Consider the following 144,179-nt stretch of genomic DNA (forward strand, 5'->3'; position numbering starts at 1 on the left):
GAGCCGAAGGCTCAGCTTCCCAATCTAATTTCAGAGACTCTCATAATCTCCAAACAGACAGGCCTGCATTTAAATAGCAGAGAACCATGAGCTCTATAAGATACGATGATGCCTAATCATTGACTTTGCCTTTGTAGGTGGAGGAGGAGAATTTTAAAGTCTATCCTGGCTTTTACAAGAAAATTCAATATGGATAAGAGATCAAATTTATTTTCCTAGTTTCTGAAACTAGCACAGGCTGGGGGGGGGGGGGGGGGGGGGGGGGGCAACAACCACAGCAGACTCCATTTCCAGGTAGTGGAAATATTATTTTGGAAATCTTGTAAATGTATTAAATAAAAACTAGATTAAAAAACATGTATTAAAACACAAAATATGCATTTTTAAGTTGTATTTTTTTATTTTGCATCCTTTGCGTTGACGCTCTAAAAATCCCATAATGTTTTGTTATCAAGCTGTTACTGAAGTGCAGCAGCCTTTGCTCCTGTTTGCCCGAGGAAGTCGATCTCGTCTGTCTGTGGAAAACAGTTTATTGAGAGGCTTCCTTCCCAGACAAATCTTATTCTTGGCGTGCTTTCCTGGTGCTGGGCGTGTGCCATGGCCCTCCAGTGATTTTCTTGTTTGGATGTCTATGAAACACTACCCCGCCTGATGGGTGGGACTGTGAAGCTCCCTCACAATACTGAAACGGATCCCATTTCTGCTCAATTAGGGATGGGAGGTTGTTGCAAATAAACACGTCTGCCTAGCTCCATGCTTTCCAGCTTCAACAGAGGATCATGCATGGCTCATATTTAACCAGCATTTTACATTTGTGCTTGAAGCCAGCTGTGTTTAGAACTCTGGTGTACAAAGTTCCAAGTCATGATCTCTATTTCTGGTTTGTATAAAGATTCATCCAGGATTTTAGAGACCCAGATAAGAACAAGTCCAGCCCAGGGACACAAACCTGCACATAGCCTGCACCAATTATTACACCACCCTCGTCTCGATAAGTGGCATAAGATGGATGAAAAAATTAATGAATGTTACCAAATGACTTAATAATGCAGTCAGGGGGATGTTCTTTTTGTTGTTGTTGCTGTTGCATAAATACATAGACGATCCAAAAAGCATTTAATTAAACATATACTTTATTTTCTTGGTGCAAGTCAGACATTGCACTAGTCTCTTCATTTTCATCTCATTGTCATTTCACTTCAAAATTCATTCACAATCAACATCAATGTCAACAAAACCACAACAAGCAAGATCTTCTGAGGTTATGGTGCGCATGAAGCCACAAGTTTCATCCTCACACTGAGCTTATGATACTCACAGAAAGTCATGTAGCTAGTTCGGGGAATGGAGGTCAGATTTCATGTCTGAGGACAACTGCTGTACAGTTTTCATCTTTTCTGATATAATCGAACAGAGCGGGGCCAGTGCTAGCTTTGTGCCAGATCTATTCATTCATGTGTAACAGGGATCTAAACTCAACAGGTCCCTTACTTGGTTTTCTCAGACTAAGCTCTCAGTCCTCTTCAGAAAGTGCATCTGGCTCAGGTGTTATGCGGTTTGTAACACCTTGTTGAGCAAAGGTGTAGGCTTGGGTCACATGACTTCATGAATCGGTGATGTCTGTAGTTTTGATGATTATTGCTGTGCAAGAAAAGATCAGAAAATTATTTGAAAAGGATTTGCGGCTAAAAATTGACTACACTGGGACTTAAGTCCTTTGAGTCAATCAAAAGACTTAAAAAGCATCAACGGAGTTGCCAACGAACCGGAAGGCAACAGATGATGCCTCAGTTTATCCAATTCTCGTCGTAAGGTGGAATTACTGATGGCAGTCTTTACCGACTGCCGCTAAACTGTAGCCCTAAGTCCCTGCCAAAAGGAAACTCCTGGTAATTGTCTCATTAATGTTCCCGCTGTACTCAAAGTGGCAAGTGCTCTACACAAACAAGCTGCATCAGGTTTGTTTCAGTTGCACTTGACTCAAGAGCCAAGAGAGTAGACATAGCAGGCCCCTTGTGGAACCCCGTTGCACTGGTTTTCACCTTCTAGGTCTTATTATTCTCCCAAGATTTTATGGTCAGATCCATTAAATTGTCCAAAGCACAAATTTCATTACTGAAGTGAGCTGCTTCCAAGCAGCTGCTATTCTTGAGATTTGAACTTAATCAAATCCATTAACTACTACATGAGGCTGCCCTTTCCTCGCTATCCTTCATTTTTCTTGGCTCCTGGAAGGAGATTTTGACTCCCTTCGAGAAGGTGCTACCTAATAGCTTCTTATCATGTGACTGAAGGCCTTGATCTTGTGACAGAAAGTGCTGAAAAGCTAGTAAATGTCCCTTTGAGTTCAAAGTATTTTGTTACACATGCCTTTCACAAAAGTAAAAAAAAAAAGAACTACTCACTTCCTTCATGGTGAAATTTTGCACAAACGTTCACAGCACTAGTGTAAATACATGAATAATTCTCATAGGCAGAGCAGAGGACTCAGTTATGATCTGTCATTAATGTCATAAAGGAAATGAACTGAAATAATAAATCAATCAAACACAAATGGCCAGAGCAGATATGCATGTTGAAGTAAAGCTGATGCAGACAGGGCAAAACATGGAGCTCACAGCGATCTTCAAGCAGCCGTTTCTCTCTGTTGGTCTCATGAAAGGTTTCTGTCCGGACTGTGGCTCAACCAGTCTCCATGGCTCCAGCACATAAAACGCTCCAGCCTTCATATATTCACCATCCTTTGTCGTAGTAACCAGGTCCATTTACTCCAGCAGCCTGGTGGCTGGCTTTTGGGCTCCAGAGGTCTGGACAGTGCCCTCCTCCCCTGATCCATACCAGGGATGATGCAGCGCCTGTGGGACCGTGCTGGTCTACGCCCCCCCCCGTCAGTCTCCTTTCCAGCCGGTCCAGCTTAGCCAAGTTCTCCTTCAGAAGTTTGGAACCAGGACTCAGAAGCAGGGCTCTCTGGTAGTACATCCTGGCTGCTGCATAGTCTCCCTGAACGCACACAAACACAAACGCTTTCAATCACAAATAAGATCATTTTATTGGCTTTAAAGTACATGCTTTCTGTATATTTCCATGGAGTCACTAAGTGAGCTCATTTGTGTTTACATTTTGTATTGGGTACAGCAGAGAATATTACAGAGTTAGCTGAATTAGCTGTTAGTGGCTCCTGTTAGTCAGCGTAGTCAAACAGACGACTGCCACTGGTTTTCTCTAATCCGGAAGAAAAACAATGATGAATCACAAGGAAGTTCTTTTCTTTGTACTACAGCACACACTTGTCCCAAGTGAAAGAGATACAACTCCCTCCGGAGGCACGTAACACAGCTCCACACTGATTATACACTGATTATCATGGCAGTTGTAGATAAACTAATGCACCAACACATGAGCCGTATGCAGTCACTGCAGGCTATAAAGAACCAATTATCATTGACGTTTTAATGGAGTCTAATATCTTCACCTCATGATTGTTAGGGAACTTATTTTACGGCCAAAGCATTCTATGTTTAAGGGTACATTTATATTAACCATAGCATAGACTGATCATTAAAAGTACAAGCAGACCTTACATAATAAAATACACACTGTGCTTCGCTCGAGTGGCGATTTGAAAGTCTAAAGCCCTGCAGCCAAGCCAAGCCAGTTGAATACTAAGCTTTTGTCTCCCACCTTCATTTGACACACAGTGTAAACAGATCTTTGTGTGACTTTAAAGCTGAGTACATGCTCTGTATCAATTTCTGTTAATATTCCTCTGATATGCATCAATGAGCACATTGATCAGGGTCTTCTCTCTCTCCGTCTCCTGTGGATCGTCTTAATTCAAGATATCTGAAGAAATCTTGTTTCTCGTCTCCTCTCCTCCTCCCTTAGGCTGCTGAAATGTTTAAATCTACCATCCTTGTATGAATTCTGTATCTTCTGGTCTGTGTGCTGCTGCTCGTCTCTGCACCAGAAGCCCAACCTGAATATATTGAAGGTGTTTGAGGTCCAAAATCTTCTCAGTGAGTCGAGCACATTGGTTACCTTGATGTGCTGAATCCCTCCCATGTTCATCCAGGCCTGGGACTGGTCAGGTTTGAGTTCGACAGCCAGCTTGTAACTCTGGTGGGAGAATGAAAAGAAACTGAGCAGGAGTAGCCTCTGCAGTGACATCTGAACACAGGCCTCGACAGCATGTGTGATGGTTATCTCCAGGATTCAGGAAAAATGGATCCAGACAGCCAGATCACTGACCACTGAAGTGGCCATTATTTCAGCGAGCAATGGGAATATATTACCTATCAGCAGTTTACAGAAGTCCTTCACACTAAGTAGTGATTAGAAACGTGTATAGAACATGAAGCAAAGCACTGGGATTTTTTAAATCATCAAACAACACTTTCATTTTTTTAACTGTTTGAAACTTTTTCTCATGTTTTTTAATATTTCAGTATTTTGTCCAGGTATTGTAAACGTTAACTCAGCAGCACTCATTGATTGAACTTCAGACTGAGAATGAAAGCTAAAACAGCAGAAAGTAGATATAGTTCAGCCAGTAACAAGATTTTGGACTTGACTTGTGCAGTGCAGGTCCAGATCAACAGTCAGGGTCCCGGATTTAGCATCTAAATGACATGGAATCATCTATACTAAGATTTAAATCGCAGCGCCTCATCACAGTGATCCGTGTTCTGCTCCGAGGAGTTTCTTCCACAAATGTGTCAAAATAAATAAACGTCTCATAGGTATACCGGATATTAAGTCAGTAATGTATTGCTCATTCATTGCTTACAGACCTATTCTTGTTTGCCTCTGCTGTTCTTTCTACACAGCTGTAGGTTGTGGGTAGGTTCTGTGAGGTTTAAAAGTGTGTTTGCTCCTTCTTGCAGTGGGAACTTGCACAGCAGTTTTGTATCTGCAGTCAATGTGTTGATTCAAAATTATTGTAGTGAAATTCAGTTTAGGCCAGCCGGGTCATGGACACCAGTCCTGTGCAGGCTGACTCATTCAGAGCTCGGCGATGCAGTAAACAGGGCCATGACACCTCTGAACGTCTGGATTGAAGAAATTTACCTCTAGCACTGAGAAGATACATCGTTTGGTTCCTCCTTGTGGTGGAACAAGTTTTGCAGCATCTTTTGAAATTTGTTGCCTTTTTTTTTACTGATCACAACATGAAGGAGAATTACAGTTCATCCCAGAGTGGTCATGCACAGACACAGTGCAGAGCTGTTAACACACTGTGCATCATTAAACTTTATGAACAACCTTTGTTTTCACTGCCACAGATTTTACTAACTGATGAACCGAAAGCTGCTACTCACTTCTAGCTCCAACACCCCGTTAATAAATTCCTGTAGTACAGAGGTTAAAGCAGAATGGTTCCGCTGGTTTGCACCAGTAATATTCAAGTAAAGAGAGGTAAGTAATGAACCTCCTCCATCTCCATTGGTGTGGCACATAAAATGATTATTTATTGATTATTTTAGGGAGGGAAGATCACTGATAATGCAGCTGAACACTCCAAATACCAGCAGCGTTTTGGGAATGGTGTTTTGAACACTTCACTGTGATAAATTGAATATGAATAATTAATACGAAAAGAAAGAAATAAACAAAGCACAATTGATAAACCTTTAGAAAAATTTTTTAGATTTTTACTAGCTGTAGATTCTTCTCTCTCTCTCACACACACACATATATGCACACCTCTGTAGTGTCAACAAAACCACTTAACATTTCTTCTGGCCAAGGCCATGGTTTCTGTTCCGACACTTGAGACAAGACAGACATAAAAATCCTAAAATAAACGAGTTAAAACCACACGTCAAAGCATTTTCTCAGGCTGTCCGTCTTGTTTTTGTTTTTTCTCAGACAGAGACTGGAAGAGTAACATGACGGCGAGGCGTTATCTGTATCTTTTTTAGGCTGACCCGAGATGGCCCCCGCAGCTCTCCTTGTCTTGTTTCCACTCCATCAGACCTGTTCCTCCGCTGTTTGCTTTCCTTCCTCTCCAGCTGTTTTCCCAGGAAGTCAATCAAAGTGTCCAGTGCCTTCCAGAAGCTTCCCTTACAGATTTCAATCTGAGCCACTAATCCTCAAACACGTTATTGAAGCTCATGCAGCTGATGCATTTGAATGGTAAACATAGGGCTGACTGATATTGCAGTAATGAGCTGGATCTGCAAGCACTGTTTTAATCTTTTCAATCTGTTAATTTGTACTTTCATCATCCACTAACACTGGGGTTGGGTTTCTATTTTATATCATTTATCCACTTTTTTTCTTAAAATGTAGTTTTCAATTGTTGCCTGCAAATGCTATTTTAATGTTCTATGCTACAGTAAGGTATCTCCATGCCTTTATAAAGCTGCCACATGTCTATCATTGTGTCATTGGGCTGTATAAATAAACTTGCCCTATCTGGCCCTATTTCCACCTCAGCGTACAGTGTAGACACGGCCATGCTGTTCTGGCATGCATCACCAGGTTTAATGGACACATTCTCTCTGGAGATACAGTGATGGAAGTGTGAAGGGTGGGTGAACCAGGGGATGGAGCAGCATGCACTTCACAATACAAGATAACTAGGTCAAGACTCACAATAAAAATAACAGCAGCTGTGCAAGAAGCTAATTATGAAGATGAGAATGGCTGAAGCCATCTACTGTCATGCAGACCTTTTGACTTTGGGGATTTCTGTTGGACTTGAGTCATTTGCTGTTTTTTTTTGTATTTTGAAGTAAAGCCCCCAATGTGCTCATTGTCATTTTATTTCGTGTCTTTGTCTTGTGTTTCCTCTTTGTTGATTATCTATCCTGCCGTAATGTGTTTCACCTGTGTTCAATCACCCAGGCCTCCCTTGCGTGTCTTTACTCTCTGAGCTCGCACTCATCTTTGTCAGTCGGTGTAATCCCATTTAGCTCTGATGTTGCCCCTGTGTTGCCTTGGCGTCGTCACCACGCTTTCGCTCTGTGCTTTTTTGTTTCAGCAATTGTTGGTGGATTTTGCCACCATTTTGGATTCTGTTATTGTTGTCTGCATTTGGGTCAAATACAATCCTTCAAACTGGGTGCAGTTCTCTACACTTGCAACTCGTCCTATCCATATAGATCATACCAGGTAAGGCTGAGTCCCATTTCTTATTTTGAGAGGCTGTAGCAGTAGGCTGTACTAACAGCTCCAAAGAGGGCATATGACTGTAGGACTGAACTCACAGAGCCACTGTGATGCCAAAATGCTAAAGGGGATGCAACATGTGGTGTGGATTTTGAGATTTTGAGAACTAATCATAATGGTGTCAGAATGGGAGCGTGTCAGCTAACTGATGTTGATGCTTGCTCATTAGTTCATAAAGGGGTATCCATGACTGCTTTACTGACTGTAAAGGCAGCATAGTGCCATGACTAGGAGGGCCCTACGAGAGGCAATGTGATGGATTTTATGTCTGTCAACAATCAGAGGTAAGCAACTCGAGGACATGCATCATGTCCGAATTCACCTCTACACAACAACTTTCCAGATTTCCATACGGCAGTTCTCTAAATGCCAACGTTTCTACCCTGACGCTGTAAATCCAGCCTCTGTTGTGCACACTTGTTTATACTCACCCGTCTACAGCTGTGAAAATTAGATGCTATTATATTATCATACATTCCCTGTTGTCTGAAGTTATTCTCTTTCTTTTAGCTGATCACCAAACAAATACTAGGTTGTGTGGTTGTTGACTTTATTTCCAGGATATTTCTCTTGTGCCAAGATGCTGCCAGCCTGTTTGTCTGACAGTAAAAATCCTGAGCTCCACTGTGGATGAAAAGGGCTTCGAAACATGCGGGCTGTGCCTCATAGGTGAACTGCATTACCTTTTGTTATAAATGGCCCTTTACCTGATGTCAGTGATTTGTTCAGATGGATTTCTCAAATGAAACCATCAACTGTCATTTGCTACTTATCAGTTTCAGACATCACCCACCTGACTGAGTGGTCTTCTGTGGCAGAGGTGTGGAATAGTTTTTTAGCGAATGATGCAGACGCTGCATTTTGTAAACTCTCATAAATTTTTTTTTTTTTTTTTTTTTTTTTTTTTTGGGGGGGGGGGGGGTCTGGAATCGGATAGGGATTGTTCAGATGGGCCAAAAAATGAAATGTGCTGACAGTCTGAACAAGTGTCTTCCTGTATAAGGACGATCTGCCCTAGAAGTTGGGAGGCACTTTGGTGCAGTGGTTAGTACTGCTGCCTCACAGCAAGAAGGTACGGCGATAGATTTGAGGTCTGGTTTCTCCAGCACCCATCCACAGTCCAAAGCACATTCGTTCACTCTAAGTTGGCTACAGAATGGGCGTTAGACCAGCTACCTGTCCGAAGTGTACTGTGCCCTAGCCCAGTTTCAGCTGGGACTGGCTCCAGTCCACCCCCCCGCAACCCCGCACGGAAAAGCTGTACAGATAATGGATGGGGGCATGTCCTAGAAATGACTGTAAGTGGGTTATCATTTGGCATATGAGCAGTGAATGTGGCTGTAAGCCTTGTTTGCTGACACAGAATATATCAACCAGGGTGCTAATCAGGGGCCATAGACTATAGAAAATCTATACCTGCTTAGAGCAGGAGAGGGAGAGAAAGTCCGTCAGCAAGAGAAGGAAAAGAGAGAGAGAGGGGGACAGAGCAGTACCTCAAAGGCTCTGTCCAGCTGGTTCATCTCTCTGAGTTGGTTTCCTTTGGAGAAATACAGCTCAGCTCTCACTGTTAGATCACTGGGATTCTGCTGCAGGGCCCGGTCCAGAGCATCCAGAGCCTGGCACAAACACACAGAGTCAACACACACTAAAACACACGCAGATGAGCGTTATGACACACACACACACACACCACACACTCTTTGAGTTGTGTGTCCTGTTTTTTGGGTGTAATTCCCAGCCTGACTATCAACAGTCACTGCTGGTTTAGAGCTCAGCTAAAAACCTGCTCACCACCTGCTACTGGGAATCATGAAAGAGAGAGGGGTGGAGCGAGGCTCGGAACGAGCCGAAGATGTAGAGAGGAAGAAGTGTTAACTGATTCAGAGCAGCCAGAATGAGACAGGATGGAGATGAAGAGCATACTTTATTCCAAAAACAGCAGTGTCAGCTTCATCTCTGACAGAAAAACAAGAGGGAGGAGGGAGACAGAAAGGTGTGAATGTGATAATAGAGCAGCGGTTTGCTTATAATTAAGTCTCTCTTTTTTTTTTCTATGACAGGAACACTAACCCAGCTAAGCACTGGAAATAAAAGCAAAAATAAAACCAGAAGGAAATGCAAAATATGAACAAAAGTTGAGTGAGCCAAAAGGCCAGTGATTAAATATATGGCCATCATGAGGGCTAGCTGAGGTACTGTTCACACACATACACACACAGCGGCAGCGTATCCTCAGCAAATCCAGCTATAAGTGTCATACTGAGGCTGTTTGAACAGTCTCTTTCTCCCTCTCTCATTTCTGACTCACCACTTTACCTGTTGCTGTTATTTATACTTGTCATAAAACTGAACTGTTGCTGTTGCCCCTCCCTTCTTTCTATAAAAGGGATGACTACTTTCATCATAACCTCACTCCACACTTTGGTTTTACGTGCTGCACAAAAAGTCACTGAACTCGTATTAGCGTGAAATGGGGTCCCAGAGGGAGTGACATACAAGCACATGTGTTGATGCTGGCAGTACAATGGAGTGGGAGGATGAGAGTCAGTTGCTTGCCAGCAAATGGCCTCAAGTCTGATGTGAAGCAGAATAGTTTCCACGGTAACCGCCTCCTGCTGAGAGTTCATCTTTCCTGACTGTGAATGAGGACCATAGGCTCTATTTTATTTGACCTCACATCGAAAAACATTAATGACAACAAACACACACATACCTCTGTGAAGTTGCCACGCTTGCTGTAGATGGCAGACAACAGACGGTAACATTCAATACAGCTGCCTTCTCTGGATATGATATCCAAGGTCATCTTCTCTGCTTCTTTGGTACGACCGGCCATGGCTAAAACCTGAGCCTGGAAAAGACACACAGTGTGAGTGAATGTGTGTGTGTGTTTGAGGTCACACAGATGTTATGATAAATATCAAGGAAATGGGAACTCACAACCAAAACAAAGGTACCCTGAGGTTATTCCACAGCTCATTGACAAGTGTCTGTGTGTGTGTGTGTGTGCCTGTGTGTGCCTGTGTGTGTCTGTCCTCACCAGAGCCAGCCAAATGTCAGTACTGTCTGGCTGCAGAGCGGCGGCCTCTCTGTACACCTGCAGGGCCTCCTCGTAGCGGCCTGTGTTGTAGTACAGCGCTCCAAGCGGTGTGAGAATGTCCACCTTCCTTGTCACCTGCAGTGCCCTGGAAGGCAAAGGTCAAATGTGAAGAGGACAATTTTCCAAGTTGATGATTTACATCATTTCAATTACATTATCTACAAAATGTGCCAAATTATGGAACGTATCATTCAACAAATACTCAACAATAACACCAAAGTCGTGTTTAGTCATAAACCAGAGCAGGTGAAAATCTGAGTGACCTGAAAATTTGAACAAAGATTTCACAAACTGAAGCAGAAGGCTTTCACCTCCTAAAATGTGCTGCTGCTAAAATACAGTCCCAGACTCACCTCTTATACCAAGACTCTGCTTTTTTGTTCTCATTGGACGATCGCAGCAGGCGGCCTAGGTTCACCATAGCAACATAGTGTGCTGGTTTGAGTCGAACTGCTTGCTGATAATGAGCAGCCGCTAGCTCCCCCTCTCCTGGAGGAGTGATGAGGCAAAAGGACAGGATGGAAGGGTGGAAGAGAAATCAGGTAGGAAGTGAGAAGGAATAAGGGAAAGAAAGGATTAAGGAAAAACAAACATGAAACCTGTTCAAAGACTGCAACTGTGTTTTCCAAAATCAAATAGATATTGATCATGAGCTTCTGGTTCCATTAGAATTAGTGTCAGTAGATGGATTTTAGTATTTTAGTGATCTGGTCTGATTTATAAAACAAAACCCATTCATCATAGGAGCAGTGGATGCAGTACTGTATATTCACTTACTTACTACTATTCTCTTTAAACAAACTATCTATCAGAGATAACATTTGGCCAACTGCAAATCTGTCAAATCTAAATGTCTCTCGTTCAGCCTCTGCTAATCTAAATACAGCTGTAGGCAGAGCTACTGAAACAGTGTGACTCATTTATTTAACATTATTGCTGATTTGCAACACAGCCTGACAAAAACCTGAACTAAGCACTGATCCATGAAGCAATAAAGCCGGTTCAATGAGCACAAATAACAGGCTTTGCAAAGCAGATTAAGATAAATCTTACATTCTGTCCAAACCAGTGGTGTTTTCTTTGTTATTTCAACGTGTCTCTGACAGAATAGAGGTTAACTTGTCATGCCATACCATAACATTATGACTGCTGGCTTAATATTGTTTATGTTCCTATTTGCTGGAAAAATAGCCCTGACCCGTTGAGGCCTGGACTCCACGAGACCTCTGACACGGAGCTGCGGTATCTAGCACCGAGTTCTGAGAAGGAGCTTCATTAAGTGCTCGAAAATGTGAGGTGGGGTGTCTGTGGAATGGGCATGTTGGGCCAGCTCATCCTGCAGATGCTTGATTGGACTGAGATTTGGGGACTTTGAAGCCAAGTCAACACCTTCAACTAGCATTTGTCGCTGTTGTTGCAGTGTGGCAGGGATCATTATCCTGCTGAAAGAGGTCACTGCCATCAGGGGATACTCTTGGTCTGATCAATGTCTGGGTCACTGCTACGACTCAAAGTACCCAGCTTCTCTTTTTCCCATAATGGATCCGGGTATTGTTTCTTCCAGTGGCAAGATACTCACACAAAGAAAACCTGATTCATCAGACCAGACCTGACCACACCTTCCAGTGTTCCATGGTTCTGGTGCTCATGTGCCGAGGATCAGGGGTCAAGAGGGACTCCCTGGCCGGTCTGCAGCTACACAGCCCCATGCACAACAAACTGTTGGAGATGCACTGATCCACTCATCCAGACATCACAGTTTGGTCCTCAGTAAGTTGCTTACGTCCTCTCACCATTTTTCCTCCTTAAACATTCACTAGCTGGTTAATGTATGCCACCTATGGATACTGTACCCAAATAATCAATGCTTTTTACTTGACATGTCATTGGCCATGTTATGGCTGACTGATGCAGATATATAACTTTGGGGAGAGTTTGCAGACTTTACGTGGTGTAAAACTACGTATGTCTATGTTGTAGAAGATTGTGGGGCTAATAGGAGCCTGTGTTTACCCATCAGCCCAGGGGCCAGAAAGGTGCTGGCTTCAACTTACCAGTATCCACCAGAAACACGCCGTAGTTGTTATGCAGGTCAGAGCTGTCAGGGCAGTTCTCTATGCCTTTCAGATACACTTCATTGGCTTCAGGAAAGCGCTTCTGTGGGAGAATGTAGATGAAGTGAGGACGGGATTAAAGAAGGAAGAGGAATAAACTAGGCCAAGGAGACAGGAAGCTGCATTCACAGCTAAAGGCACTTTAGAGTTGCTTGGACACAGATATCTACAAATGAAGCTAATTTCATTCAGCGATGACCGATCATGTATGTCAGAGAGTGGACAATTTCTGGGCTCACCTCTTCAGCGTAGAGTGACGCCAAACTGGAGTAGGCATCAGCAAAGTGTGGACCGAAGCGGATCGATTCTCTCAGCAGAGCCTCCGCTTCTTTCTCCTTCCCCTGGGACCTGGGGAACAGAATCATCATCATCATCACTGTCGTCATTGTCATCGCCTTTATCATCACTGCCATGACTGTCATTGTTCCTCATCATCACTGTCATCTTTGACATCAACATCCTCATCATGTTTAACTCGCACGACAATGCGAATTAAGCATCATCATCATCTTCAACCTCATCTTAAATACCTCAATAAAAACATTTGAAGAAAACGTATAATTTTACATACGTAAAGTATGATCATCATCGCCACACTTCACATTTTTAACTATAACTATGGATGGTAGCTTTTTATTTCATTGTCATCCAATTTTAAGCATAATTTATTCATTGTCACAAACGTACCACACACACACACACACTAATGGCTGTTATGGACTTTGTCGCCGCCTCAGTTGTTTGTTCTTACAGCTTCAGTGACAGCACAGAGTGGTAATGGAGCTAGGCCATAATAATGGACTTTGTTTCAGCGTCATTTATTTACATAATTTTCTATTTGAGCCAGCAGAGCTCAGGGGCAGTCCACCACTGTGTTCAACCACGAGACAAACTTTACACAGAGCCGCTCAGATTACAGTGGCTGCATCAGGAGATAGGATAGTTGACAAATTTCTTTTACCTAACGTGGTGAGTGATTGTTTTTCATTGAATGATGCTCCATCTTCACCCGACCCTTCCTCTCCATCTGATTACTGGGCCTATGTTTCAACTTCTGTATCTTTTCTGTTTGTCCGCACCGTCAGGCTGTGACTCCAAGCGTCATGAATCATGGCCATGAAAGTTTACTGGAGGATGAAAACTACCTGGGTGAGAATCCCCACTTTCATCACACAAAAGAAAAGAATTCAAAATGTTCATGCAAATCCCACTGACATTGCTGGATCAAATATGTTTTAAGTCTGAGGCTGGATCATGGTTCTCAGAACTCAAGCCCCTTTTAAACAGGATTCAGGATTCAGGAGGTGGCTTAAATCATCACACAGTAAAGGTATTCTAAAGATTTGAATGCATCCTAAACAGTTATTTAGCGTGACGCACATAGATTTAGGATATCATTATCTCTCCTTAAATCCTTAAAACCTGCTCAAAGAGATTCTTCAGAACTGAGCATCATCATATTTAAACGATCACAGTAATCCAGATGTAGCCGTCTGTGTGCCCATGTTTACACTGCAAACAGGATGTGACCACGGCTGATTCAGCATAATCTGAACGAGGCCAAACAAACGCAGGCTGAAAAGAAGTGGCCTAGGCTAATATTGGTCCTAGTATATTTCTAATTAGCTCAAATATATTTGATCTCCTCTATGTTCACACAAGCTGATTAAACAAAACGCTTCGGGTAACTCAAGGAGAAATGATTCTCTTTCCTGTCCTCCTCACCCCCCAAGAGAAATAAAAGGGCTTCAGGACTAAAAACCCCCGACTAACACTTGAGAGTGATTTAAATATGTTGCTGCCTATTTACAAGTCTCAGCCATGAAGTGAAAAAAAAAAAAAAAGTAAAAATCTGCACTGCAGTTTAAAAGTAAGTTGTAAGTACCAAGATTAGGGACACAAAATCCAGAATGAATAAAAAGCTTAACTTCATTATGATGCTTGCAAACTTTTACGTTAGTCATAAATTCCTGCACGACTGCAAGACTGTACAGAGGAATGCATCACCAACCAGGGTTACTGTGGGAACCAGCCAGTTGCAGCTGGCATTGAACAGGTAATGTGGGTCATCATAGACCAGTCGCTGGTTTCTCACAACACTCACGTCGACAATTTTCAGTCCCGCATAAATGTAGTTTTTGTCCCAATCTTTCATGCAATACAACTTGCTGCTTATTTCCTTGAAAGTCAATTTTGAGTTGGTAAAATCACCCCACAGGTCTCCTTCATGTAGAATACAAAAATATTCAGATTTGACACCACGTAAAGGCTATGGAGGGCAGTTGCTCTCTTCTCATCCCCCATCCTGTTCTTTCTCAGAGGTAATTTGGAGATGACTGAATGATTAAAGATGTGTTTTTTTCCTCGCGTTGTGTTCATAATTGGGAGCTTGGGGAGAAGAACAAGTTGCAGCTGGATCTTTAAGTCAGACTCCAGCTGTGAAGGTCGTTGATAATTTTCTGACCTCTTTAGAAAGTAATTTTTTTTTTTTTTTAATTTCCTTTCAACTAGGAACCATTTACAGCGCTACCACAACATTATCAAAGGCTCCGGCTGTGTGGCTCCTTTTCAGAGTGATGCTCAGGATTTTTTTTACTTTTCTTACTTGAGGAGGTTTCCCAGGTTGAAGAGAGCCCGGTTATGCTGGGGGTTGATATCTAGTGCTTTCCTGTAGTAACGCTCAGCCTCCTCCGGGCTGCGTGTCAGTGTGCCGAGGTTGTTCATGGCGCTGGCGTGACGGGGATATAACCTGAAGAGATAAAAAGGAAATAAATCATTTATACACATACAGGATAACCAAAGTTTGAAATATTGAAATCCAAAACCAAATAATTTGGTTGGCCTAACACAAAATTTATTTTTATTTTTATTATTATTTTGTTTTTTATGTATTCATAGGGGGAATTTATTTGCAGGTCAAAATGTTTGCTTCCTTTATAAACAACCATTTAAAGGCTGTATTCATGAAGAGCCAGCATGTTTTCAGGCTTTAGCAGCATTTTGTTTGCAAAGAAAATTGCACACCAGGCCTCAACCTTCACGTTTTCACAAAGTGTTTATTGAAAGCGTGTGACCTGGCCTACCGCTCACTAAAAAAATGTATTCACATAATAAATGGACAAAATAAATAACCAAAACACCGCTTCCACATTTAGCTGACTGATAATTTCTTAACCCTTTATAATGTTTGTTGCAATAATGCTTGTTTTTTTTTTTTTTGGCATTCAGGATGTTAAGCATTGTGCAACTCTTGTGTACAGTAAGTGTATAGTCTATGGGTCAGATATCCATCCACTGAAGAGAATGAGTTCTTAGCAAAATATAAAAAGTGAACCTGTTCTCTTCTATATGTGATTTAATGAAATAATAAAATGGTCGTAGAAATGTAAGAAGGGAGCATCGGTCATACATCGGAGAAAATGTGGGGCTTTCTGCCACCTGCTCCTGTTATCCTGACTTTTTTGAACATCTTTCATGGACGTGTACTTGTCCAGTTAGTCTGTGGTAATGTAATCTGGAATCTGGTAATTGCCTCCATCAGTGTCCCAAACACTGCTGCAGCAGTCACTGTTGTATTAATAATGACAGATCACTGTTGCAGAAAAACTAGTCTTCAACAGCCAGCCTGCCGGTTTTGCTGCTTCTGGAGCAGAGCGTCACTGTCAGGCTGCATTTATCTGATGAGCCTCTGATGGCGCTACACTTCCAGATGGAAAACATACCATAACATGATCATGACTGGACTAAGTGCCTTGTCATAGTGATAAGGATTATCCTCATCGTGAATGGTGCAGATAAATCAGCAGTGAGTGTGCGGAAGCTGCAGCCAGCTGCCTCTCTGCTGACATTTACTGCCACTTTCCATCACCGCTACAAAAGGCCTCTAGGTAATTGGAATAAATTTTTATAGTTGGAGCCTGTGATGGTGACACAGGCCTGAAAGGTCTGGGGCCGGGAGGAGAGGAAATGCTCTTTACTGTTTCTATGGTAACCTTATTTCACGCGTTAATGGGTCAGAGCTTCACGGTGCAAGAATGAGGGGCTGCTGTGGAAACCAGCAGTGATGAATCTTAACCAACTGGTTATCCTGGTCCCAAACTTCATTTGTACGGGATCACAATTTCCTCAGATTCAAAGCTGCACAAAGGTTCAACTACCCATCAGGGCTGTGGACATGCTGGGGAAGTAATGAACTGTGACCGACTGCTCAGTTTTCTCTTTCAGATTTCCCATAATCTCATATTCAGCATTCCCAGCATCACTCATATCGCAAAGGACATGAAAAGGTGGAGAATAAATGAAGAATATATTGAATACATTCATTTGATGTAACATCATACAGTAAAAGCTGCAAATCAAAGCCCGCAGTATAGATACTGCATCTACAGCGGATTACTTGCAGCAGACATGAATTTAGCTTCATGCCTTTGGGTGGGGATGAACATGATGTAGCCTTGTATTTCAGGATGTTACTGTAGCATGAGATGATCATTAAAGTGCCTGATAGCTGCTCTCTTCCTTTGTGTAAAGCTCATACAAGCCGCACCACACCAATTTATCAGTGAATGGACATTAGACTTGATCAAACTGATCACAATGTGACTGATGAGGAGACACACACACACACACACACACACACACACACACACACACACACACACACACAAAAGATTCAAAAGATTCAAGTGTATAACAGCCACATAAACATTTTATGACCTATATCTCGCTTGTTTCTGTCACTGGAACTTGAACAGTTTTCTCTGCATGAGTTGTTATGCCTGTTTTAATCTGTATTACGGAAAATACATTCTGAGAAGTCAATGACTTCCTACAAATGATTTTTTTTTCCCAGATCCTGAAACAAATCTATAACTTTTTGCATAAATAATCAATTAAATACACATGTAGTTGTCAGTAGAAATGTTTCATGTACATTATGAATGTCTGTGCAGTTAAACCAGTTTTGAATAAATGTGCTGTTTCATAAATAGCTTTGCTGTACTATACTTCATCCTTACTATGTGCACAGCAGGTACAATTTACAGGAAATTCCAAGTTGTTAAAATGTTAAAAGGTTAAATGACAACTGATCCAATTGTGCTGGAAGTTGCCTCAAATCGTAGTTCAGAGATGTGGATGTCTCGTTTCCATGGTTTCTCCTGTGGGTTTAGTAAGGATAGCGCACAATGCAGGGAAACTGGGGGCAATTAGGAAGACTCACATGTTCAGCAGAAAACAGACTGTGCTGCACACACATAAAATGAAATTAAAAAAACATTGAAGATCTGATGAATAAATGAAGGACATAAATAAATTAAGATTATTTAGTGCTTATGCATCAAGTGTGATGCTTCAACTTTGCAATTTTAAAATGTCAAGAGGAGACTAGATCAAAAACACAGTGGAAATCAAGACGAATTTCCACTATTTCCAACTTTCCTTGCTTATTTCTAATGAATGTGAGCTACCAACTACAAATTAAAAATACTAATTATATTTTACTGGTACAGTCCCAAAGCAAGCAGTGAAGTCTGTTGCTGGTCCACTTACCAACAAATACCTCCACCAACAAGGCACGGCACCCTGCATGTAGCCTGAGGAGGCAAAATGCATTCTCCAGCTCATTAAACTTAACGCTGTGAGCTCACAGTAATTATGAATATGACACAGCTGTCCTCTACTTTTGTCTGCACTGTGGTGGCAGGAGAGTTAAAAAGAAAAAAAACTATTTGAAAAGAGAAAAATCTAATCGAAAACAGTAAGACTTTTTTTTTTTAATGTTCATCACACACTTTGATTAAGATTTCTCATTCAGCTCCAGCCGAGTAAATTGACCAGAGACAGTTGTTATTATGTCCTTCCAAATCACTACTGCAACTAACTACTAACTGCACTTCCAACAAGAATGGAATAAAAGGTTTAACTCTTAACCTGGTTACAACAGATCTGTTGTGTCGCTCTTTTATCTCGTATTAAATACATGTAGCATCCTACTCTATGTTCCTGGATGCAAACTTTCTCCTTCCTGTCACTTCATGTATGTTTCCTCCCTTTTTCTCCTCCTTAGCAGCAGCAGTTGTATGTTGGACATGCTGCGTTAAACCCAGCCTTGTCGTCCTGCCAAACCCCATCAGACACCAGCAGCAGCTTTCATCCAGCTCCTAACAACCCCAAACCCAGCAGAGCCCTCACGCTCACTTTAATTAACCAGCCTCCACTCCTCTATTTATAACAACAAGGCCGCAGAGACGCAAAATGTCTGTGACTGACTGATCCATTTGCACCACCGGTTATAACTCTCCCCACCGGGCATTTTCTCTTATTCTATTATCGCAGGCAGTTTTAGCTCATATCACAATGTTCACTAGATTAAATGACTTTTCAGCACCTAGTGACTCTTTTGGACACATTCTTGTTAACTCAGAAGTGAGTCACCAGTTTCGCTGTTTGTGCTTTTTCTAATGCTTTTAGTAACTTTTCAAGAAACTTTATGTTCAATGGCTCCACATATTTTTTTTTTTTTTTTAAAGCAACATCCTCATATTAGACATACAAAGTTCAGCCAAGCATCAAACTCATGGGCTGAAAAATCAAGCCAACACATACATGGCAATTACTAGGGTTGGCTGTTTGTTATAGAGGGCATGATGCTTTGATTGACAGGCGGGTGAACGGACGCTTCTTATCTCAGCTTCACATGCCTCCCACCTCTTCACCCATTTTTAAATAAGTCAGGAGTCAGATGGAGTGAGGCGCTGGCAAGATGTTGGCAGTGCAGGAGCCTACTCTGAATTTCAAAACTGCTTCTTAAAAACCCGTGATTGATGTCTTTGAGGCTACATCTGTCTACACGGATGGTTAATATCACTCTAACAAAAGGCCACAAATAAATATCCAGATTACAGATTAGTGACTCTGAATGAGAGGGAAACTGAATCTCAGGTTTGTGGTTCTGCAGACTCTTCTCCAATGACTAATGGACGCTGTCTGTCTCTAATGCAGCCTGTGTGTGATCGATGGAAAAAGCACAGTTGTGAGCCGAAACAAGACCATTACATGCATGAGAGCATGATCCAAACGGGTGTGTTTGTGTGTGTGACTTGTCTATACAGATGTAAAAGTAAATAATATCAAGTTTAATTATGAGAAATAGGCCAATTTATCATCCTTTTCAAACAATTAAGTTATTAAAAAAGCGTATCGATGTTATCTTAACGCTATCCCATTTTATATTCCGACTGCAGCCAAACACTAAAAATAAAGCACATGCAATTTAAGTACGGCACAGCATAACAGCCCGATGCCTTACTTTAGATGCAGTGACCTTAAGTTCCTGGTGATGTATCATGAACCAAATATATGTCGGACATGTTTCTAACCTACTTCTACAGCACTTCTACCCGTTTTCATTCCTGCAAAGGTCAAAATCTGCACTGCTTCTACTTGGACTTATAAATAAAAACATTTCAGTTCAGAAATTGTTATTTCAATTTTTAACAAGGCAAACTTTATAAATGTTATTACTAACTGTTCTTGCATCACCTCTGTGTAACCTCTCCTCCTACTCTGTCTGACCCCTCCCTCCTCCAGCTCTCGGCGCCATCAGCCACTGTTAAAAAACAGTTTGCATGGAGTCTTTAAAGCTCCTTCACTGCAGAGGAATTTTGTTGCTCAAGGCCATGTTTTTACTTTTTCATTGATGCTTTTCACAAACTCAGAAACTATGGTAAGTGATGAGCAACCCAAAAAAAAAACAAAAAAAAAAAACGGGTACACGAAATTTCATGCGGAATGATGGCAGAAGTTACCGTTGGATGAGAGGTTTAATTCTGTCCTATTTTCATGAGAGAGGAGCTTTGACTTCATTAGATCAGATAGATTCATGAAGACTTCATGGTAACATGAGACCTGAGGCGTATTTGGGCTGATCCTGATACTGCAAACTGTCTCTCTCTCTCTCTCTCTCACACACACACACACACACACACACACACACACACACACACACACACAGGTTGCCTGTGATGCTGTCATTATTTTATTAGTTTCAACTCTGCTTTAAAACCTATCTTTCCTCAAATTTGAATTTATTGTTATATATACACCCTGATGGATGTTGTTAACACAGCATTCGTTTGCATTTTTATTAAAGTAATATGCTGTGCATATATGAGCTCAGAAATGCCTTCACTGTATATATCTTCTAATTAATTTCTCATTAAATGTAAACAACTGTTGTCACATTGGGGTTAAGCGATCTCAGATTTTTGAACCCTACAGTCTAGACTATCGACCTGTATTGACTTGAGGCTTTGGAGCTTTGGGATGGATATATATTGTATATTGTAACATACCATACGTCTACAATATCAGGATACCAACTTTAACATACATAGCCAATTACTACATGCATAACTAACGTTTTTTTGGATGCATTTCAAAATTGCTTTTGGTGTAGCGCTGCACAGGGTCAGGATGACACTCGGGACAGGTCGCCTGAAGCTAACTGCAGGCTGTCTGTGCCTTTTGAGCCTGATCTGTCTGTAGAAACATGTTCCGAGTAAATTCCCTCTGACCTTTACATGGAAAACCTTTCATGGTTCATTCATTTCACTATAAAACCTAAATCATGGAAAGTTCTGCATGCAGTTACTACTACATGGGTATATACAGCTGTAGTGGAAGGAATCTCAATTTGTCTGTGCAGAATTTTTTCATTAAGAATACAAATGTTTAGTGATAGGGGAGTTATAGTTTAAGAAACTGAGACAATTATATATATATAAATATATATATCAATTCCCCTGTGATAATTAATATTACATCAACTGCATATGTCCAATATACCAATGTCACGGCAGAAATTTGCAGTCAAATAATCTAAAACTTGGTGTAAAACTTGAAGTGTCATTTACATTAGTTTTAAAATTGCTTTTCATGCAAACTCACAATGTCACGATCAGATTGCAACTGTTCATGCAAATAAATAGTGACAAAAGGAGTTCTTTGACATTGAGTGTGTTGTGCCAACTGTGTCCTATTCCCTCTCACTGCCAATGTACAGGGACATTGCAGGTTTTTATGCAATGGCGTGGAAAATGTGTATTTGACACTATAGCCTGAAGCAAGAGCCGAGCTGTGAGAGCAAATTTTCCTTTATAAATTTCAATGCATTTGATCTCAGCATGTCTGTGATGCTCTTTTGTCGGTTCTTTTAACAGTGAAAATATCAGCTTCAGTACTCTTAATGTCTAACTGTTGATTGGATGTGGAAATGTTTTAATGCAAACCCACATAGACATTCACTTTGCTTTCACAGCCAGTCGGGTAATTAGACTACAGTCAGCAACAATCAAAGGTTCAAATCAGTAATAATCATAACTTTCTATAATTTCATTTAACAGCCATAAATGTAACTTTCCTACGACCTTGTGTCTACACAGGAAGTATTTTTCAGTCATTCGTTTCAATCCAGCTGTCTACAGAGAAGATTGTTTTTGACTTGTGTGCACCTGCACATCCTACCCCGGAGTGTGTTGTTATTCCTCACAGCTTTTTCCATTTTATAGACATAAATACAGGAATCTGCCAATGTCCTGTGCAGACACAGAGTCAGAAACAGCTTGAGTTCAGTGTGCTGTAAGACCTGAGGGCGGTGGTGTAGTGGTGAATGGCCTCCTGGTGCCGACCGGTGTCTTTCAGGAAGTTGGCGTAGTTGTAGTGGACCTTGGCGTTGTGAGGCAGAGTCTGGATACCAGACCTGGAACGAAGAGAAAGAGACAATGATGACATATCATACATGATGATGTAATATTACCTCCACAGGTCAGTGGGCTTTTAACCATGTCTGTTTTATGTATGGTAATTTTTTTGGTTTAAATCTACAACAAAATAAAGTAGGGGAGTGTAATGGCATAGTGGGTAGCACTGTTTCAAGCAAAACGTTTCTGGGTTAGATTCCTTGGCCTGCGGCCTTTCCATGTATCAGCCCTGTGATAGACTAGCAACCTGTCCTGGGTGAACCCTGCCATTACCCAGAACATAAAATTGGATTGGCCCCGAAAAGATAAGCAGTGGAGAAAATTAAAGAATGAATGAACTCAATAAAGGCTCTGTACACACATAACACTTCACCCCCACCCCACTAATTATAACAACCTTAATTACCTGCCCTGACCTGCTGGATGCCTCTTGTTCCTCCTGCTTCCTTTTTAGCTCAGTGTTAAATTTGTCTTTTGCGTGAAAGTCACGAATGTTAAACACATACAAATGTCTGCAGTTAGATATATTTGAAGTAGTTTTCCAGCAAAATCACAAGAGCAAATGTTGGGGATTAGCTCTTAGCAGCTATTGTTTGCAGTGTTCCTGTCTCTGCACAAACAGCAATCGGTATTACTCTCATTCTCAAATTCTGAAGCACCATTTTATTAATTGTAGACATTATTTGTGATCAGCCACTGGGATTATGTGTTAAATTACAGAAGAGCACAGTGAATATTGGATTCCCATGATTTTAGTGACCACACTGATTCACTTTGGTGAGAGGAGCGTTGAATCGGATGGGACAGCATCATGATAATCATAACATTTTCATGTGGTTCCTGACTTTAGACTGACATGTTTACAGCAACCATCCTCTAGACAGAATAATCGGTAAGCAGGGGAGGTTGTTCAGCGGCAGCATGTCTTTTGTCTTTTGATTGAAACTGACTGATATTTGTATAACTGACTGCACAATGCACAACATGCATTTACACTGCTCTGTATCTGTCCATTGCACATATGCTTGAAAAAACAAAACGATTTCGAGGGACAGTACATTTGCATTTTTCATTACCTCTATGATTTCCTGCCTTGTAGTTAATTTTTCCTATTTAATTATTTATGCCTATGCTTACTCTGGTCTCGTGGTTTTATGTTTGGTGGGTTTTGTGTGTCATGTACGCTACTGGCAGCATGATTTTCCCTCAGAAGCAGAAACGCACCACATTTCTCATTCTCTCTCACTCTTTCGCTCCCGGATCACCCACAGTCCCTTTGCCATCGCTGATTTGATCAGCAGCTACTCTGGACTGTACTGAGCTAAATTAATTGCAACTTGATTTCAATCAAGCTTTAAAAAAATCCTGCATGCCGTTTAGCCCGCTGCTGTCTTTACTGGCTCCCCACAATCCACCTGTTGCCTCCTTTGTTGCCACGTAACATCACAGAGACACCTGTCCAAGCTGAAGGGTCAATGACCTTCTCTGACCCTGCAAAATTATCTCTTTTTATCCAAAACCTTTCAAATCCTGATCTCACTACTTGAACAAGAGGTTTCAGTCTTGTATCAGGGCTCTTCACAGCACTGAGAAACATTTATAAAAAAATAATCAGACGAGTTTCAGATTAGTACCCTTAATTTCTCATGTTTCCCCGCAGCTCACTACATCATCTGCAGTCGGTAGAAAATGGAGCACTTAAAGCCATGACTAGTAACCTGAGTGAGAATTCGAAGAAATGAGGTTGGTGTTGGGCAGCACGGTGGCAGCACTCTTTTAAATCTCTGTGAATCACCGAACTTAACTTTGCTCGATTGCGACTTTTGATGTGGTAGTTTTAAATGGTTTTAACCCAACTTGGTATCACGTTAAATTTTATTTTATTTGTAAGTCACTCTGTATGTTAACTTAAAGTGATGATTTAGGATCACACATGAAGTCACTCACTCACACTCTCTCTTCTCTCCTTACCGGAAGAGGGCCTCCCTGGAGAGCCAGACGTGGTTCTGCTGGACAGTCTTCCAGGAGAAGAGCAGCAGCAGCAGCAGCATGGAGACACTGAGGACTGTGGTGCCCCAACGACCCACCACTGAACACAGTCGACCCAGGCCATGAGCCACCAGGATGCAGTAACCCATACTGGAGATGGATGGAGGAGCAAAGGAAGAGCAAGGAGAAAAGGAGAAGAAGGAGAAAAGAAATGGAAAAAGTGGAGGAGGGGCAAAGAATCAATTATGTTATTCATCTATTCTCAATCTACCACTGGAGTAAAACATCCTCCTTACGGCCTTCCCTCAACCACCATTCCAATTCTGACTTCTCCTCAAATGATCTCACCCTGATCACCCTGCTCCTGATCAATGCCTGATAAGGCATTCAGAGGTTTCCCCACTGCTTCCATGCTAGTGCAACGTCCCCCTAAGCGCAGATACAGCGAAGATCATAGGATAAGGAAAGACGGGGAAAAGAGAAAATATCAAGGACAGCTTAGACCTGCATGACTTAGAAATGGTGATAAGGCAAAAGAAATAACAGAAAAGATTAGAGGTGAGTGCAACATGAAGTGGAAAGAGGAGAGAGGAATGTTTGTCTAAGAGAAGACAAATCAGTCTCCATGACAGCACGCATGATTAAAGGTCAAAAGAGTTTCTGCCCAATCACTGAAAAACTGTCATCTCTGAAGTTCCTCTTCAGTTCTCCCTGTCCTTCTATTATTACATCTACATTTAGATACTCTCCTCCTGTATGCCTGTAATTGATTATATGCTGCAAATATCAACAATCTTATGGCCAGACTGAGAAAGCCTGGGACTGACATCAGCGATGTCTCATATCATGGGCATGCAGGTCCAGATGACAGTAAAGATTGTATAGATACTCGACATAATTTCCATCCACTGAGCTCTGATTGCTTTTTTAGAGGCATCTTTCCATTTCTACACTCTTTTGTTCGGTTGTTTCCTTTAATTTATGATCCATTTCATGTTTTTGATGGAGGGTGTGTGGGTAGGTATGCAGAATACTGTTCTGTGCAGAATTGTAGTGTATAATAAATGCACAGTATTCACAGCATGTACAGATGAAAGCGTGGAGGTGTATTCCAAAACCGTTGTCTCTGTAGCATGTCATGGAGGAAATGGGATGAATGGTCCATGATGAAGAGCGGTGTGTTCACTGAGTGTCTCCTGGTTCTGATCGATGACTGGCTCGGCCTTGTGGGTGAGGTTATTGATCCTCCTGTGACGCACTGTGTAATCCCAGCACATGCTCAAGCAATTGTGGTGTTCCTCAATGGCAACCTCATCACCTGTCATGACATGAGGTTTAGTCATGATTCTTCTCCTCCTAAGGTCAACAATCATCTCCTTGGTCAATGATTAGGAGCAGATGATTCCTGCCACTGTGGTCCATATGGTGGTGCGAATCAGAGTTGTGCTGGAGATCTGAGGTGGCCACAGTGAGCTCCCCGCCATCGTCCACTGCCACATTAAAAAAACTGAGGATGGTCTGGAGCAGAGGTTAGGGTTGTCGTCCAGAATCAGTCTCTCCACCAGAACCTTGACTGTGGGGCATGCTTAAAAGTTTGGGGAAAAAAAAGTCTAGACTGAAACCTTGAAAGTAAAATGGAAGCTTTGTTGAAGCAACTACTGGTCTTCATGGCAGCAGAAACGCTGCGCATTCAGAACAGACTGACAAAAGAGGAAACTGCAGAACACTCATATATATACAGCTCAGCTACCTGTGGTCTGCACTCAACACAACCACACACACATATGCGTGCCTGTGTGTGTTGTGACGCCACAAAGAGTGCAAATCAACACCGCAGAAAATGAGATTATCCTCCACTAATTCTCTCATGAAAAACAACTCAATCTGCTTGTTGATACACTGTGATGTAGACATGCAGAAATTTGACCGCTACACACCAATTTGTCTTCCAGACACAAAAGGCTTGTCCATCCTCTCCTCTCCCTAGAATGATAACATACCAGCATGTGTGTGAGTGTGTGTGTGTGCGTGCGTGCAAATGCCATTTTAAGCATGAGACCACAGAAGTGAGTTTCTTAGAAAACCATGTTGCTGCTTTTATTTAGGGTTAAAAGGGATAAAAGAGCTGGCGCACGTGTCAGAATTTCCCTTCCATAGACGCGAATCTCTCGGACGAAAACACAGCAGCTGATGTGAGCGAGCTTCCAGCTGCCTCTCCAGGTGACACAGCTGAAATCACAGCACCGTTTTTGTCTTCAATTCATGTGTTTAGAGACTATCAGAGGACAGTGTGGTCAAAAAAATCGAACAGCTTCCTAATGACTTTATGGACTAAGTCTCAGTTTCAATTCTTCTTTAAGAGAACATGTTTATTTTTTTTTATTTATGGTCTCATATAGAGAAAATGAGACCAGAAACCAGAAGAGGATATGGTTACAGTGTGATTGACAGATGGTATAAGACACCCTGATCAGACCATCAGGATAGAGCACATAAAAGGTCAGCTTCGGCCCTCACTCACTCATGGGAGAAATATTTATTTTTATACATTTTATTAAGTCTATTTAACTTAACCTTAGTTGAACGGCAGTTTTCAAGGATGCTCTCTCTCTCTGTCTGAGTAAAGAGAAATAATATGATGTGGCTACATTGTGAACTCTTCATTGCTCTGAAACTCTGAGTATTATTACTGATGGTCCTTCACAAAGTCAGACTAAGCGTAGAGAGACGGGGGTGTCACAGGATCAACAACAGTGTGGACGTGTGTAAGAGCTGCAGCAGGTCAGGGAGGAGGTGTTGTGTGCCGGTCAATTGATGGGAGAGGTCTGTCAGCTCATTATTACAGCTGGTTAAAATGACCCTCAGACCAGTGGGCCATGTCACCATTTCAAAGCTCTTACAATGTCAGAAACTCAATAAACTGTAAATGAGAGCAGCTCTGATGGGTATTCAACTGTACATGTGAACATGAAGAGACCAACATAATACTAATAGACTCTGTCCCTGTCCAGACATATTTGGTCCTGACTCTGCCTAGTTTGTGTGTGTGATGAGAAATGAGGGGAGACAGATTATCCTGAAATGCCCTTATGAGAACTAGGGATGTTAGGGTATTAAAATTTGTTATTAAAGTTATTAAAATGAGAGTCCAATTCCGTAATGCAAATTTTTCCTGTGTGAGACAGTGAAACAGTCGATAAACATGTGTCAGTATTTGCCAGTTAATCAGGCCTGCTACAATAACCATCAGGAGCCAAGTATGAAAGGCTGAGTCCTCCCTGAGCTGAGACATGTTTGAACCGAGCCAGGAAGCAGCAGAAGCATCTGCTGACAGTTACACTGCAATTAGCCATGCAGGTTAAATGAGCACAGAGTGAGATCAAATCAGGGGATTTCTCTGAGCTCTGCCCCCAGAAGGCATCTGCTTCCAGCTAAAGCCCCCTGCTCTGAGGGGGGGCGATTCGCTCTGAGAGTATTTGTGTAAACTTGTGGACCCCATGGAGCCTCTGAGCCGAATCAAGGTCACCCATATACCCATAGGAACTCTTAATTCATTGGGAACATCTCTTCATGCTCCACAAACCCTTTAGGATTTACTGCCTATTAAATGTGAGAGAAGGAAAAATCAAAGAAACAGTGAGCTCTGAGAAACAACAGTCCAGTCTGAGAGGGAAAACAAAGGATGGAGAGTGTGAGATAATGAGAGAGGGATGGAAAGAGAAAGGAGGCGAGAGGCGGACAGAGGTAATGACTGAGAGGAGAGGAGCACAGGGAAGACTGAGAGCAGAAAAACAAAGTACAGACTCTACTGTGAATGGACTGAACGCTGACGCACAGCAGAGAGAGAGATGCTACTGCTGAGTGTCTGAAAACCTGCAGATGTCCGCACAAACACACAGTTCAATTTTTCAAATCATTACTATCCCACGGCTGACTGATCACTTACAGACACTAAATATGTTTCCAGTGACATCCCTTTAAACCTTTCCACTTTTGCCATCTGTTCAATAAGACCGACACAGTCTGTCAATATTTGGAACTTTTCAAAGCAAAAAAACAATCTGTTTCTTTTTCTCACTTCACTCAGTTGCTGGAGTCTGTCTGGAAGATTGGTGACCTTTAATTGCCTGTAGACCTGAGTGGGTGTGTGCATGGTACTTCATCTCTATATGTCACGCCTGGAGACAAAACATCCATTTACATCCCTGTTTGTCCTGCACAAATTGGTCAAACGTTTTTGTTTTGGCCTCCTTTGCCCTCGGGCTCACTCACTCACACAGATCTGTCAGGGCTGTGATCAGATAAGTGTTCCAGGAGCTTCTTATATTTAATCATATATGTACAAAATATAAAGTGAGCGAGGACAATAGCTTGTGTCAGCGTCACTCAGTAAAGCTGTAGTAGCTGCTATCTCAAGGACAGCAAAGACAGACCATGGATTAAGAATATTAGGCAGTGGGTGGAAATTTCACAGAGTGCTTACTGAAGGACTGAGGAGAGATTACATAGGTGTCTTGGCGACACAGATTCAATTATAATCTTCAAACCTTGGCAGGAATGAATCTTAAAACTTAACAGCTGATTTTCAATATATCCTAAACGCTTTTCGGATTATTTCACACTTTGGTTTTTTTGAGATTGGATTTCTATTTGATCTCTCCAAAGCTAAGTGAAGACTTGAGAATGTCAAAAGAACAAAAGCACCCAAAAGAGAGCAGGTCCTTGGAGAGAGAAGAAAACGGTCTATGCAGCCAGGAGGAGACTTTCACCTCACCTCTAAAACACCATTTAGAGCAGCTATCAATACATCCGCCTTCACACAAGGTTAGATGATGTGCTGCAGAAACGCTTTTGCTTCACTGCAAACTGAACCCCTCACCCACTTCGCTTGCAGATAAATGTTCCATCATTGCTTTTTATTTGATGGCTTGTGAGTATTACATGTATTCATTCTGAAAATTTCCACCAGGGACGCTCATTATTTATATGCATATTTACATATATGCCCTACCAGTCAAAGGTTTAGACATACTTTCTCATTCAAAATGAACAGGAGATGGTCAGCTACACACATGCTCAGCTCACCTCGGCATGTAGAGAACCCTCTCTGCCACGACAAATCCAACCCTGAAGAAAAGGTTACTGGCTGGAATGAAGGGGAACACCAGAAACAACATTCCCACCAACACTTCCCTGCTCTTCTGTTTCTGCAGAGATAGAGGGAGAGAGGACAAACACATAAATATGATTTCTAGTTAAACTAAGTCATGAGGCAATAGTGTAACCATTTAGAACAGTGCATTCATTATGGCTGGCAATATGTGATATTCAGAGGATGCCAAGACACACACAGGGATATACTGATACATGAACATTCAGCAGCCATGACCAATCTGTCTTAAATATTAACAATCATCAGAGCAACAGAGAAGCAATTAAGCAGATCAAATTATCAAATTACAGTTAATTCCTTTTTCTACAGAGCCTGTGTGTGAGAGGCCATTCATATTTCATAATGCCTGCAGCCTCTGCCTCCTTCGCTCTTTCCATGTTATCCCACCATGGCAGTGTTTGTTTGAACAAACAGGCCTCTAATTGGCTGAGTTGGCAGCCCCTCGCTGGGTTGAGTGGATTGGCTCATTAGCAGTAATGAGAGCAAGAGAAGTGTGAAGTTCTGATTAGCGTCGCTCCAATCAGAGGCTTGTCCTGCTGTCAGCGGGCTCATTGGCATTGCTGACTGGGAGGGACCTGCCGTGATATCATACGCACACCACAATCAAACACTCCGAGAGGCACTTTGAGCTGGAGAAGCAATACTGCGCTGGAAATGGCCTGGATATTATAGAAGGGAGGAATATAAACACACTGCTGGCTGCTGATTCCTGACATCAACACTATCATGAACATTACCAACATCTACAAATGTAAACAATGAACTACTGATTGCATCATTATAGACCTATGGTAACATTACAGTGAGTAACGCACACTGAGACTTAATGACACAACAGACTGCTAGTGTTATTTACACAAACAATCTGCAGTGAACTAATTACAATTGTAAATGGGGTGTTTGTGTTCCGTTATTTTTGATAGATTGCTTTACTGCATTAAAACTGGTCAGGAATTTTGCTTGTGTATTAAGTCAGCTGAATATGGAGGCTACAAACTGCTGAAACAGAGATCATATGGTGTTCAGTGCGGGTGATTTTATTCATTTTTTTATTTCATTCCTGAAACTATGTCAAGTAACATTAAAAACATACATTTAGAATAAGCTTTGAATAAAACTATCATAATATTTGCTAAAAAGTAAAATTATTATTGGTCTCCATTGCTTTCTTAAAAATGCAATTGATATTAATGGATTGATAGTGGAAAACACTGAATGATAAGTTCTGGCAGACAACTCGAGCTGTGTCTAAGTGCTCACGTCACATATCCCACTATTCATGACTGACTTCTGGTCACGCCCTCTAAATTGTTACATTTCAGGAAATGGCTGCGGATATCATAAATTACATAAAAAAATAAAAAAAAAAGAAGAGCCATAGGGTAATAATCATAAGAATAACAATTAGAACGATAATCATTCTAAAAATATAATTTCTTTACTGAGGAAGTTGTGAGAAGTCACACCTAAACACACATCTCTATTGGAGAAAGAAACCAGACTGGGGCTTTAGCGTCACATATTCACCTGATAACTTGGTACCTTGGTACATGATTGTAAAAAAAAGTTTTTTGATATCAGGGCTTCAATGAAATAATAAGGGAGGGCAGAAATCCAATATTCAGAGCTTTCTAGAAGTCAATAATATTGATTTCTTACTAAACCCTTGTATTGTGAAGGCATACCTCCGCCCCTTCTTCATAACTTTTTCAGCTACCATCACTTCATGTCTGCTTTTCTGTTGATTCCTTATTTAATCCACTTTTTTTTTTTTTTTATCTGTTCTTCATCTTCTCCTCTGCTCATCCTCATCGGTGATTTAGGGGAATCACCTGCAAATGAATCCGGATTTCAACCATCTGATGCTGCCTGCCCTCAAAGCAGCTTTCTCCTTTGCAAAGTGTGAGGCTATGACTTAATGGGACGAAGACATCATCACTTTGTTTTCCAGTGGATTTGGGAAGTCATTACTTCTAATTGCTGGCAAGCATCCTAACTGCCTGGAACCAACCCTCTACTTTGCTTTTTTGTTTTCTTCCTCTGTTTTCTTTCTTTTTTACTTCCACTATCGTTTGATCATCTGCTCCTCTTTGAGTTGTTTCTTTGATTTCCTTCTCTTCTTATTCTGCATAGCCTCAGCTCTCCTCTGCGGTGGTTCATTTAACCATCTTGACAGTCTCATCGTAGCTTGTGGCTGGTATAGCTGAACTCCCACTGCTGGCAGACTCACCAAGTTCCCCTCGAATAATTTCCAACATACAGTCCTAAAAACTGGGACAATCATGTCACTTCCATGAATATGTTGGAAAGGAAGAAATCTAAGTCTTGAAATCTAATCCCTCAAGAAACAACTGGTAGGTGCTCGAGTTCACACGACAGCCCCGGAGCAAAATGTTACTGAAAATGTACCCGTACCTGCCTCAGCCACGAATGTCTTCGAAAAGATGAGCGTACTCCCAAACAGTAGACAGAGGGGTTTGTATGAGGAGTTGTCATATGTTCTTTCACTGTTTATGGTGCAAATACATTTTAGATATTTCAAAAACCACAGAAATTTCTTCCAAAAGTGCATGCTAAGACACTTTCAAAATTTTGATAAGAATCTTTACAAGGCACGTGATTTTGTGTGGTTGGTGCTGTGCCATCATGACTAAGGGTGGTCTCAGAGACACCTACTGTACTGGGAGGTCCTTGGCATGTGTTTATTTGTCTGTTTTTTGTTTTTTTTTTCCCAGATATTGCCACTGTGATATCAGCGTCATAGCTGTGGAAGATACGATGATGAAACTTTACAGGCGTGCTTGGGATCAAAATGAAGCCAGACTTCAAAGATGGATTCGGTCCACCCAGGGGGGATGGAGCATTCATATAATACTACATTTATAACTCCAGATCTTAGCACGGTTGAACAGTGGTTTGCACGAATGCTCTGGAGATATTCTGCTGTTCTTCTTGTGCCTGCAGCAGCTTTTCTCTCAGCTTTCCTCCCTAATTCAAGGATTAATTGGGGTTTATTAGCAGCGCTACATTATAAATGTGAAAATGAATGAATGTTTTATCTATATGTCAGTGTGTGGCAGACTATGATTGACTGGTGACCTATCCAGGGTATACTAGTATAGACAGTGAATGACATCAGAATACTGACAGGCCTTTCAGTTGGTGTGATCCTTTCACAAGATGGCCTCATTTGTCATCTGCATCAAGATTTACTGACAGTCCTTGTTTTGAACTGTCTAGCAAACTTTGGCCGCAATGTACAAGCTTTCAACATGACACAACCAGCGGATCCATGGACATCCCTGGCACTGTAGACCTGACTCATAATGAGTCAGAATTATTGGTATGATCCTTGATGACAATGTGACAGACAACAACACCCCTACTTTACGCATCAGAAGAATGCCTGAGATCTTCCAGTCTCTTTTGTGACACAATAACTTCTGTGCAAAAATCAACAGAGCAATAACTTTCCCCACAGGTGACGCTGTTTCTCATGAGGGATTGAGAATGATGTTTATTGATGACATGGCAATGACTAGAGTGGTGACCTGTAACCAGGCGAGCTGTTCTGGGCCTATGGAGGGCAAGCATGGGCCTTTATCAACTCAGCTAAACTTGCAAGACATTTTATAGACGTGCTGTTAAAAGCATTCATCCATATTTTGCTGGATGCGTTCAACACAGAGCTGAATATAGTCTTAGAATCAGAGGTGACAAGTAATAGAGTACAAATACTTTGTTTTGATTTTTCAGGTATATTGAGTATTTATTTTTCTGAAGACTTTTTACTTTGACACCCTACATTTATACAAAAATATATGTACTTTCTACTCATTACATTGTAAAAACAGGCTCGTAAAAAAAAAAAAAAACTCCACAGATGACACGAAGGAAAAGCATACGTAAAAGACATGACGAACTAGAGAGGGAAAGAGGGAGAAGAAGAGGGGGGGGCAGGTAACCGCAAGAAGAAATTGAGTGAGTGAGGGGATGGTAAAGAGAGAACCGAGAACTTGCACTGTAGCAGAAATTATCAGGAGGATGTATTCAATAATGGCAAAATTCATTTTTACTTTTTACTTTGAAAATACATTTCAGAGCCTGTACTTTCTTACTTTTACTTGAGTAAAGGAGTTGAATCAGTACTTCTACTTTTACAAGAGTATCGTTTTACACATGTATTTGTACTTCTACTTAAGTACAGAATATGCCTATAATCAACATACAGGAAGCATCAGGGACAGTTTATTAATCCAAACCAATAGAACTGTGAATGCTGATCCACCAGGGTACAAAAGAACCTACGCTGAATCCCTTCATCCCTTCTCTTCACACTCACTTTATATATTTCTATTGTACTGTAGCTTCTCCTTTTGTATTCTCCTTGAGTCAGCACAGTCGGTTGAGTACACAGCGTTATTTCAGTCTTTTAATTTAGAGTTTAAGTCCTCAGTTTTGTAGAAAATACTACTTGTTTTATTTAGTGCATTTCATTTTTGCTTGTCATGTTTTTGCTGGCTTTCAAAAAGTCTTTTTACTTTCAGTAATTTACATTTCAATTTCAGCATAAATCCAGAGGTGTGCATGTCACAAAAAACAAATCCTTTCCTATGAAGCCGCCCCAAACTTATTTGTTTTCAAAGTAGTACACAATGGTTTTATGCACCAAGAAATATTCAAAGCATTGGTTCAAATCTGTTTTGTCACTCATGCCTGCAACAATCACCGACAAAATCCAAAAGCTGGTGAGCAGTGAGATGAAACGTGATGGTTGGCTATTGAAACGTTCCAAAAGAGAGACTCTACCCAGTTTAGCAGAAATCACACCAGAGGTGTTGATTCCATAGGGAGGATTTAGTTCATCTCAGTCAATAGAATAGCTGCCTGAGGACCTAGAGCACCTCCTTTGCTCATTCTGATTTACGACGAATTATCTCCAGACTCTGCAAGTGGACCCAGCTGCACCATCCAGGGAACAAAGACGGAGACTGAATGAAGACCTGCCGCTCACATTGGAAAGGGCAGCCAAAAGCACAGATGGCCTGGTAACACACGCAAACAAACACACATACAAACGCAGAAGCAGAGCTTGCTGTCGTTGTCCAATCCCATAATGCGGGTGTCACTAACGCATTCATCCAGTGTACGTCACCCTTGCTAATTTCAGGCATACTTCTATCTGAGTGTGAATATGTGTGCGCGCGTGTATTTTCATTTCTTTACAGGTCACAAAAGTGTCAGCAGAGATCTTTTATACACAACTAGACTAGACAGTGAAAAAAGGTTTCTGTAAAGCATATTCATCCTGACATGTACGTGTGTTTGGATATGTGTGGCAGTGATTTTTAATTCATGAGCCAAACAGAGGAGGGAAAGCTTTGACCTTAAAGACTCTGCACACACCGTTTACATATGTTTCTTTCTGTCTCGTACACATACAACAATATGTGCAGCGCTGACAGCCCTTAGAGGTACAGTTAACATTTAAATCCAGACCATCACACAATCTTACATCATTCTGCAGGGCTCACACGGTCATAAAGTACACAGTATCTTTCCAAAGATAAAAATACACGCACACCGTTTAGTTGGACATACTCCCAGCAGTGCTACAGGCTCTGCAGTCAGGAATGTTTATTATAAAATGAGTCCAAAGAGTCTCATCTTATAAACTCAGGACCGTTCTATTTGTAAGGCCTTTTGCCGTTACAAAAAGCCTGTCACAGCCACAGACTTAGTGAATTTAAACACAAATCGGTTGAGAAACAACATTGAAAAATCACTTGTTCTACTTCGCCTTAAGTCTGAGAAGACTGATTCGGTGATCATGAACCTTAGGCACGTGCTATGTTAACAATGAAACCAGAATCTGGCAAAATAATACCCCCCATAAGGAAAGCCCCACAGATCCTGCTGTCTGAGCTGATGTCAGCTGAAGATGGTTAAAGGAAGAAACAGAGAAACTGAGACTCAGTCAGACCTATACTCAGATGAGGAATCTGTTTAGATCAGAAACAGAGAACTGAAGCTGAACAATTAGCATGGTGTGCATTTTCTATCTACTCCAAATGATTATTTTTCTGTGATCGAATTCATATTTTGGCCAATTTACAATTCCTGGACTACACAACATTAATGACAAAAGTCAAACTATAGCCACAAAGGGCATTTTGCGAGATAAATTCATTATTATATGCATTAAAAAGCAAAACAAACAAAAAGAAAAACAGTTTTTGTCCTGTTTCAGGACATTAACATTATACATAACAATATTATATCAACATCACTACTGACTGACTGATTTCCATCTTTAAAGCCCAGATATGATTATTTTAACTTAGAATGGAGACTGGAAGCAGCTTGCCTAAAGTTATGGATTGTGAATACATTCTGTGAGTGAAAACAGTGTATTAAGTTGCTCTATGTGACGCTTACACATGAACCTTTAGACCATGTGTGTGATTCTGACTTGCTCCTCCGGCAGTCCTCTTAGGCTGCTGCCCATCAGTTGATCTTAACTCAAAGAACAACCTCCATGCACAAATGCTGTGGACAAATAAAGTGATTCTACAAGTATATTTCGAGGCGCAGAGCTCTCTCCACTACACTGCTGAAGTTCTTTCTCATGAATGAGGAGAAAATGATTTGGAATATTTTGACTTCTCTGAGAGCACGACTCTGAAATATGAGTCATGACTTTTTCATTGCAGCAAAAATGCTACCAGCTATGAATACAGATCTCCAGAATAAAGAGCCTGAGAAAAACGTAGCAGCAGTACCTGGTAGCATTTAGTGGAACTAAGTGATATTTTTTGCCAAAAAGTATTCTGTTTGAGGAACAGTTTCTCCCCCCTAAACTACAGCACAGTTCAGTAAGACTCCTTCAACCAAATATCATCTGAAATGTGAGACGAAGATAAGCAGAGAGGCCCAGTGGGGAAAAGAAATAAGTGTGTAGTGGCAAGCGAGAACAGGAGGTATTACAACAAGCTTGGGCTGATTGAGAGTGAAAACCGCTTACCCTAAAACAAAAAAACACCAGCATTTAGAAAACGCAAACTGTATAGAGATAAACATCCACTTTTCACAGCAGCCTGTGAACAGGAGATAGATGAGATGAGCCTGGCCTGTGCACATACTTGCTGCCTCGATGAAAAGTGACTATTTATGTGTATTACTGAGGGTGTGCATGCTACCTTTTCAGTAACCAGAAGGTGAACTGTGAGTACCCTGAAATAAATCATAATGCAGCGATAAAAAAGATAGTCATCCAAAAAATATCCTTCTCATACAGTGGTACATTAAGTAGCTTGTTCGTTTGTGAGTTCTCATTAAGGAATTGAACATATTTAGTGTTGCCATGTTCGCAGTGAGGATAGCTAAAGACTTTAATTACTTTCATTGTAAATGGGAAGAATTGTTAAATGAATCATTTTCACCGAAGTGAGTCTATGGCAATGTATTTTCAACATACAGGAGCCTGGCTGAAGTGACCCTTTCATTACACGCATCTTTAATGAAGCTCTAATTAACAGTCTCAGTGGGATCTCAGCATGCACTGATTAATGGCCCCTTAAATGCTCATTGTGCTCTGTAGTGGAAACTCAAGAAGACTCATTAGGTTGAACAGACAAAGAATGAGCTGTTGAAATCCTAACCCTAACACGTTTAGGATTGGAAGATTTGAAAACTGTCTCACAGTTAACACGTGGCTTATGCTTTCCAAAAGACATCCACACACCTAAGCTTAGGATGAGACTGTGTGGCAGTGCGTGATAGACTGCTCTACATTTGTTTTTTATCGTGCAGATCTTACAAGTAAATAAAAAAAAAAATCTTCAGTAACACAGACATGGAAAGAAAGTCCTTCAGGATGTTCTGAATGAATCAAGTCTTTTTAAGGAGGATTTTTTTTTTTTTTTCGCAGGAATCAGATCATTCAAAGGTAGAAACCTCAAACTGCATATCAAATGACATGCAGGAGTTTTTTCGGGCCAAAATGCAGGAAAGTGTTGGCATTCTGCCGCTAGGAAATGAAAAGAGCTGTTGCGACCCCAAATAGCTGGTGGATGTTTGGAAAGTCTTTGGTTTGTCCAGAAACTCAACCAAATCAGCTGAAAAGACAGAATCCATGCTACAAACATAGATAGTGAATATTGAGAGCACACTGAACATAATGAATATCTTTGTTATGTTTAATACCACAAGTGAATGAACCGTCAGATGTTATTTTTGCCTGACACCGGGCACAGCTCATGACTTACTGTGCTTTGGAAATATCTCAACTGTGTCACAGCCCCAGAGTCGTCTCTTCAAGGGAGACTGTAACCGAGGCAACGCTTGCTCCCTGCAGTACTAAGGTATTGGTAAAATGAACGCGATAGGCTATTCGCGGGCATCACTTGTTTGAATAAATGAAGCACACAAGAATTGGTATCAGGAGGCAGCAACCCAACTTTTCATGCTTTTCTTGCCACTTGTCACTGTCTTGTTCTTACCTGCAGTGAGAAGATGCAGTGCAGACAGAGGGCGACCATCACGACGGCCAGCACCACGGTGGCGACGTTGCGTACATCACCCACCGCCTCCACCAGGGGGATGCTGCCCACCTGCCAGTCATAGCACAGAACGATGGGGGCCAGCAGCAGCCAGGCATTAAATGACAGCAGGTACGAGTAGGTCAAAATCCTGGTGAGGAATAAGGGAGGAGGATGAAAGAATGAATGAGAGAGGCAGAATGGTAGGAAACACAATGATGATACATCTATTATATATATCCATATATGATCAGTCATTCTAATCATGGTGCTGATATCAGTCCGAAGTATTTAACTGAGGATGAAAGGAACAGGCAATGGTCCAAAGCTGAGTATTGACCCTGAGTAATTCTCCAACCTGACATTTAAAGCCCAGTCACACAGTGCACTGAATGCTAAAAGCCTGTGGTGCTGATGCTGCTGTGATTTTGCTGTGTTTGCTCTGCTGTGTTGGTCGTTTTCCTTTCTCTACATTTCTCTTAGTGGGCTGGAGACCTGTGTTGAATATTGATCTGCACTGTGCCGTGACAGCTATCCGCTTCTATTAAAACAGCCAGGATAGCGTCAGACAGAGACGTACGTGGTCAGGTCCCAAAAAAGACAAGAGGAGTGAGAAAAAGGTGAAAAATCAGGGTGTGAGGAAAGGGCAGACCACACATACAAACATATACACACACACAAACCTCAGCGACGCCTCAAACCCAGCTCGGCCATATTCCCTATGTGACCTTACAAGATTTGGTTTCTCTGACTGTTTACTTGAACTTGAATATAAAGCATTATATTAATTATATATGTTTATTATTTAACAACTAGAAAAATTGTGGAATTTTGCAGGTGAGTGAAACCCCCTCAAAAAAACTCAACAATAGAAAATATATTGCTGAAGGGATTATGTAGTATTATTCACAAATTGTTGTTAAACGTTTGACATCATTTAAATACTCACTGATGTCTTTCATTTACTTTCTTTCCAAATATCTGATGTTTTAGGAGCACATCCAGTTTCGTGTTCTGTTTAGACTCACAGTCCTTGCTTACGGTTGGGGAAAGATCCTGGTCTGGTTTAATACAGAAAAAGTGACGACCTGTTCATCTACATGTAACCACATCCAGCGTCTTTTCCCAACCTTGACCCAAGAGTTGTGGCTGCAAAGAGAAAATGGGACAAAATGAGGAGCCGATGCCATATCATTGAGAGAATGGTCTCAGTAGTCAGACATGAAAGCCGGTCCATTGACTCCTGGTCAATGAGTCTGAACTCAAAGAGTTCCTTGATATGGGTGAAAGGCCATTGACCAGGGGGAGAACACTGAAGTTGAACCAAATCACATTACCACCTGTCAAAAGTTTGGACACACCTATCCATTCCCATCCCATGTCTGTCCAAACTTTTGACTGGTAGTGTACATGAGCTCCTGTTTCCACCTGGCCAGCTGTGGGATGTGGTTGAAGGCTTCGAAAAGGCAGTTAGTGCAAAAATCATTCCTTTCCTGCAACTGACTTTGAGCAAATCCAAGTACCTCTCTAACTCCAGGTCGACCCCCCCCTCGAAACAAAAACAAGGTTGACACACAAAAGACAGTGAGCTTAAGGCCTCATTGATTCTGAAAGAGGGTGTGTTGGACTGAATTCTGAGCAGTCATACTACGACAGCCAGCCGCAGGTCAGCCATTGATTTTCTCCAGGACGAGCTTAACGTGGCAATGAAGCCACCTGCTCACAAGGAAGGAGGCAGGAACACAGGCCAAATCCCCTCTGAGCACAACAATGGAAACATATTACAAAGACTAAAAGAAGCTAACGCTGCGGCAAACTGTGTTGTCCTGCCCTCTGTTCAGATTGGCAATTAAAGAGGTGCACCACACAAATAAAGAAAGACAGACAAACACCTGAAGTGGACTCCTCTCTACTCTTTCTCTCTCACACACACACACACACAGATAAGGCTGCCCTCCAATGTGGTGCTGACATGAAGCAGAATGTTCCCCACCTGCTGCTGTCTGACAGGTCTGGGTCATAAATTCAATTCCCTTTTCCACACTTTCTACACAAACTCACAAATACACACACAGAAACAGCGACAGGAGAAGAAACATAAGGGTAGAAGGAAAATAGTAGTGAGGCATCAAGGAGCAAAGAGAGAAAATGAGTCATTTGTCAGATGGTGTGTGGGTGTTCTGCTCTCCTGAGTCTGCACTAATGGGAAGAGGATCCAGATTTCAGGTGTGACCAGATCCCTCTCTGTTGTCTTCTCACACACTCTCACACACACACAACAGAACTTTCTTTGCAATATTTAGAAAAGCTTTTTTTTTCTTACTTCATCAGATGTGGTCCAGCATGTTTGGTGTTGACTAGACCAGAGGAACAAAACCTCCAGCCAAGATAAGCTGAGATGAATAAACCGTGAAGAGGAGGAAGAGCTCCCCACATATCAAAAGTAAAGTCTCACAAATGGAAGTGAGCTGACTTTTGGTTGTAGTTATTCTTTGAATTGGAACTCTCATTAAAGCTTAATCAAATGTGTGTGTTGTATCTCGTGGATACAGCAGGGTTCGGGCTGCAGTGGATGAGGAAGATGAAATGTGACTCACCAACCACAATCAAGTACAGTTACTCTAATCCATCGTCTGTCACGCACACATACACAAGACAGAAAAGATACACAGACACTGACAGAAAGAACTTGACTCTCAACCTCATATAAAATCATTTAGCTTTGGTTTCTTTCTCCTCACCAAAAACATGCATGCGGGCGTGCGCACACACACACACAGTAACACGTGTTTCCTAGCAGTACAGAGTAATGACAGCAGGATGAAGAGAGACACTAACATGATGGATTATCACCACTACATGGTGGCATGCATAAATACACACACACACACACACACAAACATAAACACAAATTTACGCAGAATGTCAATGAGGAATGGCAGGATGGATGGAGCAAGGACAGAAAGAGTGAGAAATAGACAGTCAGTGATGGACACGGACGGCCAAAGAGAGGCGGAGAGAGGTGGACAAAGACAGAGGACAGATGGACAGACAAAAACACAGGCAGGACATACAGGTGGCAAAACAGTAGTTGAGATCAGGGAGCAGAAATAATGAGAAAAGAAAATTAAGGTGGGCAGGAATGACAGAAAGGATGTGAGTCTGCTGTAAATTTCCCAGGTGGCCGAGGGAGCGGCGAACTATTTTTCATTGGTGCTGCACTAATGACAGATAATATACTGATTCACTGACGACGCAAACGCTGTCACTGGCAGGAGGACCGCCGGGCCTCACCACTGACGCTCTCAAGCTCTCACACTAACTCATTTCTAACTGCCATCGACTCATCACTGACTCCAGAGCTGCTCAGCATCAACTCCTCTCTGTCAACAGTGACTGATCGTCCTGCTGTCGGTTTGTTACCTTCGGCTTAATATGTAAAACTGGGCGTGATACAAATACGTGCTAGCAAGAGATTTTTTTCCACAGTCATGTAAGAGGAAGTTTTTCCTGTAGGAAAGTTTGCTTTCCACCAAAAGCTTTAAAGTTCCAATTCAGGTGTGAAAAATTCTTGAAAAGTGACAATTTCCTCTAGCCGAAATTGTCACCCTCTAAAAGGCTGAAACCTACAAATGTCTCCATTTTAGTAAATTACTTCATGTTTAAACATGGCGAAATAAAAAAAAAATAATGAGTCAAAATCTTCTGTCTGCCTTTGTGTTAATTGTTGACTATTGTGATAATGATGGTGTACAATTTGCAAGATGAAAATTAAGCCAGCATTTATACTGATAATCTTCACAGAAAATAACAAAAATATATTAAAAACAGAACCTTGTTTGTATAATTTAACTCTTCCCATGCAGTGTAAAGTCCTGAAGACAAAATTATCTTAGCCAATAGAAAGATTCAATGCATGTTATTTCAATGATGTGCTGACCCTGCTCCCATTCTGTCATTGCAATGGGATTAATTTTTTGAGTCTTTACATCTCTGACATATTAATGTTCAAATGCATGTTTTTAAATTAAATGTGATTTTGAGTGCAGCGAAAATGTAGCTGAGGTGTGAAATATAAGCTTCTTAAAAAGTGCCTGTCCTACTGTGCTGTCCCTTTCATCCCCTTTCTTTGTGTGTGTTAAGACACTGACCTGGTAAGCAGGTGAGGCGAGAAGGAGGCGGGGTTGTCCTGTTCAGAGAAGAGAGGCATGGATCCTCCCATCAGCCAGAGCCTGAACGACATTATGATCAGCACCTGGAGGAGGGAGGACACATCTTATCACACAAAGTGTAAAAGCGTTTTAGCACAACTTTATTGAAATTAAATAGAGTTGGAAGGAAAATGAAAACAAACAATTGGCCAAAATGTGCAAATCTGCCAGTTTGGTTAATTCCAATGTAAAGAGCAAAACAGTACTCACATAGCAGAATAAGGTGCAGGCTCGTTTGATAAAGGGGCTGCAGATGTAGAGGAGGTCCCTGAGTCCGGAGCCAGACATGTGACTGAGGGACACACAGACAGAAAGGACACATCAGTCACAGCACTCTCTGTTCCATACAACTAAAGGGAGCCGACTGCAACCAGCAGCTCTGACAACAAGCCGAATGATGGGCCAGCGACATGTCTGCCGGCCTGCTTGGTGAGAGACAGAACACAGGCTGTACAGTCAGTCAGGCAGCGTCTCTTTGACAAGTACACTCCAGAGCGAGGCGAAAAAGTGAATGCCAATTAGCAGTGCTGCTATACAGGAGTCGTGGCTTTTTCTATGGAAATGGGAAGAGGCCAACCTGGAGCAAATTAAACATGTCAAGGTGAACAATGTGGAAAAAGTGCAAAGGGAGATGGCGGTCATGCGCTGAAGCTAGCGGCCAGGGAGAAGGCTGTGGGCTCATGTGATCTGCTGCTACCGTGTCTGAAATAGATCTTTTTATGCCACTGCACTGGTGACAGACTTGGCTGGAGGCATCATGTTTTCAGGTTGTCTGTCCATCCCCTGAAATATCCAAGAACGCCTGCAGATTTCACACAAACATTCATTTGGACTTCAAGGGCGAAATGAAGAGAGGCTAGCCAAAGGTGGAAATATTTTCACCTTCTGCCCACAACTCAAGAGTACAGGAACGGATTGCATGTTATTCAAAGTAAATTTCTATTATGGTGAGATGATAAGTGATTACATTTCAGATCAAAAGGGTCAAAGGTCAACGTTAAAGTGATACTATTCTGCAAAAAAGCATGGACTCATTCTCTGATTCTTTGATTCAGGAAGGGAATACTGGGATCTTGAGATACTTGCTGGAAGGCAGCCATGAGATGACTTGTATGTTCTTTCCAACAACAGAATCGGTCAAAGTTTTTGACTGTGAGGGGGATCTTTCTGCTGCAATCAACGTGAAAAGGACACCCCCCTCCACCAACTACACCTCAATGAGATAGGTTTTTAAAGCTTATGCAAGCAGGGGCAAAAGGAAGAAGCTTCTCACATGATGACACAGGACTTTTTGCCTCTGAGTTTGGAGATTTGGATAGCTGGTTCCAAATTTTTTTTGGTCTCCAAACATTTAATTTGTGGCCGTGATTATGTGTACATATATATATATATTAAATAAACTCTGTGGAGTAAGTCATTTTTTAAATGTCTTGTTGGTCTGACTGGATCATTGGCAGAGTGTTGTGTGCCCTTTAGGGAGACCCAGGGGTGAAGCATAATAGTTATTTCTGTCGAAAACAATGTAACCTGATAGAACACACTGTGAAGTTTTCGATGTGACATTTTGCAGTGTCGTAACTAATGGATTTTACAAGCGGCTGTAACAAAATGATTAAAGCGCCGGTGCTTTTCTCAAATTTTATCAGTAAAACAAAGTCAATAAGAATGCAGGAAGAGTGAAAATGCTCTCAGCAGCTGTGTCATTAATTTGAAGTAATTTTCAACAGCTTATCCATCAGGGTTGTGAGTGGGGGGTGCTGGAGCAAATCCAAGCTAATGTTCCAGGCAAGGGCGGGGTCACCTTGGGCGCTTCACAGGTCCATCGCAGAGCCAACATATAGAGGCGTACAGACAAAAAAGCCATTCATATTCACATTCATGCCTATGAGCAGTTTAGAGTCAACCTAGATGTGCATGTTTTTGGACTGGGAGCAAACTAGATTACCTGGAGGAAACAAAGACAGAGAGAACATCCAACTCCACACAGAAAGGCCCCAGGCCTGGGAATTGAACTCATTGCTGTGGGGTACCAGCCCTAACCACCGTGCTGCCCCTGCGTCTTTAACAAACTTCCATGATTAAGAGCCTTAATGTGTCTTATTAGCTGCAAATTTTGTAACATGGCCTTCAAGGTCACCAGACATGCAGCTGCATTTTTAATCAATCTGGCTCCATCCTTCCACCCCGCTAAGGTCGCCGAGTGAAAAGATGAACTCTGCCTGCAGACAACACAGTCCAATCCGTTAGCGTGAGGCAGAAACTGAAGAAGCAGGGAAAGGCAGCAACAGGACACAATGAGAAGGGGAACGGATCAGACAGATCTGTGGAGGGAGGAAAGCATGGAGAATCTATTCAGCATCCTCTCGCTTTGAGATGTTCCCCTTGTGCAGAGCTTTCAAAGCATCGTGGAGGCAGCGAGAGAAGAAATCTCACAGGAATTCTTCTTACATTCTGTTTGTCTCACACTCTGTCTCATCTGTTTCATCACTGCCATGCTCCCCCTTTGCTCTCTACAGCCTTTTTCTTCCTTACTATATTTGTCTTTGACAATGTCTTTGCTACGTCTGTTCTTCTGAGGTTTGCGGTGTCAAGAGACAGACTGACAAAGACGAGTCAGAGTCTGCAGACTCTGCGTTCTGCTCAAGTACCGTGAAAGAATTTGGTCCCCAAAAAAAGGGCCGCTGTGTTCCCCAATGATTACCATTCACCTTGAGAAAGCCAAGTACCCTTGATAGTTTTAACTGGCTTAAAACTCACACAAGCTTCCTCTAAAGGCAAATCTCTCAATGCACAAAATATCGGGGATGTATACTTAAGAATAGGATCCCGGTGAAAAGCAATGATCCACTAATGATTTTGAAGGAAAGATATGAATATAACAGTGATGAGTAACAGAAGGATTTGTGTTTTTTTTTTGGAAAGCTTTGTCATTCAAAGTAAAGGGAAAAGTCCTGTGGTGTTGTTATTTCCATTGTGACTGTTCATAGTTACAGCTACATTTGATCAAACCTGCGTTTGAAGATGCAGCTACATTTTGTAGCGCTGCCAACAAACATGCGGGGAACCAGACCCCGAGATCAGCGTGGGGGTGAATTACTGAGGCGGAGTTAAATCAACTGACTCATGATAAAGGCCTGCCACAGAAAAAAAAAAGCATCAAATGCCATGTTTGCAGTTGGAGCTGAGAGATGTTATACAGTACATGAAATGCCTGAGGAGCAAAAATATTCCTCCCTTCGAGCAAGCATGTAACATCACATCACTGGAAGATTGACTAAAGTCAAAAGTGGAATGAGCGATTTTAATCGAATATGCTGTTTGTCAGAGTGAATATCTCCTCATGGTCAACTAGCTGTTCACTCCATATGTGGTGCAATAAAAACCATACACAGCAAGTGATGGTGGATTTAGTAAGACTTTGGATCTGTCAAACACAGCGTGCGATGGTGAAACCTTCAAAAATCTGCTCTTGGTCAGATATTCTCTAGATTAGCAGTGTGAGTGTGAATATGACTGCAGCTGTGACTAGAAACATTTTCACCCTGTCGGCATGCTACGTTAGCAGCAGGAAAAAGCTATACTTCTTTTTTTTTTTTTTTTTAAACACACTCCATTAATTGTCACAGCAAATATTTTCCGAATGAGTTTGTGGTATTAGCTTGTAGTTTAAAATCTTCTTCAATACAACATCCAATATTACTTAGATTATGGTCCCATTTAGAGCAAAATAGACCATAAAGCTGGATATTGACTAGGGCGTGGTTAACGTGTGATTGACAGGCTGTTCCACAGACAGCAAACACAGTTCCTTCCAGTTTCAAAAACCCCAAGATGGCAACATTGCAAAAGAATGGATGCAGTCATGGATAAAACAGGAGCTCAACACAATCTTATCAGACGCTGGTTTGAAAAGGCTACACGGTGCATCTTACTGAAACCATAGCAACATACCCCAAAGCATTATGGGGACCGCAGTTCCATTTGAGCAGACTTTCTGTCAGCAGTAATACAAAGAAAAGTCAAAGCAGTTAAAAAATCTATTCATGTTCAGTAAAAATGTAATTTTGTATGAAGAGAGGGTACAATTTTTTTCCTTTTGTAAAACCACCTCACGAGGTAGTAAATGCCTGATTCATACTGTAAGTGGTGTTTCAAGATGTATTCATATGTTTACAGCACTTTAGACTGAAAGGCCATTCAAACGAGGCTAACACGGCCCCAATAACAGGATTTAATAACGAAACTAAAGTCAGTGAAACTGACAACAAGCATGTACAGTATCTATAATCTGGATACATCTTCCTGGGTTGGACGAATAACAATGCACCTCCCTGAGGCTGCAGAGAGCATCTGCGGAGAAGATACAGCTCTCCAGGGCTCTCCATGTCCTTGGAAAAAAAAAAATCACTCAGATGGAGCAACACTAAGAAGATTGGTTTCACACTGGAAAGTGAAGAATAAAGCGCCCCCACATCCAAACTTTCTCGCTTGCACACACACACACACACACAGAAAGGTGGGGGAGAGAGGAACAGACAGATGTTATTGGCGTCTTCACAATCGGGCCCCAGCTTTTCCCATAGGATCATGGGAGAGGCAGATTCTGTGGATCTGCATAACATGATGCTAATTTACCATGACAACTGTGACTGTGGCAACAGCACAGGATGAATTGAGGGAAGGAGGTGTGCTTGGGGGAGGTGTTGTTGAAGGTAGGAAGTAAGAGAGAAAAACTGAAGAAAGGTCAGAGTGTTAGCTTCCTCACACACACGTGTGGAAAGAAGAAGGGAAACACACAAATAAAATCCGCTGTCCCACTTGGGGTGTGATAGCATCATATTTGTGGATTAAGTCCAATCATTCTGGAGCTCAGCCTCTCCCTCCTTCCTAAAGTGCAGCTCATTTAAAATCCCCCATGCTCCATTCAGTTGAAAGCCTTTACATTCCTCCCTCTCAGTGGCATCCCCGCTCTGTGTCCTCACTTCATGCCACACTTATTTACGCTCAGCCAGCCAGCGTACCACTGCTGGAACAAGACAGGGCGGCCTCACTGTACTGCAGGCTAAATCTGAGTCACTGAGTCAGTGAGGTGAACGTTGTGGTGGTTTCTTAGAACACGCAGTAGAGCTGCTCCCCATCAGCATGTTTATTTTGTATGTGATAATGACAAAGACAAAGGTGATCACATCTGATGAAACTCCTGACATTGCACATGATCATTTAATCTTTGCATAATCGGTTTAACCAAATACTAGTTCTGACTTACATATATGTGTCAGGACGGCAATGTATTTAAAGCGGCTGTAAAATTACAGGAAACAACTGATGTCATTGCATCGTATAACACTTCAGCTGGTTTCTGCTCTTTATATAAGCTTCTCTCCTACTGTCAGTACTCCCATATACAGTATTTTATAACAGCTGGATACCCATTAACGCTCTCATTTAAATCTTGTTCAGTTTCCTTTGGCGAATAAGATTTAAACAGTAACTCACATGTACATAATCATGTGTAAAGCTGGTCAAAATAACCTCATAAATTTAAAAAGTCGAGTCGGTTATGTTTCCCTGGATAAGTAGGGCATCATCCAGGGAACCATCCAACCATTGTCTTGAATGATAATCTGCCTGAGGGGGTTTTCTCTCCTGCCTCTCTCTGTGTGTGAGAGGTTTATTTACTTATTAATCAAATGTACTGGAAAGCTTTATCCAAAAAGTCACAAGATTTATCACTTGGGGATTTAAAAAAAAAAAAAAAGAAAAGAAAAGAAAAGAAAAAAAAAAAGCCTTGAAGTGTAACTTCCAGTGTAACTGGTTTTACAACATCATTTTGAAAGAGCAATAGCCAGGCACCCAACATGGTATAAGTTCATGACATCATGTGGCATTCACTTGGTCGATGCATAAAACAATGAATGAAGTTCTAAGCATTTTTACCATTTAAGGGTTTGGCTGGGAAGAACATGTGGCAGCACGTCATGCACAGAACCTTCAATAAAACCTATTTACTCCTCAAATGGAGACAGTTAGAAAACAGGGCAGGCAGATCATGCAGTGCAGCAGAGCAAAAATGAAATGAAAGGAGTCATTATGCTGACATGCTCGCTGTGAAAATGTAATTAATTGTTATTTAACCCATTAAAAACATAAAATGTCAAAATATATCACTAATAGCTGATTTGCTGTCCCATCCTCTTTTTCAAGGATATTTTTATGGAAAGACATTCAATTTTAAAAAGTACCTTAAAAATTGTGCAGCATTTTAATGGATGAATAACACCACAGCACTCCACACACAGAGTCATGGTCGTGACACACACACCACAGTGACTTATGAATACACGTAAAAAGAACACCAAATTATATTTTCTGTGCTTTGACAGATCTACTGGTCTCTGGATATTTATTATATTTGTGTAATTTGTGTGTGTGTGTGTGCACCCTCACTGTATTGTGGGATTAAGCCACAGAGCTGAAATGCTCTCCGACACGGACAAAACCCGCATGCCTTCTTTGTGTGTGTGTCTGTGTGTGTCAGGCTCAAGGTGCCCTTTATGTCATTTATCCAGCATGAGGCTCATGTCTGTTCATCTTATTGAATGCCTGCCACGTAATCCTCCATTTGAACTGGGACGACTCCATGCTGAGACTGATGTCATTCTGAAAACAGAGCTGTTTTCAGAGAACTTCTTTTTATAAGAAACGTACGCAACACAATGACTTTAGTAAAAATTTTGTTCACGGACGTGCACTAAACTACGCTATGACTCACAGTTTGTCAAACAGTTTTGACAAGTTCTGGATCAGTTCTGGATCAGACCTTGTGCCCCGCCCACAACCTCCTGGCTCCAGGTTAAAGCTGACGGTATGTATTACATAGCAATATATAGCATTACTTCATTATACAGCCCAGCTAATGGAGAGAGGTTGAGCTTTCATACACACTTTTAACGGATGGGGCTTGTGAAGTACAGCGTGGAGACCACTGTAAAACTGATAAAATTCTGAGATTTTAATTTCAAATTTGATCTTTTGCTTCGTGAAAAAGCAAATTCTTGCAGAAAGCAAGGCAAGGAGCTGTGAAGCTGAACCACTGCATAAAACCAGAGAGGGACCGGGATCAGAACATCTGGAGGGACAGATGACAAACCCCATCCGCCAGCTCAAACACTTAAAATCTTTCATGCTTCCACCAAATCCACTGTGGATAAAACGTTTAAAAACATACATAGCTCATGTAAATCGTCACGGATGTGATCTTCAACATCTCATACTGCTAATGTTTGCTGTTAAACATGCTAAATATGCACCCATATATGAATCATTTATCACTGTGGAGAAATGAAAGAAACGCTGCTGAACACTTTCTTTTTGTCTCATAATTAGAACCAAACCCAAAATGTCTCACGAGAAATCACAAAATCTAGGGTACCCTACTGAGCGCTCTTGTTAGCGAGAGGAAGTTAGATTCGCATTCAGTGTTGCTCACCACAACCCCTGGGCCGTGTCCAAACAAACATCTCTGTGTGCTCAATGCGACTTATGTAGCTGAGTACACACACATACAGACCTGCTGCTCATTATGCATCCAAAACACACACACCAAAGACGGAGACAGCCACAAATTAGACATTGCATACATTACATTCGGGGGGCAGGATGGACATGTTTGCTGAGCTGTGGCCAGAAACCCTCATGCATATTGCCACCCCGAAGTCCAAAGCAATAGAAGGATTACTTCATTACTTCCACAATGTTTTAAAAAGAAGAGTGAATTTCTGATTCCTGACACACATTCATGACAAAAACAGAAAGGACAATGGATCAAAGTTCAAACTGAAGGTCTGAAATTTAGATTAAACACTGCGGCTTCTCCTGATTAAAAATGTTATGCTGCTATGGCTTGAAGTGCACTTTTTAATCCTTTTATAATCATCTACTATCCCTGATTCCCCCATATTTTGCGTCAGAGTTTGTGCGCACTCGTGTGTGCGCATGCCATCCCCCAAAGTTGCACTGATCTGGCTCCCAGAATAGGTCAGACGTGCACCACATTAAACCCAGGGGAGGATTATTATTGGGCATTGTTCCAGGCTCGCAGCCTCGGAGCTCTCCCCGAGAGAAGGCCCCAGCACTGGTCAATAGTACACCATCTCTGTGTATTTGTGTGTGTATTCCTCTTTGGAAGATGCAGCCTGAAGTGCCCACAGCACTTGCTCATTAATCATAGACACACACACACGCACACAAACACACCCTCTCCTGATCAGGAGTTAGAAGGAGCACTGTCTTCATATTAAAGCCATCTATCTTCACTAACACGCAATTCCATTCAGGATCTTTGTGGGGAAACAAGTTGCTTTTCTGCTTCTATTCTGACTCTGGAGCAGTGGGAGGGTTCTCTACTGACAGTAAGGCTAATCAGTGTCGCACACACAGCTGCACTTCTATCTTTAGAAGAACGATCGTTTGCAAAAATGTGATCCCTGAATTTCCATTCAAAAAGCTTGAGTCACAATTTCTTCCAGCAAAGCGGTAGAACACTGGAAAGAGGATAATAATGTCTGATAAAATCACACACATAATACAGCAAGTATTGAACAATGAGACATAATGATATAATGAGAAGAATTATACTTTTTACAATTGTTTCATGCTTTTTAGCATCTCAGTGATAATAATGACTGTAACAACTACATGACAGAAGGCTTTTAAAAATGATCAAATTAGCATATTTAGCAAAAAAAGGGTATCCTGCCTTTCCATCTTTCTGTATATCTAGTTAAAATATATCATGGAAATAATTTTATATGCCAACTGCCAGTATCATCAACCTCTTTAAGCATTTGCCTTTTGATGAAGTTGCCATGGTGTGAGGAGATATCATCGCAACAGCTTCAAGGTAACTCTAACACGGCTGATCTCATCATCCCTCCCGCTGCCATCTCCTGTTGCTCCGGACCTGCACTTCTACACCTGACCACCAGCCATCACCTGTGTGTAGCTGCTCTGTCAGTTTGTCTATCTCTGAGGTTTTTTTTTTTTTTTTTTTGTGCCAGCCTGTGCCAGCTGTCGTGACCTCCGGGCTGCTGACTACTCGCCGACTACTGTCTCCTCTGATGAGCCCTTTAGGTTAGTCTGGTTGAGCCTCACTCTGTTGTTGGGTCCCACCAACAGGAATGCTGAAAAATGCCCAGATAGGGAAGCGAAGGAAGTGAATTCCTAACTCGATGGGCCTCATTCTGCCATGCTGTTGATTTTACTCCTGTATTTTGTCATCTCCCATCACAACTACTCTGACTTTGTAGGGAAATCCCTTTACGAGCTTCTGTTACATGTTCTGGATGGTCCTCTCCCTGTAAGAGACATGATCTGCACCAAAACACACAATAAAGATTCATTTATTATTACTTTTGGGGTATTTTACAATCAAAGTCAATAACATTTTCATTCTTATGAAATGTTTTAACTGGTCTTTGTCTGTAGAGATAATTTTAGTCGTTATCTGCTCAACATTCTAAATGAAGAGAGGCTTTCCCTTTAATGACTTCTGAGTTTAAATAAAGACGTGATTATAATAATGTTGAAATGGATCCACTGTAGCTGCCTTTTGTGCAAAACAGAGGTGCACTTATAATTCAGAGGTGAAACCAAAGAACTGCAGGATATAATATACTAATGCTTTTCAGAGGCTGTCATCATAACTCCATGAGTTATAGGGCGGCTTTGCCAAAAACTTGGTGGGCTCCTCTAAGCTGAATAGCTCCTCTGATAGAGAGTGGGTGAGAGAGGGACTTCAGCTTTGGTTGCAAATCGTAGGTTTTCAGTGAGTGGGCTGCTTCCAATTCATGACTGGATGTATCTGTGCTTTTGTACTTGAGGAACAATTGTTTTCACAAGAATGTAGATCTTGTAGATCTTGAATGTTTTTATTTCCAGCATATCAACTACGACCATGAATCTCAGCCTACCAACCTATCAACACCTAGAGTAAGTTTACAGATTTACAGTTTTCTCATCAAAGATTTGCTTTAGTTTATTTTAGCACGTCATGTTTTTTCGAGTTAATATAAGACCAAGGAAGGTAAAAAAGAGTAAAGTTAAGAGGGAGACTTATTGCTTTGGCAAATATTTTTGCATTGGAAATTTTAACCTAAAAACAACAGCACTTTATTTTGAGCTAGAATTCACAAGTGAAGGGAAAAAAGCCTCTCACTGCTGTGAGAGTGCGTACACAAATAGATGGGTAGTCAGACAGGAAGCAATCCCAATTTTCATGTCAAATTCCTCACCCACATTTGACTAAAAGATCATTGGTGCAGCTTAGCTTTATTTACCCCAAACAGACCAATGTGCCGCCTCCACAGATATTAGCTGTGATTTCAGCCGCAGAAGACTGCTACTCCAGCTGATCTCATAACTCATCAGGAATTCCAGCTCTCTCTGTTTTTTGTTTTGTTTCCCCCCTCTCCACTCATTTTTCCCTTGCGTGTTTTCATTATCTCAACTCCAGCAGACATACCTTTGCTCACGTCGCACCACTCTTCATGACTGAGTCTGTGCTAGCTCTGGAAAATGTAGCTGAGAAATAAAATATCTTTTACTTTTCATGAGTGGGGCCCAGCCAGGACATCAATTGCTTTTTTTGTTGAACAATTATATCCATAAATGTAATTATATATATATATATATTCATGTATATTGTAAAACGGTAGCTCAAATCAAGTGATCTGATTGGTTAATGGTGTTATAGAATGAGTACAACCGACAGCTGTGACCTCGGCTTCGCGTCGGGCTGAACAGCGCTCCTTTTCTGTGATATAATATGTCCGTTCCACGGCCTGTTGTGAGATATTGCTTCATTATATCATCAGTTAAGATGGACCATTAAGAAATGGCTGCATCGCCTAATTTGCTGTTATCATGATGCATATTTAAACATACAGGTCATGATACAGCTACAGTTCAGTGCCAGAGACTATAACTCAATAACCATAACCAGTTTTAATGAGATACTGCAGGGAAAAGACTCTGATTCATCCTCTGCTGCTGTTTGGGTTTGCTGACATCAGCCTATGACTTTAGGGCAGGTGGCTAATTAGCATTAGCTGCCCAGTGGATAGGGACCATCTGAAGCTAATGCTTTTCCATTTGGATTCGTATTCACAGCTGTTACTCTGCTGCTGCCGTCCTTCCAGCGCAAACAGCGCTAACCCACCTCACCTACATTTAACTGACAACCCATGTTGATATATTTCCATAGATAAGGGATGGATGGCATGGTTGATCTATATGCAATAGAGGGGTTTTTGTGTGTGTGTGTGTGTGATAGGAGTCTTTTTCAACAAATTGCTATAAAGCGGTTTCTGTCATGATATGACACCTGGGGTCACCAGGCCTGGCGGCTGGGGATAGTCTCGTTTTTCATGTCAACACAAATGGATTAAAGCAGACAAACTGACTGTGCGCCACGCGCCTCACGTTGTGCCTGCATCGGCACAGTCCTACTGAAGTGGTCAGCTTTATTGGTTTTGGATCTGGGAGTTTTATTTTAATAGAGAAGCGTTTAAACAGGCAGACGGTAACGACTTTACCGGCTGCTTTCACTTTTACGTTCCACGAACCTGGGGGGGTCATTTACACCACTGCACTTCAAACCCTTCTGCGGTTAAATGTTATGGCACAGTACAAATACAGAAATTTCTGAGTGAGTGTGTATGATGGCAAAGTATTGTGGGTGAAATCATGGAGAGTAATGCATGGCCATTACTGCACAGAAAATATGCATTAGAGAATCTAGACATTAGTTTTGGCAACGCTAGAAAAAGATGAAGATGAAGGGACGAAGTCAGAGAAGACTCCTAATGAGCAATGAAAGAGTCATAGCAGAGGCTGAGGGAGGAGGAAGTGGAGGAGGAGTGTCATCTCTGTTCCTCATCACCTCATTTCTCTTCACGGCTTTAAAAACAAAACGCCTCTCACATCTCCCTGATGTCCTCATTATTGCCTGTCTGCTCCTGAGCCAGTGGGAAATCTCCTCACATTTCAGGCCAATGCAGGTGTCGAGGAGAGCTAGATAGGAGTTATGCAGCGTGTCACAGAGGTGAAGCGAGAACGAGAGGAATGAGGCAAATAAATGTGGGAGGAATGCGGTGGGGGTTGGGGGGAGGGTGCTGCATAATGTCAGTAGGGGGCGGAGGGAGGCAGGCAAAAAGCCAAGGCAAAGACAGGAAGTTGGTTCCAGGTGAAAAGGCCTTTGTGCCTGCTGTCCAGACTCATGTTTCATTAAGTTCCCCTGCTCTTTTTGTCAGGAACATCTCTGCTATCACCTAAAGCGTCTTTCAACAATTTGTGAATGGGTGCGTTAATTACACGGTAGTTTCCCCAACTGTAACATGAGACTAAGGCCGGGCAGCATGGAAGCAACTACAGTAACTGTTCTCAAGCCTGCCAGCCCTGTCTGACTGTTGGTCACTCACCATTACAGCCCCCCTGCTGTGACTAGCTGTGCAGCTGCGTGAACTCACATTTTCATCCCATGTGTCCTTTTTTTCCTGGGAGGATTTCATGCTCTTCTCCTGGCGCCCTCGCTTTTTGTTCTTTCTCCAATATTCAACATAAGCCTCAACCCTTACTAAGACATATACATTTTATATTTCAATGATGTCGAAGTTGCCAGATGGTGGATTTTAAACACTAGCTAGGCACACAATCCACAGAGAAACAAACTATTTCAACCCAACCTGGCAACTCACAACCCCAATGCCAGTGATGTGCACCGCTGTTCTCATAGACAGGATGTTTGGCTGCAAAAGTAATGAACTATTACTAAACATAATCAAAAAAGCTATTATTATAAATAATTTCCTGCTCATGTAATGTTCATGAAAAGATTAGCATTAATATAAATTGACATGAAATTGAACATCTTATGTTTTTATTATACATGTATGTTTTGTACGCCATGGTTAACTTATTTCCCCTGCTACAGCTTAGGTCCCTGGCTGGGGGGGCTGGCTGGGGGGGCACTGGGAGATGTGGGGCCCTCCTGTACCGCGCCTACGTGCACTCGGTGGCAGCCGTGAACTGCCTGGAGCACTGAGGGCTGTGGTGTGTCGCATGGCTGCAGTGGCTCTCTGGGTTTGGTGCCTCATGTGCTCCAACACAGAGTGCTGGGCCTGGGGAGCCAGGGCTCCTGACCCGACTCTGGGCTCTGGTGATGGTCTCACTCATATTTAGGGAATGCCCACATGCATGTGTGGTGTCACTTGCCAGCTCGTGTTTGGGTCAGTTGATGAATCCTGCCTAAAATGTGCTGTTCTCTCATTCCATCTGTCTTTGACTTGGCTCTTATATTGGGACACCCTCACGGATCTTCCATCTCTCCAGAGATCTACACAGACGCCCGCTAGACTTTCTGAATCCTGAGTGAGATGACAGGAAAAGCAGAGCATTCTTCAGTCCACCATTTCCTACCAGCACCACCTGCTTCCCTCCCCCTGTCCATCCTTCTTTATCATCTCTTCCTTTTGCTCCCCACTCCTTTCACTGCAGTGTAGCATTCTGCCCTCCCTGCCACACAAAGCTCATTCCACTCAATAAAGATCAACAAACTAGCTTCCAGGGAGGGCTGATGATGGTCACACACACACACACTCTGAAATAATAAAATATTTAGCTGTAAGGCTATAACTGCGTCAGTCTCACAGAAAGTTGACACACTGTGGTGTTCTACTATGAGGACAAAAGCAGAAAAAAAAACAAAAACAAAAAACTGATAATAAACATTAATAATAATGTTTTTAAGTGAAAATCCATTTACTCTTATTCAGAGGATGGAGCTCGTTTTCGAATGAAATTGAATTGTCTAGAACTGAATTAATAATTGAACCCTGAGTCACACTACAATTTAAATCCAAGGTCAACAATAAAAAAAAGACAACAACTCACATTCAGTAGCTATACTTTCTTTGTCTCTTATATGTGCAGGGTTCTTTAAATGCGGTTTGAAGGAATTTTGGGAAATGGGAAAGTAATGTACACGGCTCAGAGGAAAAAAAAAAAAAAAAATGCTGACAAACGCTCCAAAATACACAAAGACGCTTGGATTTGAACTTGTTGAAAAGCAGGAGCTTTGATCACAAGTGTCACAGTTTCCTCTGTAAATGAATCATCTCAAGTAGAGATGAGAGGGCTTAAAAAAAATATATAAAATAAAACTGCCACAGTCTAATGAGGATCCATCTGAATCTGGGGAATCCATTTGCTGTTAATCAGAATCCAATCCAAAACCTTCATTAAGAGCAATCACCATCATCTCACATTTAACACATTTATATGAGATGCATTACACAATTATACCTTGTAGGTGAAGGAGCAGACAAGGCCTCCCGCTGACTGTATTAGCATACTAATAGTATGCAGGCTATTCTGGGTTCTGGTCAATGTGGCTCTAACCCAAACCCTCATTAACTCTTCCAGAGGCCTCTGAGACCACGGGAGCCACAACATGCATGCATCAACACGTATACATATATATACAATGCAAATATATGAACAACATAAACAGACAGGAATGTGAAGTATTCATGACACGGTACAGCGAGTTGAGCTCTTCAGCCAGAGCAGGAGCTTCTGTGCACTCACTGGAAATACTCACTTTTCCAATATGTTAAATTATGGAAATTACGAGCAATAGTGCATAAAACCGTTTCGACATTTCTTGGGATATCAAGTTTTCTAGCTGTTTTTTTTTTTCACATTTAAATTCATGAGTCAAGAGCATTTAAACCCATCCAGATGTTTCCACAGAAAAGACCAAGTACAATCCTGTAGCGTTCAAAGACAAAGGTGAATTTGGAGCTTTTAACTGGATTACCCTCTAGGTGAATAACTCTGTTGCATGCAACATTAGTTATTCAACTATGTTGCACATTCGGTTGCATGTTTATTGGGTCTTCTTAGATAAAACAAATGCAGTGTGATCCAGCAGTCTGACAATTAATCCTACCTTCAGAAAGGTTACAATGCTCAGTCTTTCGTTAACGTTGTTTTAATGAAAGGGAGAGGCAGCAGCAGCCAGGCCAGGCCTGCCAGTGCTGGGTGTTTTTTGCTATTGTTGCCGGCCCTGAGTGACTTCTGTGTGAATTCAGTAAAAATCCAGACGGCTCCTCCTGAGATTTTGAGATGATACCAAAAAAAAAAAAAAAAAATTAAAAATAAAAAAAAATCCCCAAAACACCTGTACAGAGAGTGAAAGGCTCAGTGAGACACACAAATGTGTTTGGAATGGGCACCATGCTCCTACAGAGCTTTAAAGTATCTTTTTCCGAGCCTGTCAGTCATTTTATTAATGCGTCCTTTGATCTGAGGCTACATCATGCTGCTTGGGAATTGGCTAAATCACACCTACTGTATGTTTGGAGCAGGGTGATACAGCCTGCATGCTAAAGCCAGGGGTAGCAGAAAAACATACAGCAGCAAGACTGAGCAGTCATCTTGAAAACAGCCCTTTTACTAACACCCCCAGCAAACTAAATTTGATACGTTCTGACAATAAGACTTAACCACCTCTAAAGTCCTCCAACATCTTTATGTGATGATACAGAAATATAAGTACAAGCTCCTAGGCCGGCAAACTGGTGTGTACGCTCAGCACATGTTAAAGAATCTGTTCATGATAAAGAGTCGGAGCTCGCGAGGGATCATGCTGTGGGTATGACGATGTTTGCAGGCAGACTTAGATAGTGGTAGAATGGTGTATACGTTACGAGACAGGCAGAAGGAGGTTACATTTTTGAGACTCTGCCTCCCCTGTTGCTAATTAGCCATGTCTGGGAAGAACATGGACCAGATGCTCCACTGAGCCAAGAAAACAAACACGGGCCATCTCAAATACCCCTCTTCCATTCTTTCATCTCTAATGTCATCGCTCTCCATTTTCCTGAGTAAACTGTCACAAGCTCAGCACATGGCAACATAAAGAGGCAAAACATATTTATTCACACACACACACACACACACAGACAGGGGATAGTTAAGATTTAATGAAACTGGAGTTTCTTTGTCTTCCTGCCTGACCAGGTGTCTGCACGCGGAGTCACAGCACAACCATCTAATATTGATAAAGGCAACTGCAGACAGCACCGATGCCTAACTACTCTGCCATCTGCTGGGATGACAATAAAAGAACACTAGTCGCGCTACGGCACATTAATTAAAGCTGAGTTTGGTTTTGTGGCTTCTCCAGCAGCGAAAGTTATACTGAGACTAGTTCAGACAGCACATGCTCAATAACCATTTGTGACATGAATTGTCTCAGATCATCTATATCTAGCTACGTGTTCACGTCTCACAAATCTGATTGCAATCCATCTTCGTTATCTCTGCTACACGTACACTAACCGTTCAGTCATTTTCCAGTCAAGACGGAAGGGGTGTTAATACTTTGTGTAGGAAGAAATGTTCTATCTTCTTCATGGCTCTAACTCATGCAGGCTGAACTGATGTGTCATGGTTAAAATGCTACAGAAGCTTAGTGCTCCTTGAATTTGAGATGTGACTGGAGCTGTTCTTCCTCGACGCTTTATGAGCTTTAATATCACCTTGAGGAGGGGAGAGACAGGCCACAAAAGTATTTAGAGTGTTACCACGGGAAGAGGATAGATTACATGTGTGTCTCACAGACCTCAGCTTTAGTTACACCTTTTCAACATCTGGCAAGAAGGAGTCTCAACCCTTTCAAGGGCAGGATTAAATAATCGGATTTCACCCCACTCTTAATGCTACATAGGATTTTAAGAATAGCATAGCTATCTGATATTTCCAATACACATGAAGTGACTGAGTGTAAATGGGGTCAAGGAATTATTGATAAATAAAATAAACACCATACTCAAAGCAGCATGATAACTTTTTAATCAGTATCTAAAGTGACAGAGATGAGATACCGATTATAGCTTTCTGTGTGTGTCTGCTGATCAGTGTTTAAAAAGTTGTATTATTTTTTAGGATTTTGGATTGTAGAATCTCAATCCACTCCTATTCACTCCTCTGACACCAGCACATCTCCTGGGAAATTCAATGCACAAAATTTGAGGATTATTTTTACACAAAAAAAAAAAGCATCGGTCAAATGTATTTATCCATATTGAAACCTAAACCTTTAAAGTAAAACAAAACAAAACAAAAAAAAAAAAAAAAGTATTTTACACAAAATTCCAATTGTAAGTCAAACCATCGAAAAGCTGTTGAGATAACCAGAAACCTGAAAGCATCATCTAAATCGCAACAACACATCCTCTAGGGACCATGAATATTTTGTGAGCACTGAGATAAATAATTCAAAATCAGTGAACTATTGCAGCACTAGATGAAAAGTTCAGAGCTCACCAGACACGCTGGGATTCCCCTCATGGGGACCACGAAGACTACCACCAAATGTCACAGCAATCCCTTTGAGAGCTGTCCAATAAAAACCCAAAATGTCAACCTGCTGATGGCGCCATATGAAAATCCAGGAGATCATCCAAATCGTTGGGATTAATCCCTGAGTACATTCAATGTTAGTTTTTGAGAGAGTTCACCAAACACTAAAAATGGGGAGCTAAAGACGAAAGCCAGCAGTGCACGTGTCCTGGAGATTATGAATGTAGAAGTTTTCATCACAACAACAGTTGTACGAGATATCTGACACGCCCACGTCTGATTGCACATGACATATGATGCTTTAGTATAAAGTAGTATATACTATTCTAAAAGATATGACAGAAACTAAGCTCACTACTTTCCAATATCTGATCAGCGTTGCGCTCTTTAAGGGATCACACAGTGAAAGGATAGGAACTACATTTGTAGGGGGTGACGTTTACTGGTTTGTTGTTTTAAAAATGGCCTTTGTGGCTGGTTTGTGAAAGGCTGTGGATGGTTTGAGATAGCTCATTGCAAAAAGTTTTGCTCTACCTTCAAGCATGACTGCGGGGCATTCAGTGCTAAGTCTTCATGCAACTGATGGACAAGTGAGGCTGCAGCGTGCATACTAGTATGGTGTCTGAGCAGCCAAGTCAAGGTAATTGAATTTGCATCTGAGCACGCAGGCAACTGGGGAAAGCGATTTTTGTGTGCTTGCTGCTGGAGGAGATGTCAGATATCCATCCAGCCATCCATCTTCATCCGTTTATCTGGGGTCGGGTCGCGGGGATGTCAGATGTTTGTTCTTTAATTTCAGAACATTGGTTTTGGTTTATCCTCTTCTGCAAACACAATACACTGTGGCTTTTAGCTCTGCACTGCTGTGCTCAGAGCACTTTATCCTAATTCAACTTGTGAATGAGTCAAATATTTGCCTGTGCCCAGTGCCCTGTCTATATTTGCAGCAGCTGACCTCTATTTTAGAGTAAATCTCTGAGGATCAATGCACACGGGCAGCATATGAATTCACTTTCAGTTCTAGGGTGGAAATAATGGGCTTTATTCATTACGTCTTCATTAAGCAGAAAATGCTAACTATTGCCAAAGGCCTATGTTGATAAAGGAAAAGACCCATTTAGACGTCTCTTATGTCAGGAGTGGACATAAATTGCAACATTAACTTTTCGAAAGATTAAACAAATAAACGTTATGCAGCCTTATTATTTGTAACCATACAAGTGGCATGAACTCAATGAGACCTTGAACAGATTACTTAGAGCCTGTACTGACTTTGCAGCACAGTTGCTGCAGATTCGCCGGCCTTGCGATTCAACGACTCTCCTGCTCCACCTCACCCTTGGACTCGAACGTGGTCATTTGGGCTGAGATGTGGTCATTAGAGACTATTTGAGTCTGTGGAATGTGATTCTATGGCCATAAAGCGAGGCACATAGTCAGCAAGACTAGGAGCACCGTGGCAGGCTGCGGTATGTAAACCAGGCTCAGCTGGTATTAGAGGTGCTATTTGTTAAGTTTTCTCCAGTGCTGAATTTGGTTTCTTGCTGATAACAGGTAGTGCTTCAGGGGTTATAAAACAACCTCAGAATTGCATGACGTCTTCAGGCATCGAGAGGAAAAACTATTAGGAGGTATAGCAAATCTGTTCAAATATAGTTAGCTTTGTGAATAGGGATGAAATTCTTTTTTCTATTTTTATTGTTTGTTTTATCTTTATGATGGCCATTGGGAATTGTAACCTACCCAATGTCCTCTTCTTTTCTTTTCCTCTTTTATGTGACTCACTTTATTTCGGTTTTATTTTGCAGCGGAGACCACCTAAGACAGGATGGATAATGATAATATAGGTTAGACAGTAATGAGCGGCAACAACTCAAGATAAGCTGAAGCCTATTAAAGCTGATTATGGATATGCCCAGGATGAAGGCTTTCACCACACAGTGAAGACAAAGTGCAGGAATCCCACCTAAAGGATCAGGAACAGCTTAAACAGGATCGGTCCATTAAACTTTCATCCCACACCTCAGTACAGTAAAGTGTTGTGTTCTTTTGAGTAAAGAAAAAACCTTTGGACTTGAATCTTGTGTTAAAGACAGCAGTGGACGAGATAATGTCACCTTGTTACTGACAGTGGCTGACACAGCATTTGTGTTTCTGCTAAATGCCAACGCTCGCATTCTGTATTAATACAGGCTCTGGTTTCTTTTGTATTTACTCTGACTGAGCTGCTAGACAAACACATTCACAGACAAACAAACGCAGACACACACGCACAAACACGCCCACGCACTCACTTTTTAGACTGTGCTTCAGTGGAACTCTTTTGAAACTTCATACTGTTGCATTTTCAAAAGGTTTCTGCTAAACTAACAGGACTTTTCAAAGTATTTGATCTCAGGAAAGTCACAGCCCTCTAAAGACATTTCTGCAGCCCTCGCACTGATATACACACACACACTTCAGAGGCTGTCAATGATGGCTTTTGCCTTCTTGTCACCATCTTGTCATCTTCAACATCTATCACTTCCATAAATACATTTTCTCCCAGCATCAAAAGAAAGCACAAATATCATTTCCCATCGGGCTATTTCTTCTAGGGTTTGCCAAAGAAAATAACCTTCCACAATAGGAGGTGTGTTTGTGTGTATGCGTTCCTGGGTTTTTTCACCAAATAGAAGTTTTTCTTGGGTAAAGCAAGTGAGGCAGAGCTGACAGTACAGCTTGTTAAAACAGCTTTGGACAGACGGGGAGGTCAAGCACAATTCCCAGGGACAATTTTGGTCCCACTTCAAAGAAATGAAGAACTAGTAAGTGAATATAAACCAGCAGTCTGTCTACAGTTTACACTTTATTCTGTGTGAGGTTGTATTTTTTTTTAAACAAATCCCTCTCTGCCATCTCCAGGTTATTCAAGAGACTATGAATCATGTTGCTTTACATCGCTGCTGACAACTTTCCAAAGCGCTGAATACATTTAACAGACAATCTCTCCGGATTCAGGAATTTTAAGATATTTTTAATGTATATATTCAGGCTTAGACATTTCAAATAGGGGAAAAAAAAGTATGAATGCAGACTAAATTTTAAATTGTTATGCTTTGGACGGAAAAGATGAAGGCTGTTACTGAATTTGTGATACTCACAGTTAAACCTGAAGCTCAGACTGTTTATATCAGTCCTAGAGTTCAGAGATCTATTTATTCCCACAACACACTAGCTTTCAGGTTCAGGTTTGGATATTTATTGGAAAAAAACATGCCCCACATGCACTGATCCCTTGGTGCTGAAAAGCAAGAGGTGCCTGTATTGAATACGATATAAAAATGAGCAGTAAATTCAATTCGCATTTCCATTTTTGGGGCCTTTGCAGAACTGCAGTCAAGGATGAATATCCTAAAAACTGGAGTAAAATAGGTCCAATATTGTAATGAACTATATCAGATTGTCAGCTGGTCTAGTGGTGATTAGTGGATAGTAGTTTTAGAGAAGTGCTATCATAAATTTGCTTGTATTTATGTTGTTATAAAAAAGGATACAAGCTGCATTTTCTCTTGGCTGAGTCTTAACACTAAAGTCCAACTGCTCACAGCATTTTTACAGTCAAAGAGCCGTGGCAACGTTCCGGCTGTTCCTCAAAATCATTGTTCACATTTCAGAAATATCTAAGCGACAATCTCATTTTTATATGGGACATACAGAGGGATAAAGCCTGGCTTCATCCCTCTGAAAGACATTTTTGATGGGCCAGGACTGTCCGTGAGCCCTCACTAAACACACCTCACACTGTGAGGATAAAGAAATACCTGAGCAAAAGAAAACACAGGAAGAGGAGTTCACGGCCCCCACTCACAGCCTGCGGACTGGTAGACTCCCCCCGCTGAGGAAAAGGGAACTATGGGAAATCATTTTGACTTATTTTGGAGATGTTGAGCCAAAATGTTGAGGTTGAGCTCATATCATTCAATACCAGAATTTCCACTCCTGGTTTTAGTGCCAAGCCATCACTAGTTCTGTGTACCTGTCAAGCCTGATTAAAGAGACTGATTTTTGGAAATCCCGGCGCTGGACAGGGGTCACTGCATTGACATATTCAGTTTTTGACAGCTGGATTTTAGGTAACATGATGCTCATTCTGTTAGTAGATATGTCCTTAAATTATGGTCAGAACTCACCCTGTTAACTCCCAAAGTGCGCCCAAGCAAATAAAGCAGCATATTTCAAACTGCTCTATCCTTGCAAACTTTGTTCCTGCCAGCATTTAAAACTTGCAGACAGCGTTCTCCTCAAACTTGTTTAGTACTCCCTAATAGTGTTCTTGAAAATAACCTTCTGCAGGATTCCAACCTGTTTCTCTCCAACCTGACATCTCCTCCACGCCCAGACCTCTTTATCCCCAACAGACAGCCAAACTCTCCCTCGGTCTGTCAAGCAGTTCACCTTTTTTAAGGAGGGATCTACTGGCAGCTGTTGAGGTTTAATTAAGGCTTAAATTAAATCAGCAGCAGTTTAATCTTCTCCCTAACAGGAAGATGGGGACCAAGAAGGCTGTCAGTAATGCTGGCAACATCCCATCATGCCTCTCTGTAGCAAATCCCATAAGAACGCTTACCTCCCTTACACTGACAAATTTAACTGTGCAGTCTTTTCGCATATATTCCTCATCACCTTTGTCTTTCAAAGTTAGGAAGGTGAGGACAGGGTACACCCTGGACAGGTCATCAGTCCATCACAGGGCCAACACACAGAGACAGAGACCAACAACCACTCATGCTCACATGCAGACCTAGAGACAATTTAGAGTCACCAGTTAACATAATATCTTTGGATGGTGGGAGGAAACCGGAGTACCCAGAGGAAACACATGTAAGAACTTGAAAACTCTGCAGAGAAAGGCCCCAGGCCTGGGAATTGAACCCATGACCTTCTTATTGAGGGGCTACAGCGCTAACCACTATTCCACCGTGAAAATATTTGATAATTGGTCAGGTGCAAACAAAAACCTGTAGGTAGCCCTTTTAATATGATAAAATGCAAAAATATTTCACTTGCTCAAGTCACCGATTTGTCTCTGATTCAATAACTGTGAGCAGAGTTTGGCTGCGTTATGAGAGTGCCCTTTTAGGGACCTGCCAAACAGTGAGTGTGTGGGGTTCAAAAGGTTAATCTGGCTGTAATGAAATGATGAGTTTGCATCCAAACACATCAACAAGTTCAGAGAGGGAGTGAGACATTGCTGGTAGCTGCTGGCTGGGCTTTCAGCTGATGGGTGTCCCAGGGGAAATCCATATGTAAATTCAAATAAATGTACAAACACATAGAAACAGAATATAGAAATACATTTATGCTCCAGTTCACACCAGTGAGCATGAATGTTATATAACAATGCTGTTCTATGTAAAGTAAGCGCTCTTTCAAGCATCAGTTATTTTTCTCATCATATTGGAAACAATAAAGAAAACGCAAAAGGAGAAATCAATTAAGACTCTCAACCTGATCATCCCATATACTGTATTTCCTAGTTTCAATATTTTAATGGCAACACCGCATTTCGTCAGCACAAAGGCTAACTATACTTCTATTTTTGCAATGTATTATGGTTCTCTCTCTTTTCCTCTGCCAGATTTGCTCTACCCTGCTTCTGTGTGCAGTTTAAAAATAACATGGCATCTCAGCAGCTCCATTTCTTACGGACAGCTTCTCCCCAAATCCGTTACCCTGTAACAAATCAAAGAAAATATTTCAGGTGACAATTCATCTCCTTGAGAAACCCCAGAGAGCATCAGGTCTGAGGCGACTCCAGTTCCACTGGCTTCTGTAACTCAGTGCAATCTCTCATTCAGAATTTCTTTCATCAGCCTTTCCACAAACGTCAAGCGACGTTTCCAGACGTCAAGCTGGAGGTTACTGCTCGCGGTCTCTGACAGTTCCGAATCTACAACATCAGCACCAAGACATTCACCCTCACATCACTGATGTCAGGTCAGTTGCGAATACAAATTAGCTTTTCAATTATTTATTTATTTATTTATTTTACTATTGGATGAGAAATTAGAAGTAGTTTTTCCCACTTTAGCTGTCTAACAGTTGGTAAATTTACCTGCTAATTCCACAAGCTCACAATACTGTTCTGACCACTGAACTATATTAGCAGCCATTAGGTGAATCGATTCTTCAAGCTAATTCAGTGACAGGACTGATACAGTTTGGAATACAGAGAGTAAAAATACCCACCTATAGATTCACATTTAAGCTAATAGATGTGTCACCAATACAAAACTAATCACTAATTCTTTCTCCACTTTGTTTCACATTAAAAAAAAAAAAAACTCAGATGGATGGCATGAAACAACTATAAGGTTCTTTGTAGTGTTCAAAAGGATGGAAATGTGTACTGTCTTAATTATATGTATAAATATCCTAATCCTTTGAACAACTCTTTGTGTGTGTGTGTGTGTGTGTGCACTGTCCCTAAGCAGACATGACACCTTGCAGGCAGAATCCAAAGACAATCTGGATACTAAAAGGCAAATTTGTAATTTTGGCTGTGGCAGGAACAAACACACCTATAGAGAGAGGGGGAGGACAGAGAGAGAAAGAGAGAGAGAGAGAGCAAAAGGTCTAAATCCTGCAGAGAGACATCCTCACATGTTGGCTGCCCGCTCCGCGCTGACATTATCGCAGTGCAGCAGCCTTCTGCAAGCTTTGCACCACCACCATTGCTATTACACAGGCTTACTGATCCGTGTGTGTGTGTGTGTGTAAGTTTTAGAGTATTAAGGGTTATCATGGTGACTGGAGCTAATCTGGGGAAAGACGTAAACAAGAGCGAGAGCAGAGACGAATGAAACCCATCCTGCTCACACATGGTGGACATAAGGAGCAGAGTGGATCAGTGTGATACCGCATTAAGGACAGACACACACACACTGATGTCATCACTGACAGATAGGCCTTCAAAAGTGTCTTTTTTTTTCTGAGGGACACAGCCTGTGTGGGCAGCGTTATCATGAGCGATGAAATATTATCTGAGATACCAAAATGAATTCAGCCCATTCTTGGGCCACACGTTCACAGATTTTATTTTCAAGTTTTATCACCTAAAAGCTTTGTAGCTGAATTCTTTCTCCCTTGTTTACGCCTTCTTTTTCAATGTCAACTTGTTCCCAGAGCTCAGCGACTACTCTGAATGAGCAAATAGTGAGCATGCTGTCATTTTTGCCACAATATAAACTACTGTGCTGTCATCGAATTATTTTGAACAAATTATTCACCAGTTCTGGTTCCTGTCACTAGGATTTCTGGGTGGCAGGCCTTATTCTGACTTGAGTCTCCTGCTTCGTTTCCTAGACCGTGTTATTGTATGTACGTTATTATTTCATGCATTAAACTGTTTTATTTTGGAATAATGGATTCACCCTCCTGATTTGCATTCACTTCCTGGCTTCCTAACATTATTCCTATTCCCCATTATTTGTGACAATGCCGAGGGCAGAGCCTTTACACTGGTCTGCCTTTATTTGTCTGCTCTTTTAGTATCAACCCTTCAGCCTGTAAAAATATTTTTAAATCCTATTTTTGTGTCTTAGTTATGCATTTTTGTCCTTGCCTAATGGTCTTCAGTTCTTTTGAAGTCTGTTTCCTGGTCGGACTGTTTCCCGTTATCTTAATCTGAACCATGTTTCATCCAGTTCTCTCCTTCAAGAATTTTCATGGTTTGACGCACATTTTTTATGCACCTAAAATGAAGAAAACAACTCCAACTCTTGATGTGCTCTGGGTTTTCCACTTCTTTTTTTCTTTAGTAATCTAAAATGAAGCAAATAGCAAATAATTGGAACAATAATTATAATTACTCTCAGTTTTCAAGTTGCAGCAGTCAGAAAGTTTATGCTTGACCAACAAGTAAAGTTGAACACAGCAGATTCCATTGGAAAAGAGTACCGCCTATGAATTTTGGAGGGCAAACAATGAGGGTTTACTTTGTGCCAGACCCTGCTAGAACAGGACCCAAGACCTCCCAGGCTGGAACAGGAACCTATTAGATTAGATTTTTTTCCTCTTTTTATTTAATGTGCGATTGAGGTCACTCATAATTTGCTTATTTTGGATGGGGATGAAAAGGAATAATTATGAATGGTCTAGTTATTAAGCGTAAAGGAAATCAAGCTTTGTTTGTGATCACAGTTTTGTTTACTTTAGTTTTTCCAACACCTTCTTCTTCTACAGTAACCTGATATTTGATGTGTACCTGACATCTAACATCCAGATTAACAGATTAACAACCTCCAACTCAAAAGGGGTTTTTTTTCCCCTAGAGTTCAAACGGAGCATGCTGAAGTTCTTAGTTTAATGAGTGGCTTGTTAATGTGTTATATTTGATATTTGAATGAGTGATGTAAGTCACTGAAGAATAAGGCAAGCTGAACAGTGAATGAAACATGCCTCAAGGACAAACACGGTGTAACACACATCCAAACACACATGCAGGGAGAGGCCCTGGGGTAGCTTGCCTAAAATAACCTACGACACTGATTAAACTCAACACACTCACACAGACACCCCCCTCCTTCCTTGCACATACTGTTTCAGTGTGTTATCGGCTAAACCAGCCCAGTGACAGCCAGCTAATTCTACAACATTCCAGACTGGGTAACACAGCAGGGAGGCTCCACAAACATCTGGCTTTGGTATGGCCAGATTTACACAGACAGACACACAGGCTCTTATGCAAATGTAGACACTTTAAAACATTAACTCTCTTAGAGCCCCAGTGATGGACTGGCGACCTGTCCCAGGTGTGCCCTGCGGCTCGCCCAATGTGAGCTGTGATCTGCTCCAGCACCCCCGCGATCCAGAAATGGATAAGTGGTTGAAAATGAATGAATGAATGAATGTCTAAGAGCTTTTATTTTGGCTGTAAATTATAGCTTGTCATTCCCTCCTCCCTCGTGTATATAGCCCGTGAATACTGCAGCATTAAAAGCACCCACTGCTGTAGTGTAGCTCTTCTGAGATTGATCCGAGCAGGCTTATTACCTTGCAGGTACTGATTGATTTCTCAAATATCAGCTTGTCATTAAAATCAACTTGCAGAGACTTGAAACTCTCTGCAGATAGATACTCCATCACAGTGAGCATTTAGTTGCCTTTAGGTTTTGTCAGTTAATTAGGGGCCCGAAGCTCCAGGGGGGCTGGGGGCCATGCATACAAAACAGCATGGTTCCAGGCAGCAGCAGTGCCCGATTGCAATTGGTCAGATTAAATTAGATTTTATTATGCTGTTTCAGCTGTAGGACACATTCTTAACCCTAGCCCAAGAAGTGAGAGTGAGATTTTCAAGGAATGTATATAATAGTGCACTCACATCACACGCTAGATATTACAGTTGATAAATTAAATTTTTATTACATGACTACTGCTCCAGATCACCAGGGTTGTTACAAGGAGGAAATGTTAGTGAGTCAACATCTGAAGGTTTCAGGGTTTGTTCACCAAGAACAAAGTGTGCGTACACATAGCAGACACGCAAACATACAGTAGGTCTGTTTATAATCCAGTGTTTACATGTGCAGCACATGCCCCATGGACATAAAATGGACGGGTGAAGATGGGGAAATTTACAGTTACAATAACTGCTGCAGCTACATGGAGGCAAAGAATATCATTTGCGCATTGCTTTTCCAAACTGCAGACAATCACTTCATTGGACACCTGTCACACAACCCATGGAAATGCCTGCAGCAGACTGAGCACATAATTTAGACCCAGGAAAAAAAAAAAGAAAGAAAAAAAAAACCAAAAAAACACAATAACCCCCCACCTCCCTCCAAAAAAAAAAAAGACATGGGGTGCATATGGAGCGCATATGGTCTTTGGCAAGCACATGCTTCAAAGACAGCACGCCCTCATTTATGCTTTTAGCACTGAAAAAATGATTAATGTGATAAAAATTCACCCCTGTACAGTTGTCATGAGGGAGATAATTAGCTATAAACACCAAAGCTGTTTTTGTCCCGGGCTGTAAACATGTTTATTTCTGCCATAAAGTTGACATTTTAACGTGACCAGACTCAAGTGGTCTGAGAAACAGAAATCTTTAGCAATGTTTGCCTCATTTTTCACCCACAGAGGGTGAAAAATATGTATAACCTCAGTTAAGGTTCAGTAGTTTGAAGTGTAATCTGAGAGAATAAATGAAATGAAATGAGACAACAATAAATAAAATTAAAATTCATAAAAGAAACAATGTAGAGTTTAATAGAACATAAAACATGAGTCGAGCAATCTTAAACAGGTGAGTTTTGAGTTTGGATTTGAAGAAGGAGAGAGAGTCAGAGAGTTCCAGGGGTGCTGAGGAAGGCAGAGGGGACACTGAGGTGGATGGAGGAAGACGATCAAAGAGAAAGGGCTGGAGTGGTGATGTGAAGAAGGTTGGTGAAATACGGCGAGGTCTTGAAAGCGCACAGGAGGAGTTTAAATTCTACATGTTGCTTGACTAAGAGGGGGTTTTGGTGATGATACGGGTAGCAGAGTTCTCAACCAGCTGCAGTTTATGGAGGGACCTTTGAGGGAGGCCAAAGAGAAGAGAGTTGCAGTAGTCAATCCAGGGGGTCACAAGGCTGTGGACAAGGATGGAGGCAGTCTGGGAGGTGAGAGAGGAATTAATGTTGCGTAGATGGGTGTAAGGCCGGGTAATCTTATTGATGTGGGATTGGGAAGATAGTGTGCTGTCAAGGATGATACCAAGGCTCTTGACCTGAAGAGAGGAGGAAACTAAGACGTTGTCAATGGTGAGGAGATGGTTTCAGCTTTACATAGTCTGGATTTGGTGTCAATGAGGAGGAATTCAGTTTTGCTGCTGTTTAATTTTATGAAATTTGAGGTGAAACAGGATTTTATTTCAGATATGCATGAGGTGAGGGAGAAGGGAGGAAGTGGAGCCTGGTGTCATCTGCGAGGCAGTGGAAATGAATGTTGAATTTACAGAAAATGTGGCCAAGGGGAAGGAGGTGAGTGATAAAGAGAAGGGGCCCCAGGACATCTCTTTGATGGAGTATTTATCTGCAAGTTTCAAGCGTCTTCAGGTTTCTTTTCCTGGTGTCCTGAAATGAACTGAAACTAAAGGAGAAATCACTCTGAAAGCTGATGGTGTTCTTTGGTAAATCATCTGCAGTAATGTAAAATGTATACCATTTGTAGCTAATCGGCTAAAGCATACAAAACATTGGAATGGTCCATTAAAAACAGGAAGAGAGTGCAGTTGGTCTCTGCTGAAATAGAGTGTGTTTTAGCTGAAACTCACTGCTCGCCAGGCATCTATCCATTATCACTGCAGGCTTCTTTTAAAAGGACTGAGCCTGTGATGGAGAAACAGCAGCACTAGAGTACGACTAGAAAGTGGGACATGGATAATGGCATCTGTTTGTAGTCACACAGGCGCACACAGGAAGGATGGTCGATTTACCGCATTAGGGACCTTCCCATGAACGAAACACCCCAATCTGATACTTGGGCACTGTAAGATCTCAGTGCTGTTCTGTGATCCAGACCACATTCCATGAACAGGGCAGGTATTTTTAGTCAGTCTAACTCTATAATACCAGCAAGTCTATTAGCAGATACTAAGCTGCTTAAATTAAAGTTTCCAAAGACATTGCATATATATTACAAAGCATCTTGCATTTTGGTGTCTTTTCTTAGCATGGTCTGCAGAACTATGGACCTCTAGTTCATTTATTGTCATTTTCAGTAGGAGCAGTGAATCACAATGTAATGAAAGCTCAAGTGCACTCGTGAGAAGAGAGAACCGGAGAACCCTCAAATACCTGCTGATTTCCCAGCATTTTACAACCCTTTTGAACAAGTCTCAGGTCAGGTCTCAAAGCTCATCAAAGCAGCAGTCACGTCAAGTCTCACTTCCCTAAAACCAGGTCCAAATACCAGTTTTTTAGATGAAAGGAAATGGAAGAAGATGAAAAAAGCCCAATAAATTCAAACTGCACGTGACCAGATGTTTTTGGTTAAACACCTCCTTTTACCTTCGTCATCTAAACACAGGTTTTGAATTAGTCCAGTTTTGGCAATGATTTAAATGTGACATTTGGCTCTCATTCTCATAGCAGATGAGAAAAAGTCATTTCCATATCGTGACATCACATGCGCAAATACCCACAATACCTTGAAAATACACACAGCATCCTTATCATCCCTGCTGTTTATGTTTGTGTGGTGAAAGAAAAAAAAAATGCCTCCAAAACAAACTGTCTGGCTTCAGTGACATGCACCTAGGTGCAGATGACTTAAGCTGTGTGAAAATACAGCAGAGCTTTGCTGAAAAACCATGTGCATGCTCAGAGCGCCGTCTCCACATAAATCAAGATAAGAAAAAACACAAACAAAACATAAACAAGGCCAAAACCCCGTGTGCTTACTAGATGAGAGGCTTGCGGCAGAGCACCAGGGCGTCGTAGAGCGCGCACACTCCGAACACGGTGATGCCCGTCTCCTTCACCAGCATGGCACAGGTGCCCAGCATCAAACTGGTGAACAAAGACCACGCTGAGACAGTGGAGGGAACAGAGTCTTCGGAGACAGACACCCCCACACCCCTAAGAGACCGAGGAGGAAGAAGAAAGGAACAACTTTTAGAACGACAGAAACACGATAATGGCTTCAACCAAATCAGAGAGGAATAATGACCTATATATTCTTATTAATCACTATTCTAATCATGCTTTTCTGGGACAGACTCAGCTTTACATTTTAATATTCCCAAGTCCTTTTTATGAACAATACAAATGTCTGGCAATTTATTTTGCTAAATACTGATTAACAATTTTCTGACAAGAGCAAATAAGCTTGATATTGATCTGTCATTTCATACTCCTCATTAGTTTTAAACAGTAACTGTGTGCAATTACGGCCAGAGTGCTGACTGAGGAGCATGAAAGTTATTGCTAGAAAAGCTGCGGTCATGGCTGTTGACACACATTCCACACAGTAAATAACATCTTACTCGTTTTGCACAGTCTCCACTGGTATCTGACATTCGATCAACTAAGGTCTTACATCCACACTTCTGGATTGACTGTGTTCTCTGTAATAATTACATTGTACTCACCTTTTTTTTTTTTTTTTTTACTGAGCTCTGGGTGCACAGTGACACTGCTAAAAATAAGTATGGCAGGTTAGGACTCATAAGTGGTCAACTGTTAGGATAAAGTGGGAACATTATTTGGAAGACTTTGACGATTTTAATATGCAGTGAATTATTCCCCATCACTATTTATTTCTGACCACTGTACTCATCTTAGTTGATTTAAATGCGAAACATTGAAAAGTTAATCAAAGCAGCGAGCAGCATTGTCACACGTGTTGTGGGTGCTGGAAGGAGGCCAGCCCCCGTCTATCACACTGACCACTGATTATTGGGCACCGGTGACAGCTAAGATTATTTCCCACAGAGGACATGGTGGATTGTATGTTACGCAGAACTATTTGCATTCACAATGTGGAGCTGCAGATCACACACCAAAGAGGTATGTTATTCAAATATATGAGGTGAAGAACAGACATGACAGTAAATCCAATGATGGCTGTCACACAATGGTTACTTTCTGTTGTGTGCGATGGTTGGGAACACATAAATGTCCTCAGGCACAGACACTCATCAATAATTAAGCAAGGAGTATATAAGTATATATTACAATAATAAATTAACCTAACCTTTTATTAATTTACAAAATAATTAAAATCTGTACTAACATCCCACAAAGTCTCAGTTAGTATGAATTAGTGAAGACACAATGAGCATGAATGCCACAGGCTTATAAATATTCCTGTTACTAGTATCCAGCTAAAGTCAGGCAGGCTAATGTCTTTTACATGTGCGCGCTTGTGTGTATGTGTGTTTATGAAAGCATAGAAGGTGTGTGGGTGGCACAGAATCTTACCTAATATAGGAGAGGAACGTCAGCAAGAACAGCAAACAGGCCAACACATCAGCCCTGCCCACGATACCAGACACCTGCAACACACACACACAGATTTTATAGACGGCTTGTTTGTTGGACACCCCCAGTGAGGAAACGCTGCTGGATGTCCACATGGAGCCCATTAAGTGTTGACACGACAGGGAGCTGCAGAGTTACTTGCAGCACATCCCATTCTCTGTGGAATCGGTGGAGAAATGTTTGTTTATACCAAAACCTGAGAGGAGAATTACAGTGATTATGGCTCAGAGAACTGCCCATTATCACAGCCAAGAGTGAAGTATGAAGGCATGTGTGCTGTTTGAGAGGTTTTCTCTAAAGCTGAGCATGAACCCCGATAGAAACTGGGAGAGAACAGACATGACCGTAACCTAGCCAACAATTCTTATAGCATCTGATAAAGGTGCTATGAAAAGTGAGGAAAAAGGCAGCAACCTCCTACATTTCCCACACCTTCACACTTTCTTGCAATAATCTGTTGCAATATGTCCTGCCAGAAGTGTCTAACATCTTGCAACAGCCTTTGAATATATCTAGTGGGTGTGTTAGGACTGCAACACAAACAGCAGTTAACATACCAGAGGAGACTTCTTCTAAAACCCAGGGGCAATCTGATGATTTTACACACTGACCTTCTGGTTGTGCCAGACAAAAATTCAGGAGATAATCAAAAACTGGGGTCAATCCCACTATCAGCTGCAGAGGCATTTCACTAAAAGCCTAACATTTTTAATCTGATGTTGGCATTCAATGGACCATCAAGGGGATTAGGAGGCTGACAGAGAGGAAGAGGTGTGTCAGTGTAATGGTCTCACATCATCATTTACTTCTCCTGGCACATAATCTAGAGGACTAGAGATATCATTTTTATCTTTTACACTTTCACACATTCATGCACTCATCAGACTATGATTCAGACCTACATGTCCCGCCTTATGTTTGAGCGCTGCTTATTAGTGGTTACTATAATTCCCCCTTAACTTTTGAAACAGATTTTTGTGCAGTTTCCTTTGTTTGATATTTGAGCTCATTTATGATTCGAGTGGTTAGGGTTTATTCTCTGGGGACAACCATTGTGTGGACCTTGGCGTTTCAAGGTCTCCGTTCAGAAATTGTTTAGACCTTGCATTCATTGTCCTAATGTGGTGAACTGACCTCAGAGCTGTGCGGGCAGTGCCGCTGTGGCGTTGTGATGGACAGCATTGATCCTAAACTTACTGACATTGCATTCTATTTGTATTTTTGCCAACACATTTAATACAAGGCGTCCTCGTCACTGAAAGAACAGAGCTGCTCTCCGGGGCTTCAAAAATTCACAATGAGAGATTTCAAATCCATTTGGCTAAGCTTCGGAACAGTGGCTCTCAAAGTGGGGTCCTATTTTTATGATATAATGTATGAATACTTTGTTTGTGGGCTTTGAACGCTTTCTGTGATAAAACACCTCAAAGCTAAAATCGTATTAGATGGGGCTCTGAGTTTAATATATGCCAGTTTCAGGGCCCTTGATGTGAGAGAGCCGCTGTTTGGACAGCAGTCTACTTTGAAGTCGTTTAATAGGATCTAAGCCAATGTTAATGATTGTGTAACTAAAGCAGTTGAGTGACTGTTTTTCCAGTTATAAATTAAAAGCCAAAAATGAGAAAAAAGTAACAGCCACAGTTGCAACCCATTCTTTCCTAACTTGATGCATGATTTACATCAGCATGCTTATTAAGTGTTTCTGGCCATTTCAGGCCTGGCTGCAACAGGCTGCTGTAAAACACCAACTTGACAGGCCTGAGCCGCAGGAATAATCAAGACAGTTTATACCCAGTCAGCCGATTGCTGTTCAGCTCTGGCCGTTTGCTCTAATGGCCACCGTAAGGGCAAGAACGTTTCAGGATGTATTGCAGAGTGTTGGCAAAGGTGCACAAAACTGTTAGCATCCTGTCTGGAGAGTAATGGACGGTGTGTGTTGTATATCGTCTTAAAATTGGCAATGTTTCTCCATAAAGTTGATCTACAGTATCAGCCACAGTTCCCGTTGGTGGTTCTTTGTGTGTGTGTATTGGAGCGGCAGTCAGCCATGGCCTGGCAGAGCAGCAGTAAACATGTCCAGCAGACACTGATAAAGAGCAGGCTGAGCTGGGAGGGGGTGTAGGGGACGATGGGGGAAGGAACAGGAGAAGAACAAGGAGAAGAGAGAGGGAGGAGCGGGGGTGGGGGTGAACTTTCATGTGATGTCTCGTGACCAGCTCGCACATCTACGCAAACACACACAACTGGCACAAAGATGGAAGGAGTGAGCAGGAACAAAAGAGCAGAGGAGACATATTAAATTACAGCAGGATCAAATTAGGCCTGGCTTGAATGCTCAAATCCTTTCATTGACAAGACGTCCAACTGTAAAGTCTGTAATCTAATGCCTTGTTTCTGTTGTTTCATTCAAGGTTCTGTCGAGGCTCAGCAGGGCGGATCACACACAAGGTTTTACACAGCGAGGAGGACAGATGCTGCTGTGTTTATTCAAAACACAACTAGGGAGTTGTTCAAGACAAATTGAGTTTGCCAAGAAATTGATATATAAATCTTTCGTGTTTGATTTGACTTTTGCTCTTCATTAATTATCAGACCTGATAATTAATTTCTAAGGAACAAGAACTGGCATTGTCAATGCTTTAATTTGGTTAGTGCAGTTTCTTTGTAGGCAGGGACTGAAAATGATCATATTACTTTAATTCCAGTGGCTACACAAACAGACTACCAATGCCAGAAAGTGTTGTGTTGTTCCATGACTCTATGTACACTGACATATTTACTGCTGAGGTTCCAAGACAGCTCATTATTGCCAGTTCTGACTGTTCATCCAATTCCCTCACCCCAATGAAAAGAAGTCTAGAAAAAAAAATGAATTTCATCTTACTGGACCAAAAAAGGATTAAATCTAATGTCAGTTGTTCACTTAAGAAATAACGCTGTTATCTGTCATATTACCCTCTTAATCTAAACCCACAGGGTGAGCAGTGAGCACAGAGTGTTTGCTGTGAGTGTTTCAACAGCAGCTTTGTTCAAACAGCACCGGTGTGGAAATGATACCTGGATTTACTGAAGGGAGTGTGGCGGTATCGCTGCAGAGCAGAGGGATACTTGCACTGTGTGTGTGAACAGGTGAAAGGTACCTTTTCCACCAACCTCATGACAGACATCTGTCACCATGGCAACTGCTCCGTCCAAGCATTTAAAATCAAAATTACCTTCTAAACATGAGATTTAAATGGCTTTATTTGGTGTTGACTCCAGCTAAGAAAAACCAAAGGACTAAAACTAAATTTAATCAGGCAGCAAATTAAGAAATGTAATTGTTACGATTGCAGCCATCTCAGAAACAGTTAACACAAACTTACAAGCCTCTTTTCTTGAAAGCAACAACACAACACTGAGTGAGCAAGAGTGTAATAGTGACTCAGCGGGTAAAGTGCTAACATTAGCTACATAGGATCACCAAATTTCTGTTTCTCAGTGCAAAAATATCCTACCCCATATATATATATACAAAATTTAATCAGGCAGCAAATTAAGAAATGTAATTGTTACGATTGCAGCCATCTCAGAAACAGTTAACACAAACTAACATTAGCTACATAGGATATATATATATATATAACATTGATTTTATTTTTATAAAAGGTGGAGTATTGCTTATGATACCTTAAAAGATTTCAGTTTAACTTCAGACTGATAACACCCCCTCTTATATTGATTTTTACATGTAGATTATTAAATTATCGGTGGTCTTTGTTCACTGCTGCAGATTAAAGTGTCACTGTTATATACAGATATAAGCGTCTCTCAAATCCTTACTGCAGAGATGAGTCAGGCAGTGGACACTGTATTCAGCTTTATTCCTGTGTCGTGCCAAAAAACTGACCCATCCCACATGGGATTTAATGGTAAAAGGACTACATTTATTTACAACTTTAGTTTTATCGACCACTTAAAGCACTTTGCAAGGCAAGTCACCTTCACATACACACACACACACACACACATACACACTCACAGACGGCTGCCATAAAAGGATGTTTCTCCCACCGGGAGCAACTTGGGGTTCAGTGTTTTGCCCAAGGACTCTGCAGACAAGAGGAGTGGAGACAGGAGGATTGTCTGAAATCAGCAGACGAATGTATGCTACCACCTCTCCTGAACACTGCTGTTTTCAAAAAATATGCCTCTTCTGGTAGTGCATGTGCAGAAAAACAAAACAAAAATAAAGTTACAGTGGAAACAAAAGCAATGTATTTTTACAATTAAGACACTCATATGGAGAACAATCTAAATGAACTGCTCCTTGAAAATATGAGTCTAAAGGGCTTTTATTCTCATCTCTTACTTAGAATCAAATCTAAATGTTTCATCTCTGTGAATCATCCATATTCACAAACAACAAATGTCTAGCACACTTTAAAGTAAAAAGGAACAGCAGAAAACAAAGTGGAGCTCATTTTCTTTTCATTTAAACCGAGTGCTGAACAAATCAGATTTTCTCATTCCAGACTGACGATCTGGCCAAGGAAATCTGGTGAAAACACCATAAAGCTCCTTGCTCTTTAGACAAATCATATACAACATATTTTCCAGTACAATATTCGTTTTTATGATCCTAATTGTTTACATACATCCATATATCATTGGAATCACCCAAACAGACAAATGCTGTGCATTCAATATAAAAAAAGAAGCCAGATCTGTAGAACCATTTGTGCATGCACTTGAACAAGAGCCAATGATATGTTTATCCTAAAAAAAGTTTTTTTCAGCTGCTTTCTCCCATATCACATTGAATTACAAAATAATTGTGCTGTACCTAAAGCAATTTCCAGAAAGCCTCATATGGTTCCGATCCCATTTTTACAACTGAAGCCAAATTTTGTGCTAATTTGTCCACATCCAGGAAACAGATATTCATAAGGCCTCCGACCCCAGCAGCATAAACCCTGGACAAACGGAACCTTCAAAAAGTGTTTAGTGTCTTAACACATCCTTCATGCTCTCACCAGTTTTGACCAGTGATTCCTCCCAAAGCTCTACCAGCAGATGAAGCAGGAAGCCTAATACTTGCATGAAATTCAATATGCTTTTATTATTGCTTTACATTAAAATTTAATCCAGGTTGTTCACCTGTAATTCAACTTTAAACTAAACTGATGTTTATATAGTGCTGCCAAAACTAGTTTCATGTCAGGAAATACATCACCAACCTTTGGCTATTCCTCCAGAAAAATCCAGAAAAGCAACCACAAAGCATTAATATGAAGTAAAAAAATGCAAATCGCATAGTCACCACAGAATTTTCAAATGTATTTAAACGTTTGAGGTCAGACTGTCCCTTTAAAGACAGAATCAAAGTCAAATGCTGCTTAGTACATACAGAAGAAAGGGTGTGTTTCTCAGGGACTTCTATTGGAAGCAGCTGCAGGGTTGTGGAAAAGAAATGTGGGTTTTACACACAAGGGTCTTTCGATTGTTGCAAGGACACACTTCAGCAATCTGTAGCCCCTTACTATAACCTTAATCACCACAACTAAGTGTTTAATGCCAACTTTCAGCTTTCCCCGACACGACTCTGATTCTGACCTCAACACTGAAACCAAGTATCAACCCTCACATAGCCCTTTAATGTTGTAAGAACCAGCCCAAATGTCCCCACAGTGTTGGTTTCAAACAACATTTATCCACACAGCATGTTCATACACAAACACACACACACACACACACACACACACACACACACACACACACACACACACACACACACACACGTACACATACCAGAGGCTTAACCCTCTTGGAATAACTGAGATGAAGGATGGTCTGAGCAGTGAGTTGTTTAGTCACCCACAAATACTTTGAGGGGCCTGGATGGAGAGAGATGAAAGGAGGAAGTGAGGGATGAAAAGATATTGAAGGAGAGGTGAAAAGGTGCAAGATGAAAGGACGAGTTGGATGGGGGGGTTGGATTTGTGTCATACTGCATGAATAAAATATCAGTATGAAGCTTCTCTTTCTCCCTCAACACACAAACACACACACACATACACTGAATAATAATGTTTGGAATGTGAGCAACAGTAAACAGATTCCTCTCTGGAAAAGAGGAAATGGAATCTCTCTGTGTACTTTGTTACAACACACGCAATCATATTAACTGATCACATGCCCTGCCCCTTTGCTCCTCATCACTCCTCCTCTACTTCATCTCCCATTTGTCTGTGACCTTTCCCTGCTTTTCCTTTCTTTTCCTTCCTACTGTCAACCTCCTGACCCCATCGCACCATCACGCTGTCCGTCATAAGTCATCACTGCACTCACCATCCAAGCTGGTCGTATATGCACAACTGCACAACTGCACAACTGTCTCGGCAGCCACAATAGAGATAGAGCTGTGATATCATCCCTGAACTGTGATTAAGCCAGTTAAGAGTCCCCTCACATACTAAAAGCTGGTTTTCAGTCATATAATATGGGACCAGGAAGAATGCAAAGCAGTAAGGACTTCGACTCTAACTGATTGTTCTTTGTGCAGCAGTGAGCAGCAGTCTGGATTGTTTAACTGGACTATGACATCTGATCACAGCTTTCTGTATATACATCTGGTATTCATGAGAGTTCCTGTTGCTTCTATTGTGTCGAAGCTGTCAGCCTGGACAATCTAAGGTCAAGGGAAAGTTCTTTAGTTACTAACCAGGAAGAGTAATTTACTGAGAGCAGCACAACAGGAAAACTATATATAAACTGGATCTATGTTGAGCGTTTGGCAGCAATGCTGGTACTTCCTGCTGAGCAAGGATTTGGTCACAAAACTACCGTTGCAGATACCCTGCTTTCAGATGCACAGTAGGAGTCCATCTCTGGCGTCTCTTGGGCTCATAACTGACACACTCTTCTTAGACTGGACTGTTGTGTTCTTACAGAGTGGCTGTGCTACACACAAGGAAATTGTTCATTTCCTGTTGAACAGTTTGTTTTCAGGGTAGAGAATAGCCTTGCAGTCCTGTATTTGTGCTGGAAGCATTCCCCACTCCTCAAGCGGAGCAGTCTATTAAACAACTCTGCGCTTGAAATTTCTGTGAGAATTAAAATGAACACCACTGGCTCTTGTCTGGTTGACCCAAGCACTGCTTCAGCGGACATTAGCACAAAGGTGAGGTTTTCTCAGTTTTCCCCTGTTGTGTTGCTGGAATGGCATCAGGCTGCCAAGCCAAGTCCCATTCTCAAACAGCCCATGTGTGTGAACAGAAAGTCAAAATAATATTCACCTCAAGTAACTTAACAGGAAGAATTCAGAAACTCAGAGCTGTGAAGATAAGAAGATAAGTAATAAGTAAAGCAGTGTATATGCTGCATGATTATATAATTGAAATAGAAGAGACACAGCACATAATGGAGCAATAGAAAATATATAAATGATAGTATATTCCTATGGTACATGGAAGCAAATTATAAAGTTCAGTGTGAAACTGTGACTATATGAAGCATTTATATTACATATATTGATTTGAACACGATTAGATTCTGTTTAGGAAGTTTAAAGAGCCACTGCAGTGAGTTTACCTGAAAAGATATGATGAACCTGGTATAATGACAAAAAGAATTCAGATTCAGATTCTGACATAAGAGCAATAAAATAAAATAAAATTACTCTTTGAATCTGATTCAGCTGATTAAATCTCATAAGCCTGATTATTAGTGTTGCAAAAGGCTCCACGGAGAGAGGAGGCGTAAAAAAGAAAGAAATAAATAAATAAAAATGAAAATTATCACTTCCTCTCACTCTATCACCCTTATCCTTCTCTTTCTCTCCCTCCACCTATCATTCTCTAATTTTGGCCAATTACATAATTCATATGGAATCTGAGCTCAGCTGCAGCTGCTGCTGCGTCCAAACCCCAGCACAAGGAGAGAGGAAGTGTAAAAGTACAGCTCGGTTAAACACACCCAAATACACATTGAGCATGTGTGACTTTTTGCAGGCAGACTGTCACCCAAGGCACCTTCTGGAAAGTGTTGTGTAGTCTAGTCTGTCCTGGCCTTGATCGAAATCCACCCTGAGACATCTTTATTTGTGTGTGAATGTGTGTGTGAGTGCCCATGCAACATGGCACACATGTGGCTGACAGAATACACATATGGCCAGCAATTCTAACAGCAGAAAGACGAGATCAGCTATGGATGAATGGAGGCTTTTCAGCTCTGAAACAGGAGCCCCATTCACTGGATATGGACTGGCTGACTTACTGCCAGATCGGCCATCTTAGACAAGGAATACGGTGGAAACTGTCACAGTGACCCTGGTTCTGCTGAGTTTCAGCCAGAATTTTTCTGCAATACAAACAACTGGAGAAAAAAAAGGTGAGACACAACTTGTGATACAAACAGCCCCAAGGGTCAAACTAAATGTTTCTCTATTCCAAATGATTAAAACAAGAAAAGCATTGAGAGTCTAATCAGAGACGGGGACATCTCATTACTGATTGTGGAGCTGCATAACATAAGAATTCAGCAAACTGAATAATGACTCAAAAATAAAAACTCCCATAAATAATGTGAGCCAAGAAACCAGACCAACTTACATCGGCCCTGACAGCTCTATGCACTCTGACTCAAGGAAACGCACGCGAATATAGAAAACACGAGTAAATTCAAAGATCTTCATGGATTTGACATCACATATGTTCTCCATATACTCTGTCTGCTTGTGTATTGAATTGCAGGGCCACTGTAAGAACTGCTGCGTCCAACAAAGTTGCACTATGCGCTGCTGGATGCTGAGCGAATGTGGCTCAGTAAAAACAGATACATACACCTGCAGCTCTTTATGCAGCCAAGGCACAAACAGAGAGAAGTGATGTAATCCAGTGGCTTTGTTTTTATCATCTCACCTTCAAACCTGTTATGGCTCAGGGCTGAAAGTGATGCTTAAGGCAGATTACTTTCTATAAATCCATACATTGGTTAAAAGCTGGACTGCAACAAAGAGACCAGCAATGTAGTTTGTAATGGCTCTGACTGACTGACAGACATCACTAAGTTACTGGTGACTAAGCTTTTACAGCCTGCTCTGTTGCCATCATTGCATATTGATAGGGCATGAACCCAGTTCATGGCTTGACTGTGTATAGTATTCTACACTTAAGAATTAAGGGTTTCCACCGACTGAAATGCTAGAAAGCTTTTGATTTGAAATGGTTTCAGGAAATGCTTAGTTTCTTGGATTAACTGATCAAATATAGGTAAAAAAAACTTGGCTCTAATAAAAGTCTGTTATGTTCCACAGATGGAAGAAAATAAAGGCTCGACTGTTGAGGAACCCGTACAGAGGCTGTGAACTCCTTTAGGAAACTCATTGGTGACGTCATAGAGGATGGCTATCTTAAATAAAGTGTGTGTCTGATAACGCAGTGCATGCGAGGTTCTAATGGTTATTAACAGATTGCTATGAGACAGGTGCTTTTATCTTGAAACGCCTGCACAGACAAATATGGCAGCAGCATCCTTTTGCTGAGTCTACACGAACCCAGCTGTGGTGAGTTATTTCGCTATTGACGTAAATGATGTAAGCTAACTAGAGATAAATAAAAGCTACCATCAATTTCATAGAGATTGTCTGACTATTAAACAGACCGGGGAGAAACAGACTTTACAGACCTTACAGAACAGCTGTGCACATTTGTTTTTGTCTTAGTTTGGTTAGACGGACTAAGGCTGCAAAGGAGCCGAGCTGTGAGCTGTTCTGAACATTTACCCTCAGGAAGGAGTGTTTAAACCTTTGCGACAAAAATTATATGTATGACTGTTTCGCTTAAGATAACGCCTTGGAATACACTGCAGGCAAAATTTCTTATTTCAGACGTTGAGAGGATGGAAGGCTGCTTATGTTCCCAAACTCTCTTCATTTCTTTTGGGTCTGCACTCTGAGTGAGGGAAGGAGTCCATTTGAGAGAACAGGCATGAGCTGAATTTGTGTGTAATCGTCTGGGTGAGAAGTGTGTTTCTGTGCATCTGCCATACTCGTTTCTTATCATGATACAAGAAATGAACTCCATCTGGTCTTAATGACAGAGCCTGTTAATACTGGGCAACAGTCTGGAATTCATTACGCTGTGTGTGTGTGTTTGTGCATGTGTGTGTGCGTTCACGTTTGTATATAGGCAAGACTCCATCCATTTGCTCTATTTGCACAACAGTAGTTGATGGAAACTGGAAATCTTCCTAAAATGTGCATATTTAGATTGACTTTAAAAAGCTACTCACATTTTCAGTCCCATTCCAGACTGGCAGAACAAATTTTTCTAAGTTAGGGAAGCTAATGGAATCTGGTATCAAACCTTATGTCTGCTCGCTCGTCTTTATAAACCAGAGGCACTATACAAAAGTTTCACTTTTTCAGTTACTTTCAACAGTTGAAAAAAGTTAATCAGCTTTGTTATAACGTGGTATATGATGTTGCTGGTGGTAACTCTGTAAACAAAATTCCCCGAGGCTAAAGTGAAACTTGTGGCTGTTGTCTAATTAAAGTAAAAACTACTCTTTACAAATGAAATCTTCTTTCAATCCGTTTAATGGCAGTTGTGGAGATCTCGGGACATGGCAACATCAATAAAGATAACAATAGGATAAGGCAATTAACACTAGTCAGACTCTCAGACAAGCTCTAATGAACTTTTTTTGGAGGCATAAACAAAGGTTAACTGCAAAATTGTTCGTCAAACTTTACTCAGTCACACAGGCTTATGCTCCTTATCGGTCAATGCTTCATCTAGCAGTGCTCTCCCTGCACACTATTCCTGCAAGACGGGGAAAATCTGCAAAGTGTAATAACTATTCTCAGTATTGCAATGACAGCTTGACTTGACTTGAGATTTGTGTAGCCAGCTAACCTCATAGTCATCATCAATTTGGCACGATGGCCCGTGTGTTGAGTCTCCATCTAACAAGTCGAATGTTCACATCCTGAGTGTGAATGCAGGATCTAGACGTTTACACTGAGGTTGCCGTGGTCAGCCAGTGGGTGCTCATTTGATTTCTTTTTTTTTTTTTTTGGTTGCAGCTACAGGTTGCTCGGTCAAGGGGGAAGCAGCATTTGAAGATTACCTATGGTAGTAAAGTGGAATACGATGCCATACAGTATTTAGCGCATTCCACCGTCATATGGATTTGCTTGAGTCCAAACCCAAGCAAATGTGATTTGTTCGGTGTCCGTCCACAGTCACCAAGCCACCATCCAGTCCAAATGTTGCTGCCTCTTCTGGCAGTTTGATTGGCATGCTTGGAGATGAGCAGGGAAATCAAACTCTCCCCTACACTGGCCCAGAGACTTTGAGACCTTATTTCTGACTCCGTCACGCTTCCTGCTCTGACTTTCTTTTCTATGTTTTTGTCTTACTTGCCTCACTCCCAGCTTGCTTTCCCTCCCCTCTCTTCTGAATCTTGTCTTTGCCCTCTCCGCCTCCTCTTCATGTCTCTCCGTTTCTGTGCAGGGAGTCAGGGGAGTGCTCTGGCAGGAAGCCCTGTCCTGCTACAACCCCTGCTGCTCCCCATTCATCTCTCTGTCGCTCACTCCCCCTCTCCGCTTCTCTCCTCCTTTCAACGCCTTCCTCCACCAAGTCACGCATTTCTTCTTCATCGCTCGAGCCCTTCTACACGCTGCAAATACTCCTCTGCTCCATTCAACCTCCCCCCCACCTCCATTCCACTTCAACCTCTTCTCTAGCACACTGCTGCAGTGAACATCTGAGTACTTTATTGTCATCTCACCTGTAAAGCTGGGATGGGCGGAGGGAAGAGGAAACAAACTTCTTCCTCCAAGGCACTTACATTTTCCATAGAGTCTACAACTATAACTGACTTGCCTCATTTTTGGAGTCAGATAAGGAAAATTGTTGCCCTTTGGGAGTCAGATGGAAAGTAGAGCAGAGGTTCTAAATGGCAGGAGTGTGGGAGCTGAATTGGCCCAACAAACAGGGACACAAAGGAGTTGGAGGTCTGAAAGCAGGAGTGAGTTAAATAATAATGTGACACTGTGCTGATTCCAAGGGAACTGCTCTGTTACGCAGAGGCACTTCTGCAGGGTACTGCAAGTTCAGCCACGAGGGGCAGAAGATTGGAGCATTTTTCAACCGAATGGGATATAAACTCTCCATCATGTGTCTTACAGCCTCAAAGAAAGGGACAGAAAAATAAAGAACACTAATAAAGAGCCCTTTACTGGGAAATAGTAACCCACTGCTTCTTATGGTGGTCAGTGGACCATCATGATATCACTGTAAATCCGTATTCTCCTTTAAATCTCTTCCCAAAACACAATTACATTTTTTGACATTTTTATTTCTGTGGTCCTTATTGTTGTTTTATTTATTGCCTCTTTTTATTTACTGTTTGTGTGATCTTTTTGTTTCCGCATCTTATGTTCAGGTAACTTGAATAAAATTCTTATCTGGTTCTATTTTTTGTTGTTTAACACTGAATAAAAAGAGCTAAAGTGAATAAATGAAGCGATTATTAGCAGTATTACTAAAATGAAAAGATATTAGTGAGTTGGTGTGGAGCATATTAAGTGTTGTCTGGTTTCAAAGCCCTGAGGAATGTATAATCTCCATCAGGAAGATATTTACTGCTGCTGAAGCTTTGGGGTAGATTTTTTAGGGGAGAGGAAATAAAGAACATCCCTTGATACTGCCTAAAATAATATGTCTAGCATAGACACAGATGCCATTAAACATAACAAATCAAAACAAGTTTGTCTCTTGGAAATGTTTTATTCATCTTTTATTGCGTCAATTTTAACTTTTCCAGTAAAGTTTTGGGTTGGCAAAAAGAAGGGAAATAATGTCAGACTTTGCCAAAAGATCATTGGCACTAACTACAATGATGCCAGGCATGCTTATCAAGAGTATCTCTGAGGGAAAACTACACCACTCTTCCCTACTTTCCATAGGTGGATCAAAGCAAAAAGACATTGGAAAGCATTTGTTCCATCAGCTGTTGTGTTTTTAAACAAGAAGTTAACCAAGCTGTCATGGCAGTTAACTAACACTAATTGAATCTTCTGTTGATAGTAAATGTATGTGTCTGTATTTTTTTTTATTTAAACAAGAGTGCCCCTTGGTGACAAGTAACACTTTCTAATCTATCTAATGTTTTGAATCAATCAAAGCAGCAACGCAGGGACTAGACCAGCAGACCCTAAGGGATCTGTGCTCTGCGCCTTGGTTCTGAATAAATTCTGAGTCACCTTCAGCTGAATCCCCCACCCTCACCACCCCCCTCAGCTCTGCTTTTTCCCACCTGCCTGACATGGTTTTACTCTTACATCACTGCACAGTGCTTTTAACCAATCAGCCAACCTCATACTGAATGTAATTATCAGGTTTCATGGGTTTTGCAGGGATTTCCACTGACTTAAGATGAACTGAACTGATGATAACTGACTGGATGTTCCACTTCACCAAGCTCCCAGGCTTTCCTTTCAGAGGAAAGCAGTGTGGGACACAGAGTTATATACATGATGTTCTTTCCACTTTCTGGGCTGTACGGTTGAAGGTTGTGGTGAATTGGTAGTAACTAGAAAATGTTGTTGCATGTCAGCCATGCAATCCTGTGCTAATAGTTGTGGAAATCAGTACTGCGGCTCATGCCTTGTTCCTTTCTACCTCTTTTTAAATCACAGACTTGAAGGTGGGGGCAATGAGGCAGGCAATGGTACAGTTTGGAAAGACAGTGACAGCTGCACAATGGTGCTTTGAAAACAACAGGAAGTAATTTTTTGTAACTTGTCCAACTCACCAGCAGGTTTAACAGTTACACAAGCCCCAGCGGCTTTAACACGCAGTAGAAAGGGACAGCCAAGGTGCTCCATATATCACTCATGATGATTCACTGTTGCACTTGCATTCTTGGATTCCATCATTATCTTAGATGTCCATTAAAAATTACTGTCCATCAATCCTGTACGCGCACAGAATTGAAAGAAGCTGCTAACAGTTAATTCATTGACTTCCACTTTGCCAAACCCTTTGCCTAAATGAGAATAAATCCACTACAGTGTAATACATTAGTGTTAGAGCATAAAGGGAACTGTGACTCCAAAAGTTAAATCACAATAATTGCAAAATTAGCAGTCAGAAAAACTACAGGAGTGACAAAGTCAATTACCATTGATTGATTGTTGTACATTATGAGGCTGCAGACTGGATGGTTTCAGATCTTTGCTTCTTAATGGCAAAAGAGAGTCTCATGCTTTCTTTCCATGTACCTTTGCATCCATTGTCATACCCTTCGCTTATCAAATCACTGCCCCCTGCTTTGTTTCAGTTATGTCTTGGTTATTTAGGAAATACACTTCACATACTAGTCCCCAGATTGAACACTATTCTCACATCTGTCTGTTAAATATTAGGTTAGTTCCAGCTTTCAGTTGGCTTAGTTTGTCAAAGTTACCTACCAACATCAAGACATCAGCTTTAATCTTTCAAAAATATTGGCTTCTGCCATAGGCCAGGCCAACCAACAAAGTCTTACTGGCCCAGCCAAAAAATAATCAATGAGATAAGGTTGCCCCATGCTCGTGATCATCTCCCTTTAAGGGGCTTAACAGGATCCAAGGCTCTTGGGTGAGAGACTAGAGCTGGTAAGGTTGTGTCGGTCGTAATGGCCCAGTTTTGAAACACAGAAAATTTAAACCTTTCCTCATTTATCTATGTTTTTATCATTAACTATCATTTTGCGGGGCTTTTCATGCCTTTATTTTAACTATTAAGTAGCAGAGCGGTCACCAAGAAACAGAGAATGAGAACAGGGGAAATGCCTGAAACATAAGACCAAAGATGGAATCAAAGCCGAGATGCTGCGATAACATGGCATGCACACTGACCATTCAACCTCCCACGCTGCCCTATGGTAACTTGGTATTCTGTGTCAAGTGTTCAGAGGGAATTTCAACTGAGAAGCTTGTTTTACTGTTTCTACTGCACTGCATGTTCAATAAACTTTAGGGTGGATCCTCTGTTAGTTCCCATGTGTGACAGTCTGTCCGTGTTGTGTACTCACGGCCTCTGTGTGGACAGGGTGCACAGCAAAGAGGAGGGCCGTGATGAATGCCAGGCGTGAGTCTTCAAACACATAGCGCTCGCATGTGTGCATGAGCAGGCAGGTGACAGCGCAGTGCAAACACACATTGACGATGTGGAAATACAGAGGCGTCGTCCCGCCAAGCAGGATGTTTAACCTGAAAGAAAAGATAGAAAAGTATTCAGATGTGGCAGGACGCATTTGTATCAGTAAGATATATGCATATAATCTGTATAAAACATGTGTAGTCAGTGTCACTCATTTTCTCATAAACCCTAATCACACGCAGACAAAAAAGGGTCAAGCTTATCTAAAAGGATCATTCAGCAATACATCACTCTGGATTTACAGCGGAAGCCTAAAAAGTAAATGACCTTCTACATTTCCTGGATGAAGCAATAGTCTCATAATCCTGAACAGAATCTCAATCCATTTTCCACAGCACCATGAATTTCAAATGAAGACAGCACGATTGCTTCGGGAGAGAATGTCAGATTCCTGACATCACATCACACCCTGCTTAAGATCTTCCAGCAGCTACTCCCTCTGTGAAGGATAACAATGAGATACGCAATTTTTACCTAGTTTATCATAATTGGTATAAAGCTGTGACAATGCCTTCTTCAACTAACAGAATATCAGCCGCAAACAGAAGATAACAAACCCAGGAAGAGAGAAACTTCACAGTGGTTACATTTCAACGGATATATCTTTTAAATGAATTCAACACCAAGATGGAATCAGCGGTTTGCATTTTAATGAAGAAAGGTTTGTATCAGACATGATCACAAAAAGAATAAAGGTTCGATAATATAGTACCATGTCATTCATGTCATCCCAGGGACAGTTTCTTTTTTTTTTCTCCTGTTCTGAGACGTTTCTTAACCCTGTCCTCACTTTTGAGGCAGCCGAAGCTGTAGAAAATTCAGTATATACGCAACACACTGAAGAAAATGTATTGTGCTTCACCGTTCAGTGGTTATCAACGAAATAAAATGTTTTTCTGCACAATGAGACCATTAACTGAACTTGATGTAGCTCGAGGGCACAGAATACAGCATAAAAGGTGTAGTGGGCTGAGGCCAAGCTCTCACCCTTCTAAAACTATCAACAAATTCTCACTTTCAAATTGCTGCTCACTGTCATATTGCATATATTTAAAAGAATTTCCTCTTATGCAGTTTATTGTGCGTAAATTCCTGCAAATTACCATTTTGCATTTTGTTTTGCTGATTTCAGAACACTTAAGGTGAATCAGCAGACGTCATCAGTCATTTCTCTTTGCTGAAGGCTGTGTTGTCACAGCAAGAGACAAAAGAGACTCAACAGAGGACATGAATAATTTGTTGGCCATGGAACTTGACAAATCCGGCTTTTGTACCAACCTGGAATCTGATCTAAAATGGAAGAGTTTTGTCATTAGCTGTGATGGTTATTTTATTTTCAGTCTCTTCAGCTCACATGTCAAAGTGTTCTGAGAGTTATGAGGCAATCGCCTACATCAAATTTTACAGTGAGCAAACTATGGAGGGTGTCTTCATGAGATAAAACTGTTTTCTACAAACCCCTTGGTCTTCTCTCTTTGTAAGAGACAACATTTTGGAAACCATCAAAAAGCATGAGTGCAATACAAAGTAAGCATTTTAAAATATCAAAAGAAGCTAAAAGCAAGTTAATGAATGTGGCAGAAGTTTATCTCCTTTTGAAAAATCCTCAGGGTTCACTAGATTTAGTACAATTTGTTTTTCATGAAAATTGAATGAATGAAGAGAGAGAGAGCACTAAGTTCCTTTTGCATTTTACATTCTTGCGTGCATTTACACTACAGCTTGAGACCTTAGTTATTGCTTTTTGGTTATTTGTCTCCGCCAAGCTGCCAGGTTGTAGGAAATATGACCACAGTTTCCTCTTCTGAGGTACAGCGTTGAATAGAAACCAGAGGTGCTTGTACAGAACGTTATGTCACAGTGAAGTCAGCCATTGACCTTTTGGATAGAAAGTCCTCACTTCATCATTTTATGCTTTAATTGTTTCATAATAAGTGTATACTGTTACAATGACCTTGTTTGCATCAGTCCCTGAATATCATTCCTGAGGACAAAACTGTGAATTTGACCTGTGACCCACACAGGTCATCTGCCAAAATCTTAAGAAAGTCCCTCAAAGGGTTATAGAGATGGACACATGGACAACATGCCGCCACAATGTGACTGTTAACAGTCTGACAGCAAGCCTACTGTTCTTTTTGTATATTTTGTTTAGGAAACAATCTGCTGAATGTTTTATGGTTATTTACTTCTGCCTTAGAACAAAACCAAGGAGCTGTTAGCTGCCCTGTTTTTCACTGTGGCAGCATTACTCTTAAATAAGCTGTTCAGCCAACAAAGAGGCTGGAAAAATATGATTTAATCAGTTTTTATTTGAATGATCCATCATCCACTCTTATAGTGCCAAGGCTGATCTTTGCATTTCTCAATAGACATGCAACATCAATGTTACATATTGTGTGTCTGTACTTGTTGTTAGTCTCTGATATGTAAAACGTCTGCTTTGTCACAACCTGCAAAAAAGGTTATTTTAAGTTAAAAGGGAAATATATGACAGCTGCTGTATGAGCTTCACTGAGTAAGTTACAGTCTCTGCTGTTGACTGCTGTGTGAATAGTTCCTGTCTATTGGAGCCAGCGCATTTTACAGGATGGCTGTGACTCAGGACAGTCAGCTGACTCTGGTACCTGCAGGAGGCGACAGACTGAGAAAGACAAACTGATCTGAGCTCGGTTTGTGTTTGTTGGACAGAGATTACCTCCAGCAACAAGATGTGAGGCTGTGGAAGAGGCATGAGCACAATGGGTTCAGCTTTACTCAGTCTCTCCATGCTGATAGCTATCTGCAGATGTTAGCCTGATGTCCTGACAACAGGCATTGATTCTGTCAGTGCTCACAGTGATCATTACAGTAGAGATCTTTATTTACTGGGAGTTATTGTTAATGATAGTCTAAGTGGATAGCACCTAATGACAACACCCTTTACATCCTGTACTGTTTATTTCATGGCTCTTGTGCACGTTAGTCTAAAAATACAGAATTATTATATTTTCAATTTTCTGCATTTGCCAGGGAAAACAAATGCCTGGCCCTCTTTTTTTAAACAGTGGAATGTGTTTACAATTCACACATATTGATATTCAGGGAAACAAGTGTTACTCTGTTGTTGAATAAAAAAGAAATTTAAGCTGACTGGATAAATTCTAAGAAGCGCTTAGAGCCACATTAGTATTTACCTGATGTAAGTGAATCATCAAGACGGTCCAGATGCCTAGAAGTACTTTTTTACTAGGTGTATTTTACCCTTAGCACCACATTTCTAATACTTCTCACATACAACAAGAATAAGAAATACAAAGACAAGGCAGATATCATGAGGAAGGATGCAAAGGATGTCACATGGTCAAACTTTGTTTTTTAAGGCAAGAGACTTATTTTACAGCAAATATTCCAGTTTTCGATTAGCAAAAGAAAAATGTGGAACACAACGATAAGCTGAACTGATGATGTCAGACACAGTGGCACAACATTGTTTTCCCTCTTTGACACAGAATATGAAGCAGGTTAAGGAGTTTTAGTGGGTTCTTTTGCATAAGTGCACCCCAGAACAAGACTTTGCAGAGCAAAACACAAAACCAAACAGAGAGAGCTGAATGGAATATGGAATCGCATCTGAACTCCCTATCTCTGATTATAATTGGTTCTAATCGAGTCCTCTGTGAGCCCTCGTCGAGCCTATTATGTGATGAAGGAGACTCTGGCCTCTACTACCATCTTTCTATTCATAATTCAATGAGGGTGACTGATACAATCTTCTTGAACTTGCAGAGAGAGCATTAACCCTCACCATTATCTCACCCTGACCTTAGATGATGATGATCTACCCTCACAGCTGATGCTGAGATGACTGTGGAACAACTGAAGGATTGTGGGATGGATTTCTCAGAGGGCCTGGAGGGTCCTGACCAATCCAGAGGGCAAAGGTTTTAGAGGAATTTCAATTTTTCATTTAGGGCATTTAACTGATGTGCTCATTCAGGGAGACTTCATATGAGGGGCCAGGTCAGGTGCAGCATCCTGCTCAAGGACGTTTTGAAAGGAAGCGTTGCTATCGCCTGGTTCTGCCCAAGGTTTCTGCCTCTTAAAGGAAGCTTTTTCCTTGCCACTGTCACCAAGTGCTTGCTCTTGGAGGAATATGTTGGGTCTCTTTAACAACTCGATAAAGACCTTGGTCTACACCTGCTGTATGTGTAAAGTGCTTTGATGTAACTATGTTATGATTTGGCGTTATATAAATACATTTGATTTGATTTGATTGATGGATACTCTTTCTTACTGTCAGAGGAAACTCATCCGTCACTTCTGTGTGATGGATCTGCGTAACCTACAGACCCAGAACCTCATGCATACTATCATGTACCATGTGTAAATTTAGTCTATTTTGTCTTCACATATTAATGTCAAACTAATCATGATTTTGTAAGAGCATGGCACCAACTCGAAGTTTACTCTTTTTGACACCAGTAACTTATTTTTATACTGCAGATAGTACGCACTAAATGTGATGTTATTATTATAGCAATGACCCACAAAGCTATTATAACGTGAAAGACACATAAACAATGGAGGACATGAAAAGCTTCTTGGCTCTGGATACGTGGGTGTGTGTCAATGCAAGAAGACAAATGTTTCTAAGGAGGCCGAAGGCAGCAAAAGTAACAATGATACGACAGACCCATTAAGGGTGCCTAAAAGTTCCCGACTTCCAGGAAATCTACTGACATCGACTGCATTAACTTGGAAACTTGGCATGAATTTTGTGAGCAAGGTCCTTGATAGCAAAACCACTATATGTTATTGAAGCTGTCAGTAGAGGAGAACTCAGGCAGTGACCAGTCTAGAAAGGTTACACTTAGACCAGAGCTTTGGTGTCACTGGCAGGGTAAACATGGAAATTGTCTTCTAACAGAGTTAGCTCAGATGTTGTCACACAGTTTGGTTCAGGAGTAGGTGGGACGAGACTGTTGTGATATTTTACTGTAGACTGTAGTGAGGTTTCTTAATTTAGTGAACAAACTGAGCTTTGGGTTGAAAAAAACATTACGCGCATTTTCAGCTATTTCCATGGGGCATGAGGAAGAGGGGGAGACTGTGAGAGCACTGCGTTTCGGCTTGCGGCCTCAACCAGTGACGTCTTGTTATAGACTAGACCAGAAAGAGGCGGTGACCAGGCTGAGGAGTCTGAGATATGCTGTATAGCCTCCTGCAACAACAATGCAGAGAGATGGATTGAGTACAAGTGGAAATTAAGACAGCTGGTATTTCAGGAAAGGCCAGGGAGTAGCCAGAATTCAGGGTAATTGTCTTCTGAAGACCCTGAAGACAAGAAGTTCAGAGCAGCTGTGTCATGAATTATGGGACAGACACGTCTCTATCCTCTGTTTTTGACTGTCAGGGTGAAGAGATGAAACACAGGTAATTGAGCTCACTGTCCCTCTGCTGGTTAGTGACTATGCAGCAGCAGCAGCACCAACATGATGACTTTCTGTCTTTTACTCCAATAAAATCTCCCATGCTAGAGACTGGGAGACTTGTGAGAATACTAAAAATAGATTAATTATTCCAGAGAACATTGCATCAGCAGTTAACAGCTATGGTAATTTGCCTTACCAAATCCCTGCAAAGTAAAATAAGATGAATAAAACACTGCAGGCAAGAGAAGACGACAACTAAACTATGCTGGAAATGCCTCAGATAAGCTCTGAATGTGATAAAGAATAAACTCTTCCTGAATAAAGGATAGCAGATAATTAAATGTCCTGGCTGGCAAAATGACAGCAAGTCCCTGACTAGATCCTTGAACTTTTTAAATTATTAAATAGATAAACAGCATTTTGGAAATGAAACTATCATTATCTGAGTCAGCCTCCCTGACTCAAGCAGTGTTACACATCTCTCTCCTAACCACCACGTCATTTCTAATTTTTCACTCTTCATCTCCTGCTCGGGTGTGACACCTTCCCCTCCTCATCCACCAGAAGAGCATCCGTCACTTCTTCCTTGCCTGTCTCGTGCTGTCTGTCCTCGTGTTTCTATTTTAATCACATGGTTTCTTTCTATCCCTCACTCCCCCATTTCTTTTTTTTTTTTTTCGCTCCCTCGTTTTCTCACTGCAATCACTTTTCAGTTCGTGGTGCACATCAGGGCCCAACTATAAAAAGGACCTTGAGGCTGTTTTGTGTGCATGTGTATGTGTGTGAATGTACTCTATCTGTGTGTGTCCTTCACCTTGATCACATCCCAAAAGCCTTCAAGTGTACTGGCACAGAAAAGACAATGTTGGATTGCCTACACATTCCCCACAGGCATGTGTGTATGTATGTGTGTGTGCTTGTGGGTGAAGGTGTGTGCTTGCCAATATGTAAAGTAGACAAATATGCATATGAGAGACCCGCAAGACACAGGTGTTGGATGGGTTCACCCATCTGTTCCTCTACATGCATAAAAAAATGCCCCCTTGGATCATATGCTCATGATTTATTTAATGTAAAGTAGACGTCAGCAAGAGCTGTCCGAGCCTAGTAACAACAAACCTAGTAACAACAAACCTAGTAACAAACAACCATATGAATCATGTTTGAAATGCTTTCAGCCTTCTAACTTGAATTGGACAAGCTGAAACATCCTGACTGGCAAGAGTGTGACTCTGGAAGCATTTCAATGATACAGCCACAGCTCTCTGGTGCTTTGCCCACTTCTTTAATACTCATTACATTGTGCCTTCAACATCTCCACAATCACTGCATTCTTAAAAAGCAAAATGTGAGGAAAACCTCCCGAAGGGAGACGAAGGAGGCAGAGCTACACTGTGACGGAAGAAAGACAGATACACGCCGGTGCTCTGAAAACAATTGAAATTTAACTTAATTTACCCTGGTTTGGCCCACTTGCCACAGCTCGTGGAGAAAATTATGGCAGGAAAAATTAGAAACTTCTGAGTTGTGATCAAACACAGTGGAAAGCAAATTTTTAACATCACAAGTTTGACCACTGGACTGACTGTGCCTCTGAGGTGCGATTTCCCTGCAACCCTGATCTAGTCTTTTCATTCAGAGATGGGGGAACAGTACCTCAGGTTGGCTAAAGTGGCTCACTGACCGCAAAATCAATGTGTGATTTGCGCAAGCTGATGATTGTATGTAACCTGTGCCAAACAGAGACTGGAAGGGTTTCAGATAAATAGGAGTGTGGAGATGAAGGCTTCCAAAGCCTCATTACAAGTTGCCACACACACTTAAACGGAAAAGTTCACACAACTGCGCAAACATTCACATTTAGTAGTCTATAAGATAAAGCCACTCCAAATGTAATTTTAATTGGATATACTAGTTATCTGTGTGTGTACATTTATTAACTGGCTATCTGAGTTTTCTAGCCAGCACTGGAAGCAGCTGGTGGTGGCAAGAGCTTCAGTCATATATAGATATATAAATAAAATCGGTTATTTTATACTATATATTTATAATGCAACAGGCTTTGCAGATCTGGCATCTAGATTTGGAGACTTTCTCTGCAGATCAGTGTTGCTTCTGCTGAAAAGCAACCCCACAGCATGATGCCACCACCACTGCTGGGGTAGTAATGGGCACGTGATGAGCAGTGCCTGGTCTCCTCCTGACATGATGCTTAGAATTGACGTCAAACTGTTCATTCTTGGTTTCATCAGACTAGAGAATCTTGTTTCTCGCAGTCTGCTTTCATTTCACTGATGAGGGGCATCATCCTGTCTTTAAGCTCTGCAGGCACTTCCTTCCCACACATGGCTTGGCATTTCACTCTGATATGCATTGTCAGCTGTGAGTCCATGTATAGACAAGAGCATGTATTTCCAAATCATGTCCAATAAATTGAATTTACCACAGGTCTACTGTTTCAGTTAGCTTCTCTTTATAGCAGTAACAGTACAGCACTGCTGGTGCTCTGAGGATTAGCCCACCTGTCATCAGCTTCAAAATTGCCAACTTCCTTCTCTTATATAATCAGATATACAAATATTTAAAAATTCTGATATCAGGCCCTGACTTTCAAAAAGTTGGGGTCACTGTCTGTCAATCTTTGATGTTAATAAGATTCATAAAACTTGATGGAAAGCTTTTTACAGGGTGAAAGAAAAGACACTGTACTTCTGATGGCAGACATTATAGTTGCAATATATATATATGATAAGATTTCAGTTGGAATTTAGTTTTCAAAAAGGAAAATCTAAAAATTATGTTATTTTGGTTGGGAATCAAACAGACACGTTATTTAGGGTTAATAATAATAATATTTTAATATTAATATTTAGTATTGCTTTAATAATATTTTTGATAGGCCAAGGCATGCAGGACAAATATTTTTACACATTTTGGCATAATGGTCAGTGCTGCTGGCCCACAACTAGAGGGTCTGAGTGTGAGTGTGAGTGGTTGTTTGTCTCTTTGTGTCGGCCCTGTGATGGACTGGTGACCTGTCCAGGGTGTCCAAGCCCTCACCCAATGTGAGCTGGGATTGGCTCCAGAACCCCTGTGACCTCGAAAAGCAGATAAGCGGTAGAAGATGAATGAATGAATGAATGATTCCTCAAAAAAAGGGCAGCTTCTGTAATTTGGATATTGTTTGGATATTTGAATATTTTCGTTTTTGTACATTGTTTGACTGTGTAGTCCTACTTTTACGGTACTTAATGTAACAAGCTGTCTCTCTTCTGTGTGTGCTGACGGGCTAAGACACACACATGGCTTTTCTTTGAGTCCTTCAGAAATAGCTCCATATGTAGGTTGTGTGCACAGCTAGAGTAGACAAGCGAAAGAGAGTGGGTGTGTGATGGTGCAGCTGATCACTTAGTACTGAAGATGTGATATGTCATAACACATAGGCACCTTAGGCTGTTTTTAATTAAATGATATGAATTGTGAGCTCATTTTGGGCGTTTGCTGAAATGATTGAGTTTTTTTTTTTTTCCCCTTGGGAGGACAGGCTCATCCCTATGAGGTCTGAAATCTATGGCCATGCTAAACGTACTTTGTTATTTTTGTATGTACTGGCACAGTGCAAAACAAAAGTGTGTATGTGTCATCTGTCCACCCAGTGATCAATATTCTTTCTCAAGTATATCAGAACCTTGAGCGATGAGTAAGGTCTATTAATCTGTCTTCAAAGCGTGTTTTGAGATCAAAACATTTCATTTTAGCAAATAGTTGCACCATCATCCCCATGTAAAGGTTCTATCTGGACGAATGAAGACTGATCCACACCGATAAAATCAATTTCTTTTCAAACAAGCTAAATCTTCCATTAGCGCACCTCATTTCACTCTTTTCAAAGTAACTCATTTAAAGCCGCACGCCATCTGAGTTGTGTGCTCTGGTATGTACTAGCTAATTTTTTTGTGTGCCATGGGAACATCAATAAATTGTAGACAGAAAATATTCTGGGTCACATTCTCACCCTTTAAACTGCATGAGTCTCTGCATGAACACCAGTCACGTGACATGCCACCCACAACCACAAGCCAATTCTCTACCTGTGGGAAACGCAGCACTCATCCTGAAAGAGCTGCTGCACAGAAAATTTTGCTTCTGGTCATGTGATTGCTCATTCACAAAGGTTTGTAGACACACAACAGCCAGGATTGTCAGAGCAAATGAGGCTGATACTATCCACTCAGGGGTTATAGTCAAATCAAGATGTCATATAGCCAATAGCCAAATGAGTGAGAGAGAGTAAGAGGACAGCGATGTAAGACTGTCCAGTTTTTTCCCCACTGTCTCATTCTTTTTCCATGAGTGGGACGACAAATGCATTTTATGGATATCTTCAAATGTCACAAACAAAGTATTATCTGTTGAGATTTGATAATCAGAAAATTCACAATATCCACCCAGAATCAGCAGAGGTAAGCACAAAGAAACAGCTGCACTTTCTCTCTTTTCCAAAAGTTCTGTTTAATAAGAAGCATCAAGCTAAGAAACCAACTAATTGACACATTCTGTCTGTGTGTTGATCTGCTCTGGATCCTACGCACAACAAACTGCACTTGGCTCACAATCAACTGGGTGGTGTGTCTGTACGGCTGTGTTGCAAGCTTCAGCTATACGAGTTGCATATCAAGGGCAGAGTTTATTAATGAAGTTATTACAATACAGCGAAAACAAACCAAACATTTTCTTGACATTGGCAAAGCAATCACTCTGACGAGCCTTGAGCACCGAGATCATCATTCATCAGCACAACTTTAATATTCACAGGGAACTGTTCAAACTTAACACAATGGTACTGTGACTGCTACTGATGCTTCTTATTAATTACTTTTACAGTTCTCTTAGATTTATTATTTATTAAAGATAAAAAGGGGAAAATTAAGGATTTTATTAAGATAGCTTTTTTTAATAGACCTATATAACTATGCAAACTAGACAAATCACTAATATTTTAAAATTGAACACATTTGTATTATTTAATTCTGTGTTAAATAACTGTGTCTTGGCTGCAGGCTGCCAGCACACACACCTGAGGCAAAGGCAAACTGTACTTGTCTCTGCTTGTACATGATGGACTCTTGCTGGATGCTTCTGCAGATTGCTTGTTTTTCCGCCCTCTTGGGCTAAAAACATGTAGCACTTGTGGCTACGAGCATAACCACATGTTGAATGCTTAGTCGTCTTCAATATGGTAGCTAATAAAAGAGTCTCTGTTTGTGTCCTGCTGCTTGTGAGAGAGAACTTTTTTATACACAACTTTTATTGGGAAATAATAAATAGTAAGTCCGTTTTTTATTCTTTTCCTTCCGTATACAAACAGATAACGTCGGAGCTTTTCGACATTAAAGATTCAGCACCAGTGCCAATTTAATAGCAAACCAGATTTCTTACTGTGACCTGAATTAACCTTTAATCTGTATCTCTGCACAGAGAAAAGAGAGCATGCATCTCTGCAAATGCACCCAGTCGCTGAGGTGTAATGTTTGGGGGAAAACAGTGTCTCCACGGTCATCTTCTCCCCAGGTGTCTCAGGAAGGTCAGCATCCTTCACATGACAACTTAATGAAGGTGGTGTGGAGAATTTGATGACCAAACAGCCCTGGGAGCTACAACCAAAAACACTGAGCATCCCTTCCCCCCACCCCTCCTCGTATGAGCAATAAGGCAGCACATGTCACACTTAAAAGATCACTATCCCGCTCCGCTGTCTCCAGCCATTAACGTGGCCCTGCTGTCTCCTGCACATGCTTGTGTGTGTGTGCCACTGAGAGCCCCCTCCGAGAAGCATTAAGCAGCCAATATCTTCTCCAACAACTGTACTACAACAGAGAGGAGGGCCAGGCGACTGCTTGAGAGGCTGCTACAACGCTGTCGGGTAATTAAGCTAAGTATCATCAATGAAATCAGTGAAACCATCACGTTACAGGGCCACACACACACCAGGGTTCCTACCCACTCCACTTTAAGTCAGTTCATGTCACCAAGCCCACCAATTGTTTTTCACTCAAGGCACGTATTTGCCTCTGTAACGGCATCACTCTGTTCAAAGCAAGTGATGTTGCTGGAGCTCCCTGTCCCCCTGGGAAGACCAGATCGAAGAAGGCCAAGAACAGAGAAGGGGGCTCCAGGGGTTTTTATCGGGACAGCCTCTACATCAGTCACTGTCTCCTTGGCATCAGGGCTGCAGTAAAGAAAAGCAACCAAAAACATCACATCACATCAACATCAAGAGAGCATAGAGAGCATTGAGGTGGCAGGGGATTGACATTCTTGATGAAGATGTCTGATGATCTCTGGCCTGACACACTCCAAGACCATGGTTTCATGGCTGACAGGACATCCCAATTACACCATTTTGTGTTTTCAGAATTCCCTTGAAAAACTACTTCCATAATAAAAGTGGTTTGAGCTCTTTGGATATTAGAGAATATTGCAACATTTTCTTGCCAAAAGTTAAATGAGAAGACTTTACATTACAATGACAACTGTTAGAAGCCAGTTAACATAGCTTGGCAAAAGACTGGAAACAAGGGAACCATAGCCAGCTTGGCTGTCTTAACTCCCTCTGAGAAAAATATCTGTCTTCAGACCCTCCGGTGTGTTAACCGGCTGGTCTCTGTGTCTTGTCATCTGGTTGCTGCTGAGCAGGTAGTGTAAAGTGGCCAAGCTGTATAATTTTCCCCAAACATGGTCATTTTCATTCATTGTTGATATAAGAGCATTGTGTGGTATAACTGTAATACTAAAAACACCACAGTGTGTGCTCCCGCTGGCTTGTATTTTAGATTAATTTTGAGTTATATTTGATTTAATTGCACGCAATCCTTCCAATCCTGCTGTTCAGTGAACTAAAACACTAACCCTTCAGTTATGTTGCCAAAGGAAGGTTACGTTGTCACCCACATACTCACACCCCCATCACTCATAATAGCACTGACGGCCATGTGACAGTGAATACGTATTTATTATATTATGGTTCAGTCTATAATTTGCTGTCATACATGACAAAGAAGAGCAATAAGAAAATAGGCCTCAGTTCAATTCCCAGGTCGTCCAGTATACATTCCTCAGTGTCCTTGGGAAACATCTTGTATCATTATGTGTAATAGGGGAGAGCAGTTAAATGTAGGGTAAAAAAGTGCTATAGCTTCCTATCTTCCATTGCACCTTAAACAGTCAATAAGACTAATAAAGAAATATATAAGTGCAGTGTATTTACCAAGATTTAACACTTATATTCCCCTAACACAAGAATAATAAATGTTACAAATGCTGCAGTCACCAAATTAGTGCAAGTTTCCACCACGAAATCTTGTTTAAGCAGAACTCATTAGTCTGGGTGTCAATGTGTGTACATCGATGGACATGTTGTAGCCCTGAGATATCATTTGCAATTTTTTTTTCGATTTGTTAATAATTCCTGCTTTTTTTCTGCTGTTACATTCGCTTTCCCCTCGAACTGTCTCTGAACATGTTCTCACCATGAACATGAGGCTTCAGCATTCACTTGTGCTTTTTTGGCTGAGTAAGAATGGAAGGGTCATAGACATCTCCTTGTTATAAAATGTTGGCCATAGTTGAAGTACTAATGTCACCATTTGATGCAGATTAAAGCCCCATGCTAACCTGTATCCACTGTCCCTCAACAGGTAAGAGCAAGGAAAAAACACAACAATTTCAGGCTTCAGATAATTATGATCACGGTAAAAGAAAAAAGGCCACCGAGCCAATCATAAAAGTGAGAGAAAATTAAGCATGTTCTTTTTCCATGAGCCAGATTCACCCAATTCAGGTTCCACAATTCACATTATAGCCACAAGTGATTTTAACAAATAGCCAAAGACAATCTTTCAGCAGTCTCCAGTCATGCTCGCAGCTCTGTGACGCTGTACTGACTGCACACGGCTGTACTTTAGGTTGAAAGCAAAGAACAGTTTACGTGCTCATATTTGTTTGCAAAGAACTCTGTGGGTTCGATTCCCAGGCAATTTGCATGTTCTCCCCATGTCTGCGTTGGTTTCCTCCGGGTACTCCAGTTTCCTCCCACAGTCCAAAACATGCATGTCTAGGTTAATTGGTGATTCTAAATTGCTGGTAGGTCTGAGTGACAGTTGAATGGTTGTTTGTCTCTGTCTGTCTCTATATGTCAGCCCTGCTGTAGACTGGCAACCAGTCCAGGGTGAACGCCAGTTGGCTCCAGCACCCTGACAACCCTGACAGATAATTTGGTTAAAACGGAATGGAATTTCTTTACATACATTAATATACATGGAGTTAACAAAGTAAAACTAAGGCTGATGAAAATGTAGCCATTTTTCAGGTGTCAAAAACCAAAGCACTGTGCTAACTCGACCCAACCTGTTGCTTGCACTAGGTAAAAGGTCAAGGTCAAGTATATATACTTTGTATCTACATACTTCATAATTCTACATACTAGGGCACTCTGTCAAAAGTGATGTCCAGATTTGTTTTGCAAATTTCAGAAGTGATTCAGTGGGATTTGAATATGATTCACTGACGTCTCATAAATGCCAGTGTTGCTTAAAGTGCTTTTCCAAGCCTGTAGGAATAGACGGTTGTATGGCTGACAATTAGAGTTCCTCAATAGAAGATCAGAATACCCCAACATTTAACTGGCAGGTCAGGCTGATGAGCGTTAAATAAGAAATCAGAATTGCCTGAGAAAATTCCACTGAAGTAATAAATTATCATAAAAAGCAAAGCTTAATATAATAACTTGTCAGCTTCTTTGGAAGAATTTTTTGGGGGTAAGTGGAAGATAATTGAGTGGCTCTGTTAGACAAATTAAACATTTAAAAATAAATTTCCAGTCATTCATGGCCAAACACACCTGTGAGGTCAATTTCCTGAGATAGGCATTACAAATGTTGTGAAACCACTGCCTAAAAATATCTGCTGCAAAGATATCATACAACACCATGGAGAGGGGCATGCTTATGAGTGGGAAGGTGACAGTGAGTGATCACGATGGTGGCTCTTTGATCATGAACGTACTGGACAGGCAGCTGAAAGCAGCTAAAGCGTGACCAGGGTAACTACAGATTTTCAAAGCTTTTCGTCCTCATACAACATTGCGGAAGTTTTACCTGCCTTTCCATCAAACACTAATTCCTACTATCCAAAGTGAGACTGAACAAACTACATTTCCGTTTGTGTAAATTATTGAAATGCATAAAATTGGGTACTCCGATATATTTTTATTTTCACTGCAAGATAATCCAGAGAAGCTAATAAATCCATATAGATATCAATTCATGATATATTGACTCTCTTCACTGGCACTGATGAAAATGAAAACGCTACATCAATCAAAGCTCAGCATAAGGAAGGGAGGAGATAAGAGACAAAATGAGGAGACAGAGGGAGAAAAGGACATAGAGAAGGTGATGAAAATGAGAGCGAAAGAGCTAGCAAACTGAAGCTAAGCAAGATGAAATATGAAGGTAATATTGTTTGTTTTTTTTAAAATACTTGCAAGGAGAAAATGGACTCATTTGCTCTGTTTCAAGTCCTGCTCAATACAACATGATGTTCATTTTTAAAAATCTGGTACCATTAAAGGGAAATAGACCATAAAGTAGGATACGAATTAGCGCATGTACAGAGCAGGTCAGATCCAGCCTTGACTCCTCCTCAGCTCCATTTTCCCCTCTTAATATTGTTAAAAAATTAAGATGGTGTAGCAAGAATTACAAACTGGAACTTTAATTAACCAATGGGTGATATTGTGCTAGGTTGACCCTCAGGCTAGGTCTAATTAACCCCAAGATATATATTCTTTGGTAATTGCAGTGGACCCTATAGCTTCAATGTAACACCACAAAACCGAGCGTGATTTTCATATGTTTCTATAGGATTATTTATTATATTATTAGGAGTCTGGCTCTTTTAGTGATAATGGTACATGTGATAAATGCGTTTTATTTCCCTTAATGGAAGCACAGCTCTATCAGGGAGGCTCAGTGACTGTCCATACCGAGAGGTATAGCCAAAGCCCACAGTGCTCAACGCCACTGAAAGTGTAAACAGCTTAATTACTTTGTTCCATTTATCATATTAAAGCAGTGGAAATTTGCATTAGGCTTAACTGGCATGAACCAGGAGTTTATATCTCCCTGGTCTCGCTGCTGAATTATTTTGCTCTAATTGTAGATTCTTTATCACTGTTTGGACTCTCAAAATATAGCACAGACTTACAAATGAATATTGTCACACTATGGTTCTGTCCCCCTCGTTAGCTCTTACACAGCCGACCGACTTTGTGGAAGTGTGTGTGCATGTGTGCGGTACTGTTGAGTTGAAGGAGACTTAAAACTAGAGACTGAGACCAAGAACTCATTAGGAAATGTTTACTGAGGTAATAAATTAAGTGAGAAGTAGGGCCATTTTCACATATCCTTCAAATCAATGTGACTTCCTTCAGAAGAGTCATCCCTGATGGTCATTAGATAAAATCCAGGTTCACCGCTCTTAAACATAAGCTTCACTTTTCTATTCTACATCTACCTTTATATGCAGTCTATGCCCTCACTACAACTCAGCATGCCAGTTTTTTCAAATACCAATCACCAATCCAGTAGCACCTAGCGTTTTTCTATAATTAAAATCTGCTGACCGCAATGCATAAAATTTGCCAGCATCGTTTGGCTCTACAGACTGAGTTGCCAGTCTGCCATGACTGATTGTTAGTGACTGATGATAAAAAGCACAAATTTCTATTGGAAATATTCGCTCACACATAGGTATCTGTCACGTAGACTCACTTTAGAGTCTGGCAGCAGTGCTGATATGTTCCCTGCTTCACAACCATAGCTCTGTGCACCAAGGGCACATCTCCCCTTCTTCCCTTGTCTCCACTTTTCATAATTGCCCAACAAACCTTCAGTCCAAGACCTGTGCATTACACTCTGAAACCGTATCCGCGATTGAATTATGCAATAAAGAGAGAGGGGAGAAGTGAGTCTTGGACCAAGAGACTTTTCTGACTCACACAGAAGTCCATTTTTGTATGAGCGAGGCTCAGTTTGGAAAGGTTCCCGTGTTTAGGAGCAGTGTGTGGGCCTGCTGTCTTTTTTTTTATTTTTTTTTTTTGTCTCAGGGAATCACTGCAACACAATATCATTCTCACCATCATCCCACCCCAGTACTGGTTCCTCCAAGACAGGCCAGTGCCAAAAAAACTCAGCAGTGCGGACCCGCCCTCCTGGTGTGCTCAGTCATCACCTCCCGCTGGATGTTCAACCCCCCCACCCACCCTCAAAAAACAAACTCCAACAAAAACAAAACAAAAAATAGAGCAACAAGTTAAACCTTATCTCTGGGTGTGTTTTTGGTTCATCCACATTCCTGTAAGTCTTAAACCGGAATTTTGCATAATCACACCAGTGCTGAGGACATGAGAGCTATGATGTGCTGGGACAAGTTGACTGTCCCCCCCCCGCCGACAGTCTGTGTAAATATTTAGAACGGGCCAAAGGCACTTGAACGACGCTGTTGCGTTCACGATCGCACTTTTCCCCTCTCCCCAGCAGCAGTGTAGTAGTTTCATCGGAGATAAGTTTGCTGGTCCTCCGTGATAACGCAGCGCGGCTGACGCGGGGAAACATTTCGCTCCAAAGCCGTCCAAAGTTGACCGCGAGGCTGCAACAGCTGGATGACGTCAGCCTCGGTCGCGTGTTTGTGTGGCTTTAGCGCGACAGTTAGCAGCGGGGGTCAGTAATAATAACAGGGCAACATGGAGGGGGGGGGGATAACGGAGTTGGAAGAACTTACTTGAAGGTGAGGATGCACAGCGGTCTGTAGGACTTGTGGCTCGTGTTGTCCACCATCCTCTTGCCCCAGAAGTCGTTGCTGAAGATGTTTCCCAGGCTGGAGCCGGGACGAACGTCCGGGTTGTTGATGATAGCCCACACATCGTCGTGCACCAACTCCCCGCGGAGAGAGTTGCCGTAGCACAGGACGCACAGGGCGGCCAGCACGGCGTAGCGACCCGCAGCCCGCACAGCCTCCGGCCGGACCGTCACACGCGGCTGCAGACGGACTTTCTTCTCCCGTCCCGGTGCTGTCATGTCGGGCCTGGCTTCTCCCGCGGCTCCGCTTGGCTGAGGATGAAGCAGGGAGCACCGGAGAGTACGTCCATTCCGCCTGGCAGGTAGCGACTGTGTGTGTTGTGGACTGCGGGGACGGTGTGGATGTGTTGTGCTACCTTCAGGTACGATCGAGGACCGTCGGACTAAAGGCCACCGGTGTCGTTAAAACAACTATCCTTTTCGTGGAACAGTAATGATTGTGTTTCATTTCTTTGGGGACATTTAGCACCGTTTTGTTCACTGGACGGGTCATCCTTTATCCTGCATGTAAAGTTAAACATAATCAAACTTTTCGTGTGTTCAAAGCTTAACTAAACATCCACTTGTTTTCTCAGCTTTCAACCACACCTCACAGCCTTCACTAACAGATGGTTATTTTCTGGCTTCCGTTTGGGGAAGCCAGAAAAATATTCCTAAAAAAGGTCAGGATGACTTTATTTGCTATTTTGGAAAGCAAAGTGTTCATTATGGCTATTCTATATTTATTTTCATACAACAACTAGAAAGAAACCCACACAGGTAGGACGGTTTTAATAACACGCATTTAATAGATACTAAGTGGGAGTGACATTTTTGTATTAGCATTGACTTAAAAAAATTATATTTAAAAAATTACTATATAGCATTATCTTGCAGTAGGAAGGAGATAAAAGAGCCGTTACGAAATGTTATTTTGGACTATGCAGGATAAATATAATAGGTATTGTAACTAGAAAAACGTAAAATGTGGTCTAAGTTAAAATGAAAACTTCACAAAAGACAGTATTGAACAAGTAACTTTGAACATACGAGCGTATGTGGTGTACCTGAACGCTGCATCAGGATCGAGAACCCGCCTGCGGACGCATGCGCGGAAGCACTGTGCCGCTTTGAGCGGATAGAAACATCAGCAGCAGAAAAAGCAGAGCAGCCTGGCGGGAGCCGACCAGGTCTCTTGACAGCAAAGACATAGACTTGACCTTTTCCTGCAGGTCCATGATTCACTCCTGAGCCGACGCGCTCCTGCAGGAGATGCGCTTTGGACAGGACCGGCAGAGCATTCCTCAACAGCTCATCTCTTCATTTTTCCCCTCACAAGTTGAATTCCTCTACAGAAGATGACCCACTTCACTGTGCAATGAAAAAAAAAAAAACACAATGGTGACTGGGGAAAGAATGCATGAAGTGAGCATTTTGGAGAAGAGAAGTGAATTGAACTGCAGTGTATTCACAAAAACACAAGGTACGTATATACACATATAATACTTTGATTCACTGCTAATCTGGGACCAGGGTTGTGCACAGTTCCAAAGAGTTTGTTAACGCCATTTCCTCCAAAGTTCAAAATTAGTCGGAGTCTGTCTTTATTTTTGTGCTACATGTAGGTGTTTTAGTGTAATTATATTATTAGATTTATTTCAATAATAATTAAACAGGCTAGATGTTCCATCCTCACACGACAATTATGATAGCAGATTTAATGAACAACAAGTCATTCGCCATTATAAGCTTGACAAACACAGGATTTATTGCAGAGGTGTTGCACTGGCTCCAATTCAGATGTGCAGATTAAGTGTACCCCTACACTCTCGAATCAAATGCTTGAATAAATGTGTGAATAAAACGTCTCTCTCCTGGAATCCGTGAATTTCTTGCCAAAGGAGTTGTGATAATCCGAAGGTCACGAGGCAAAAAAGAATGAGACTTTAGAGCAAGAGACCAAGAGAGAGTGTGTGTGTGAGAGAGAGATAGCCCGAGGGCAGACAGCAGAGAGCGAGTCAACAACATGCTGAACATCTGGTGCGGCCCCTTGCAGCCTCACCAGCTCATTGCAATTCCTGTTGCATGGTGACCAGCTGGTCACCCAGTGCTCAGCCTCCTGCAACAGAGCTCATTTCATCTGTGGCTCTCCAAACACCCCGGAACAGCTGCTCGCACTGAAAACAAGCTGACCTTCTCTCTTGCAGCGGACTGGCAGATGAAAGTGAGGTCAGTCGGTGCTGCAGTCCAGAGTCCGTGTAAACACGGCTCTCCATCGCCTCCTCATCTTATCTGATTAAAATAAGCAGAACAACTTCTCAGAAAGACAAAGTTGCATTTAAATCAACAGTAACTGGCAATCTGGATTTTTGCAATGAAGTTGCCAGGTGAACTTTCATTATATGTCGACTAAACGATAATGTGTAATGTGAAATTGCTGCCTTGCTGCCCAGCATCACATCATCATATTAGTTTCACCAAAGAATTGAAATAGTAACCTCCTAATGGGAAATACACACAGATGGACAAACATACACACATTTCAGTAAATAACCACACAGGCATCAGGTCCTCTATGTCCATTTCCACCCTCAGTTACACAGGCGAAGTTATCTGTGCCCTGATGGGGCACATCTCAGCCTTCTTTAGATTGGTGACGTACAGCTCAAGGTTTTCTAAGCTCACACACACACACACACACACATAAGCCGGCAATCTAAAGAAACTAACTATAACTAACTAAGAACTAAACTCTAAATGTTCATACCAGTTGTCAGCCTGATTTATCTGATCATCAGGTGTAACCATATTTTTATATTCAGAACAACTTTATCTTGGCAATTTTTTGTAGTAGAGGTCATCCAAATAAACACATTCACCTTCCACATTTCCTGCTGAAAATTCAGCCAGGAGTCCATTTAAAGTCCACGTGTGTGTGTAACCCGTGTGTAAGGTTTCATTTATTATTTGAAGAGGATTTAAGGACAAACCCTGCATCAACAGGGTTGACGCTGTAACCCTGGAGTTCTCGAAGCACCAGTGGGTTTGCAGAGGCGTGGTTCACCTGCCACTGAGGTAGAAGACATGTTTGAATCTCAATCATATAAACAGTTATGGTTTAGCTGCTGCTGTCATTATTTTAGGGTTCAAGCCATTGAAAGGTACGTCGGCCAGCCATAACATTATGACCACCTGCGTAATATTGTGTAGGCCTGCCTTTTGGCTGCAAAACGGCCCTCACCTAGCCAAGTCAACACCTTGATCTGGCTGTTGTTTTAGTGTGATAGGGAGCATTATCCATGCTGGCCAGGCCGTGCTAGTAAAAGAGGCCATTTGGATCTCAAGCATCTGTCTGGTAAAATGAAGGTTAAATACATAAAAAAAAAAATCCTGCTGAAAGAGGCCACAGCCGTTAGAGAATACTGCTTCCATGAAGGGCTGGACTTCCATACGAAGGACAGAAGCATCACTCTGCCTCTGCCAGCTCGTCTTCTTCCCATAATGCATCCGCATGATGGAAAAGAAAACCTGTGTCATCAGACTTGCCTACGTGCCATGTGTCCGTTCCAGGATCTTTTAGTGGTGGACAGGGATCAACATGGACTCCCTGACCGCTCTGCAGCTACACAACCTTTTCAGCAGTTGGAGCTTGAGCTGGATAGGACCACACGGACCAGCCTTCCCTCCACATGTGCATTAATGAGCCTCGGCCACCCATGACTCTGTCTCTGATTTAGCACTACTCTTCCTTGGACAACCTTTGGTAGGTGGTAGAGATGATCTGATCCAGTTGACCGTTTCTGACCATTTTTTCCTGTTTCCAAAACTTCAGGCCAAAATATTCACTGACAGAGACGACACTATATCACAGAGATAGTTTAAGATCAATGGTGAACTTCTTATATGGTTGGATGACTGATGTATCTATCAAAGCTGTCAGAGACTGACAGGTTCAGGAGGGAGTGGGGAGGCCCAGCTATAGCTGACCCTGAACCAATATTACAAATAGAGATTACATAACTCGTGTGGAAAAATCCTTATGAGAAGGCAGTCGTCCTGTTTTGAGATATTGCTTTTGTGGATGACACAAAGGATATTCCTGCTGCACAAAGTTGTGCGGTCGGACAATTAAGTCTTCAATGACAAGAGGTGAGCCCCAGTAGCTAACAATCCCCAATGTTCAAATTAATCGTGTGTCTGGCCAAAGGCTTTCTGTACAATGACCCTGACTATGTCTTCATTTCTTGTTTCAGTGCACATCAGCGCACAGTAATAATGACAATGTAGTTACAATGTCAAGGCCCTTCTAGAGGATAAGTTTTTCCCAGGAAAGGCTCAGCAGAACCTGTTTTAAGTGTTGTCATTTATCAGGCCCAGAAGTGAACAAGGGCTTGATGAAAGGATTATCTTTAGGTCTACGCAGCAAGTAATGGAGCCATGTTGTGTAAGTATACGATGAGGGAAGGGGAGGAAGTGGAGGCCAAATGAAAGAGCAGAGCTGAAGGAAGAAAGAGATAAATGCGAAGAGCCGCCACCTTTAACGCTTTTCTCCCCTCCTCTAATCTCCGAACATTTTCTCCATCTGGCCTGTTGCACCTGGCCTGGTGTTCCTCATCAGCATCATCATTAGGGCAGAACCCTCCTCTGCTCCTGTCTAACACCGCTCCCCTCCGGGCTTGGTCAGCCTTGTGTTTTGCATGAGAGAAACACCTGCAAGCAGGTAGCCCCGCGAGGCCGCATGTCCTTATCAAACCCTGGTGACTACACTTGCAGCTTCTGTAATCACCACATCAGTTACTCTGCACTCCATGTGAACCACTGGAGACCCGGGGAGGGAGGAAAATGAAACACCTGCTATCTCCCTCCTCTGCTCTTACAGCTCCCAGCTGAGCTACAAGGGGAACTGGCAGGAGGCAACATTACGCATTTTAAAATCGAGCGTCCCACCAGAGCCGACTTTTGTGGGGGTTTTCCGCTTTCAAGGTCTTATGTGCTGTTTGTTGAAGAAGCAAAACACGATCTGGAACAACTCTCGGGGACGCTCTTGTTCCATAAAAGCTGATGAACTACGATACATGCAACGCATAAAAAAAAAAACATCAAGTAGTGTTGAGTTCATCAGTTTTACGGACTATTGGAGCTCCTCTCACTGGTGACAGAAAGCAGTGTCGTCAGCTCAGCTGTGATATCCAGGACATTGCCTCCTAATTAAAAGCAACAAACACAATCATGATGCGATAACACTGTTGCAAGAGATGTTTACTGAGCTGGTGACTCATGCAGCTTTTTCTCATACTTAGACTGGACTGAAGGTAGTCTGCAGGAGCCATAACATTATGAATAGGAATATAATGAGTTGTGCACACCGATTTCTTAACAGCAATGCAACTGAATAACTTAAACATGGAGGTTTTCAAACTGTGTGTGTGTGGTTGGGGGGGGCTGCAGAAGGAGAGACAAGAGGCATGCACACACAACAAAGGGAAAGTTATCAGTTAGAGTTCAGCTCACTGACTCACCGCTGCAGGTTCACACAGCTCAGCTTCATCATACTCAGAGCTCACATACATGATACACGTATGATTCATGAATCCGCTCACAACTTACCCAACAAGCACTGCGCCTCTGAAGTAGCAGTGATCCGGTGACAGTTGTCAGTACATTTAAGGGTAATCTTATATCAGAAAAAACTGGTTTCAAGTTGTAGCCCATGCAAATACAAGCTGGTCCAGTGTTTTAATGAAGGCGGAGGGTATAAACAACTTTTGGGATGCCCCTTCTGTTCACTCCAAACTAAGAGATTGACATCCAATAACAATAAACCATCAACCTTATATTCCTCCTTATTTCTCGATAGTTCTTACTCTTTTTTTTGTTGTTGTTTTTGGACCTCTAGAAAAATTATTTATTTAGCATTGTTTATTAAAAAAAAATCCCTCATCTATTTGCTTCGATTTTCAAAAATGTTACTTTATTTCATTCTCTGAGGTCCTTGTTTGTTTTTGTTTTTTTTTCCCCCCACAGTCCCCATAGCTATTAAACAGGTCAAATAATAAACACATGCCATTTCCTAGCATACAAAATTCATTGCAAAAAAATAAATAAATAAATAAAATGCAATGTTTAATTTTGTCATGTGTGCTCATGAATAGCCTGCCTGAGGTGAAACCATTTCTTACTGGCCCCTTTGGAAATAACCACATGGAACTGGCATTTTGTATGCTTGTGGTGTTCGTTCCATCTCTGCGATGAAGTGGTGCTGCATGCGGTGGTAATGTTGTTTGCAATCCTGAATCAATGCAGACTCGTTGTTGGAGGGCTTTATAACACTCCCACTTAAGGGAGATTGGTTTGGAACAACCTGGAACACTTAATGTGGCGGCCCCTCCATGCTTACACATAAACAAGTAGAGTGGTGGTGGGGTAGTGTAGGGGCCAGATTAGAATTGGGCCTCTGAGTTGATGGTAACTTTACACTTCCTGTTCCTTCCCTAGGTATGACAAGTTGCACCGAAATGCATTTGCATCAGCTGCCTCTGCCTCCTTTGTGTGTTTCCATAGCTGGCTCTTACCGCTGCTTGGTGACTGGCCAATCCTGAATCCTCACTGTTGCTCGGATTGTAAGACATTTCCATCCAGCAGTGTAACTGTGGCACTGTCTCTGAAAAACGGGCGTCAGTGGTGAAGCGCAGACTCAGCTTTCCTCATGCTGAAACACCTGAAACAGAGTGAAATCATTTCAGTGCTGATGTGCAGTCGCCACATTTCAGCCGCTGAATTTCTCTGCACCCACCCGCAGGTTTCGTTCAACTGAACATGAGCATAAGTTCCATCACAAAAACTATCTCTATTTCACACAGCTCTAACCTTTTCTCCCTCACCAAGCCAGTCACGTTGTCCCTGTCATACGTGAAAATCAGCTCTCCTCTCTCCTGCTGGCAGCTGTCATTTCAGAGTGTCTTGCTGTACGTCTGCTCCAGTCTGAGATGGGACTCAGCATCACTTCTTACCAAAGCCAGCTCTCAGGCTTTTCTTCTTCCCATCACTTTCCCACTCTTCACATATGATGACATCTCTATGGGGACTAATCTCACTTCTTCTATCTTGCCTTGCACAAACTAGGTCCATAACTAGTAGCATTGGCTTTGACTTTTATGTGAAAGTCAGGATCCAGCTGACTTTCACATTAAAGACTCAAGACCAGCAATCTAAGAAAGGAGCTTCAATCTCAGTCGATCTTGATCTCCAGACTGTGGATACAGATAATTTGAATTCAGCATGGCCATTCCTTTGGCATTTTGCAGAATGAAATGTCGATGTGAAGAGCCAGACTGTGGACATAGGCACAGACATGAGACCAGAACGGAGGTAGTGCTGATTTAACCAGTTTATTGCCAAGACAGAGGAAGCCGGTTGGAGCAAAAGGTGCAGGAAGACTGAGAAGGACGAGAGCCAGGTCGGTGGGGGATCCGAGGTAGCAGGGACGGGTTTGCTGGGAGGGAGGCAGGCGGGCAGGTGGAGTACTGAGACTTCCAGGAGCTGAAGACAGGGAGGCAAAGTTAGTTGATGCACCGTAATTCTTGACCGCGAGACCAGCGCCAAGGCACTATGTCACTGTGGTAAACAGACGATCAGGCGACGAGCGGAGGACTGAACCAGGACTTTACGGAAGAGGTGAGTAGCTGGCTGACGAGGCTCCATTGATGGCAGGTGTGCAGGTAATCATTGGCTCCAGCTCCAGACAGCCAGAGAAAGGGGAGGGGAAAGACAGCAGCACTGGGATCCTGACAGTCGAGGAATGATTTGGAGTTTTTAAGATTTCTATCAGATATGTCTTTCCGAAGCGAACGCCATCAGTGAATAGATTTGTTAAAATAATTACAGCTTTTCAGCTTTAAAGCTACAACATAAACGGCAGATAACCACTATAATTTTTTTTATGCCTGAATGAAGTGGACAAGCACACATTCCACAAAATAATATTTTATTTCATTATTGCAGCCGCCTGGCCAATCGCCACTGTGCAGTGATAACACTGCCATATGCATAGAGAGCCTGTCAAATACTACCCATTGTGCTTTAGGCTGAATAGGCCATTATGGGAAAGGATGATTAGACTGGCACTCAGCTATGAAGAGCACAGGGATGCCTACACTTGATGAGCCCCTCAGGGATACAGCACTTGGGACAGGCGGTCAAATCGGCCGGAGCCAGAAGACTGACGTTTAATATGCAGTCACACAAAGTGATTAACAAGGAGCATGCAATTAAGTGCTACATGAAGCAAGCTGCTCTGGAGATGACTGTACTGTAAAATAATAAGTGTTGCCATGATGAAGCGAATATATATCGTCAATAGAGTTAATACCAAAGAGGACATTTCCTCGCAGCTTTATTCCCTTCAGTTAAAATGAATGCAGATTTAATCAGTCTGTTGAGATGCAGTTCTATCGGGTGACCCTTCTTTCTCCTTCTGCACATACAAGGAGTCAAAATGAGCATCTGGTTTGAGTTTATCATCAACAATGGTTGATGAAAGGGGAACGGTGTAATCAGGCCAACCCCAAACTCTCCTTGGTTCACAGCAGAGGGTGAAAATGTAGCAGTTGAAGAGCAGAGCATGTGTTTTCAATGAACGATCCATCAGCGCTCGAAACAGCAGATCGTCCCCTTTGGACCTTCTTCTGGTTGAGAGACGAGGTCTTCGGGTCACCGTGGAGCTGATGGGGAAAAAAAGACCGAACATCTGAGACAGCCACCTTCACCATCCCGTGATGGGAGCAGACAATGAGATTAAAACTGCAGCTTCATCTCCTGGAGGGCATGTTCAGCACGCTCAGATGGTCTGATCCTTCTCTGGCAGACGTGAATGAATGCACGACACTGGGATGATCAACCGCTACACATTCTGCCCGAGCATCTCGGGATAATTGCCGTATTGACTACTCAGAACTGATTTTAAGATCCTTTAACCGGTTCATTAATCATGGGTAGGTTTTAGTCCTGCTTATTTTTATTTACCATTTCTTTTCTCACCTCTTCTCTGGTTATTTTATCGTAATTTTTTGACATTTATTTGATGCCATTTTCTTCCAAGCATCTCCTTTAATTTGGCATTCTGCTTTATTTTATTGCCATTACTTTGTCATCATTTCTCTTTGGATTTTGATATCCTGCCTTTTATGTCTGATTTTATTCACCTCAATAAATGTCCTCAAAGTTAGTGCTTTATTAGTCCATCACTCTCTCTTTATCGGCTCTCCTTTCTTCAAAAGCCTCATGCAAATTCATGAGACTTGCTGTTATTGTTGTCTTAATTTTATTGTCTTTGTTATTTGGGAGCCTGTGTGTAAGCGTGCATGCCTGTGTGCGTGTGTGTGTATTCATGTGTGAAAAAGTGGCATGAAAAGCGTCACACAGATAAAATCAGAGTGATTAAAGAGGATTATCACCGACTCTTGTTTTTCACTGTTTTGGTTTTCTAGCTGTTTAGACTGTGTGCTCTCTGAGCCCACACTGATTCAGACATTACATGGAGCAGTGAGTGTAGAAGGAGACAAAAATATTTGGCCGGACTGTGGAGAAGACTTACGGTCATTTATCATGTTCTGTGACAGACTAAAAATATGAATGGTACTGCTGTGGCACAGCAAACAGAGAAACACACGCACAGAAGAGTTGCACTGATGTTTATCAAATAGTTGCTGATGAAGCACAGCAGGAGATGACTTTCTGAGGTCTCTGCCTCTTAAAGGAAGTTTTTCCTTGCCACTGTCACCAAGTGCTTGCTCATCTGGGAATCTGTTGGGTCTCTTTAAATAATTTTATAAAGAATTTGGTCTAGACCTGCTCTATATGTAAATGTTACAATTTGGTGCCATACAAATAAATCTGATTTGATTTGATTTGATTCTGATTTTATGTACCAACATTTGAGGATGCAAAAGAAGTCTGTGAACAGGTTGTTGATTATCTAAATACAAACATAGTTTGTAAGAATTGGCCTTCTTCTCCACCCGTGTGCTGCTGCTCAGCTCAGTTTAGGCAGTTTTCTGCCTCGGGGTGCCCCCATGTGGCACAAACAGTACAACACAGGCTTTGAAGTGTCATATTGTTGATTTGCTCTGCTTCATCTGCTGCCTGTATCCTACTTCATAATTTCCATTCTCTTTTCAGGATCATTTCTCAGATTAGTCTTTGTCAAGGGCATTTCATCTCCTACTCCTGAACAATCTCTCCTTTCCTTCATATAAAGTATTAAATAATGCTCCATAACAAAGGACAAACTAATATTTCTGTTTTTCTCACAGTAATAAAATGTGATAAAATATTAAACTAGCTCAAGATGTTTCACGTAGGGGATTTAATTTTTGACAGCCATAAGCTGTATGAGTACCAGAGGAAAATAATGAAGAAGTAGTTGTACAGGTGGACATTTTTGTCTCTTTGTCTAAGAGGCATGCAGGTAATCTCATCCTGAATATCATTGTATGCCTTGATGACAAATTCCTATTCTATCCAAACAGGCAACATAGTGAAAAGCTTAAGCTATAAAAGCTAAATCTGAGGCGATAACCTTCAGAGTATATTAGCATATCAGAACGGAGCCTTTCCTCAGATGACTTCGTGCTCTCTGTGTGTACACATCACACGAACGCACCCCTGAGAGTCCAGCAGGGAATTTTAATGGGAAGATGTCCTCCCTGCATCTCACCCAAATGCCCACTGCATGCTGGTCCATTACAGTTCTAGGAAGGGCTGTGTTCTTCTCAACTCATTGTTTACAGTGAAACCGAAGTCATGGATAATGACAAATGGTAAAACCATATATGATTTGTAAGGAGTATAGTATAAAATATATGTGACAGGATGGTAACTATTCCGTGGGATAACTTAGATGACTAGGATTTGCTGATTTCATTAAATCAACAGAAAGACCAGTAAAATAGGTCATGGAAATTAAAAAGTTTACGGTTTAAGTAGTGTGATAACATTTGCCACCATCTTTAGGATTGTTACTCTACCTGAGTCAAGTTTCACAAATTTTGTTACTTGGTGGCAAATATAATGAAACATAAGGAAGATTAAAATGAGAAAAGAGTAATATATACATATATAGAAATAGATATAGATATTCTTATCTATAACTGAAAAGGTAAACATGAAAGGTGTATTTTAAATATATATTTTTTTTATTTACAGCTCTCAATAGCAACAAGTCAACATGTGTAGAATTTGACATTTGGCTTTACAGTTAAAACAAATTTACTGCACATAATTGAAATTATAATGGTTACAAAAACATCCAATAATAAGCACCATGAGCAAGGAAAAACTTTCTTTTAAATGGAAGACATCTTGGGAAGAACCAGAGTCGGGGTGGCCAGCCTTCTGCGTTCATCAGTCGGGTTGAGGGAGCGAGAGAAAGAAAAAAGGATGAACGGTGGTTTACTGTCCGTCGTTGACTGTGGAAGCAGATGTACCTGCAGAAAACAGCACGGAGGGGAGAAATGAGAAAACACATAGCTACTAAAAGAGGAGCACAGTACAAAATCGCAAGAGAACTCAAATAGTAACATGAATTTAAGAACCAAGTGTTGAACAGTTTGATGGTGGTTGGTGGTTCGCCATCATGATCCGGACTGCACGATTCTGAGGAGAGAATTAAAATGAAGAATGGGATATGTCATAAGCAAGTTTATGAATAGGGAATAGGTATTTAAAGGCAAGAAAATTACAAGAAACAGGTAACCATAAAAGTGACAGGAAAATTATGTTATATAAACATTAAAATGGAAACCCAAACTGTGAAACACAAGTGATGGATACATTTTCCTCAGAAATAGTTGATGGAAGAAGAAATGAAATGTGATGAAAATGAAATGGTTGTGACGCTGTCCTCAAGTGAAGAAATGTCCAGAAAAGGTTGGTGCTTTAGTTGCAGAAAATCTTCTAGGTCCTCTTCCAAGGCATGATGTTGTCCTGACATGGAATAAAATACAAGTTGTAGGTACACAAAACATGAAGTGTACATGAGGCGACATCCTCAATTAAACAATGAACATGTTTTTTACAGATAAAATGTCAGAGTTCCTTCAAAATGCAGATAAATAAATGATAAATAAACTTTCCACAGAAATATTTGAAGCACAAAATTACACGAGATGAAAAGAAAGTTGTAAGACGACAAAACATGAACTGTACATGAGGCGACATCCTCAATTAAACAATGAACATGTTTTTTACAGATAAATTGTCGAAGTTCCTTCGAAATGCAGATAAATAAATGATGGATACATTGAAACCAAATGAAAATAAAATTTGATGGACAGATAGATGACCTGAAAATTAAAATAAAGTTGTAAATCCACAAAACTTAAATATGACATAAAGTGACATCATCAATTAAACAATGAACATGTTTTTTACAGATGAAATATCGCAGTTCCTTCGAAACATTGAGAAATAAATGATAAATACACTTTCCACAGAAATATTTGCAGCACAAAATGAGATGACATGAAAATAAAGTAGTAAATCCACAAAACTTAAATATTACATAAGGTGACATCCTCAATTAAACAATGAACATGATTTTTACAGATAAAATGTCAGAGTTCCTTCAAAATGCAGATAAATAAATGATAAATACATTTTCCAGATAAATATTTGCAGCACAAAATGACAAGAGATGAAAAGAAAGTTGTAAATCGATAAAACATTAACTGTACATGAGGCGACATCCTCAATTAAACAATGAACATGTTTTTTACAGATGAAATATCTCAGTTCCTTCGAAACGTTGAGAAATAAATGATAAATACACTTTCCACAGAAATATTTGCAGCACAAAATGAGATGACATGAAAATAAAGTAGTAAATCCACAAAACTTAAATATTACATAAGGTGACATCCTCAATTAAACAATGAACATGTTTTTCACAGCAAAAATGTCGGAGTTCCTTGAAATGTTGATAAAAGAATGATAAATAAACTTTCCACAGAAATATTTGAAGCACAAAATTACACGAGATGAAAAGAAAGTTGTAAATCAATAAAACATGAACTGTACATGAGGCGACATCCTCAATTAAACAATGAACATGTTTTTTACAGATAAAATGTCGGAGTTCCTTCAAAATGCAGATAAATAAATGATAAATAAACTTTCCACAGAAATATTTGAAGCACAAAATTACACGAGATGAAAAGAAAGTTGTAAGACGACAAAACATGAACTGTACATGAGGCGACATCCTCAATTAAACAATGAACATGTTTTTTACAGATGAAATATCTCAGTTCCTTCGAAACGTTGAGAAATAAATGATAAATACACTTTCCACAGAAATATATGCAGCACAAAATGACAAGAGATGAAAATAAAGTTGTAAATCGACAAAACATGAACTGTACATGAGGCGACATCCTCAATTAAACAATGAACATGTTTTTTACAGATAAATTGTCGAAGTTCCTTCGAAATGCAGATAAATAAATGATGGATACATTGAAACCAAATGAAAATAAAATTTGATGGACAGATAGATGACCTGAAAATTAAAATAAAGTTGTAAATCCACAAAACTTAAATATGACATAAAGTGACATTATCAATTAAACAATGAACATGTTTTTTACAGATGAAATATCGCAGTTCCTTCGAAACATTGAGAAATAAATGATAAATACACTTTCCACAGAAATATTTGCAGCACAAAATGAGATGACATGAAAATAAAGTAGTAAATCCACAAAACTTAAATATTACATAAGGTGACATCCTCAATTAAACAATGAACATGATTTTTACAGATAAAATGTCAGAGTTCCTTCAAAATGCAGATAAATAAATGATAAATACATTTTCCAGATAAATATTTGCAGCACAAAATGACAAGAGATGAAAAGAAAGTTGTAAATCGATAAAACATGAACTGTACATGAGGCGACATCCTCAATTAAACAATGAACATGTTTTTACAGATGAAATATCTCAGTTCCTTCGAAACGTTGAGAAATAAATGATAAATACACTTTCCACAGAAATATTTGCAGCACAAAATGAGATGACATGAAAATAAAGTAGTAAATCCACAAAACTTAAATATTACATAAGGTGACATCCTCAATTAAACAATGAACATGTTTTTCACAGCAAAAATGTCGGAGTTCCTTGAAATGTTGATAAAAGAATAATAAATACACTTTCCACAGAAATATTTGAAGCACAAAATTACACAAGATGAAAAGAAAGTTGTAAATCAATAAAACATGAACTGTACATGAGGCGACATCCTCAATTAAACAATGAACATGTTTTTTACAGATAAAATGTCGGAGTTCCTTCAAAATGCAGATAAATAAATGATGGATACATTTTCCTCAGAAATAGTTGATGGAAGAAGAAATGAAATGTGATGAAAATGAAATGGTTGTGACGCTGTCCTCAAGTGAAGAAATGTCCAGAAAAGGTTGGTGCTTTAGTTGCAGAAAATCTTCTAGGTCCTCTTCCAAGGCATGATGTTGTCCTGACATGGAATAAAATACAAGTTGTAGGTACACAAAACATGAAGTGTACATGAGGCGACATCCTCAATTAAACAATGAACATGTTTTTTACAGATAAAATGTCAGAGTTCCTTCAAAATGCAGATAAATAAATGATAAATAAACTTTCCACAGAAATATTTGAAGCACAAAATTACACGAGATGAAAAGAAAGTTGTAAGACGACAAAACATGAACTGTACATGAGGCGACATCCTCAATTAAACAATGAACATGTTTTTTACAGATGAAATATCTCAGTTCCTTCGAAACGTTGAGAAATAAATGATAAATACACTTTCCACAGAAATATTTGCAGCACAAAATGAGATGACATGAAAATAAAGTAGTAAATCCACAAAACTTAAATATTACATAAGGTGACATCCTCAATTAAACAATGAACATGATTTTTACAGATAAAATGTCGGAGTTCCTTCAAAATGCAGATAAATAAATGATAAATACATTTTCCAGATAAATATTTGCAGCACAAAATGACAAGAGATGAAAAGAAAGTTGTAAATCGATAAAACATGAACTGTACATGAGGCGACATCCTCAATTAAACAATGAACATGTTTTTTACGGATAAAATGTCAGAGTTCCTTCAAAATGCAGATAAATAAATGATAAATAAACTTTCCACAGAAATATTTGAAGCACAAAATTACACGAGATGAAAAGAAAGTTGTAAGACGACAAAACATGAACTGTACATGAGGCGACATCCTCAATTAAACAATGAACATGTTTTTTACAGATGAAATATCTCAGTTCCTTCGAAACGTTGAGAAATAAATGATAAATACACTTTCCACAGAAATATATGCAGCACAAAATGACAAGAGATGAAAATAAAGTTGTAAATCGACAAAACATGAACTGTACATGAGGCGACATCCTCAATTAAACAATGAACATGTTTTTTACAAATAAATTGTCGAAGTTCCTTCGAAATGCAGATAAATAAATGATGGATACATTGAAACCAAATGAAAATAAAATTTGATGGACAGATAGATGACCTGAAAATTAAAATAAAGTTGTAAATCCACAAAACTTAAATATGACATAAAGTGACATCATCAATTAAACAATGAACATGTTTTTTACAGATGAAATATCGCAGTTCCTTCGAAACATTGAGAAATAAATGATAAATACACTTTCCACAGAAATATTTGCAGCACAAAATGAGATGACATGAAAATAAAGTAGTAAATCCACAAAACTTAAATATTACATAAGGTGACATCCTCAATTAAACAATGAACATGATTTTTACAGATAAAATGTCAGAGTTCCTTCAAAATGCACATAAATAAATGATAAATACATTTTCCAGATAAATATTTGCAGCACAAAATGACAAGAGATGAAAAGAAAGTTGTAAATCGATAAAACATGAACTGTACATGAGGCGACATCCTCAATTAAACAATGAACATGTTTTTTACAGATGAAATATCTCAGTTCCTTCGAAACGTTGAGAAATAAATGATAAATACATTTTCCACAGAAATATTTGAAGCACAAAATTACACAAGATGAAAAGAAAGTTGTAAGACGACAAAACATGAACTGTACATGAGGCGACATCCTCAATTAAACAATGAACATGTTTTTTACAGATAAAATGTCGGAGATCCTTCAAAATGCAGATAAATAAATGATGGATACATTTTCCTCAGAAATAGTTGATGGAAGAAGAAATGAAATGTGATGAAAATGAAATGGTTGTGACGCTGTCCTCAAATGAAGAAATGTCCAGAAAAGGTTGGTGCTTTAGTTGCAGAAAATCTTCTAGGTCCTCTTCCAAGGCATGATGTTGTCCTGACATGGAATAAAATACAAGTTGTAGGTACACAAAACATGAAGTGTACATGAGGCGACATCCTCAATTAAACAATGAACATGTTTTTCACAGATAAAATGTCGGAGTTCCTTCGAAATGCAGATAAATAAAAGATAAATAAACTTTCCACAGAAATATTAGAAGCACAAAATTACACGAGATGAAAAGAAAGTTGTAAATCGATAAAACATGAACTGTACATGAGGCGACATCCTCAATTAAACAATGAACATGTTTTTTACAGATAAAATGTCAGAGTTCCTTCAAAATGCAGATAAATAAATGATAAATAAACTTTCCACAGAAATATTTGAGGCACAAAATTACACGAGATGAAAAGAAAGTTGTAAATCGATAAAACATGAACTGTACATGAGGCGACATCCTCAATTAAACAATGAACATGTTTTTTACAGATAAATTGTCGGAGTTCCTTCAAAATGCAGATAAATAAATGATGGATACATTGAAACCAAATGGAAATAAAATTTGATGGACAGATAATTGACATGATAATTAAAATAAAGTAGTAAATCCACAAAACTTAAATATTACATAAGGTGACATCCTCAATTAAACAATGAACATGTTTTTCACAGCAAAAATGTCGGAGTTCCTTGAAATGTTGATAAAAGAATGATAAATACACTTTCCACAGAAATATTTGAAGCACAAAATTACACGAGATGAAAAGAAAGTTGTAAGACGACAAAACATGAACTGTACATGAGGCGACATCCTCAATTAAACAATGAACATGTTTTTCACAGATAAAATGTCGGAGTTCCTTCAAAATGCAGATAAATAAATGATAAATACATTTTCCAGATAAATATTTGAAGCACAAAATTACACGAGATGAAAAGAAAGTTGTAAGACGACAAAACATGAACTGTACATGAGGCGACATCCTCAATTAAACAATGAACATGTTTTTTACAGATGAAATATCTCAGTTCCTTCGAAACGTTGAGAAATAAATGATAAATACACTTTCCACAGAAATATATGCAGCACAAAATGACAAGAGATGAAAATAAAGTTGTAAATCGACAAAACATGAACTGTACATGAGGCGACATCCTCAATTAAACAATGAACATGTTTTTTACAGATAAATTGTCGGAGTTCCTTCAAAATGCAGATAAATAAATGATGGATACATTGAAACCAAATGGAAATAAAATTTGATGGACAGATAATTGACATGATAATTAAAATAAAGTAGTAAATCCACAAAACTTAAATATTACATAAGGTGACATCCTCAATTAAACAATGAACATGTTTTTCACAGCAAAAATGTCGGAGTTCCTTGAAATGTTGATAAAAGAATGATAAATACACTTTCCACAGAAATATTTGAAGCACAAAATTACACGAGATGAAAAGAAAGTTGTAAGACGACAAAACATGAACTGTACATGAGGCGACATCCTCAATTAAACAATGAACATGTTTTTTACAGATGAAATATCTCAGTTCCTTCGAAACGTTGAGAAATAAATGATAAATACACTTTCCACAGAAATATATGCAGCACAAAATGACAAGAGATGAAAATAAAGTTGTAAATCGACAAAACATGAACTGTACATGAGGCGACATCCTCAATTAAACAATGAACATGTTTTTTACAGATAAAATGTCGGAGTTCCTTCAAAATGCAGATAAATAAATGATGGATACATTTTCCTCAGAAATAGTTGATGGAAGAAGAAATGAAATGTGATGAAAATGAAATGGTTGTGACGCTGTCCTCAAGTGAAGAAATGTCCAGAAAAGGTTGGTGCTTTAGTTGCAGAAAATCTTCTAGGTCCTCTTCCAAGGCATGATGTTGTCCTGACATGGAATAAAATACAAGTTGTAGGTACACAAAACATGAACTGTACATGAGGCGACATCCTCAATTAAACAATGAACATGTTTTTCACAGAGAAAATTTCCACGTTTCTTCAAAATGTCCATCCATCTTCTCCCGATTTGTCTGTTTCTGGGTGGCGGGGTGCTGGACCTCATTGCAGCTCACGTTCTGGGGTGGGGGAGGGGGGCAGGGGGGGTACACCCTGGACAGGTTGGAAGTCCATCACAGGGCAAACACACATACAGATACAGAGAGACAAACAGCCACTCACCGTCACACTCAGACCAGTGAACCTAGACATGCATGTCTTTGTAGGGTGGGAGGAAACCGGAGTACCCGGAGAAAACCCACGCAGACACGGGGAGAACATGCAAACTCCGCACAGAAAGGCCCCAGGCCGGGAACCAAACCCGTGACCTTCTTACTGTGGGGCAAGAGCGCTAACCACGATGCCGCCGTGCTGCCCTCTTTTTGAAATGTTTACAACACAAATGATGGATGCATTTTCCACAGAAATAGTTGATGGAAGAAGAAATGAAATGTGATGAAAATGAAATGGTTGTGACGCTGTCCTCAAGTGAAGAAATGTCCAGAAAAGGTTGGTGCTTTAGTTGCAGAAAATCTTCTAGGTCCTCTTCCAAGGCATGATGTTGTCCTGACATGGAATAAAATACAAGTTGTAGGTACACAAAACATGAAGTGTACATGAGGCGACATCCTCAATTAAACAATGAACATGTTTTTCACAGATAAAATGTCGGAGTTCCTTCGAAATGCAGATAAATAAATGATAAATAAACTTTCCACAGAAATATTTGAGGCACAAAATTACACGAGATGAAAAGAAAGTTGTAAATCGATAAAACATGAACTGTACATGAGGCGACATCCTCAATTAAACAATGAACATGTTTTTTACAGATAAAATGTCAGAGTTCCTTCAAAATGCAGATAAATAAATGATAAATAAACTTTCCACAGAAATATTTGAGGCACAAAATTACACGAGATGAAAAGAAAGTTGTAAATCGATAAAACATGAACTGTACATGAGGCGACATCCTCAATTAAACAATGAACATGTTTTTTACAGATGAAATATCTCAGTTCCTTCGAAACGTTGAGAAAAGAAAGTTGTAAATCGACAAAACATGAACTGTACATGAGGCGACATCCTCAATTAAACAATGAAGATGTTTTTTACAGATAAAATGTCGGAGTTCCTTCAAAATGCAGATAAATAAATGATGGATACATTTTCCTCAGAAATAGTTGATGGAAGAAGAAATGAAATGTGATGAAAATGAAATGGTTGTGACGCTGTCCTCAAGTGAAGAAATGTCCAGAAAAGGTTGGTGCTTTAGTTGCAGAAAATCTTCTAGGTCCTCTTCCAAGGCATGATGTTGTCCTGACATGGAATAAAATACAAGTTGTAGGTACACAAAACATGAACTGTACATGAGGCGACATCCTCAATTAAACAATTAACATGTTTTTCACAGAGAAAATTTCCACGTTTCTTCAAAATGTCCATCCATCTTCTCCCGATTTGTCTGTTTCTGGGTGGCGGGGTGCTGGACCTCATTGCAGCTCACGTTCTGGGGTGGGGGAGGGGGGCAGGGGGGGTACACCCTGGACAGGTTGGCAGTCCATCACAGGGCAAACACACACACAGATACAGAGAGAGACAAACAACCACTCACCCTCACACTCAGACCAGTGAACCTAGACATGCATGTCTTTGTAGGGTGGGAGGAAACCGGAGTACCCGGAGAAAACCCACGCAGACACGGGGAGAACATGCAAACTCCGCACAGAAAGGCCCCAGGCCGGGAACCAAACCCGTGACCTTCTTACTGTGGGGCAAGAGCGCTAACCACGATGCCGCCGTGCTGCCCTCTTTTTGAAATGTTTACAACACAAATGATGGATGCATTTTCCACAGAAATAGTTGATGGAAGAAGAAATGAAATGTGATGAAAATGAAATGGTTGTGACGCTGTCCTCAAGTGAAGAAATGTCCAGAAAAGGTTGGTGCTTTAGTTGCAGAAAATCTTCTAGGTCCTCTTCCAAGGCATGATGTTGTCCTGACATGGAATAAAATACAAGTTGTAGGTACACAAAACATGAAGTGTACATGAGGCGACATCCTCAATTAAACAATGAACATGTTTTTCACAGATAAAATGTCGGAGTTCCTTCGAAATGCAGATAAATAAATGATAAATAAACTTTCCACAGAAATATTTGAGGCACAAAATTACACGAGATGAAAAGAAAGTTGTAAATCGATAAAACATGAACTGTACATGAGGCGACATCCTCAATTAAACAATGAACATGTTTTTTACAGATAAAATGTCAGAGTTCCTTCAAAATGCAGATAAATAAATGATAAATAAACTTTCCACAGAAATATTTGAGGCACAAAATTACACGAGATGAAAAGAAAGTTGTAAATCGATAAAACATGAACTGTACATGAGGCGACATCCTCAATTAAACAATGAACATGTTTTTTACAGATAAAATGTCGGGGTTCCTTTGAAATGCAGATAAATAAATGATGGATACACTGAAACCAAATGAAAATAAAATTTGATGGACAGATAAATGACCTGATAATTAAAATAAAGTTGTAAATCCACAAAACTTAAATATGACATAAAGTGACATTATCAATTAAACAATGAACATGTTTTTTACAGATGAAATATCGCAGTTCCTTCGAAACATTGAGAAATAAATGATAAATACACTTTCCACAGAAATATTTGCAGCACAAAATGAGATGACATGAAAATAAAGTAGTAAATCCACAAAACTTAAATATTACATAAGGTGACATCCTCAATTAAACAATGAACATGATTTTTACAGATAAAATGTCAGAGTTCCTTCAAAATGCAGATAAATAAATGATAAATACATTTTCCAGATAAATATTTGCAGCACAAAATGACAAGAGATGAAAAGAAAGTTGTAAATCGATAAAACATGAACTGTACATGAGGCGACATCCTCAATTAAACAATGAACATGTTTTTACAGATGAAATATCTCAGTTCCTTCGAAACGTTGAGAAATAAATGATAAATACACTTTCCACAGAAATATTTGCAGCACAAAATGAGATGACATGAAAATAAAGTAGTAAATCCACAAAACTTAAATATTACATAAGGTGACATCCTCAATTAAACAATGAACATGTTTTTCACAGCAAAAATGTCGGAGTTCCTTGAAATGTTGATAAAAGAATAATAAATACACTTTCCACAGAAATATTTGAAGCACAAAATTACACAAGATGAAAAGAAAGTTGTAAATCAATAAAACATGAACTGTACATGAGGCGACATCCTCAATTAAACAATGAACATGTTTTTTACAGATAAAATGTCGGAGTTCCTTCAAAATGCAGATAAATAAATGATGGATACATTTTCCTCAGAAATAGTTGATGGAAGAAGAAATGAAATGTGATGAAAATGAAATGGTTGTGACGCTGTCCTCAAGTGAAGAAATGTCCAGAAAAGGTTGGTGCTTTAGTTGCAGAAAATCTTCTAGGTCCTCTTCCAAGGCATGATGTTGTCCTGACATGGAATAAAATACAAGTTGTAGGTACACAAAACATGAACTGTACATGAGGCGACATCCTCAATTAAACAATTAACATGTTTTTCACAGAGAAAATTTCCACGTTTCTTCAAAATGTCCATCCATCTTCTCCCGATTTGTCTGTTTCTGGGTGGCGGGGTGCTGGACCTCATTGCAGCTCACGTTCTGGGGTGGGGGAGGGGGGCAGGGGGGGTACACCCTGGACAGGTTGGCAGTCCATCACAGGGCAAACACACATACAGATACAGAGAGACAAACAGCCACTCACCCTCACACTCAGACCAGTGAACCTAGACATGCATGTCTTTGTAGGGTGGGAGGAAACCGGAGTACCCGGAGAAAACCCACGCAGACACGGGGAGAACATGCAAACTCCGCACAGAAAGGCCCCAGGCCGGGAACCAAACCCGTGACCTTCTTACTGTGGGGCAAGAGCGCTAACCACGATGCCGCCGTGCTGCCCTCTTTTTGAAATGTTTACAACACAAATGATGGATGCATTTTCCACAGAAATAGTTGATGGAAGAAGAAATGAAATGTGATGAAAATGAAATGGTTGTGACGCTGTCCTCAAGTGAAGAAATGTCCAGAAAAGGTTGGTGCTTTAGTTGCAGAAAATCTTCTAGGTCCTCTTCCAAGGCATGATGTTGTCCTGACATGGAATAAAATACAAGTTGTAGGTACACAAAACATGAAGTGTACATGAGGCGACATCCTCAATTAAACAATGAACATGTTTTTCACAGATAAAATGTCGGAGTTCCTTCGAAATGCAGATAAATAAATGATAAATAAACTTTCCACAGAAATATTTGAAGCACAAAATTACACGAGATGAAAAGAAAGTTGTAAATCGATAAAACATGAACTGTACATGAGGCGACATCCTCAATTAAACAATGAACATGTTTTTTACAGATAAAATGTCAGAGTTCCTTCAAAATGCAGATAAATAAATGATAAATAAACTTTCCACAGAAATATTTGAGGCACAAAATTACACGAGATGAAAAGAAAGTTGTAAATCGATAAAACATGAACTGTACATGAGGCGACATCCTCAATTAAACAATGAACATGTTTTTTACAGATAAAATGTCGGGGTTCCTTTGAAATGCAGATAAATAAATGATGGATACACTGAAACCAAATGAAAATAAAATTTGATGGACAGATAAATGACCTGATAATTAAAATAAAGTTGTAAATCCACAAAACTTAAATATGACATAAAGTGACATTATCAATTAAACAATGAACATGTTTTTTACAGATGAAATATCGCAGTTCCTTCGAAACATTGAGAAATAAATGATAAATACACTTTCCACAGAAATATTTGCAGCACAAAATGAGATGACATGAAAATAAAGTAGTAAATCCACAAAACTTAAATATTACATAAGGTGACATCCTCAATTAAACAATGAACATGATTTTTACAGATAAAATGTCAGAGTTCCTTCAAAATGCAGATAAATAAATGATAAATACATTTTCCAGATAAATATTTGCAGCACAAAATGACAAGAGATGAAAAGAAAGTTGTAAATCGATAAAACATGAACTGTACATGAGGCGACATCCTCAATTAAACAATGAACATGTTTTTACAGATGAAATATCTCAGTTCCTTCGAAACGTTGAGAAATAAATGATAAATACACTTTCCACAGAAATATTTGCAGCACAAAATGAGATGACATGAAAATAAAGTAGTAAATCCACAAAACTTAAATATTACATAAGGTGACATCCTCAATTAAACAATGAACATGTTTTTCACAGCAAAAATGTCGGAGTTCCTTGAAATGTTGATAAAAGAATAATAAATACACTTTCCACAGAAATATTTGAAGCACAAAATTACACAAGATGAAAAGAAAGTTGTAAATCAATAAAACATGAACTGTACATGAGGCGACATCCTCAATTAAACAATGAACATGTTTTTTACAGATAAAATGTCGGAGTTCCTTCAAAATGCAGATAAATAAATGATGGATACATTTTCCTCAGAAATAGTTGATGGAAGAAGAAATGAAATGTGATGAAAATGAAATGGTTGTGACGCTGTCCTCAAGTGAAGAAATGTCCAGAAAAGGTTGGTGCTTTAGTTGCAGAAAATCTTCTAGGTCCTCTTCCAAGGCATGATGTTGTCCTGACATGGAATAAAATACAAGTTGTAGGTACACAAAACATGAAGTGTACATGAGGCGACATCCTCAATTAAACAATGAACATGTTTTTTACAGATAAAATGTCAGAGTTCCTTCAAAATGCAGATAAATAAATGATAAATAAACTTTCCACAGAAATATTTGAAGCACAAAATTACACGAGATGAAAAGAAAGTTGTAAGACGACAAAACATGAACTGTACATGAGGCGACATCCTCAATTAAACAATGAACATGTTTTTTACAGATGAAATATCTCAGTTCCTTCGAAACGTTGAGAAATAAATGATAAATACACTTTCCACAGAAATATTTGCAGCACAAAATGAGATGACATGAAAATAAAGTAGTAAATCCACAAAACTTAAATATTACATAAGGTGACATCCTCAATTAAACAATGAACATGATTTTTACAGATAAAATGTCGGAGTTCCTTCAAAATGCAGATAAATAAATGATAAATACATTTTCCAGATAAATATTTGCAGCACAAAATGACAAGAGATGAAAAGAAAGTTGTAAATCGATAAAACATGAACTGTACATGAGGCGACATCCTCAATTAAACAATGAACATGTTTTTTACGGATAAAATGTCAGAGTTCCTTCAAAATGCAGATAAATAAATGATAAATAAACTTTCCACAGAAATATTTGAAGCACAAAATTACACGAGATGAAAAGAAAGTTGTAAGACGACAAAACATGAACTGTACATGAGGCGACATCCTCAATTAAACAATGAACATGTTTTTTACAGATGAAATATCTCAGTTCCTTCGAAACGTTGAGAAATAAATGATAAATACACTTTCCACAGAAATATATGCAGCACAAAATGACAAGAGATGAAAATAAAGTTGTAAATCGACAAAACATGAACTGTACATGAGGCGACATCCTCAATTAAACAATGAACATGTTTTTTACAAATAAATTGTCGAAGTTCCTTCGAAATGCAGATAAATAAATGATGGATACATTGAAACCAAATGAAAATAAAATTTGATGGACAGATAGATGACCTGAAAATTAAAATAAAGTTGTAAATCCACAAAACTTAAATATGACATAAAGTGACATCATCAATTAAACAATGAACATGTTTTTTACAGATGAAATATCGCAGTTCCTTCGAAACATTGAGAAATAAATGATAAATACACTTTCCACAGAAATATTTGCAGCACAAAATGAGATGACATGAAAATAAAGTAGTAAATCCACAAAACTTAAATATTACATAAGGTGACATCCTCAATTAAACAATGAACATGATTTTTACAGATAAAATGTCAGAGTTCCTTCAAAATGCACATAAATAAATGATAAATACATTTTCCAGATAAATATTTGCAGCACAAAATGACAAGAGATGAAAAGAAAGTTGTAAATCGATAAAACATGAACTGTACATGAGGCGACATCCTCAATTAAACAATGAACATGTTTTTTACAGATGAAATATCTCAGTTCCTTCGAAACGTTGAGAAATAAATGATAAATACATTTTCCACAGAAATATTTGAAGCACAAAATTACACAAGATGAAAAGAAAGTTGTAAGACGACAAAACATGAACTGTACATGAGGCGACATCCTCAATTAAACAATGAACATGTTTTTTACAGATAAAATGTCGGAGATCCTTCAAAATGCAGATAAATAAATGATGGATACATTTTCCTCAGAAATAGTTGATGGAAGAAGAAATGAAATGTGATGAAAATGAAATGGTTGTGACGCTGTCCTCAAATGAAGAAATGTCCAGAAAAGGTTGGTGCTTTAGTTGCAGAAAATCTTCTAGGTCCTCTTCCAAGGCATGATGTTGTCCTGACATGGAATAAAATACAAGTTGTAGGTACACAAAACATGAAGTGTACATGAGGCGACATCCTCAATTAAACAATGAACATGTTTTTCACAGATAAAATGTCGGAGTTCCTTCGAAATGCAGATAAATAAAAGATAAATAAACTTTCCACAGAAATATTAGAAGCACAAAATTACACGAGATGAAAAGAAAGTTGTAAATCGATAAAACATGAACTGTACATGAGGCGACATCCTCAATTAAACAATGAACATGTTTTTTACAGATAAAATGTCAGAGTTCCTTCAAAATGCAGATAAATAAATGATAAATAAACTTTCCACAGAAATATTTGAGGCACAAAATTACACGAGATGAAAAGAAAGTTGTAAATCGATAAAACATGAACTGTACATGAGGCGACATCCTCAATTAAACAATGAACATGTTTTTTACAGATAAATTGTCGGAGTTCCTTCAAAATGCAGATAAATAAATGATGGATACATTGAAACCAAATGGAAATAAAATTTGATGGACAGATAATTGACATGATAATTAAAATAAAGTAGTAAATCCACAAAACTTAAATATTACATAAGGTGACATCCTCAATTAAACAATGAACATGTTTTTCACAGCAAAAATGTCGGAGTTCCTTGAAATGTTGATAAAAGAATGATAAATACACTTTCCACAGAAATATTTGAAGCACAAAATTACACGAGATGAAAAGAAAGTTGTAAGACGACAAAACATGAACTGTACATGAGGCGACATCCTCAATTAAACAATGAACATGTTTTTCACAGATAAAATGTCGGAGTTCCTTCAAAATGCAGATAAATAAATGATAAATACATTTTCCAGATAAATATTTGAAGCACAAAATTACACGAGATGAAAAGAAAGTTGTAAGACGACAAAACATGAACTGTACATGAGGCGACATCCTCAATTAAACAATGAACATGTTTTTTACAGATGAAATATCTCAGTTCCTTCGAAACGTTGAGAAATAAATGATAAATACACTTTCCACAGAAATATATGCAGCACAAAATGACAAGAGATGAAAATAAAGTTGTAAATCGACAAAACATGAACTGTACATGAGGCGACATCCTCAATTAAACAATGAACATGTTTTTTACAGATAAATTGTCGGAGTTCCTTCAAAATGCAGATAAATAAATGATGGATACATTGAAACCAAATGGAAATAAAATTTGATGGACAGATAATTGACATGATAATTAAAATAAAGTAGTAAATCCACAAAACTTAAATATTACATAAGGTGACATCCTCAATTAAACAATGAACATGTTTTTCACAGCAAAAATGTCGGAGTTCCTTGAAATGTTGATAAAAGAATGATAAATACACTTTCCACAGAAATATTTGAAGCACAAAATTACACGAGATGAAAAGAAAGTTGTAAGACGACAAAACATGAACTGTACATGAGGCGACATCCTCAATTAAACAATGAACATGTTTTTTACAGATGAAATATCTCAGTTCCTTCGAAACGTTGAGAAATAAATGATAAATACACTTTCCACAGAAATATATGCAGCACAAAATGACAAGAGATGAAAATAAAGTTGTAAATCGACAAAACATGAACTGTACATGAGGCGACATCCTCAATTAAACAATGAACATGTTTTTTACAGATAAAATGTCGGAGTTCCTTCAAAATGCAGATAAATAAATGATGGATACATTTTCCTCAGAAATAGTTGATGGAAGAAGAAATGAAATGTGATGAAAATGAAATGGTTGTGACGCTGTCCTCAAGTGAAGAAATGTCCAGAAAAGGTTGGTGCTTTAGTTGCAGAAAATCTTCTAGGTCCTCTTCCAAGGCATGATGTTGTCCTGACATGGAATAAAATACAAGTTGTAGGTACACAAAACATGAACTGTACATGAGGCGACATCCTCAATTAAACAATGAACATGTTTTTCACAGAGAAAATTTCCACGTTTCTTCAAAATGTCCATCCATCTTCTCCCGATTTGTCTGTTTCTGGGTGGCGGGGTGCTGGACCTCATTGCAGCTCACGTTCTGGGGTGGGGGAGGGGGGCAGGGGGGGTACACCCTGGACAGGTTGGAAGTCCATCACAGGGCAAACACACATACAGATACAGAGAGACAAACAGCCACTCACCGTCACACTCAGACCAGTGAACCTAGACATGCATGTCTTTGTAGGGTGGGAGGAAACCGGAGTACCCGGAGAAAACCCACGCAGACACGGGGAGAACATGCAAACTCCGCACAGAAAGGCCCCAGGCCGGGAACCAAACCCGTGACCTTCTTACTGTGGGGCAAGAGCGCTAACCACGATGCCGCCGTGCTGCCCTCTTTTTGAAATGTTTACAACACAAATGATGGATGCATTTTCCACAGAAATAGTTGATGGAAGAAGAAATGAAATGTGATGAAAATGAAATGGTTGTGACGCTGTCCTCAAGTGAAGAAATGTCCAGAAAAGGTTGGTGCTTTAGTTGCAGAAAATCTTCTAGGTCCTCTTCCAAGGCATGATGTTGTCCTGACATGGAATAAAATACAAGTTGTAGGTACACAAAACATGAAGTGTACATGAGGCGACATCCTCAATTAAACAATGAACATGTTTTTCACAGATAAAATGTCGGAGTTCCTTCGAAATGCAGATAAATAAATGATAAATAAACTTTCCACAGAAATATTTGAGGCACAAAATTACACGAGATGAAAAGAAAGTTGTAAATCGATAAAACATGAACTGTACATGAGGCGACATCCTCAATTAAACAATGAACATGTTTTTTACAGATAAAATGTCAGAGTTCCTTCAAAATGCAGATAAATAAATGATAAATAAACTTTCCACAGAAATATTTGAGGCACAAAATTACACGAGATGAAAAGAAAGTTGTAAATCGATAAAACATGAACTGTACATGAGGCGACATCCTCAATTAAACAATGAACATGTTTTTCACAGATAAAATGTCGGAGTTCCTTCAAAATGCAGATAAATAAATGATAAATACATTTTCCAGATAAATATTTGCAGCACAAAATTACACAAGATGAAAATAAATTTGTAAATCGATAAAACATGAACTGTACATGAGGCGACATCCTCAATTAAACAATGAACATGTTTTTTACAGATGAAATATCTCAGTTCCTTCGAAACGTTGAGAAATAAATGATAAATACACTTTCCACAGAAATATATGCAGCACAAAATGACAAGAGATGAAAATAAAGTTGTAAAAATCGACAAAACATGAACTGTACATGAGGCGACATCCTCAATTAAACAATGAACATGTTTTTTACAGATAAATTGTCGGAGTTCCTTCAAAATGCAGATAAATAAATGATGGATACATTGAAACCAAATGGAAATAAAATTTGATGGACAGATAATTGACATGATAATTAAAATAAAGTAGTAAATCCACAAAACTTAAATATTACATAAGGTGACATCCTCAATTAAACAATGAACATGTTTTTCACAGCAAAAATGTCGGAGTTCCTTGAAATGTTGATAAAAGAATGATAAATACACTTTCCACAGAAATATTTGAAGCACAAAATTACACGAGATGAAAAGAAAGTTGTAAGACGACAAAACATGAACTGTACATGAGGCGACATCCTCAATTAAACAATGAACATGTTTTTTACAAATGAAATATCTCAGTTCCTTCGAAATGCAGATAAATAAATGATGGACACATTTTCTTCAGAAATAGTTGATGGAAGAAGAAATGAAATGTGATGAAAATGAAATGGTCTGTCCTCAAGTGAAGAAATGTCCAGAAAAGTTTGGTGCTTTAGTTGCAGAAAATCTTCTAGGTCCTCTTCAAAGGCATGATGCTGTCCTGACATGGAATAAAATACAAGTTGTAGGTACACAAAACATGAAGTGTACATGAGGCGACATCCTCAATTAAACAATGAACATGTTTTTTACAGATAAAATGTCGGAGTTCCTTCAAAATGCAGATAAATAAATGATAAATAAACTTTCCACAGAAATATTTGAAGCACAAAATTACACGAGATGAAAAGAAAGTTGTAAATCGACAAAACATGAACTGTACATGAGGCGACATCCTCAATTAAACAATGAAGATGTTTTTTACAGATAAAATGTCGGAGTTCCTTCAAAATGCAGATAAATAAATGATGGATACATTTTCCTCAGAAATAGTTGATGGAAGAAGAAATGAAATGTGATGAAAATGAAATGGTTGTGACGCTGTCCTCAAGTGAAGAAATGTCCAGAAAAGGTTGGTGCTTTAGTTGCAGAAAATCTTCTAGGTCCTCTTCCAAGGCATGATGTTGTCCTGACATGGAATAAAATACAAGTTGTAGGTACACAAAACATGAACTGTACATGAGGCGACATCCTCAATTAAACAATTAACATGTTTTTCACAGAGAAAATTTCCACGTTTCTTCAAAATGTCCATCCATCTTCTCCCGATTTGTCTGTTTCTGGGTGGCGGGGTGCTGGACCTCATTGCAGCTCACGTTCTGGGGTGGGGGAGGGGGGCAGGGGGGGTACACCCTGGACAGGTTGGCAGTCCATCACAGGGCAAACACACATACAGATACAGAGAGACAAACAGCCACTCACCCTCACACTCAGACCAGTGAACCTAGACATGCATGTCTTTGTAGGGTGGGAGGAAACCGGAGTACCCGGAGAAAACCCACGCAGACACGGGGAGAACATGCAAACTCCGCACAGAAAGGCCCCAGGCCGGGAACCAAACCCGTGACCTTCTTACTGTGGGGCAAGAGCGCTAACCACGATGCCGCCGTGCTGCCCTCTTTTTGAAATGTTTACAACACAAATGATGGATGCATTTTCCACAGAAATAGTTGATGGAAGAAGAAATGAAATGTGATGAAAATGAAATGGTTGTGACGCTGTCCTCAAGTGAAGAAATGTCCAGAAAAGGTTGGTGCTTTAGTTGCAGAAAATCTTCTAGGTCCTCTTCCAAGGCATGATGTTGTCCTGACATGGAATAAAATACAAGTTGTAGGTACACAAAACATGAAGTGTACATGAGGCGACATCCTCAATTAAACAATGAACATGTTTTTCACAGATAAAATGTCGGAGTTCCTTCGAAATGCAGATAAATAAATGATAAATAAACTTTCCACAGAAATATTTGAAGCACAAAATTACACAAGATGAAAAGAAAGTTGTAAATCGATAAAACATGAACTGTACATGAGGCGACATCCTCAATTAAACAATGAACATGTTTTTTACAGATAAAATGTCAGAGTTCCTTCAAAATGCAGATAAATAAATGATAAATAAACTTTCCACAGAAATATTTGAGGCACAAAATTACACGAGATGAAAAGAAAGTTGTAAATCGATAAAACATGAACTGTACATGAGGCGACATCCTCAATTAAACAATGAACATGTTTTTTACAGATAAAATGTCGGGGTTCCTTTGAAATGCAGATAAATAAATGATGGATACACTGAAACCAAATGAAAATAAAATTTGATGGACAGATAAATGACCTGATAATTAAAATAAAGTTGTAAATCCACAAAACTTAAATATTACATAAGGTGACATCCTCAATTAAACAATGAACATGTTTTTCACAGCAAAAATGTCGGAGTTCCTTGAAATGTTGATAAAAGAATGATATATACACTTTCCACAGAAATATTTGAAGCACAAAATTACACGAGATGAAAAGAAAGTTGTAAGACGACAAAACATGAACTGTACATGAGGCGACATCCTCAATTAAACAATGAACATGTTTTTCACAGATAAAATGTCGGAGTTCCTTCAAAATGCAGATAAATAAATGATAAATACATTTTCCAGATAAATATTTGCAGCACAAAATTACACAAGATGAAAATAAATTTGTAAATCGATAAAACATGAACTGTACATGAGGCGACATCCTCAATTAAACAATGAACATGTTTTTTACAGATGAAATATCTCAGTTCCTTCGAAACGTTGAGAAATAAATGATAAATACACTTTCCACAGAAATATATGCAGCACAAAATTACAAGAGATGAAAATAAAGTTGTAAAAATCGACAAAACATGAACTGTACATGAGGCGACATCCTCAATTAAACAATGAACATGTTTTTTACAGATAAATTGTCGGAGTTCCTTCAAAATGCAGATAAATAAATGATGGATACATTGAAACCAAATGGAAATAAAATTTGATGGACAGATAATTGACATGATAATTAAAATAAAGTAGTAAATCCACAAAACTTAAATATTACATAAGGTGACATCCTCAATTAAACAATGAACATGTTTTTCACAGCAAAAATGTCGGAGTTCCTTGAAATGTTGATAAAAGAATGATAAATACACTTTCCACAGAAATATTTGAAGCACAAAATTACACGAGATGAAAAGAAAGTTGTAAGACGACAAAACATGAACTGTACATGAGGCGACATCCTCAATTAAACAATGAACATGTTTTTTACAGATGAAATATCTCAGTTCCTTCGAAATGCAGATAAATAAATGATGGACACATTTTCTTCAGAAATAGTTGATGGAAGAAGAAATGAAATGTGATGAAAATGAAATGGTTGTGACGCTGTCCTCAAGTGAAGAAATGTCCAGAAAAGTTTGGTGCTTTAGTTGCAGAAAATCTTCTAGGTCCTCTTCCAAGGCATGATGTTGTCCTGACATGGAATAAAATACAAGTTGTAGGTACACAAAACATGAACTGTACATGAGGCGACATCCTCAATTAAACAATGAACATGTTTTTCACAGATAAATAGTCGGAGTTCCTTCAAAATGCAGATAAATAAATGATAAATAAACTTTCCACAGAAATATTTGAAGCACAAAATTACACGAGATGAAAAGAAAGTTGTAAATCGATAAAACATGAACTGTACATGAGGCGACATCCTCAATTAAACAATGAACATGTTTTTCACAGATAAATTGTCGGAGTTCCTTCGAAATGCAGATAAATAAATGATGGATACACTGAAACCAAATGAAAATAAAATTTGATGGACAGATAGATGACCTGAAAATTAAAATAAAGTTGTAAATCCACAAAACTTAAATATGACATAAAGTGACATCTCAATTAAACAATGAACATGTTTTTTACAGATGAAATATCGCAGTTCCTTCGAAACATTGAGAAATAAATGATAAATACACTTTCCACAGAAATATTTGCAGCACAAAATGAGATGACATGAAAATAAAGTAGTAAATCCACAAAACTTAAATATTACATAAGGTGACATCCTCAATTAAACAATGAACATGATTTTTACAGATGAAATATCGCAGTTCCTTCGAAACGTTGATAAATAAATGATAAATACACTTTCCACAGAAATATTTGAAGCACAAAATTACACAAGATGAAAAGAAAGTTGTAAATCGATAAAACATGAACTGTACATGAGGCGACATCCTCAATTAAACAATGAACATGTTTTTTACAGATAAAATGTCAGAGTTCCTTTAAAATGCAGATAAATAAATGATCAATACATTTTCCACAGAAATATTTGAAGCACAAAATTACACGAGATGAAAAGAAAGTTGTAAATCGATAAAACATGAACTGTACATGAGGCGACATCCTCAATTAAACAATGAACATGTTTTTTACAGATAAAATGTCGGAGTTCCTTCAAAATGCAGATAAATAAATGATGGATACATTTTCCTCAGAAATAGTTGATGGAAGAAGAAATGAAATGTGATGAAAATGAAATGGTTGTGACGCTGTCCTCAAGTGAAGAAATGTCCAGAAAAGGTTGGTGCTTTAGTTGCAGAAAATCTTCTAGGTCCTCTTCCAAGGCATGATGTTGTCCTGACATGGAATAAAATACAAGTTGTAGGTACACAAAACATGAAGTGTACATGAGGCGACATCCTCAATTAAACAATGAACATGTTTTTTACAGATGAAATATCTCAGTTCCTTCGAAACGTTGAGAAATAAATGATAAATACACTTTCCACAGAAATATTTGCAGCACAAAATGAGATGACATGAAAATAAAGTAGTAAATCCACAAAACTTAAATATTACATAAGGTGACATCCTCAATTAAACAATGAACATGATTTTTACAGATAAAATGTCAGAGTTCCTTCAAAATGCAGATAAATAAATGATAAATACATTTTCCAGATAAATATTTGCAGCACAAAATGACAAGAGATGAAAAGAAAGTTGTAAATCGATAAAACATGAACTGTACATGAGGCGACATCCTCAATTAAACAATGAACATGTTTTTTACAGATGAAATATCTCAGTTCCTTCGAAACGTTGAGAAATAAATGATAAATACATTTTCCACAGAAATATTTGAAGCACAAAATTACACAAGATGAAAAGAAAGTTGTAAGACGACAAAACATGAACTGTAGATGAGGCGACATCCTCAATTAAACAATGAACATGTTTTTTACAGATAAAATGTCGGAGATCCTTCAAAATGCAGATAAATAAATGATGGATACATTTTCCTCAGAAATAGTTGATGGAAGAAGAAATGAAATGTGATGAAAATGAAATGGTTGTGACGCTGTCCTCAAGTGAAGAAATGTCCAGAAAAGGTTGGTGCTTTAGTTGCAGAAAATCTTCTAGGTCCTCTTCCAAGGCATGATGTTGTCCTGACATGGAATAAAATACAAGTTGTAGGTACACAAAACATGAACTGTACATGAGGCGACATCCTCAATTAAACAATGAACATGTTTTTTACAGATAAAATGTCAGAGTTCCTTCAAAATGCAGATAAATAAATGATAAATAAACTTTCCACAGAAATATTTGAGGCACAAAATTACACGAGATGAAAAGAAAGTTGTAAATCGATAAAACATGAACTGTACATGAGGCGACATCCTCAATTAAACAATGAACATGTTTTTTACAGATAAAATGTCGGGGTTCCTTTGAAATGCAGATAAATAAATGATGGATACACTGAAACCAAATGAAAATAAAATTTGATGGACAGATAAATGACCTGATAATTAAAATAAAGTTGTAAATCCACAAAACTTAAATATTACATAAGGTGACATCCTCAATTAAACAATGAACATGTTTTTCACAGCAAAAATGTCGGAGTTCCTTGAAATGTTGATAAAAGAATGATAAATACACTTTCCACAGAAATATTTGAAGCACAAAATTACACGAGATGAAAAGAAAGTTGTAAGACGACAAAACATGAACTGTACATGAGGCGACATCCTCAATTAAACAATGAACATGTTTTTTACAGATGAAATATCTCAGTTCCTTCGAAACGTTGAGAAATAAATGATAAATACACTTTCCACAGAAATATATGCAGCACAAAATGACAAGAGATGAAAATAAAGTTGTAAATCGACAAAACATGAACTGTACATGAGGCGACATCCTCAATTAAACAATGAACATGTTTTTTACAGATGAAATATCTCAGTTCCTTCGAAACGTTGAGAAATAAATGATAAATACACTTTCCACAGAAATATATGCAGCACAAAATGACAAGAGATGAAAATAAAGTTGTAAATCGACAAAACATGAACTGTACATGAGGCGACATCCTCAATTAAACAATGAACATGTTTTTCACAGCAAAAATGTCGGAGTTCCTTGAAATGTTGATAAAAGAATGATAAATACAATTTCCACAGAAATATTTGAAGCACAAAATTACACGAGATGAAAAGAAAGTTGTAAGACGACAAAACATGAACTGTACATGAGGCGACATCCTCAATTAAACAATGAACATGTTTTTTACAGATAAAATGTCAGAGTTCCTTCAAAATGCAGATAAATAAATGATAAATAAACTTTCCACAGAAATATTTGAAGCACAAAATTACACGAGATGAAAAGAAAGTTGTAAATCGATAAAACATGAACTGTACATGAGGCGACATCCTCAATTAAACAATGAACATGTTTTTTACAGATAAAATGTCGGGGTTCCTTTGAAATGCAGATAAATAAATGATGGATACATTGAAACCAAATGAAAATAAAATTTGATGGACAGATAAATGACCTGATAATTAAAATAAAGTTGTAAATCCACAAAACTTAAATATTACATAAGGTGACATCCTCAATTAAACAATGAACATGTTTTTCACAGCAAAAATGTCGGAGTTCCTTGAAATGTTGATAAAAGAATGATAAATACACTTTCCACAGAAATATTTGAAGCACAAAATTACACGAGATGAAAAGAAAGTTGTAAGACGACAAAACATGAACTGTACATGAGGCGACATCCTCAATTAAACAATGAACATGTTTTTTAAAGATGAAATATCTCAGTTCCTTCGAAACGTTGAGAAATAAATGATAAATACACTTTCCACAGAAATATATGCAGCACAAAATGACAAGAGATGAAAATAAAGTTGTAAATCGACAAAACATGAACTGTACATGAGGCGACATCCTCAATTAAACAATGAACATGTTTTTTACAGATAAATTGTCGGAGTTCCTTCAAAATGCAGATAAATAAATGATGGATACATTTTCCTCAGAAATAGTTGATGGAAGAAGAAATGAAATGTGATGAAAATGAAATGGTTGTGACGCTGTCCTCAAGTGAAGAAATGTCCAGAAAAGGTTGGTGCTTTAGTTGCAGAAAATCTTCTAGGTCCTCTTCCAAGGCATGATGTTGTCCTGACGTGGAATAAAATACAAGTTGTAGGTACACAAAACATGAACTGTACATGAGGCGACATCCTCAATTAAACAATGAACATGTTTTTCACAGAGAAAATTTCCACGTTTCTTCAAAATGTCCATCCATCTTCTCCCGATTTGTCTGTTTCTGGGTGGCGGGGTGCTGCACCTCATTGCAGCTCACGTTCTGGGGTGGGGGAGGGGGGCAGGGGGGGGGTACACCCTGGACAGGTTGGAAGTCCATCACAGGGCAAACACACATACAGATACAGAGAGAGACAAACAACCACTCACCCTCACACTCAGACCAGTGAACCTAGACATGCATGTCTTTGTAGGGTGGGAGGAAACCGGAGTACCCGGAGAAAACCCACGCAGACACGGGGAGAACATGCAAACTCCGCACAGAAAGGCCCCAGGCCGGGAACCAAACCCGTGACCTTCTTACTGTGGGGCAAGAGCGCTAACCACGATGCCGCCGTGCTGCCCTCTTTTTGAAATGTTTACAACACAAATGATGGATGCATTTTCCACAGAAATAGTTGATGGAAGAAGAAATGAAATGTGATGAAAATGAAATGGTTGTGACGCTGTCCTCAAGTGAAGAAATGTCCAGAAAAGGTTGGTGCTTTAGTTGCAGAAAATCTTCTAGGTCCTCTTCCAAGGCATGATGTTGTCCTGACGTGGAATAAAATACAAGTTGTAGGTACACAAAACATGAAGTGTACATGAGGCGACATCCTCAATTAAACAATGAACATGTTTTTCACAGCAAAAATGTCGGAGTTCCTTGAAATGTTGATAAAAGAATGATAAATACACTTTCCACAGAAATATTTGAAGCACAAAATTACACAAGATGAAAATAAAGTTGTAAATCGACAAAACATGAACTGTACATGAGGCGACATCCTCAATTAAACAATGAACACGTTTTTTACAGATAAAATGTCAAAGTTCCTTCAAAATGCAGATAAATAAATGATAAATACATTTTCCACAGAAATATTTGAAGCACAAAATTACACAAGATGAAAAGAAAGTTGTAAGACGACAAAACATGAACTGTACATGAGGCGACATCCTCAATTAAACAATGAACACGTTTTTTACAGATAAAATGTCAGAGTTCCTTCAAAATGCAGATAAATAAATGATAAATACATTTTCCACAGAAATATTTGCAGCACAAAATGAGATGAGATGAAATAAAGTTGTAAATCGACAAGTTTACATGAGGCGACATCCTCAATTAAACAATGAACATGTTTTTTACAGATAAAATGTCGGAGTTCCTTCAAAATGCAGATAAATAAATGATGGATACATTTTCCTCAGAAATAGTTGATGGAAGAAGAAATGAAATGTGATGAAAATGAAATGGTTGTGACGCTGTCCTCAAGTGAAGAAATGTCCAGAAAAGGTTGGTGCTTTAGTTGTAGAAAATCTTCTAGGTCCTCTTCCAAGGCATGATGTTGTCCTGACATGGAATAAAATACAAGTTGTAGGTACACAAAACATGAAGTGTACATGA

At 40.1% G+C, this 144,179-nt stretch overlaps 1 protein-coding gene across 1 annotated transcript; it reads right to left on the reverse strand.

Annotated features, from left to right (window-relative positions):
• Positions 1-1,136: 1,136 nt before the first annotated feature.
• Positions 1,137-106,344, reverse strand: tmtc1 (transmembrane O-mannosyltransferase targeting cadherins 1). Its single transcript, XM_029495390.1, has 19 exons — positions 105,950-106,344; positions 88,567-88,744; positions 73,441-73,514; positions 71,920-72,096; positions 42,272-42,353; positions 42,002-42,105; positions 37,812-38,001; positions 29,223-29,344; positions 24,120-24,287; positions 22,034-22,147; positions 14,993-15,136; positions 12,627-12,735; positions 12,328-12,430; positions 10,627-10,762; positions 10,214-10,358; positions 9,887-10,024; positions 8,667-8,789; positions 4,039-4,116; positions 1,137-3,000 (listed from the first exon to the last, which is right to left on the reverse strand). Exons 1-19 carry the CDS (start codon positions 106,243-106,245, stop codon positions 2,734-2,736), a joined length of 2,748 nt encoding a protein of 915 aa, XP_029351250.1. The 5' UTR covers positions 106,246-106,344; the 3' UTR covers positions 1,137-2,733.
• Positions 106,345-144,179: the final 37,835 nt, after the last annotated feature.

The sequence above is a fragment of the Echeneis naucrates genome, chromosome 23 (genome assembly GCF_900963305.1).
Source record: "Echeneis naucrates chromosome 23, fEcheNa1.1, whole genome shotgun sequence".
NCBI lineage: Eukaryota > Metazoa > Chordata > Actinopteri > Carangiformes > Echeneidae > Echeneis > Echeneis naucrates.

Bases quoted from the DNA above. Each gene is read 5' to 3' on its own strand.
- tmtc1 (XM_029495390.1), bottom strand. From the start codon at position 106,245: ATGACAGCACCGGGACGGGAGAAGAAAGTCCGTCTGCAGCCGCGTGTG. The intron at 72,097-73,440 runs GTAAGATTCTGT...TCGGTCTCTTAG, and splicing joins ACGTTCCTCTCCTATATTAG to GGGTGTGGGGGTGTCTGTCT. The intron at 3,001-4,038 runs GTAACCAATGTG...GTGTGCGTTCAG, and splicing joins GAGGGATTCAGCACATCAAG to GGAGACTATGCAGCAGCCAG.